We start from the raw sequence: 144179 nt of genomic DNA, 5'->3' as shown, positions 1-144179 counted from the left end.
CTGTTTGCTCTTTTGAGAAATGGATTTCAGTGCAGAATTCTGCTGGAGTAGCTCTATTAACGGATGCGTTTTGAAAAAAACATGTTTTCCGATGACAAGACAGGATCAGGACAGGATCCCTTTAAAAGGCTGGGTAGTGTCAGCAGCCTCTCCATTTCAGGGCCCTCCGACAAAAGCCCCTGAGAATGGAGTGTGCATAGTTGTCTACATGCAGGCCTGCATGAGTATGCACCCAACAGCCCGGCTCCCACTAATGTTACCAATGACTTGGGGATATGCGACAAACTCATGCATGTGCTTCAACCCTAAAACTGCCCCTGATTCAGAAATGGGACTTACAAAGGTAGAGATTAGGGAGGGATGGGCTAGCCGAGTAAGCAGCTGGAATAGTCTGAAAACCCTGGATTAACCCTGAACAAGTGTTAGTGAATTTTCTGATAGAAAATACCTTATGAATAGAGAATTCTATAATAGGGGCTCGTCCCCAACACCCCCTAACGAAAACAACCTTAAAACTTTGGCATGAATCTAAAACCAAATTTCATCTACCCCCATCACCTTCAATATTACATCCCTTGATGAATAACCCTGAATTTATTCCAAGTATGGAACCAGGGACATTCGATAGATGGAAGTTTTGAGACGAAAGGCAAACAAGAATTAGTGACTTTATAAAGGACACAAAAATTATTCCCCTTACGGAAATTCAAAAATGGTGGGGTTGGCTCCCCAGGGATTTATGGGGGTATAGATTTTTACATATCAAGAAATAGAAGGAAGGATTGGAACAGGGATTTAACACCTTGGGAACAGATGTTATTGTCACCACTTAACATCCTTAAACCTCTCTCTAAGTGTTATAAACTACTTGTAGACCAATTTTCTATTCAAGAGAAGAAATTTTGTAACAAATGGGAAACAGAACTAAATGTAAACATCTCTGCAATTATATGGAATAAAATATTTAAAGCTTCCAGGGCTTCAAGGGCTAGAGAAGCTGCATATAAATTAATTACTAGATGGCATTATACCCCTGTTAGGCTAAGCAAAATGAGTGTGACTATGTCCAGATTATGCTGGAGATGTAATGCCCAAGAAGGTTCTCATTCTCACATCTGGCTTACATGTCCTGTCCTAAAACAATTTTCGTCATCGGTAATCAATATAGGTAATGGAATCACTAATTATGGTTCGAATATTAAAGGAAAAGTAAAGGCAAAAAAAATGCACTACCTCCCTCTAAAGTACTCACATCGATGACCTTAATCGCTATATTTTCTGCTCAGCAATCCGAATACAAAAGCATAAAATCAGGTTTGATGTTCTGCTCTGCTTCGGACCAACACGGCGGCCATCTTGCTTATGTATTAGAAGCTTCCTTCACCTCTCTATACTTAATGCGCAGAAAAAAGAACTTCCTCACACCCAAGGAGCACGTCACACATGACTTGGTGCTCAGTTCCATGCAGCGAGTGCACACAATATAATCTTGTGCACACAGTAAGTTAATTCCACTGTCCACCAATGTTTAGTAAGCGTGCTTCATATGTAAAAATGCTGATTTAAAAAATGTCCCCTCGCTTGGCACCGCAACATTGCTAGGTAGCTGTTCCCTTCAATAATAAAACAAGAAACGATCGTGCGTCTCCATAGATACGAGGCACTGCCGCGCTGATTGGTTGGGGGGGAGTGTGTACAGGGGTCAATGATGACACGCGCATAGCTGATTCGCGTGTCATCTTACATCGGAGGAAAGCTCAGCCTCTGAAGCATGCACAACAGAACAGAATTTGGCCCAACGCGACTCAAGGCTGCCTCGGGCAGCAGGGAGGAAGCTGCCTGCAAATTCTGTGACGTCACTGGAGCCCTACACTACATTCTAATCAGAGTGCAGTTCCTGCTACTAGACACCAGGGAGACAGCATTTACCATGTTCTGTAAGTAATTAGTATACCAGCCTTGTGATAGAACTTTACTTAGGATTTAGCTTTCGTTGTCCTTTAATAAACAATCTTACTGAATTATTCAATTAAGGAGGACAGTTATCTTTGGAAAAAATCTCTTATATTAAACATAATAAATTTGGGAAATTTGCTCCCCTTGGATAAATTTTGTGGAATTATTAAACTTCTAAATCTTTTAAGTATAACTGGGCAGGCGCATTATATTGAAACACTGGGGGTAAGTGGAAACATAAGCGAAAGGGGACACTTAATACTCTCAAGAGGAGTTTCCTACTGTTAAAAAGCCAATTGTATTTTCTTTATTTTTTTTTTTTCTTTGTTAATTATGGCACTTATTTAACCCTTTTTTTGTTTTTTCTTGTTCCCTATCTTTTTTCTGTACCCCATTTCTCTTTGTGAAAATTCAAAATAAAGTATTAAAAAAAATGAATAGTCTGAAAACCCACGCAAGAATAAAGAAACTAGTCAGCAGGGCATCTACCAATCTCCTTCCTAAACCACATAGCTTCAGATAGCCCACAAGATTCCTGCAGTCTGTTAACCCTAAATACATGTGCCCTTTATTGTTCTGGTTTCGTGCCCTTTCAGAAGAAACTTACCGTGGAAGCCAACATGGATCCTCCGAACCAGACAGCATACCTCTGCATGTGATGGGTAATCACCTGAACATCAATCGGCTTGGGCTGCAAGTACACAGGGCATAGAGTAATGACAAAAAAAAGTCATTAAAATGACCAAACCCTGCTTATAGAAGCAACACTACAATATACATAGCTTTACTGTAACTTTAGCATTCACGTCTGTGGGCTCATCTGCTTCACTACCTGGAAATGCACCTTATGTTAATTACTATTTTCTATCGTAGGATAAAAAAATCACATTATTAAAGGTGATCATGGGTACCCACTCTAAATACCATGGAGACCCATTTTTGAGCCCAAACCCATAGGTTAAGAACCTCTGCTCTAGTAAAGAGATTTCCCTCTGAAATAAGACCCAAATTTGAACCCTCCCCAGGTATTTCAGCAAGAGAGGTCACGTGATTACAACATCTATAGAGCTCAATAAGAGCAGCTACTAAATTTTGAGGCCTCAGGTTTCTGCCGCTGCACAAAAAGCCAAGCAAGGTGTATTTAACAACCTCCTATCAGCTACTTGCTATACTCCTTGTGGCTGCCTAATGGATTTGGAAGTGATGGGATGACAGCTTTCCTTTAATCGGTAACAAAATCTGAAATATGATAATGCAGAGGAGAGGAAAATTGAAGAAGAGATGAAAGCAGAAATTATCTCAAAGAATAATACTGTAAATACACAGAAAGAGAAGAGATGAAAGTGTGGGCCTATTAATACAGACTATTTTATTATGGTACCAGTTGTAGTGTTACACAAAAACCTATCTACTACAGTCATACTCACCTTAAGACGACCACCACTCAACTCCTCGCTCAGCTTCAACCGGGCATCAACTGTTCTCTTCACATCTCTCTGCAAGCGACGTCCGAAATCCCGGAACATAGTGGACCCGCCAGAGAGTACAATATTCTGTGCAAAGAAACAAAAGTTTACCTTAATGCCGGCGAGTAATGTGCACATAAAGCAAAGGTGTTCTGTGCAGCGATTGGACCGACACTGTCATGACACATTGCAGGACTGCTACCCCTATAATACTGCACAACAAAAGATTTCATATATTTGCATTTTAAAAAAAATAAAGTGTCCCTCTGTGTCTCAATGATACAAGCCCTTCCCAAGTCCCCTTGTAAGAGATGAGCACTGTCTGGATCCTACATGCAGATACAACTGGGGGTGCTCACAAAATGGCACCCCCATTGGCCCAGCAGTATTAGCTGTGATTGGTACCAATACAATTCAGGGCTGGATCTGTCCCTATAAAGGCTCACCTGAAGTATCAGGGCCATTGGCCCCATATGCAAGCTTCCTTTGGGTTTTACAGAAATAATCAAACCCTGTTCTACAATTGTGACAGGGATTGTTCCATATGTGGCTTATAAAGACGGCTGCCGAATAACCCCATGTTGTTAGTCCCTTTTTACACAAGAAAAATCATAGAAACTGCCCAGCTGTAAACATTGCAGAGAACCCACATCTTCTAGTGACCAGCAGCAGCAGCACTGAACACTGCCATTATCTACAGGCTGAACCACTAAGTGTAGACTAGTTACCATAGAAACTAGAACTATATAAGTTTCTACAAACCTTGTACAGTGGGCGCCGAACATCAATAGGGCAGTTTTGGATCACTTCATCTACCACTTCCGAGATGGGTTGGGTGAAATCTGGATTGGCAAACTGAATATGGCATTTCAATTAGTAGGAAGAATTGGGACCTGGCAGGCAGAGCCAGAGCTCTAATATATTACTTATTTATAAGCATATTCCTTATTTATTAGCAGCTATTATAAATTTAGTTTCCTATACATTTTAAGCAAAATAGAAGAGTGCAGGGACTCTTACAGGTGTGTGTTTGTTAATTCACATAATTGTGTGTTCCCATAAGAGTTGAATGGACACAGTGAAAACACAGCAATACTGACAAAGCAATAAATGGGAACACTCGTGAATTTATAAGTGCACCCAAACTGTATTGGATGCTTAATATTGTTTTCACTTTAAGATTTTTAAATAAAAAGATTTATACTTCATCAAGCCTATTCATAAAGCAGATTTAAAAATTACTATAGTTTATTTGATTAGCTGAAAGCTTTAAATAATAAAGTCTGAACAGATCTGTGGCTCTCACCCCAGAATACAGTGGAATCTTATGTTTTAGATCAAACGCTCACCTCTGGATGAAAAAAGATTTCAGGCCCCAGGAAGCGTTCATAGCCAACATCGATGCTGAATTCCTTCTTAGAAACTGCATTAACCCCCATGTACTGTTTGATCCATTTGGCACCATCTGTATCATATTTGCTAAATTCCTTAACTAAATCTGGGCACACGTAGCTAAATTTCTCCTGTAATACAGAAAACACAGAAAATGTGGTTAATTCCTTACTTTGGTTCCAAAATCTGAGCTACCAGGGTCCAGACTGGCCTCGCACTAGGAGGACAAGGGTACTACAACCATGTCAGAAATTCTGACAGTTTAAAATTCCTATTTTTGTGATCCTTATAAGTATTCCCAGCATGCTCTTCTCAGTATGTGGGTATGAATATCCAGCATGGTACTCGCTCTTCAGAGTACCTGGGTACCAATTCCACAATGTTCTCATGTCTTTATATTATCAGCATGCGGACTAAAATATCTGGATAAGAATTCTCAGAACATTCTGTCCTTCTTGATATATGGGTACAAATTCCCAACATGCTTTCTGGAGATTACCTTCACAGCCTTGGCAGTTTCCAGGGATTGCTCAGGTGGAATTCCCACTTCTCTATCCCGGAGTAACTGCTGTATGAAATAGGTTATGTCCCGACCAGCAATAGGAATGTGTTTAATGCAGCTGCCAATGACATAACCTTCAGCCTAAAATAGATTAACAGAAAAGAAGAAGTATATAACTACATGAACAATGAGGAGCATTTTACATATCTTTAAAGTTTGAAAAAAAAAAAAATCACACTACCAAACAGTTAGATAGGGTTGAAAAAAGACTCAAGTGCAAACCCTCCAAATGAAACCCAGCATCCATACACTCACAAACTATATATACTCATACACGAATTATAGAATTTAGTATAACAATAGCCTTGAATATTATGCTTGTCCAAGAAATCATCCATCTTAAAGGAGAATTCAACCCTCCCCAGTGATAAGTCCCCACTGGCCCCCCTCCCTGCCTTCCCCCTGCTAAGTGTTACCCCAAAATTGTGTCCCCTGTAGGATTACTGACCGCACACCGGAAGATTGCTCCAATTGCAGATGCGCCAATACGGCGCTTACTTTACGAAGCTTACCTAAGCGCCAAAGATGTCGCCCGTGAGCTCCGCTTTGCTCACACTGCATGTACGGTCAGTAATCCTACAGGGGACACAATTCTGGGGTAACACTTAGCAGGGGGGAGACAGGGAGGGGGGCCAGTGGGGACTTATCACCATTGGGGTTTAGTTCTCCTTTAAAGGCATTAACAATCAGTAATCACATCATCACCAGGCAGTGCATTCCACAACCTCAATGCGAAGAACCACCTACATTGCTTCAAATGAAAGTTCTTTTCCTCTAGTCTGAAGGAGTGGACTCTGGTGCGGTGATTCTCTTTATGGGAAAAAGGTCCTCTGCTATTTGTCTATAATGTCCTCCAATATACTTGTAAAGTGTAATCATGTCCCCTCGCAAGCGCCCTTTTTCCAGAGAAAACAACCCCCAACCATGGCAGTCTACTCTCATAATTTAAGTCTTCCATCCAACCAGTTTAGTTGCACATCTTTGCACTCTCTCCAGCTCTTAAAGGGGAAGGAAACCTCGTCGGCGCTAACCCCCTCCCCCCTCCCGTGTATTGCCCCCCCTCCCTCCTCCCCCCTGGCCTACCCCTCCCGCTGGGCAAATGCCCCTAACTTGTTACTTACCCTTCTGCGCAGGTCCAGTCCAGGAAATTCACAGGCGACATCTTCTTCCACGCGATCTTCTTCCTCCTTTGACCGGCGTTTTGGCGCATGCGCAGTAGGATCGTTTCGCCGGTACGGATCTACTGCGCATGCGCCAAAAGTCACGCGCATGCGCAGTAGATCGTACCGGCGAAACGATCCTACTGCGCATGCGCCGGTCAAAGGAGGAAGAAGATCGCGTGGAAGAAGATGTCGCCTGTGAACTCCCTGGACTGGACCTGCGCAGAAGGGTAAGTAACAAGTTAGGGGCATTTGCCCAGCGGGAGGGGTAGGCCAGGGGGGAGGAGGGAGGGGGGGCAATACACGGGAGGGGGGTTAGCGCCGACGAGGTTTCCTTCCCCTTTAAGGACTGAAGTCCAAAATTGCACTGTGATTTCATAGGAGATAATGAATTCAACTGTTTATACCAACTGACCTATCACCAGCACAGTCAAAGGAGTGATATTAACAGGGTCTTGCACCACCCAACAGCAGCACACTCTCTGAACATCTGCTAACGGGAGCAAGTAAGACTGCCATACCATCAGCAGTGTTTAGGGTACTTACCACAGGAATGACATGAGTAACTCCATCGCCACTGTCTATGACAGTGCCAGTGAGTGTGCGCTCTCCCACCTGTCGAGAAGTCCAGGAAGCAGCCAGAGCAAGAACAGCCTAGGAAACAAAACAGACTTGTTAGAACATGGCCTTGCTAAAAATGAGCAAGAAGGTTGATGAGACAATCGGGTTCCTGGGTTCATGAAGGAGTTGCAAGGAGCAAGTTCAATGGTGACGGCAGCAGCAATTTCAGTTCCCTCACGTGACTAAAACCCCACCCCCATAATGTAATGTGTAATTTTCATCGGCACAATAAAGCCAGGTGTTTATCCCTTTGTTATGCCTTCTCTGTGCTGGTTCTGTTCTTCTGTTTTCAGAGAGTATAGCTCAGCGATACCATTGCTAGTATTACATAAAGTGCCAAGAACCAGAGCGAAAATGTGCCATTAATTCTACACAGATTTGTTTCTTTCTGCACTCACACAAACTCTGCTTCCTAAGATAACAAAAAAAAAAAAAAAAAAAAAAAGTGTTGTGTCTTTATGACAAACCCATAATATACTGCACATAAAACTGGTAATGCATTCCGCATTGTCTCATTGTTGTGCCTGAAAGACAAGCAACACATACCTGAACAGCAATGTACAATCCTGGAACATTGAAAGATTCAAACATGATTTCAGCAGTGTATTCCCTGTTTTCTGGTGTATTCAAGGGGGGTTCAGTCTGCAAAAAAAAAAAAAAATACAATTAGGGTGTTAGGGCAGTGCAACATAGATATGCAATATGTTCTGTAAATAACACGCCTACATGAACAATGAAAGATTAAGTCCATGGCCTCAGGTGAGACCCAGAGACCATGCCCCACAGGTAGAAACCAGATCTCTGCCCTGTCCTGACCCACCAAACATACTGCACGTGTCTCACCAGGAGGAAGTAATGATCTTCAGGTTCTGCTCTGAGATATTTGAAGATAATTTGTTCCATGAATCTCTCCATGAGGTCCCAGTCTTCGACAATCCCATGGCGAATGGGCCACTACAAGCAGAGAAAAACAGGTCAACTGGTACAAAAGTGCAGTCAAGCAGTTTCCTATGGTGGCTCATTATTTACAGTGTATAAAGATCAAGTCATTGAAAAAGACCAAAGAAGCATTCAAGCAGTCTGGGGCAATAATGAAATCTCTTTGCCACATTCAGCCCCTGGGCCTCCAGTAGAGCAGCCTGTATTATATCATACATGGAGAGATGAGTGCGAAGATTGCTGGGAATTTTCTTAAAAGAACAAAAAAAAAAAAAAAAGCTTTTTCATGTTAAAGGGAGTGAACCCTAAAAACTACACCCAGAGCTTTTTTACCTTAGTTGCATATGTTGGCTTGTCTATGGCTTCATCCCCGATATGGAAGTCCAGATCATCCACCCCCTTCATAAGACGCCTCTGAGCCTGGTCTCCCACTTTGGCTGACTCCTTGATAGCAATACCTAAATAGGGGAGAAACATGATTACCAGGCCATACTGGGAGAAAAAATATATATGTTTTACAATATTTATTTAAACTTTAGATTTTATATAAAGTTTAGTAATATAGACTTTTTACAATAATATTTAAACTTTATTCACTATATATATTATATAACTGAGCATAATACAAAGCAAGGATAGACATATCTTAAAAGGCCTTTATTGGATCAATGGGCAGAGACTTCTGTTTCAGGCTGCCACAAGCCTTTTATCAAGCTTACACTGGGAATAATACCCAAGAGGGAGCAGTTACTGAGAACCATAACTAAAGGTTGCAGACTCACCAGGCATTACTCCATGGGGAATATACTTACTAGGCCACACTGGGAACAATACCCAAGCATAGAGCACAATTACTGGGCCATAATGGGAACAGTAACTGTTACTCGACCATACTGGGAACAAAGCACTCACTGAGCTCTGCTAAAAAGTATGCTCAAATATAGAACACACTTAGTGGGCCAGAGTGGGAAAGTGCCCAGTATCAATTAAATGATTTATATCCTCCCCAAAATAAGTGCTCACCCCATCCCCACTACATTGTAGAACCTTGGACGAGGGTAACCGTATGAAAGTAAAATCTTACATGATGGGATGATGAACTGTGGCTCTGTATTCCCAGCATATCCAAGTTTGGTGTACCTGAAACACAGGCAAAGGGACAAGTGTCAACAACAAGAGTAAAACTAAAAACGACAAATACATAATGAAAGGGAAAGCTGCTGAAGAGAATAGAAAGGGACAAACACTGTTTTCAATAGCAATACATATACAAATAAAAAAAATCAACATTTATTAATGAAGGTACAATGCAAAGTAGCTTAGAAATTTATTTTATATTTTTTTGGTTTGACAATCCTTTTAATATATTGAGTCCCTCATGTGCAGCCTCATATTATCATCATTATTGTCAGTATGTATTTGTAGAGCACCAAAATATTCTAAAGCTTTATAAAATAAATGGCTTAATACAAAAAACATACAGAATTACATACATAGCAACCAATGTGAAGAGGGCCTTGCCCAAAAGAGCTTTCAATCTAAAATTGAATATATTCGAATCAGCTGTGGAGTAATCATATATACATTGATCTCTCAGCACAGTGAGCCAGCTTCACTGTCAAATCAAAACCAGACAGTTGCATTGGCCAATGCCAACTACATGCCCAAAGCATAACACAGTCATATGAAAAAGTTTGGGAACCCCTTTGAGTGCATAATCATTTATGTTGTATGAAATTAAATCAAATGTGAAAAACTGGTTGTGCCAAAATTTGGGTACCCTTGTAATTTTGCTAATTGAATGCATGTAACTTGGTTGGATTAGCTCATTAAGCCTTGAACTTCATAGGCAGTCCAATCATGTCTAATCATGAGAAAAGGTATTTAAGGTGGGCAACTGCAAGTTGTGCACGTGTTTGACTCTCCTCTGAAGAGTGACAGCATGGGATCCTCAAAGCAACTCTCAAAAGATCTGAAAACCAAGATTGTTCAGTATCATGGTTTAGGGGAAGGCTACAAAAAGCTATCTCAGAGGTTTAAACTGTCAGTTTCAACTGTAAGGAATGTAATCAGGAAATGGAAGGCCACAGGCACAGTTGCTGTAAAACACATGGTTGGCAGGCCACGAAAAAAACAGGAGCGGCATATGTGGAGAATTGTAAGAATGGTTACAGACAACCCAAAGGTCACCTCCAAAGACCTGAAAGAACATCTTGCTGCAGATGGTGTATCTGTACACCGTTCTACAATGAAAATAATAATAATTCAACCCAATATCAACAAATTCTTCAGGATAATGTTCAAGCATCAGTCACAAAGTTGAAGTTAAGTAGGGGTTGGATATTCCAACAAGACAATGAGCCTAAACACACTTTGAAATCTACAAAGGGAGAAGTACAATATTCTGGAATGGCCGTCACAGTCCCCCGACTTGAATATCATGGAAAATCTATGGGATGATTTGAAGCAGGCAGTCCATGCTCCGCAGTCATCAAATTTAACTGAACTGGAGAGATTTTGTATGGACGAATGGTCAAAAATATCGCCATCCAGTCAACTAAGTATTGATGTAATATCTCTGTTGGGTGCCCAAATGTATACACCCGTCTAATTTTATGATGCATATTGCATATTTTCTGTTAATCCAATATACTTTATGTCACTGTTGAAATATTACTGTTTCCATAAGGCATGTTATATATTAAAAGGAAGCTGCTACTTTGAAAGCTCAGCCAATGATAAACAAAACTCCAAAGAATTAACAGGGGTTCCCAAACTTTTGCATATGACTGTAAATGTTCCCCAATGCTTTTAGTGCAGTGCTGTGTGCAGGAAGGCCTGTAGGGCTAAGGCCACACTAGGCGATAGCGCCGCGATTTGACACGCGGCGATCTTTTTTCTATTGTCGCTCGAAATCGCCTAGCGAGGCAATTTCGAGCGACAGTAGAGAAAAGATCGCCGCGTGTGTTTTTACGCTGGCGATTTTTCGCGATTCCCCATAGACGCCAGCGCAAAAGTTTCTCCAGCGATTGCGGCTTAAAAGTCGCCGCGAAAAGTCGCCGCGAGTCAAATCGCGGCGCTATCGCCTAGTGTGGCCTTAGCCTAAAGGTTGCTGAATACTTGCCTAACATCTTATGGTATCTGACTGAATGGCTTGTGAGCCAAAAGGACAGTTATGGGCATGTTTATTAACACTGGAGACAAACATTACTGGTAAGGTTGACCATAGCAACCAGTCACCTATAAGTTAGGAAACAAAATCTAAGATGTGAGTGGTTGTTATGGGCAATATCACCAGTAACGTGTCTCCAATGTTAATAAATACACCCCTTACTTTATTAATGACCATACATTAGGAAGGGAAAGTATTTCTGACCAATGGGCTGAACAATCAGATCTGATCAGGAGCCTGGGTGAATACCTCCTGTGTCTGTGGTTAATCTTTAATTATAGAATGGCCATTTCTAAGCAACTTATCAATTGGTCTGCGTTATTTATTTAATATGGTGTTTTAATTATTTGTCGTCTTTCACATGCGGATCACTGACCCTATCTAAAAAGTCAATGCTCTGTAAGGCTACAAAATGTATTGTTAGTACCTCTACTACTTTTTATTACTCATCTTTCTCTTCAGGACCTCTCCTATTGATATTCCAGTCTCTTATTCAAATCAATTGCTGGTTGCTAGAGTAATTTGGACACTTGCAACAAGATTGATGAAATGCTAATAACTCAAAAACAGCAAATAAAAAATTAAAACCAATTGCAAATTGTCTTAGAATATGAAGTTCTTCATCATAATAAAAGTTAACTCAAAGGTGAACAACCCCTTTAAACCTGCTGTAAAGCAGCACTGACATGTTCATGGAAAAAGTGGGATAACTTTAATTAAATTGCATGGCAGGACATCCCTCTGCCAAAGTACCAGTGGTTTGCACATTGGGGGTCATTTATTAACACTGGGGAAATTTGCCCATGGGCAGTAACCCATGGCAACCAATCAAATTGCTGCATTCCTTGTTGTACTTGCAGCTGGCTTTAAAAAGCTTTTCACTGATTGGTTGCTATGGGTAACTGCCAATGAGCAAATTTGCCCAGTGTTGATAAGGGCTCTTACAGACTTGCGTTTTTAGCTGCGCTCACCTGCATTCCGGTTTCATGCGTTCAGGAGTAGACGCACTGAATTCTTTTCAATGGGGCTGTACCGACACAGACGCATGTAAGCACCGAACGCAGGAAAAATGCAACATGCTGCGTCGGCACTTACATGTGTCTGTGTGAGTACAGCCGCACTGAAAAGAATTCAGTGTGTCTACTCCTGCCGCCGAACGCATGAAACCGGAACTCAGGGGAGCGCAGCTGAATACCTTGTCTGTAAGAGCACTAACTGAGCCCCACTGTCTTTGAGATACTACCTGCGAGTATACTAACAGCCAGTCTTCCATAGCAATGTTCCAGGAGAGGGAAGTAATTCCACTAGCCTTCACAGCTAGTCATCAATGGGAATGCTCGGGCAGAGGGAAGAATCCCAGCTAGCCCAAACTTGCCTTGACTACTGAAGAAGAAAATAAAGATAAGCAGAGGGAGAATTTCTTAGGGGGAAATGTCCCAGATGTTTTGCAGCTCACAGACCTGTCCATACACGCGGCAACTGCAATACTTTATAAGCTGGAATTTAGGGAAATCATTTGGTGAAACAGAACAGGATGATTGCCCAGGAGTGAAAAATTGCACTTCAATTCTATTTATGGCAGGTATTATCTTAAAGTTAAATAAGTTCAGAACAGGCCCAGGTGCTATTGTTTTCTGGAAAATCACAAAAAAAAAAGTGGCCAAAGCCTGCCATGTGGGAGTAGCAAGGAGTTGGTTATAGGTGTCAGCTCCCGTCAGCATGTAGTGTATTTATAAAACAACCAATAACCAGTACAAGAAGTAAACAAGCGGGGGGCAGACAGTGACACTGCAAGGCAGGTAGAAGCCAAACTGAATATATTTGGGCAAGCTCTGACACCAGGGCTCTGTATGTCCAATTAAATGAATTAGAAGCATTTACAGGCAGGGGAAGGTGCTATACAAACTGCTATACCGGCCTTCTAGTTGTTATGATGAGTGAGGTCTAGCAACCAAAACAGACTACACTGTGATGCTGGAATTCTGTTGCCTGGGCTAGGTCCCCATGCTAGGTTGGGTCTTCATGGTCCACCTAAATAAGGTGGAAGTTCATAAATGATAAATGATTCTCAGCTGGCCTTTGCACCAGGAAGGACATTCTGGAAACTCTGGCCAACGGCATTATAGGTTAAAGGGGAACTTTTTTTTCTTTTTTTTTACATGGTAAGAAAAAAATGACGCATTAAAGGAACAGTAACATCAAAAACAAAGTATTTTTAATGTAATTAAAATGTAAAGTATTATTGCCCTGTATGGATATGTTTGCTACAGAAACACTACTATATTTATATGGTAGTATATAAATAAGCTGCTGTGTAGCTGTGGGGGGCAGGCATTTTAGGCTAAGGCCTAAATCCACAGGTTGATTTCATTCTCACACCACTAGCAGTATCCTTTGATTTTACCAGTGCAGGGCAACTGTAAATTATATTTTAATAACGTTAAAATACTTTAAGCCTTTGGTGTTACTGTTCCTTTAAGAAACTTTCAATTCTACATGAATTATAACATCTGAGTTTATCGTTAGGTGTAAATGTAATTGCAGCCTCTGTCTGCAGCCAAGACTCCAGTATTCCCTGCTGCTGTGTTGTTTGAAAAGTCGGAAGCAGCAGTGATGTGACTAGAAACTAATAAAAAAAAAACCTGCTAAATACAGTACATTTATATTTGGGTGGTGTTCCCCTTTAAAACAAACGTCCCCTTTAAGCCTAGTCACATGGCAAGTGATTCTGAACTGAAACTCCCTTATATGGTAGAAAGGGAACAACAAAAAGCAGGAAGTGGCTGCTTGCAGAGCGGACTCACACCAACGATATGCTTTCTGCATCTGCCAAGCCACATCTGCCCTATCACAACAGAGTAAAAACAATAAAAGCAGAATCAGAGCACATTCATATTCGTTGTTTATCCCCCCCAAAGGCACCCACACTGCTAAATGAGCCACTTGTGCGACATGCAGCCCTTCCCTATGCACCGGAGAGGGAGGGGTCCCTGGCTAATCACTAACAGAGTCAGGAAAAGGTGTTGTACGGATTCAGGTAGTGACAGAGCAGAACAATAACACTGCTGAAACTAACCCGTGACCAGTGATGCAAACAGGATCCCTTAATCTATCACTGCCCCCTATCCACAGAACCCCAATGTAGCCAAGCCAACATGTGTCCCATACACACACATTTACCATACAACCTGCATTCCCACACGAATATCGTAACCACCCAGCCCCCTGCACACACTGTACCCATTCCCCCTGACCCCCCACATACGCACTGTACCCATTCCCCCTGAGCCCCCACATACGCACTATACCCATTGACCCTGACCCCTCACATACACACTGTACCCATTCCCCCTGACACCCCACATACACACTGTACCCATTCCCCCTGACCCCCCACATACGCACTGTACCCATTCCCCCTGACCCCCCACATACGCACTATATCCATTGACCATGACCCCCTCATACACACTGTACCCATTCCCCCTGACCCCCCACATACACAATGTACCCATTCCCCCTGACCCCCCACATACGCACTGAACCCATTCCACCTGACCCCCCACATACACACTATACCCATTCCCCCTGACCCCCCACATACGCACTGTACCCATTCCCCCTGAGCCCCCACATACGCACTATACCCATTGACCCTGACCCCTCACATACACACTGTACCCATTCCCCCTGACACCCCACATACACACTGTACCCATTCCCCCTGACCCCCCACATACGCACTGTACCCATTCCCCCTGACCCCCCACATACGCACTATATCCATTGACCATGACCCCCCTCATACACACTGTACCCATTCCCCCTGACCCCCCACATACGCACTGTACCCATTCCCCCTGAGCCCCCACATACGCACTGTACCCATTCCCCCTGAGCCCCCACATACGCACTATACCCATTGACCCTGACCCCTCACATACACACTGTACCCATTCCCCCTGACACCCCACATACACACTGTACCCATTCCCCCTGACCCCCCACATAAGCACTGTACCCATTCCCCCTGAGCCCCCACATACGCACTATACCCATTGACCCTGACCCCTCACATACACACTGTACCCATTCCCCCTGACACCCCACATACACACTGTACCCATTCCCCCTGACCCCCCACATATGCACTGTACCCATTCCCCCTGACCCCCCACATACGCACTATATCCATTCCCCCTGACCCCCCACATACACAATGTACCCATTCCCCCTGACCCCTCACATACGCACTGAACCCATTCCACCTGACCCCCCACATACACACTATACCCATTGACCCTGACCCCCCACATAAGCACTATACCCATTGACCCTGACCCCCCTCATACACACTGTACCCATTCCCCCCGACACCCCACATACACACTGTACCCATTCCCCCTGACCCCAGACATACGCACTGTACCCATTCCCCCTGACCCCCCACATATGCACTGTACCCATTCCCCCTGACCCCCCACATACGCACTGAACCCATTCCACCTGACCCCCCACATACACACTATACCCATTCCCCTGACCCCCCCACATAAGCACTATACCCATTGACCCTGACCCCCTTATACACACTGTACCCATTCCCCTGACACCCCACATACACACTGTACCCATTCCCCCTGACCCCAGACATACGCACTGTACCCATTCCCCCTGACCCCCCACATACACACTGTACCCATTCCCCCTGACCCCCCACATATGCACTGAACCCATTCCACCTGACCCCCCACATACACACTATACCCATTCCCCCTGACCCCCCCACATAAGCACTATACCCATTGACCCTGACCCCCCTCATACACACTTTACCCATTCCCCCGACACCCCACATACACACTGTACCCATTCCCCCTGACCCCAGACATACGCACTGTACCCCAGGGCAGGGCCAAGGTATTTTGGCACCCTAGGCAAGGGCTTCAATCAGTGCTCCCACCCAGTCCTGCATTACCATTTCCCACCTTACCATTCACATTGCCCCCTGTACCCCTACCAGCAGCCATTATGTTGACCCATGTACCTGTGCCAGCACCTATCATATTGCCCCCATTTATACCTGTGCCAACGTCAGTCAATCTGTCGGACTGCACTCAAGTCCCCAATCTGTACCTGTGCCAGCAGCAGCAAAAAAAATCCATAATATTGACTCCCAAATATGTACTTGTGCCAGCATCTGCCAAGAGGGAGGTGGGGAGTGCTTCTGCCCACAGTACGAACCACGGGCAAGAGAGGGTTGTCACAGGCAGTTTATACAATTGAAAAACTATTAAAGGACAAGCAAACCAGGGTTTAAAAAAAGACAGAAAAAAAATTCCCCTTAAAAGTGTGCCTATTCTGCCTACCCCTATTTCCAGCCCTGCTGTACCCATTCCCCAACCCCCCCCCCACATACGCACTGTACCCATTCCCCCTGACCCCCACATACACTTCACCCATTCCCTATGACCCCGCAAAAAATACTTTCCCCATTCCCCCTGACCCCTCCCCCATACACACTACAGCCATTCCCCCTGCCCCCCACTTTCACCCATTACCTCTACCCCCATATACTGAACCTGTTACCCCACCCCCAAAAGACACATTGTACCTATGGTTGCCACTTGTTTGGTTTTGACCAGAACAGTTTGGTTTTTGGAAGGCCTGTTCGGTTTTCAGCCTTTTGAAACCAGAACAATAATTTGGCCAATACATGAAAAGCATTTAAATAAAGATACTCACCTCAACATGGCTTAGTTACTATGAAGTGCAGTTAAAATCTTATTATTACAGAAAAAGCAAATCAATCAAAAAATAATGTTTTTTTCTAAATTAGCATTGCTTGATTTCAATGCTTTCTGGATAATTGATTTTGGTACAATAGATCTCATACCTGTAATTAAAGGATTGGGCTTAAGCATTAAGCAGACTATAGCTAGAGATAGGGCTGCCTCCTGTGTGGTTTTGAACTGGGCATGAACACTTTAAAACATTGAGAATACTGGATAGTAATCCAGCCAGTGGCATCTAAGTGATGCAATAACCTTGCCCTCGTGCCATAACTCCACCAACATCATTGTGCCACCTCTGATGTCATCATGCCTGTTCCTACATCACTGCCCCACCCCCAATGTTATCGGGTTTAGCCATCAGCAAAGGTGGTAACCCTAATTGTACTACCCACTCCCATACTCAACCCACATACTGTACCCATTAGCCCTGCCCCCATACTGTAACCCCACATACACACTGTTCCCATACACCCCCTAGATACACTGTACCCATTCAACATCCCCCCATACCTTCTACACCAACCCACCTTGCCCCTCACATACAAACTGTACCCAATGCACCTGCACCCTGAGCCTCTGCGCCCCACATACACGTCTGACTCCGCCAATCCGAACACTCACCCGGTGCCACAATCCACCACACAAGCCGGGAGCCGAGCCGCCATGTCTGGGGTAGGATCAACTTCCGCACAGAGTGACAGCAAGATGGCTACCAAGATGGGAGGGAAGAAAGCCGCTGGGCAGACAATTAGCCAATCACCGCAGGACTAGTAGGCAAGCAGCCTATCCACGAAAACTAGATACAGCAGCAAATTTGACGACAACGAAAAGCGGAGGGAAGTTCCCCAATCACAGAGCAGTTTGAGGGCGGCTCCGCCAATGAGCTCTTTCAGCAAGGGAAGGGCTACCAATGAGGAAAAAGCCCGATACATTGCAAAAAAGGGAAGGTAGAAATGCGGGTGAGGCGATGAGTGATAATGAGGAATATGAATGCTTATTCCACCTCCAATCTTTTAACACCTGGCCCAAAAAATTGTATGTTACCATGGTGACATTGTTATAGGCTCATAGGCTAGTTTGTAGCGCTCAGTTGCACTGAAAAAGCGCCTCGAATAACCATTAAATGGTGTCAGGATTGTGGTCCCAACTCTCAACATACAGGATCACAATCCTGACACCATTTAATGATTATTCGAGGCGCTTTTTCAGTGCAACTGAGCGCTACACACTAGCCTATAACAAAGTCACCATGGTAACATCTTATACATACCTCCCAACATTTTGGAAATAAAAAGAGGGACAAAAAAGTTGCTGCATAGCACGACAAAATCTTTTGAACACGCCCATTTTGTGGCCACACCCCCTAATTACCATGTTCATTTTACAAAATGTGGCAGGTTATGAAAGTTTGAACACTTGTGTGTTTTTTTTAAGTTATTACAGTTTTGCTAATGAAGGTGAATTGCCCTTTAAGCTTTGAGTCACAGCCTTCCCAAGAGACCTGCTTATCTTATATTGTTACAAATTACAATTATGTATTTGCTTATCTGAAATTGTTACGAAAGTTTCCAAGTGCACCTGGTGACTGTTCTGGGCTCTCTGCCAAAAGCCAATTAAGCTAGAAACATTGTTTCTTTTTCTGGCTGTTCAGTGAAGAGAAAAACAGGACTTTCCAGTACAAATGAGGGACTGCTGGTTGAGCTGTCAAAAGAGGGACTGTCCCTCTAAAAACGGGACAGTTGGGAGGTATTATAGCTCAGTGTCATCATAGCTCAGTGTCAAAAAAAGGTGGAAAACTTATTCCCAGTACTGATCTTGTAACTGGTACCTACTAGCAATAGTTATAATAACCCAGTGTTGGGCTTGAAACCACTGGTACCTACCAGCAACAGTTCCTGGCCAATTTGGCATTCATTGCAGCCCTGAGCAGTGTCAGACTGGGATGTCAGGGGCCCACCAGAAAACCTTAGACAGAGGGCCCACTTTCCAAACTACTATTCCTCTTCTCCTCAGTCAACCTCTTTATTCTCCTAGTCTTTTATATCTACTTATTATACTTTATTCTTCCATTTTTAAGCCTCTTTTTTGCCATAAAGAACTATGGAATGACCATGAAATAGGACAAATGGTTAGAAGCCAGATGGCCCACTGACACCTGGGCCCACTGGGAGTTTTCCTGGTATCCTGGTGGGCCAGTCTGACCAGGGCCGGATTTACCTTTTGTGCTCCCCTAGGCACAGCTGCTGTGGCGCCCCCCCAGATCCATGGCTCGCTCACTCCACTCTTACAAATGAGAACTGCACGACCGCGGCCCGTGTGCAGTGTAGTTGCGCCGGTGAGTGCGCAATGATGATGTCATTATGCGCGCTAAAGGAATAAGTTGTTTGCGCTCCTTTTCCTTTTGGGGCACAGTTATATAGATGTTAGGGGCGCCTCCTTGCCTCCCCTAAACATCTTGCCACCCTAGGCCCGGGCCTAGGGGGCCTCTCCCTAAATCCGGCCCTGAGTCCGACACTGGCCCTGAGGTGTCCTACTCAATGCCACCCTGCATTGCTAGTGAGTAGTGTTGCCCCTGACCAGTATTTTACTGACTGGCGGGTAACAATTATAGTAGATCCCAATGTTATTAATAGGGAAACAAGATAAATATATAGGAAGGCCGGTATTTTTTTAAAGTGATCAGGAGCTGCTTTTTGCCTCTACTAGTAACTTGCTTAGTGCTGCCGCCTGAGACAAGTTTCTCAACTCACCTCTTAGCAGCAGTTTAAATGTAAATTCTTCTCCAACTCATGCTTCATGTTCTCTCTTTCAGTTTGCACAGAAACTGTTGAATAAGCTCTTCCAAAGAACAAGTTTGTATTTGAGAACTTTGGATTATTAATATATTAATAATATAAGTGGCCCAATGAAAAGTTTCCAGCACCAATTCCACATGAAGTTTTAATATGCAAGTGCCCATGTCTACTAACTGAAGCTTTTTGGATCCGTTTCTGGATCTAGATATACCTCAAGTTCCACTACAGAGAACTAACAGAGTGAAGTGAACCTGCAATAGGCACACACTCGCGACAGAATCCACCCCATTCAGAAGGCAGCAGTACAGTCCAGGCAGTGGTTGGGCAGAAATGTGGGGGTGAAGCATTTTGCTCGCCTTTTGGTTACTTTACACCTAAGGGGCAGACGATCAATGCTGGAGTGGGCGGAAGTTTACAACTTTAAGTTTTTTTGTTTTTTTTTAAATTCCGGATATCCGAAATTGACTGGTTGGTGTAGCAACCGGTACCCAGAACTTGTGAAAGATACTTTCTAAACAGGTTTATAAGTATTGTGGTAGTGTTTTGTTGTCTGCCTGTGATATACAGCTGTGTAAGTATTTCAGTGTGTGTGCATCTGTAATGAACTGGTGTGTATCAGAGGGTATCTGCCTGTAATATACAGCTGTGTAAGTATTTCAGTGTGTGTGTGCATCTTTATATATCAAATGTATATGTATATAATGTGTGTGCACTTCATATAGCAAATGTATGGATGTGGGAGATATACAGAAATGGCATATAGAAGAGCAGTAGTGATATATAGTCTATATTTGGAATTATACAATGAAGCAAGTATGGGGATTTGGGTTTAGTAATGATACATAGTGCATATCTGTGAGGATATACAGGAAGCAAGTGCGGGGATTTGGGGTAGGTATGAGATAGATATTACAGTTCACTGGACTGATACATATTTTCAAAGAATTTTTACATGATACAGTATTTTATCATGAGTCCAGTCCAGTCATCATCACACACACACAATCCCTGAAAGGCCTCGGAAAGGCCCAGGAAAGCACCCACCGGGATTTGAACTTGGGACTCCCAGGACAAACAACCTGTGCTTTAGCCGCCATGCCACAGAACAGAGCGGTTCCAGATGACTGTAACAACCGAATGTCCTCTTGGGTCTCTTCATTGACCGGCAGTGCCAGAAATCCAGCTCCGCCTACAGATGTAGATAGCTTGAAAACAAATATTTGAGAAGCTGATTAGCAAAGGCAGCTTTTGGCACTTTATTTAACTGTCAATATTGGTTAAATCGTAAATATTGGTTACTCATTAATGGCTTGAACCCCAGGCCATTTGGTGGAAGAAACCAGGCAATTTGCTGCATGCGCCACAGAACTGCCATGTGAGTAGGCCAGTTTTTGTCGACTCTAAAGAAGCAGTCATTCTTCAATGCAGCCTGAAGAAACGGGCATCCCTGAAAGGTACAGGAAAGCATCCACCCAGGTTTGAACTCAGGATTCCCAGGGCAAACAACCAGTGCAAACAATCAGTGCTTTAGCTGCCGCGCCAAAGAGCCTGACAGGCGTCTTTATTGGCAGTTCATCTCCCGCCTAACAGTGTCAATACGAACCCCGGGTACTTCATGAAAGGGGGGCTCCTGAATGGTCAAGTGGTTAAGGCGCATGCCTCCAATCCCGAAGATTGTGAGATTGATTCCTGCCTGTGCTGGAAGCTCAGTGCCAAAGCGGCTTATGGACTGTATGGGACTGGATGGACTGGCGATAACCGTCTGTGATGGAAAGCAGCACTCTTGCTGAAAAAAATGGCAGTACCCTTGCTAAAAATGGCTCATTTTGGCTGCCCCTTTTGCTTACAGGGAATGCCCTTCTAAGCTACCCAGGTATCTACTTCAGGCCAGGGGTTCCCCATCTAGCACTTTGCCCTTACTTTGCCCTTACCTACCCCATATCTTGCCCATACTTTCCCCTTACCTTGCCGATAACTTGCGCTTACATTGCCTTTGCATCAACTTGTTTTTTTTCCCCATACAGAACACTTTTTGGAGTTTGCCTAGCTTGAGCCTGCAGTTGACCTTGGCTAATTTCATAATGATGACAGTTTCTGTACCAAAAGGCATATTGCGCTGAGGCTCGAACCCAGGGACTTTTGGAGGAAAGAACCAGGCAATTTGATGCATGCTCCATAGAAAATGTTGCTGACTCTAAAGTAGTAGTTACTCTTGAATGCAGTCTGAAGAAAATATCTCTGTACAGACAGAAACAACCAGTGCTTTAGCCGCCGTGCTACAGAGCCAGATCCTGCTCGGAGCACTTCCAGATGACCATTACAACCAAATGTCCGCTTGGGACTCTTCATTGACTGGTAGTGCCGGCATTCCAGCTTCTGCCTTACAGAGTCAATACGAACCACGGTCACCTTACGAAAGGGGGGCTCCTGATTAAGTGGTTAAGGGGTTGCCGGTAAGGACCCCCCCAGCTGCCCTTTTTTGGGGTGTGCCTTGCATCAGCTCGCAGTTGACCATGGTAAATTGTTAAATAAAGACAGGGTTCTGTAGATAGTTTGAAAAAAAACATTTGAGAAGTTCATTAGCGAAGACAGATTTTGGTGCTTTACCGAACCGTAAATATCAGTTATTCATTAATGTAGCCGGAAGAAAAGGCAAGTTCAACCAGGGCTCAAACCTAGGGACTTTTGGAGGAAAGAACCAGGCAATTTGATGCATGCGCCAAAGAAAAGTCATATGAGGGGCAGTCACTCTTGAATGCAGCCTGAAGGAAATATCTCTGTACAGGTATAAACAACCCTGAAAAGTCTGGGAAAGCATCCATCTGGGATTTGAACTCGAGACTCCAGAGGCAAACAACCAGCACTTTAGTCGCCATGCCACAGAGACTGATCCTGCTGGAACCGCTTCCAGATAACCAAAACAACTGAATGTCCTCTTTGGTCTCTTCAAGGAAAGGACAACCCTGAACCCAACGTCACGAATGCAGAAGTGCGGGAATTTTTTGAGTCTAATTGAATGGGGTATTTATACTTCAGATAGCTTGGTGACACATAAGAATTCCACTTGACAAAGGCTTTAGTGCCGAAACGTTGGGGTGTTCTCATTTTTGGCAAGTGTATCTGCTCCCTGTGGTTTGTCTCTTTTTGCCTTCATCTTGTTACTTGGTGGTATGTATATATTTCTGCTAATACTGTTGTATTTGATATACGAGCCTGTCTGAAAATTTTTTTGCCATTTACTATAAAAAAAAATTTTTAATACCACCTTTGTCTACTAAGTCTAATTGAGTGTGCAACCACTCTCCATTTCTATACACTCTTTTGGGTAACTGACTGTGGGATTACCAGGGGTTATTTGAACCTCATATACCTTAAAAAAGTATTTTTTCTATTGTGAATATTGGGAGTGCCCTCCACCAACTTATTTTCGTAAGTGTTTGATGCAAAGACATGTCAATAGCAATCCAACTGAAGTATAAATTGGTTAAATATAACCCATAAAATCAGATAAAAGGAAAATCTTTGTCTTTCAGGATTTGTTGGGCTCTTTAATCACCTGCTGCTTTGGCCCAGCTTCTTCCTCCTGCACTATGCAGGTTTTGAAGCCTTTCAACTCCCCAGTAAACTGGTCTGGATCTACATTGTCTCATGGACTCATAGCAACTGTATTGTCTGAATTTCTGTGGTTATGGTGAATACCCATCACCACTGCCATAATCAAGGCCCTGGCTCATGTCACACTAGATGGAGTCCATTCACCTACTGGGGCCATTTAAAGTTGGATGCATGCTCTTGTGGAAGGCTCGATGTGCTTAAGGCCATTGTAGAATATGCCAAAGGTTGTTCTATGGCCATGGAAACTAGAAAAGAGCTGCTCAAGGCGATTCTGTGACTAGAGAATCCAGAAGAGAATATCCACCTGTTATTTTGTAGATTGTACACCAGGTGGTGCTAAAAAGTCAAAAATGTTAACTATTTTTTTCTGGGGTTTATTTTTAGTTATTATTCAATTAGATGTGAATAATAGTGACACCATTGGGCCAGCAAGCGCCTATTGCTTTTGGTTTGACTGGTACTCTCCAGCACCCAAACACCATAGGAATTTCCTGGCACTACTGATTAGGGGTTATATGACGCTGGACTGGACAATAGCAATTTTGCTTAAAAAAAGCCTGTCTACCTACTAGAAGCAAGTTGACTGAAGCTCCGATTTTGGAGATCTTCTGAGATGATCCAGGTCATTCGAACATTTAGGGGGGAGCATAATTAAAACCGCAAGTGTTACTTAAAATGTCGTTTTAGCAAATGTTTAGCGCTGCTCGCAATGAAAAAACATTGGCTGTCAAATATTACATTGTGCATTATTGCTAATCAAAGGTTTTGTTATAAGGGAAAATTGTATCATACTTACCGTAATTTTCCTTTCCTGGTCCTCTCCATGTCAACAACGTTCTGGGATAGGTCCCTCCCTCTCCTAATTGTAGAACCCACCCATTAATTAATTAATAAATACTTACCCCCAACACCCACCGGCGTCTAGTTACAAGTTCGTAGAATATCCGAAATACACTGGGTAGGGTAACCTTGACATGGAGAGGACCAGGAAAGGAAAATTACGGTAAGTATGATACAATTTTCCCTTTTCCCCAGTCCTCTCCATGTCAACAACGTTCTGGGACGTAGCAAGTTCACTGTCCCAGGGTGGGAAGAAAAAATAACGCCTCATAGTCAAAGATGCTGCAATCATGTTTTAATTTTTTGAGGAAGCAGATTTAAGGACTTTAGCCCCAAAAAGGGAATATTCAGAAGCTCTCACGTCCAGCCTATAGTGAGCAATGAAAGTACATGGCGTAGACCAAGATGCTGCTCTGCAGATCACCTCTAATGGAACCCCTGCTTCTGCCGCCCAGGAAGCTGCGTGTCCCCTGGTTGAGTGCGCTCTTACTTCAGATGGCTCCGGGAGGTCCGCGGAAGAATAGGCTCTTCTGATTACCCACTTTATCCAATGGGAAATGGATCTGTATGAGGCTGGATTCCCCTTCCTTGAACCAGCCGGGATAACAAAGAGTCTATCCGACTTCCTGATTGAATCTGTTCTTTCGCAGTAGATTCAAATGTTTTCCGCCACATCCAGGGCTTGCAGATCTGGTGAAGCTGATTCCTTCGGAAAAGCTGGTAAAACTAACTCATCCCTGAGATGAAATTGCGAAACCACCTTAGGCTTGAAGGATGGTATGAACCTTAGGATGACTCGATCTGGTAAGAAAGTAGGACTGTCTGGAGAAAAGCTAAGTGCCTGCAGTTCCCCTACTCTCTTAGCTGAGGTAATGGCCACTAAAAAGGCCGCCTTAACCGTCAATAACCAAATTGAGAGAGAATCCATTGTGTCGAATGGAGGTGATGACAGCATCTTGAGAACCCTAGGAAGATCCCAATTGGGACACCTTGGTCTTCTTGCTGGTAAGATCCTAATCGCTGCCTTAAAAAATCGGGATACCAAGGGGTGTTGAGCCCATTTTACTCCTGAGACTGCAGATATGGCAGAAACTTGAGTTCTCAGGGTACTGACAGATAATTCCTTTTCCATTCCTGACTGCAAAAATTCCAAGACTTCTGCGACTGAAACTGGCAGAGATAGCGACGACCTTCGACAGTTCGTGAAAGTGTCCCAGACCTTTGAATATCTTGAGTTTGTTGAAGATTTTCTGGATCTTAATAGGGTTTGAATAACGCTTTGGGACAGCCCTTGGGACTCTAAGGTCTGCCGCTCAACCTCCACGCCGTGAGAGCCAGAGGACCTGGATCTGGATGTCTGAAAGGCCCTTGGACTAGAAGATTCTCTGACATTGGGAGTTTCCAAGGACGGTCCTTCGAGAGCTGAACAAGATCCGTGAACCAAGGTCTTCTTGGCCAGGCTGGAGCGATGCAAACCACCTCTGCCTGGTCCTGCTTGATCTTCTGAATCACTGCTTGCATTAGAGGAAGAGGAGGAAAGACGTAGCACAAACGGTGAGTCCATCTCTGGGAAAGAGCATCCACTGCTAGAGCCATCGGATCTGGCTCCCTCGAGAAGAAGAGGGGACATTTGGAATTTGTGGATGAGGCCATGAGGTCTATGACCGGCTGTCCCCATATGCGAACTAGAGTCTTGAAAATCTCTTGATTGAGACTCCAATTGTGCCTTCCCACTGCATACCTGCTGAGAAAATCCGCAGCCTTGTTCAACTTCCCTGGAAGATATACTGCCGTGAAATCTATCACTGTTGACTCTGCCCACTGAAAGATTGGTTCCACCTCTGCCATAAGGAAAGGACTTCTTGTTCCCCCTTGTCTTCTGATATAGGACACCGCCGTTGTATTGTCGCATCTTATTTTTAGTCTTGAGCCTCTGAGTTGATCCTGAAAATATAGGCAGGCTTGAAGAATGGCCCTTAGCTCTAAGACATTTGATGGCTCTTCTGACCAAGGTGCTGGCCATGATCCTTGAGCTACCTGGGCGCCTAGCTGAGCCCCCCATCCTCTTCCAGAGGCATCTGTAGATATTACAGTCCAGGCTCTTGGAAACAGTTCGGAACCTTGGGACAGATGCTGGGGCTCCGTCCACCAGAGTAAGTCTGGGACCACCGAGGAGCAAATCTCTATCTGTTGATCCTTGCTGTAACCGTCCCATTGATGAATAAATGCATGCTGAAGTTGCCTCATTCTCCAATGGGCCCAGGGAACCAGCCCTATGGTGGATGACATCATCCCCAAGATTCTTAGGCAAGTCCTTGCCGAGACCATCTGACACTCTAGGATGGATGCGACCTCTTTCCTGAGGGCTTCCTGTCTTTCTCTGGACAATGAAATTGTACCTTCCCTGGAGTCCAAGATTGCGCCCAAGTATTGTAGCACTTGAGCTGGATGCAATTGACTTTTTTGTAGGTTCAGGGTCCATCCGTGGGATCTGAGAAACTCCATCACCCTGTCTCTGTGGTTGACAGCTTGGGCCTGCGTAGAGGCTAGGATAATGAGGTCGTCCAAATAATGAAACACTCGGATGCCCTGCCAACGCAGGTGGGCTATAAGAGTGACCATGACCTTTGAAAACACCCTTGGTGCTGTGGAGAGGCCGAAGGGAAGACACCTGAATTGAAAGTGAGCGTCTCCCACCTTGAATCGGAGGAACCTTCTGTCTTCTCTGCAGACCGGCACATGGTGATAAGCATCCCTGATATCTAGTGAACACATCCAATCTCTTGGTGCAATTGCGTTTTTGACCGAGTCTATGGATTCCATTCGGAACCGTTGGACCCTCAAGGCCCGATTGACACTGTTTAAGTCCAGAATCGGAGCCAAGCACCCGAATGCTTTTGTACTATAAAGAAAATCGAATAGTTTCCCTGTCCCCATTCCTTTCTTGGGACCTGGGAAATAACTCTCTGAGTCTTTAGAGCTAGTAGACATGACCGGAGAGCCCTTCTCTTTATTGGGCAGGCTGGAAGGAGGGAAGGACGAAAGCATGGAGAAGGAAGATGTTTGAACTCCAACCTGTAACCTTCTCGAATAATGCTGAGAATCCACTTGTCTTCTATCGATTTCTCCCAGGCGGTTCGAAACAGTGTCAGTCTTGCCCCTACTGTTTGCCCCTGGGGAGCACCACCTTCAGAATTGTTTCCTAGGATTGCTGGAGGATCTACCTCTTGCCACCCTAAAGAATCCTGATTGTCCCCCTCTCCAGCTACCTGCTCTTGGATTGTTGCTTCTGGAATGAAAATTCTGTTGATCGTATGGGGGAGATCTAGATCTGAATGTGCCTCTGCCTCTGGCCGACTGTTTATTGGGATATCTCCTTTTTCTTTTCTGAGGCATTAGCTGGCTTTTACCTCCTGAAGCCTTTGAAATTAAGTCTTCCAATTTCTTGCCGAAAAGTGTCTGACCCTGGAAGGGCAAGGAGCATAATGCGAATTTAGAGGCTGAATCCGCTTCCCAGGATCTGAGCCACAGAGCTCTTCTAGCCGACACGGAAAGAGCCAGTGATCTGGAAGCCAAATGAATCTGATCAACAAGGGCGTTCATGAGGAATGAGGACCCCAGCTTGAGTTCCTTCAAACCCTCTATTATGTCAGTCCTATCGCGTCCTTCTTTGAGGGCTGCTTCTATGTTAGTTAGCCAAACCTCAAGAGCCTTGACTACTGACAGACTTGCCATTGCTGGTTTAAGGGATTCCCCTGCCACTAGAAAGGCTCTTTTCAGATCTGTTTCCAATCTCTTGTCCATGGAGTCCTTTAATGTTGCCTGGTCCTCGATAGGAAGAACAGTGTTCTTTGATAGGTTGAGGACTGGAGCATCCACCTTGGGGAGAGTAGATATGTCTTTCATATCTTCTTCCTTAAATGGATAGAGCTTATTGAATCGTGCTTGCGTAGAGCTCCTCTTAGACACTGATTCCCATTCCGATTTGACCAGCTCCAATACTTCTTGATGTAGCGGGAAAACTTGCGCAGATCCCTTGGCCTTGGGAAGAAAAGAGGAAGAAGTTGCCTGTTCCTCTGATTGCAGAGCTAAGGAGGTTCTGACTGCCCTTATTAATGGCTGAACTAGGGCGAAGTCAAAGGCTGAATGCTGAGTCTCATCTTCCTGATCGGTATCTGATTCCAGCACTGAGCTTGTCCAGAAATCCCCTTCCTCTTCCGGGGAAATGGAAACCCCTGAGGGTCCCCCCATGTTTTTGGAAGCTGCCTGCACTTCCTTGGCCACAGTTTCTTTTATCCAAGCAAGGATATCTGTACTGGCACCTGCTGACTGCCCTGCTGCCGCATTGAGGCATGACTGGCATAGTTTCTTGTCCGGCAGAGGTGCTTCTGAACATCCCAAGCATTGGGCCTGCGTGGTTTGAACATTTTCCTCCCTGGAGATGGACTGTTCCTTTGATCTTTCTCTGGATCTGGAAGGCCTCATAGCACTGCCAGGATGAGAAGAGAGAGAGAGAGAGAAAGATTTAGAAGTCTTGGGAACTGCTTAACTAGCATCCCGCCTTAGACTGCTCACCCTCAATTAGTTTTTTTGGTTTTTTTTACCTCAACCAGGGGTGTAGACTTTTCTGGGGATGGCGGCTGGAACAATACCAGGAACTGGGCAACCTACCAAAAAGGAGGAGAAAAAACAAAAAGATAAATGAAAATGCATTAAAAATGCATTAGCAGGCTCCTAGCCCAGTTCACAGGCTACTGCTCCCCTACCTACCAAGAAAAAACGTAACCACGAGGCAGGAGCAGCGTGTGGTCAGCCGAGCTTAACAGAGCTTACATGGACCGCTGCTTCCTGTCCCCTAATAAGGCTAAGGGCCCCGCCCCCCAGCCGGAGCCAATCGGCGCGGAGGCGCCTAGCAGGGGACGAGAGAGAGAGAGAGAGCCGATGCTCCTGACCCGGAACCATACCGCCGCTTGATCCGCAAAAGTTTGGAAGGTGACGTATGCGGAAGTTCCGGGTCCCACGCTCTCTCTCTTCTCTATCGGCAATAGACTTTGCCGAAAGCCGCACAATGTTTCCCTGACTGCCGCCATCCCCCCTGTTCCCCAAAATACTCACAGAGTCCGGGTGAGGGAATGAGCCCCGAGCCGCCGGGCACCAACAGGGGCCGGTTTAGGCTAGGGAACAGGGGGACCACAGCGGACGGCTTCTCTATGGGAAAGAGAGAGAGGCCCTGCTGTCGGAGAAAAAGGCTAAACACCAGCCAAAAAAACTCCGTCCCTGGGACGTACTACGACAGCCCCCTGCTACACCTCTGGAAAAAAGAACAAACGAGCTCCTGTAAGGAGCTAGGAGAGAGACAACAAGAACCCAAAAAAAGACGACGGTGGGTGTTGGGGGTAAGTATTTATTAATTAATTAATGGGTGGGTTCTACAATTAGGAGAGGAAGGGACCTATCCAAGAACGTTGTTGACATGGAGAGGACTGGGGAAATATATTTTCACAAAAAAACCTTTGCAATTGCAAAATTTTATTACATATACTGCAAATGTTCACAACAGCCATTTGCCCACAAACATCGCAAGGAAGTCGTTGAGGTCTGTAATCGGTCAAAAAGGACACAAACAAGGTTGTTAAAGTTTCAAAGGTGTCTGCGAATGTTTTTTGCGTTAACGACACATATTACATTTCCCCATTAGACATTTAGGCTGTAAAGGGAGGAAGAGCAATATGATGGATTGGCTCGATCAAAATGACGTTGCCATTGATAAAATCTAGAGAGCAACAGAACATTGGCCTTTCTGGAGAAATACTGTCCATATGCTCACATGGAGTCAAAACCAACACTTAATAATAGAAAAAACTGATTAGATTGGGGCATAAGTAGTACCAGCAGTATTACCAACAGTAGCACTATATCCCTTTCTCAAAGAATTTCTTCCAGTAGTAAATGGCTGTGATTTCTCTGCCCAATTGTTGCCAAAGCTGCTATGTTGGCTATGGCTATGCTGCTGCAACATTTTTAACTGGCCCCAAAGCTTTGGAATATTTTATTTTTTTATATCTATATTCTTTAGTACCTGTTCTTATTTCTGATCTTATGCATCTCTTTGCATGCGCTTTGCTGTCTACTACTTTCTGAGTATTTAATCCTATGCAGTCATCACAGAACCATACCCTCCCCCCTTCCCACTGACTCTTTCAACCTTGTAGTTGCTCTATATCTTTTTTTACTCATTTCAATGTAAATTATTCTGGTTTTCTTATTAAAAAATGCTGTTATTGGTGCTTATTTAATAAGCAAGTGCGAAAGCATTCACCATGTTTATTTTACTAACAATGCAGCATTCTTTCCCAGAATTTCAGTGTGTACAAATAATGGCACCATAAATAGTGTGATCATTTGGGTGAACGTTACCCCTGCGACTTAAAGGGACATGGGCATTACCCAGTAACAGAACATACCTATTACATATTAGTGAGAGGGTATTTGATGTCAAGTTCAAGGAGAAAACACTTGTTTTATTGGACATCATTCTGTGCCTACATATTGTAAATGTCAAGTCATGGAGAAAACACTTGTTTTATTGGCCATAATTCTGTGCCTACTTATTGTAAATGAGCCCTATTGTGTTATGATAATTTGTTATTGTTTACCTGTATGTATCATGGTATCAACGTTCTCTATACACTAGTGTGACTATAGAAACTTGCATATGTGTATGTATCTCTGGGTTGTTCAAAGTCACCAGTTAAGCTGGCAATAATGAGAATATCTTTTCTTTCTGTGTCTAGGGGATGTTTTATGACTTACTCTCTTATTGGTACTGTAGGGACCAACAGGCTCCTATAGAGTTAAATCCCTACCCTCTTTCTTTACTCTATTGTTGTTTGATTAAGCACCTGTAACATGCCATTTAGTACACCATTAGTTATTGGTCATTTCCTGCCACACTGCTATATAGTGTGTTTAGGGAGTGGCCTCTTCCTCTTTGGCTCCTGGTGTCTGTGCTGCTAGGTGTTTCCCATTGAGCCTGGGATCACCAAGGCCCCAGTAAAGCCATTCGCCCCAAAGGGACCTGTACCTTTGGTGATTAAATCAGGGACCAGGAAACAATGTGAACGAGGTTAGTTATCATAGGGAAGATCTTTAATAGACTCTCTAGGAGAGTGAGATAGTCAGCTTTATACAGCATGAGCAGCTGTGTGCTCCATCAAGGATAGTAGCAGGAAGTAGCTTCCCAAATGCTTCTTGTTTGCCTTTAGTGCAGGGACTCAGTGGATAGGGTGTTAGGCTTTAGACTTCATCTCCCTAACTACTCCACTGGTGATCCCGATCCCCACAGAGGTATATCTGTCTTCTGGGAATTGATGTACACTTGACTACTATGCCTTATGGGAGTGACAGTCTTCATTTTGCTGTATCATCTTCTGCTGTCCTCCCTCCTCTGTGATATGCTACACCTGCATCAACTCCTGTGTGAGTAAACCTATGGTCACTTGCATTTGCATTTTGTTACAGTAAACCATCTACTTTATTTGCACCAAAGAACCTCCTTGCGTCCAGTCAATCTATTTTTATATGCAGTAGCCTGTGTGTTGTAGTTATACTACATCTTAAAGGGATAGCTTCCACTTGACGGAGGCCCTGATCCTGATGTGTAAGTCGCATGTAGCCAATGCTCTATCATACTAGTGGGTATTTGTCTAAATACAGCCAAATAGGTGCTATGGTACGTTGGCCCTGAGCCTCAGCATCCCTCTCTCTGTCATTGCTGATATGTGCCTACAGAAAGTAAGTCTGTATGTTAGCTGCTTTCCTAATCTTATGGCTCTGTTCAGCTGTGGCTTTTTATTATGTAATGCTAATCATGTGCAGGAATCAGCATGTCTTTATGAAGGACAGATCTTTCAAATATATTTTATTTCTTTTTATGATGGGGGGAATTGAATGACCCAACTTTTGGGATCTATTTGTGCCAACGCATCTGATAGATTACCACATAAACTACTGCTTTCTATAATAAAGGCTGTTTGCTAATGTTGTTTGTAAATGGGTAGGAAACTGCCTGAAGGGTCAAGTACAGAGGGTGGTACATACTCTAGTAGCTGCTGCAGGCTTCTGTATTACTTCAACTTAAATTATCTGATCATTACAGGGGATTCAAAGGCAAAAAAATAAAATCCCATTTTTACTTTCTTTAATGAAAAATAAATATATCTCATTTATACTTTAATTAAAAAATCTGTACCATTTTCTAAGAAACCTGACTGTATGCAGTAAAAAATTCCCCTACATTTTACTTGTTCTGACTCCTGGGTATAGGAAACTTCAGATGGTCCCGAACTGCTCTGCAAGGAAACGATCATACTTTCAAACAGCAGGGGGGAGGCCCCCCTCACCTTACGTCCCAAAACTCGAGCTTTGTTTGTTTCATTGTAGAGTGTCTGGAGCACGGCGGATCGCTCCTGCTCCAGCCTGCGAAGAATCCAGGATGGTGGCACTCATGGTTGCCACGTGGTTTTGGGCGTGGTTTTTGGGCGCCCAAAACCACGTGGCAACCATGAGTGCCACCATCCTGGATTCAGTGAATTGACGTCAGTGCGCAAATGCGTGAGGTAACAACGCTGCGTTTTGGTGTTACATTCTAAATAAAAGGACGCCCAGGATGCCTGTTCAAAGCCCGACTATAAGATTTTTTGCAAACATTCCTGGGTATTCCTAAATTCATGTTTATTGCATGCCTGGACTTTTGACCCTGCCTGAACCTTGACTTTTCTAATTATCTGCCTGCCTTCTGAACTACTGCCTGGATTTGACTACATTTGTTATTGAACTCTTGTCTGTATCGGCTTTTATGGCAGAAATTATTTGACTTGTGCTGTTTTAATAATGTATGACGATCCCTAAACGTAACCTCCCAACAGCAACCTAGATGACACTGAGCATGTGCATGGTCTTGGTCTTGCAAAGATGTTTAGCAAAGTTACAAGATGGTGACCCCCTGTGGACAACTTTGAAAGCATAAATCATTTCTTTAATTAGGCTTCTGGTGCAGTAAGTTCATGTTTATGTTTAATATACAAAATACAGCATTGCCAGCACTATTCTATTTTAAACTTTAGTTCCCCTTTAATGACTTTGGGCATTGCAAGCAACCTTTGGGTTTTTATGTTTTTTATGGCACAAGGTAAGAATTGTTGCCCACGGTTAAATCGGTGCTACCATGGGCAACAGGTCTTCCAAAATGACTTGTGTTATAACATTTAGATCACAGCAAGTAAAACCAATTACTCTCACAATCTGGCTTCATCAGGGGAATAATACTATAGCAAGTCATTTTCAAGAGATTTGCCACCAGTGGTAGTGCAGCACTAAAATGTCAAACCTTACCCTGTGCCATCAGCTGAACTGTGCCTAAATTGCCTGTCCCTGTCAAGAATTCACCTGTCTGATTCAGTAAGGCCCCAGTGTGCTCTGTTTATACTCCACAATATGTAAGCAGATAATATAATTAGCAAGACTGACCATGCTGTACTAAGCTAGAGCACACCATTAGGCTATGGACACACATGCTGTTTTCAGCCTGCGTATTTGGGCTGATCTCAGCCTGTGTGTGACCAGATCAGCTCTGCTTCTCTCAGCCTGCAAAATTACTCAGGCTAAAAACAACCGCTGAAAACAGCCTGTGTGACCATAGCCTTAGCCCTATTTTAGCACAGATGGCAAATTAGCTAGGACCCCACTTGTCTCTGAGCAGAATAATCCATTTGGTCCTCTGTCTACTGCTTTTTGGAATGTTTGTGTTTTCCAGAAACCTTAATTCTGTAATTGCTTCTCTAATTATAGTGTAGTGTAAATTGCTTCAATTTATTGTAGAACATTAGCCGATGTTTATTGCCATATTGCACAACAAATGCCAAAGAGGCAGCACCATTATAGAGGATTCATAGCAGCTTGCATGGAGATGTTTCCCATTCCCCAGGGAGACACAGACTGAAACTCCTGACAGACAAAAGTACAAGTGAGAGAACAGTCATCACATAGAGTTATCTTGTGCTCATCTGTGTACCGCTCAATTGATTTCTATCAGCTGCCAACAGAATTCTGGTAGAAAGAGACAGATAACAGCAGTGCCCATGGAAGTGGACTTCTGCCCTGTTCTTTGTCAGGGCCCAGTGGGAAAGGGAAGCAGTTAATGAACTTAAACAAATTATGTGAGCAGTGGAACGTTCTTCCTTCTCTGCCCCAAACATTTTCACTGTTTGCTGGGAGCGAGGCAGGGAGAAATAATTAGGATAGGCAGGGGGTAGAAAGATGTAGGCATGGGGAATGTAGAGAGAGAGCTGAAGATAAGCATAAGGGAACAGTGAGCCGGAGAGTAAGGTTAGCACAGGCGACAGAGGGATCAGCACTAGCAAGAGAGACAGAGGGGTCAGCACAGAGAACTCTGCTGCCCTAAAAGAGGCATGGAGAAGGGAGACAGAGAGGCATGGGGAATGGAGAAAAGTGTGCATTGGGAATGTCAGAGTTGGGCATCTGGAGCAAAATAGTGGAAAAAGCAAAAACCTGACTGAGGTCAAAAAGCAGAAAAGAGCTACGAGAATAGGGAAAATGTGGCAGAGATACTGGGGATAACAAAGGGAGAGATGAATAAAAGGAGAGAGGGGGATAAGGGGGGAGACATATAGATGGTGGGGATACATCAGAGAAGGGAATCAAGCAGCATAAAACTTTCCCACCCAGTGGGGACAGATAATGTGCGGTTAAACTCAGTGGGGAGGTCACTGAACACTTATCTAGAGAGATCTCTTGGTTTGACTTGAGTGCATAATTTGCTACTATATCCTGAAATAGCACACAGCACTTGGCAATACATTGATATTGTGACTAAAGTGTAATATGACTGTAGGGCCCAGTGCCGGGAATGTCTGGAGCCATATTAACATTGTTGTTTTACCTTTCAGGTTCACTTTTCATGGGTCTTTTTTGCGGGTGCTGTTCCAGTATTCATATCCTTCTTCATTGTGACCCTCCTGTGCCATTATAATTGGGATCCAATCATGGTTGGAATCCATTGTGTATTTGTCTTCATATGCCAGAGACATTGGATACAGAGGTTAGGCCTTGTCTGCTGAGGAGCACTGTGGCAATAATGGCCCTAATGAACCTAATCCAATAAAACCTGTGCTCCTTATGTTTATTACCTGGATGCTTTTCTTGGCTTTTAGGGCAGCAGAGGACAGATCCCACAGACATGGTGTGTCTGAAGAGGATGGAGCCTGTCCATAGGCCCTTGGTATGGGTTTCACTGTGTTTTATTGTGTCTGGCTATTAGCTTTTGAACTGTACACAAAAAGAAAATTGTGGAACTAGAGTGGATGCTTGGATGATTTCTGTTTTGAACATAACCAGGCCAGGTTGTCTCCACTTGAGAAAAGGAAGCTACTTATAAAAACCAGCTTCGGGGGCAGCCTGCAGAAAAAAATGCCCATCAGCCTGCTGCCAAAGTCTTGTGGCTAAAAAGAGAGAACATTAATAAAAGAAAGGAGGTTTCATCTCAAGTGAATTAGGGTTTAGTTGAAATGTTTTTTTACAGTGAGAGCTGGGAAGTTGTGGGATTCTCTCCCTGAAGCTTCAAGTAAGGGCCAAATGATTTTTTAGAAAGAGAGAAAACAAAAGACCATAGCTACTATGAATACTGAGGATTCAGGAGGGATTCTTTTTATTTCACTAATTTAAGGCAAGCTAGAGATTGTGCCCCTTGTTTAGGGATTCTTTTAGAATCCTTTACATTTCTGCCAGCAGGAACCAATTGGTAGTACAAATGGCACCGAAAAGTGGCATCATTTGCATCGGCTGGGTTCAATGCACCATGGGTACTCATTCTCATTGGCTTATACTGCAGAGAGAACCAGTGAATTGAACATTGTTGGACATTCTGCAGTCAGGCACGTCTGGGGAGTTTATTGCTCCTAAACAGTCCCAAAGAAATAATACATAGATATATTAGAACGTTCTTTATACTAAAGGATTTTAATCAATCCTGAACTTGGTGGGGAACTTTTATTTCCCCTGTACATTAGAGATGGTAGAATATGGAGCAATTCAAGAATGCACATAACCATATAGAAGAGTGGCAAAATATAGTAGGTGGAATGCAAGGTACCCATGCTTCTGGAACCTTCTAACTAGAAGCAACTGGGAAGGTCAGAATTTTTCCCTACCTGGTTTGTACCCTTTGCAGTGACCCTCATCCAGAGCTTGCATGGTAGGTGGGAACTAGTGGCACCCTTCCAGTAACAAGGCTGTAGTGGCTGAAGATCTGCAGTATTCTTCCAGTAGGGAATAGGGATATTAATAGTCATCCTACAGTTGTATTCCAGGGGCACATCTCCATCTTCCAGTGTTATCCTGGGGGGATGTATCGGTCTCACTGCACTGTAAGGCCTAAATGTATCACACAGTTCAGAGGTAAAACATGCTTTTGGCATATATAGACTGGTGCTCGTGGTCCCCATGGCCCCTGCAAACCCAGGCCCTTTTCCCCCCTGGGAACCGTGGGCATTGTCACTCCCCACCCCACCCACAATCATGTAAGTGATACCCTGTGTATGACATGGATGTGACATATGGAGGAGCTGGAGCTCACAACTGGGGCAGCCCAAGGCCGCACTCCATCTGTGTCCTGAACCCCAGTCTGAGAGAGAGAGAGAGAGAGAGAGAGAGAGAGAGAGACAGTACAGCACCATTCAAACTGGTTTCTTTCTTGGAAGTCTGGGTATCAAGTAAAAACTGATGGTTTCATATTGGAGTTGCTGGTATCTGTGGGGCACAGAACATCAAATCCTAGCCATATCCCTTGTACAAACCCATTACAGCACAGAAGCCCATGGACATGGCCTGGCAATAGAAGGGCCCCACTGCTGGCTAGGGGTGGCCTGGGTGGGAAACACTTGCAGGGCCAACACTCTCTTGGGTGTGCTCGCTAGAAAGCTGTTTTATTATTTTTTAACCTATTTTATTCTCCTGAATTATTGCATTAGCACCCTTGAGAGGTACTGGTTCTACAAATGTGCTTTTACTCCTGTTCTGCCTTACTTGTGTGTTACTGAGCAGCATGGATGTGGTTTCTTTAGCCATCTGTGTGTGTATATATATTTATATATATGTATGTGGGTTTCCTGGTGCGTGTCCACATGCTAGGTCCTTTAGAGTGACAATCACTACTGTGGGTCCCCTTGTGTCTACATGTGACTCATTTTGTGTGTGCATATGACTGGGTAAGTGCGTGCTCTTACTCACCACACAGTTGTAGATACCAGTTACTTGTACCCTAAATCCCTGTGTGTGTGATACCTCTGCATACCACAGATTCATGTTTGCATGTTTTGCCTCATGTACCTCAGATCCCTGTGTGCAACACCTCATGTGCTATAGATTTCTTTATGTGTAATATGTACCACAGATTCAGGTGTGCATATAATTCCTCTTGTACTACATAGCCCAGGGCATGATGGTACTACAGTACAATGGACTGACTGGGAGGAATCCAGGTTCCAATTGTTGAAACAGGCTGTTGAGACCTTGTCTGTTAAAGGAGAACTAACTGTATAATCACTGATGGGTGCCAAAATGTTAGGCACCCCCCTACCTCCATGATTATAATCACTTAGAGGAACAGTAACACCAAAAAATGAAAGTGTTTTAAAGTAATGAATATATAATGTACTGTTGCCCTGCACTGGTACAACTGATGTGTTTGCTTCAGAAACACTACTATAGTTCATATAAACAAGCTGCTGAGTAGCAATGGTGGAAATTGAAAAAAGGCGATATGGCACAGGATAACAGATAACATTTTGTTCTACAGAGCTCATCTGCTGTGTAACTTGAGCCTTGTCGCCCAGCGACAATTATCCTCTTCTTCAGGGCGACTAATCTCCCCGAACTGCCTTCCCGCCAGCTAGAATGTAAATCGCCAGTGGAATGGCACTCGGAGCGCTTAGTTTTCCAAAGTCGCCCGAAGTTTCCTTGTGAGGCAACTTTGGCGACTTCGGAAAACGAAGCGCCATCCCGCCGGCAATTTACACTGGCATGGGAAGGCATGAGAGGCAGTTCAGGGAGATTAGTCGCCCCGAAGAAGAGGAGATTTGTCGCCAGGCTACTAATCTCCCCGAATCTGAGCGTGTGTCTCTGCCCTAAAACAATTTCATTTTTTGATGTTACTGGTCCTTTAAATGATAAGCTGTGCTGGTACTTCACTAAAAACTGTACCGGTCTAGGGTATTTCTGTAGAAACTCCCACTTCTGTCTTCTCTTCTGATTGTTTTCTGTGCATGTATCAAAGCCTATGGGCTAGAGAGGCAGAAGTGGTTTCCTAACTAATGAAAATATTGAGTTTCAGTTTTTGTCCTGGGAAGAAATGGCTTTGGCAGTATTAATTATCCCTAATGTGGCCTCAGTTTGCACTAATTCATCTTTTTGATGGCCCAGAATCCTGCTGGATTTCACCCTATGACAGAGTAACGCCAGGGTTCAGGGCTCAGCACTCATGGTCATTCATTGAATTAGGGGTGTGTGGGGATTCAATAAGATGACAATGACCCCTAAAGTACAGATAAGCACAAAGCTTTGCAAATAGGAGAAAGGCTAAATCACGACTGGTATAAGATTTATAACTGCTATCTTGGTCATTATGTAAAAATGGAGAGAGTTGCATATATTGTAGAATCTGTAGCAAAAGGTGTCTGAATTTATATACATGTGTGAAAGCTCTTCGGGGTCCATATCAATCCCTCCTATGCCATCTGCCCATTGGTTCAGTGTCAGTCAAATTGATATCCCAGCCATTACTCTAACTGTGCATCCTTTTTGGGCTTTTCCTTTTCTATGTGGCTGGAAAGTGCCCAGCATATAGTTCTCAGTTTGTAGCTAACTGTTAAGGTGGCATTAATAATATGATGCAGTTGGGTTCCAACCTAATATTTATTGTCAGATCAGGTTCTGTGCAAAAAAGGAACAATTTTACCCAACAAGCCAGAAAAAGAAGGCCCGTGTTGTCCAATAAAGCTCTCCCAACCATTGCTCTCTGCTCAGAGACATTTACTTTAATAGAAATTGGGGAAGTTGTTTCAGGGGGCAACTAACCCTAGAAACCCTGAACCTAATTATTGAGGAAATAACCAGTTGTGCATGTTTGCCCTTTTCTCTTCCTGGGAAGACGCACCCCATCACCTCACACCCTAATTTAGTAGTATTGTCTGTCAGGTCTTCCTATCCAGAAGTCCAAGCCCCAGTCATCTTGAGAGAGATGAAGAGAATCACTAGCCCATAGGGTTGGATGTTTAGGTATTAGTTGGTCTTTAGATGGTTTTCTTTCTTGAAATTAGAGTTTTGCATCAGTTGGAGCCCATGTTTCCTTTGGAAGGCCTGTGATTGCAACCACAACAGTGTCTGGGCTTTGAGTTTGTCCTGCTGCTACAGCCAATCACCCCTTCTATTTAGTCAGTAGCTGTATCCAGTACTTCCCTCTCAGGTAGTTGCATGGCAGTTTGTTTTTGGGGTCAGTTATGTGACCAGCTCTCTGGCACGAACATCTTCCATTCATGTTCTGTGTGATGTGCAGTCTTGTATCTCCCTTAAAGGAGAAGGAAAGGTTAAAACTAAGTTAGTCTTATCAGAAAGGTCCATCTAAATATATCAGTAAACACCCAAAGTAATGCTGCTCTGAGTCCCCTGTCAAAAGAAACACTGCATTTCTTTCCTTCTATTGTGTACACATGGGATTCTGTATCAGACTTCCTGCCTTCAGCTTAAACCTCATTGCCCTGGGCAAGATCATGCTCAGTTTGCTCCTCTTCCCCACCCCCCTCCCTTCTCTACTGTAATCTGAGCCCAGAGCAGGGCGAGACACAGGCAGGAAGTGATGTAACACCATGTTAACACTGCAGCTCCTATCCTAAACAAAAAGAGAGTTTCTAGAGCTTTTTACTCAGGTATGGTAAAACATTCTACAGAATAAATATAGCATTCTAGCTTGCACTATTGCAGCTAATCTATTGGTAATAAAATGCCTCCGTAGCTTTCCTTCTCCTTTAATGTTCTGCCCCTTGAGTGACTGTTGTTGGGTTATAATGAATCCTGTAAGCACTGCTCTTATTGTCATGGAAGATTCATTCATGTTCCCATGTAAATGATCTTTTAAAATGAAGCAGTGAGTAATATTCTGAGACAAATCGGTTTTCATTTTTTATTATCTGCGTTTTTTTGAGTAATTTATCTTTCTTTGTTCAGCACCTCTCCGGTTTTGGGTTTCAGCAGCTGTCTGGTTGCTAGGGTCCAAATTAATCTAGCAACCAAGCAGTGTGGGAATGAGATAAGGAAAGACTGGTCATTCTATAATATTCATTACCATTTTAATTGCACATATCACACTCCATGGTAAGAAAACCCATTTTAACCTGTGTGGAACCATTCTATATCATGGGTAGTAAATCCCATGTGCATGCTTGAACTGCTAATCCTGCCATTTTGTTCCTAGGCTATAGTCATGATATTATCATGCTTCCCACAATCTTGGGAACAGAAACTGTATCTTTGGCTACAGTCAGAGTTGTAAACGCTTTAAGCTATAAGCCATATTATACTGTATAAGGCACGAACACAAATGCCCAACACAAGTAAATGAGGAGTAAACTCTAGAACAGGGCAATAAAACTGATGGCAATCCCTGGAATTTAATGGGGAACTGATAGAAAAATACCCGGGACTTTAATGGATGCATAAAAATGTATTTACCACCAATCAATTTTATTTTTTTCTTATCATTTGAGAGATACAAATGGTTTATGAATGTGCTTCTTCAACCTAACATTGTTCTCCTGCTGCAATAAATACAACATGCTGCATGTCAGTAATGTATGACATGACTCACACTGGAATCAGCCAATAAGAGGAGGGTAAATCTGTCAGTAACAGCATCAGTGGGTTGTTTGCAGATTGGGATTGAGGAGCTTGCAAATTAGTGGGTTTTTTTTTCATATAAACTAACCATTTAAGGCTGTTCCTAAAGCATATTTATTAGACATCCATCCAGGGCAGTTTACTACTTTTCTTATCATTGGTTCATGGTTACCCTTTATTCACTGTGAAATGGACTGAGCCCCAAACTCAAGGCTCCTGCAGAAAATCCCCAATGAGAATCCCAGAGATCACTATGTGATGAAGGAGAAGTAGAGCAAATAAATCACCTACCTGTGGACCACGGTTCTTAGTTAATTTGTTGGTCCCTGTCAACGCTTTGCTGAGAGTCTCTGAATCACTGACATGCACTTCGCTGAATCTGATTTGCTTTTTTTGGTCACTTGACTTCCGAGCACATTGGATTTATTACTACGACGGGGCCCTTTCCAGTGCTTTAGAGAAGCTTCTAGGAATTACGTTTGTGCCCTTGAGTCTCTGCAGTGACCCTCAAGCGGTTGCCTTAAATCTCAGGTTCAGTTGCTGGTTCTATAATTTCCCTCTTCCTGTAATGATGTTTATTATCTAATAAACGTGTGGATTCTTACAAGAGCTGTGTGGTTTGGTAAGTATTTTGTCTGTAAGACTTGCAGAGAGCACTAGTCTCAAGAGCAGCCACTCAGTGAGCCTCAGAGTAGGGGCTGGCCATTGAGCATGAGTTTCACCAGCAGCCACTGACTGACCATTGAGTACTCTTTTTATCCATAGCTACTGGCTGACACTAATCATTGAGCACTAGTCTCAAGAGCAGCCACTCACTGACGATCAGTGTAGGAGCTGACGAGAGAGCATTAGTCTCACCAGCAACCACTTATTGCTCCTCAGTGTTGGGACTGACCATTGAGCACTAGTCTCACCAGCAGCAATTGTATGACCCTCAGTGAAGTGGCTGACAGTTGAGCTCTAGTGTTGCCAGCAGTCACTGACATTTAGAGGCAAATTTATCCAGGGTTGAATTTCGAATTCATGTGAGTTTTTTTTTAACTCACATGAATTCGATTTCACTAGAAATTCGATAATTTATAAAAAAAAAATGAATATTTAAAACTCAGACTAATTTTAAAGACGCGAAAATTTGAATCGAATTCAATTCAATTTTAGTTTTTTTCCGATTGTCAGGAAGGCTGCAAAGATCTCCAAAATGGTCACTGGACCTCTCCCATTGACTTATGCAGGAATTTGCCAGGTTTTAGCTGGCGAATAGTCGAATTCTTAAAGGGCCGGAGTTTGATAAATCTCGAAAATCGAATTAGAATTAAAAAAAAAAAAAACTCGAATCGAGTTTGGATAATTCCCTAGTTGAATTTCACAGTTTTGACCATAAAAAAATTCAGTTCGACCCTTAATAAATCTGCCCCTAGGTAAATGGACAACCAGTGATCCCCAGCTAGTTTGGGCCCTAATTATTACTTGTGACACACGTGCAGTGCCCCAACTATTCTGAGCCCACTCATCCCAAGTTTTTGTTGTGGGAGATATTAGTATACAGTTTAGTCTGAAGGGTTGTATAAGTGGAGGGGGGAGAGGATAGTGGGGAACATCTGTATTACTGCTGCATAAATTTCCTTCTGATACCAGATAAATGGGCAGATTAAGAGAAATTAATCGAAATAGCTTCCCTTCTTTATAAATGCAATCCTTGCAGGCCTCAGAACAAGGGAGTAAATAGGCGAAGTGTGTAGGAATGGAAAGCTTTTCCTTTATTCCATTCTAGAAATGCAATAGGAAGTCTAAAATGTGGTGGTCCCCCTTAGTACAGTGATAGGGAGAGAAATAGACTCTTCCCTTGCTCAATGATGAAAGTGTCTCTGGATAGAATAGATGCTGCTATAATATACATCATAATGTACATAAGGAGCCGTTCTCTGTTCCTGTAATGTCTCCCTGGGGCCCACTGGAAAGTTAAAAATCACAGCACTTGTATCCAGATTCTTTCAAGGGTCTCATAAAGGAAGAGAGATGGGGCAATTATAGTAATTCAATTGAATCCCCTATAAACAGGACAGAGCCCTATGATGTGCTTTCAATGAGAGCAGCTTTTGTCTTGGATATCTTCCTTTTAGACCAGGTAAATAATTAGCGGGTTGCATCCCATGATTGTAGACAGTGGTGTTCATTTATCAACACTAGGCAATTTTGCCCATGGGCAGTAGCCAAATAAAGAAAAAATTATGCAATTAGCCCATGATAGCAAAACTATAAATCAATGTATAATAATAAATATGCCTATGAATGCCTATGAATAAGTGCCCCCAACAGGCATGAAACACATCAGGCCCTCCTCTGTATGTCCCAATAAATGGATTGAACTTTTAATTATATTTTAGTCATTATTTTTGGAGAAATTACTTTGCTACAATTTTTGATCACTGCATAGGCAGTTACCCATAGCAACAAATCAGTCATTGGCATATTTTAGCCAGCAGCAGGTAGAACGATGAGCACAAAATTTGGTGACCATGGGTTACTGCACACCGGCAAATTTGCCCAGTTTATGTCTGTACAGGTATGGAATCCTTTATCCGGAAACTCATTATCCAGAACTCTCCAAATTGCGGAAAGGCAATTTCCCATAGACTCCATTTTAATAAATTAATTTAAAACTTTAAAAATATTTTTTTTTCTCTGTCTGTAATAATAAAACAGTACCTTCTATTTGATCCTAACTAATATATAATTAATCCTTACTGGAGGCAAACCAATCCTACTGAGTCTATTTAATGTTTAAGCTGTTTTTTTACAAGACTTAAAGTAAATCAATCCAAATTACAGAAAGCGTTCTTATCAGGAAAACCGCAGGTCCTAAGCATTCTGGGTAACAGGTCCCATACCTGTATAATTAATAATAAGGGCACCTTGTCAGACAATGTTAATGTATGTTATAGAATGTATCAGTCAATTTCTTTTTGAAACTTTTACTTTCCTTATAATTTGTTTGTAAATGGAAAAACATAATAAATACATTTTGGGGGGAAAAAAGACACCATTTGCCAAGGTGCAGTGACCCAAAGCAAACAATCGGCGGGTCACATATACTGGTCATCTTTTTGGTGCCTTTCATTTTGTGGGAGATAGGATTTGTTTCCTTAGGCAATAAACAGAACTGTGATGGTTTAAAGGACAATGATTGTTATTGTTTGTTTTTTAGCTGAGCAATCTGTTTGTTAAATGGGTTGTTAAATGACTTTTTAATAGTTGTAAAGTGAAAAATCTGCTTTCCTAATGTCTCACTGTCTTTCTTTACCTAACCCATGTTTGTTTTTTGAAATTTGCATTAAATCAGACAGTGCCATGTTTTCTTGAGATTTGGTAATGCATTCTAAGTTTTTTAGAAATCCAGTACGGCATCACTTTTGGTTGGAGTGCAATGGCCATGTAGCAAATAGAAACCTTGGTTACAGTAGATGTGATGGCAGTGTCACTACTCCAATCAGTATTGGGAAGGTCAGTATTCCTGGTAATTTAGACTTGTCACAGGCTTGTGGCCTTCAGTATTCGTAAATAGAATTGAGCATAGGGCCCTGCATTAGTTTTAATAACCACAGGATACCCACAAAGCAGTCAGGTTTTGGATATGAAGTTCCAGATTTCCTGACCATGTGGGTGTCATCTGTCAGAATGGGGTGTCAGGGGCCACCAGGGCTGCCATCTAGGTGTCCCCCACCCCAGTTACAGGCTCCAGCTCCTCCAAATGCTGCAATCCCCCTTCACGTATGGATTACCTTACTTCTCTCTTGCAGCCGCAATCAGGGGCGGCCAGTGTCGGACTGGGCCTGCGGGAAACCGGGAAAAAACCCAGTGGGCCCCGGCCCTCTTGAGCCTCCGCCAGCCCAGACCCGGTCCTAGATTGGCCCCTGTATGTAAAAAAAAGTTGTGCAGTGCTGTATGCCCGGCGTTCGTGCATGCGCACGGTGGGCCTGACCTTCGCGCATGCGCACAGTGCGTCTGACATTTGCGCACAAGCTTTTGCACATGCGCACTGGCCCCGAGGTTCAGAACCTGTTGGGCCCCAACTGCACCAGTCTGACCCTGGGGGCGGCATCTCCAGGCAGCACCCACCGTTCTTGCAGGGGTGAGCTCATCTGCGTCAGTGGTAAAGGTAAAGTGCAGCCAAAACAAATGACAGTTGCAGATACCAGAACTCACCCAGGAAGACTGGGAGGAAGCCACGGAGACAATGTTTACTAGCATAATACCAGTGAGAGATAGAAGAGTCTATCAACTTTATACAACCAGCTAAAACATAAGGCTATGGGCAAGAGGGACAACGATAATTGCCCCAGGTGTTGAACGCCAGTGGCCAATTTCATACACATGATCTGGGCGTGCTCAGTAATAAACACCTATTGGTCTGCTGCCCTAGCAACCACCCTTGACTTTCCACAGGTGCTTTCTCCATTGGTGTGTCTACTGGGGGTAGTGGACCAATTAGTGCTTACTGCCCATGCAAGATGTTTAGAGCATAACTGTATTATGCCGAGAAATTTACAATTATGCATTGGATGGGACCCACCCCTCCCCCCACCCCTCCCACAAGGGACTCCTGGACAAAGCTAGTCAATGATGTAATCCCCTTGCTTAAGCTCACACATGAAGCCAGAGGTAAGGCTCGTACGGCTCGTACATCTGATAAGATATGGAGTCTCTGGTTGGAATCGGGCCCTGGCACTCAACCAAGGTATGACATGGCGAGTGAATAAGGTAGTCCCTTTGCAAGTAATCACTTTATATGTACGTTCAACCTGTAAGGAAAGGGATAAGGCCTCATGGATTTTCTCTATAACTTTCTTTTTATCCCTCCATGGCCCTTGTGAACTGGTAACTGGAGAAGAGTTTGAGGGGAGGTCTATTTCTCCTAGTTTCATCTCCTACACCCTCATATACAGCGGTTCTGAGCAGGTTTGTTCCCCTGGGGGGTACTTAGCAGGTAGAGATCTGCTAGTGACCCGTGGTGAGTACAGACCACTGTGAGCTGAGAGCACTGTGGAAAGGGGACAGCAGTGGAATGTGCTGCTGGTTTTCACAATGACCCTTTAGACTTGTATTTTTGTTTTCCAGCTGTCATTCCGAGTTAGGAACGTTAATAGAGAGGAACTGTTTTGAGTTAAAGCCCAGAGTGGCATGGGTTTTGTTTGTATTTATTTTGTTTGTTCAACAGAAACTGTCTCAAAGGCTGGAATTCATAATAAAGTGGACAACTGTCTGTCTATCTGATCCTGCTCACATCATCAGCATTTACTGCCCACTCGTGACTCATCTATAGCAGTGCCATCCTATTTATCATCCAATCCCATTAGTTCTAGCTCTCCCATTTTACTAGAAAAGCATTTTGGATTAGAGAATACACATTTGTGGGCTAACTTTATCTCTCTACCCCCATTTTTACTATTTCTTCCACATTCTTACTTATCCATCTGCAGAATATCTCATTGCTTCAATGATGTCACCCGTAAAACATCAGTGAGGTTCAGCTCATCCCATGTGGAATAGCCTGTAGCCAATGTAAATATGGAAGGTCACATTTATAAAGGCTGGCCAAGCTGGGATTGGTAACACTGAAGAAGAGGCAGCTAAGAGGGAATATAATCAATGTATACTGTATAAGTATATCGGGGGCATTAATGAAATAGAGAAAGTACAGAGAAGAGTAACTAAGCTGAGAAAGGCAATAGAAGGGAAAGGCTGGTTAATATGGGATTCACTGGAGAAGAGGCAGAGGGATGTACCCTATATATATAGGGGCAATAATGAAATACAGAAAAAAACAGAGAAGAGCGAGTAAGCTGATAAAGGAGATGGAAGGACTATGGGGAAAGGCTGGTTAAGCTGTAGAAAAGGCAGTTAAGGAGGAATATGATAACTATTTATATAGATATATATGGGTAAGGCAGTGAGTGAGAAAATGCAGCAGGTTATGGGTTAATGGTTTAGTCAGAACAGTGGAGGAGCCCAGCAATGTAATGATTAGCAATGAGATAACAGATAGGACAGTAAATAAAAATACTCAGGTTACTTCTAAGACCCTCTACCACCCACCCCCCCAGGCACTAGTTAGGTTGGTGAGCAAGAGGAACAAGCTGTGTAAGGGTCTTGGAGATCTCACCCCTATAATACACTACAGTGGGGGGGATCAGGATGGTGGCAGCTTATGAGAAATATGACTAGAGGTAAATACTGTAAGTAGAACCACCATATGGGGTTCCCTTAATTAATTCTAACACACGGGCCAGTGGAAATGTATTGATTAATGGTCTGTTACTAATGGGTTCCCTGGTAGTGTAGTGGTAGTAGTAAATGTAATTCAGCAGTTTAAGGGTTTATATGAGGAAACTTGGTAGGGGAGTGCTTGCTGGAAACCCAGCCACAGAAGGGTTAATGTTGGAGCCTTAGGTAGGGCAGAGATTGCAGAGGGTGAGTCACATTTTCACCCTCCCTTATGCTGTACAGTTAATGTTTGACAAGTTCCAGTCACTGGCTTGGCCTAGTACTGATCCTCCAGTCTTCCTATATCCAAGGAGTGAAGGAAAGTTACCGGATCACCCAGGAACACACTGGAGAGACTAGGTCTGGTTCTGATTGATTCCCACCTTCCAGGAGAGACGGTTAAAGACTGGGTCTGGTTATGAATGATCCTCAAGCATTTTTTCAGTCTTATTGTCTCCCAGGAGTTTAGAGGAGAGGCTCAAGCTCCAGGCTCTGTTTGGAATATAGGTGAGAGACTTGGTCTGGTGCAGAGGAAAGGTTGGTTCTGATTCTAGCTGATCCTTAAACAAATGTCTGGGATTCCTATCTCATAGGACTACAAGACTAGTGACTGCATTTGCTTTAATAGATTCTCAAGCAAATTTCTGGACTTCCAATCTTGTAGGAGTGCAGAGAAGAGATTAGTTCTGCTTCTGATATAGACACAACCACGATTCTGGATTTTTCTCCCTGCATGAGCAGTTGCAAACCAACACAATAGCAGTTCCCACTGTAAAACAATGGTATGCCCTCACTTCCAGCCTAAATTGCACCTAAAATTTCCAGGCCCAAGCAGCACTGTACTAGCCGAACCCTGGCTGGAATGAGGCTGAGCCTGCTTTTGATTGGTGCTCAAGAAAATCCCAGAATAAACAACTGCTTTAGCTGAGAGACTGGAGTCTGCTTGGCTTTGTGTTTGACCTTAAGCTAACACTCTAGTTAGCATCTAGATGGTAATTATAGCCTAAATCAGGGACTGCACTACCTTACAGAGTCAGGGTGGACATGGCAGAAACAGATACATGCGATCTTCTTATTGACCACTCTCATGTCCCAGATTTTGAGGTCAGATTGGCTGTGAAGATCGCTCTGACTGTCTTCTATGCCTTCATTCTGCTGGCTGGTGTTCTAGGGAACAGTGTCACCATCAGGACCACCAAAGTCCTGCGGGATAAAGGCTATCTGCAGAAGGGAGTGACCGATCATATGATCAGCCTGGCCTGCTCAGATCTACTGGTCCTCCTGCTGGGGATGCCGGTAGAGCTTTACTCAGTCATCTGGTTCCCCTTCTCCTCTAACTATGGGAGCATCACCTGCAAAATCTACTCATTTCTTTTTGAGACCTGCAGCTATGCCACCATCTTCCATGTGGCTACCCTGAGCTTTGAAAGATTTGTGGCCATCTGCTATCCCTTCCGCTTCAAAGTGATCTCAGGCTCTCGGGCAGTAAAGTTGATGATTGGCTTTGCCTGGATCACATCAATCTGCGTCGCTTTGCCTCTAATTTTTGCAATGGGGGCAGAGTATCCACTGAATCCAACAGAAGGCCACAAGAGACACTTTATCTGCAACAGGACTGCGCCTTACGCTCCCAGGCAAAATGTCACCCTGTGCACCAATCTGTCTAACCGATGGGTGGTTTTCCAGTCCAGTATTTTCAGTGGCTTCATTGTCTACATCCTGGTGCTGGGCTCAGTGGCCTTCATGTGCCGCAAAATGATGATCACCATTATGGCCACAAAAAAGGGGACTGTGGTTGTCAGGGGCCAGCATGAAACTAACATGGCCAGTGAAATGACTAAAAGCAGCAGTCCTGAAGCCAAGACAGCCAGGAAGCAAACTATTGTGTTTCTGGGTAAGGACCAATTTTGCCAAATTCTTCTATATGTGAATCCTTTCTATACAGGGAGAAATCAGTGGAAATTACATGTTTATCCTTTAGTGAATATTACAATGTTACAAGCTGTGGGGTGGGGAGTATTTATTCCTTGCACAGTACATATTGCTGGTGAAGGGGGGGGGGAATACCATGTTACATGTTAATTATTTACTACTAGTACATATCAATGAGATACGATTGTACTATTATAGCCTTATAACAGTGCATATTGGGGGTGTAATGAAACAATGGTAATGGTATATGCCTGTCATTTTAAGGCAGTATGTATTAAGGGCTACATTGTCACTTTCACATACCGTATTTTTTGCACATATAATGTTACAAATGTATTATTAACAGAGTACATAGTGGGAATACAATACTACAAGTCTATCACTTACACACAGTACTTACTAGGGATACAACAATACTACAAGTCTATCACTTACACATGATACTTATTTAAGATAACAATGCTACAAGTCTATCACTTACACACAGTACTTTCTAGGGATATAATACTATAAGTCTATCAATTAAACACAGTACTTACTAGGGATACAATACTACAAGTTTATTACTTACAAACAGTACTTATTGGGGATACAATGTTCAAATGTATCAAAAACAGAAAACTTACTTGGGATACAATACTACAATTTTTTCACTTACACACACAGTACTTACTAGGGATACAATACTACAGGACTATCACTTACACACAGAACTTACTAGGGACACAATACTACAAGTCTATCACTTACACATAGAGGTACATTTATCAAAGAGTGAAGTTCTGCCACTAGAGTGAAATTCCGCAGCTCTCGATTAATTTCTGTGGGATTTTGAAAGGCATATTTATCAGTGAGTAAAAGTGAAAGTTCAATAATTAATTTGCATGTTTGCACACTCAAAACCAAAACAGAAACAATTTAACGGAAGGGTGGTTTGAAAAAATAATTTTTACTTTTGTTCAAAGAAAAACATTTTACATGGACAACGCCATACAACACATGGCATAATTTATACAATGTTAAAAAGTAGCATCTATGCTACTTTTTTAACATTGTATAAATTATGCCATGTGTTGTATGGCGTTGTCCATGTAAAATGTTTTTCTTTGAACAAAGTAATTATTTTTTCAAACCACCCTTCCGTTAAATTGTTTCTGTTTTGGTTTTGAGTGTGCAAACATGCAGATTAATTATTGATATTGGTTACCTTTAGTAGGGGTAACATTTGTTTCTGCACCTCTCGCTAACCTTTGAAAGTTTTGGTGTGCCCTCCATTCATTATTAATTGTAAAAGTGAAAGTTCACCCTTTGATAAATACGCCTATAAAACTCCCTTAGAAATGAATAGAGAGTGGTGGAATTTCACTCTAGTGGCGGAACTTCAATATTAACTTCACTCTTTGATAAATATACCCCATAGTACTTACTAGGCATATAACACTACAAGTCTATCATTTACACACAGTACTTACTAGGGATATAATACTACAAGTCTATCAATTACACATAGTACTTAATGGGGACACAATACAACACGTCTATCACTTACAAACAGTACTTATTGGGGATACAATGGTTCAAATGTATCACAAACAGAAAACTGACTAGGGATACAATACTACAGGTATATCACTTACACATAGTACTTATTGGGGTTCTAATACTGCAATTCTATCTCTTACTCACAGTACTTACTAGGGATACAATACTACAAGTCTATCACTTACACATAGTACTTATTTGGTATACACTTACACACAGTACTTACTAGGGATATAATACTACAATTGTATCCTTTACACACATTACTTACTGGAGATACAATACTACACGTCTATCACTTACACATAGTACTTATTAGGGATACAATACTACATTTCTATTACTTACAAACAGTACTTATTGGGTATACAATGTCCCAAATTTATCACAAACAGAATACTTATAGATACAAAAGTACATGTCTATCCCTTATACACAAAGTACTTACTAGGGATACAAAACTACAGGTCTATCACTTACACACAGTACTTACTAGGGATACAATACTACAAGTTTTTCACTCACACACAGTACTTACTAGGGATACAATACTGCAAGTCTATCACTTACACATAGTACTTATTGGGGACACAATATTACAAGTCTATCACTTACACACAGTACTTACTAGGAATACAATTCTACAAGTCTATCAGTTACACACAGTACTTACTAGGGATACAATTCTACAAGTTTATCACTTACACACAGTACTTAATAGGAATACAATTCTACAAGTTTATCACTTACACACAGTACTTACCAGGAATACAATTCTACAAGTTTATCACTTACACACAGTACTTAATAGGAATACAATTCTACAAGTTTATCACTTACACACAGTACTTAATAGGAATACAATTCTACAAGTCTATCACTTACACACAGTACTTAATAGGAATACAATTCTACAAGTCTATCACTTACACACAGTACTTAATAGGAATACAATTCTACAAGTTTATCACTTACACACAGTACTTAATAGGAATACAATTCTACAAGTCTATCACTTACACACAGTACTTAATAGGAATACAATTCTACAAGTTTATCACTTACACACAGTACTTACCAGGAATACAATTCTACAAGTTTATCACTTACACACAGTACTTAATAGGAATACAATTCTACAAGTTTATCACTTACACACAGTACTTAATAGGAATACAATTCTACAAGTCTATCACTTACACACAGTACTTACTAGTAGGGATGCACCGAATCCAGGATTCGGGATTCGGCCTTTTTCAGCAGGATTCGGATTCGGACGAATGCTTCTGCTAGGCCGAACCGAATCCGAATCCTAATTTGCATATGCAAATTAGGGGCAGGGAGAGAAATCAAGTGACTTTTTGTCAAAAAACAAGGAAGTCAAAAATGTTTTCCCCTTCCCACCCCTAATTTGCATATTCAAATTAGGGTTCGGATTTGGTTCGGTATTCAGACGAATCTTTTGCAAAGGATTTGGGGGTTCGGCCGAATCCAAAATAGTGGATTCGGTGCATCCCTACTTACTAGGAATACAATTCTACAAGTCTATCACTTACACATAGTACTTATTGGGGATACAATGTTACAAGATACCAGGTGTATATTAGAATTGGGCAGATGGAAGAGGTGTAGCTTTCAGATTGGCAGATATGATGACAATATTTCTCATTCTTATAGCTAGAAGGTGACTATTTATGTAGGATGAAAATTGAAGGGGCACATTAAAGGGGTCTATTTTATAGGATCGGGGAGAATACGAATGACATATAAGTTCTTTTATTTGGTGATGCTATTACTTGGGCCCCACATTCGATGCGGCAGAACATTCTGAAGTCTATCCATTCAGTTGAAGGAGACTGATGTAACAGAGAATAAAGTCTCTTTTTGCCATTTTCTCGAAGCCACATCTGATCGGTGATAAGTCAACCAATTAAAAGTCTTTGGCTTGGTTATCAGTGAGAACAAAATGGCCAGTAGCCCAGAAAATGAGCCTAAATTGTGAGAATGCAGTCTCTTTCTGAATACAGATGGATAATCCCCCCCCCCATACACAGAGCAATCTCCTAGCTACATTGACATTTATTCCCCGCATAATTCTGAATACATTATCCAAAATAATTCCTTCCTTTGAGAAAATAATGATAATTTACACATTTATATTCATTCATTTCCATTTTAAAGCTTTTCGGACCTTCCTAAAGAGGCACATTTAATAGCCAGCACTAGAATTTCTATCGAGAAGAAATGACTAATTGTAATGTTAGCAATGAGACCTCACTGAATTTAATGTGGCTCTTTGGGGAAAGAAATCACTGCCCACAGCAACAGGCTTGAGCTTGTCCTGGGGTGCAGGAATTTCACCCAGATCCCAATTTCTGCTCTGCTTTTCTTAATAAATTTCCTGAATCTTCCAGGAAACTGAATCTAAACTCAAATGAGCAAATTCATAATTGAGCAATATCCTCCAAAAGTGCATTATCCCTAGAAATGTTGTTGCTTACTGTTTTCCAGTAAGTCATATGAGATTATGAGTTTAGATTCATGTCAGAAGGACAGTGGCGTAACTAGATATTACTGGGCTCCACAGCAAATTATTTTTGAGGTCCCCAAAATGTTTAGAGGTTGACTTGTTTCTCCAATATTTATTGAAATTGTATATGAATTAGGGCCTCATGGGGCCCCTATATCTCCTGGGCCCCCCTGCAGCCGCAGGGTCTGCTTCCTCTATAGATACGCCCCTGCAGAAGGAATTCAGGGCTAACCTGTTCATTTAGAGGAAACTTAAAAAAGGGGAGGATGACACACCTGTAAGAGAGAGGAGCAGAGCATCACTACAGGTTGGGCAGGAGACTTATCAGCAAAGCATCATGCTTATAGTGGCACAGATCCTATCTGATCCCTAATGTAACCAGCAGTCCTGCTTTATGGCTGAGATTTGTATAACAGATCTGTATAACAGAGCATTTTGTCACAGTGGCACAATGTGTACTTATATATACTTATATGGTTTTCTGGGGTCAACTTTGTGTGAGGGGCTGTTATATTTCAATCAATAAGTATTGTTTTTTATTTATACATGAGTGCAATGAATAGGGCTTGATTTTATCCTTAAAGCAGAGGTATGACCCTTGTGCAAAACAAGTGCAATGAATAAGTCTTGTGCTGATCATTAAAGGGGTAGTATCCTACTTGTACTACATGAGTGCAATAAATATAGCATGTACTGATCATCAAAGAGACCACGGGATGACTTGTGATTTCACATGTGGAAGGGGTGAGGGCCAAGATTTATTTTTTTTTGGGGAGGGGCTGGTCTCCTAACGTTATACCACTGGCAACATGTGCAATTTGAGTGCAATGACTTGGGCTTGTGCTGGTCATTAACCCCAGCTAAGAGGCAGTAAGTGGTTGAGACAAGAAATGTGCTGTTTATCTTCACTTTTTTGGCAGGTGAATTATAGAGAGTCAGGGTTTCTGAATGGCCTGTGGGCATGACAGTGAGTAATTAGGAAACGTTCCATGTGGAACAGCACATGTACTCAGATGATGAGGAGCTGGTTCTGTAGAAGAGCAGTTTCCTCTCTGGGCTTGTACATAAGATTACATACATGCAACATTCTTCATCCAGGATAGGTTGGTACCTTGGCCTCCTTCTTTCAGAATTCCAGTGGGAAAGCTCTGTATTGGAGTATATCTAATAGACTTTGCAATGAGTGGATCTGGGAGCTTCTGCACCAGCAGCTCATTAGCAGATCAGTATTTTTGGGGGAGGTTTATTTGCTATATCTCAGAGGTATAGGTCCCACAATGATTATATTTGAGGTATATTGTTCCCCACATCCTGTGCATCTTGTGGGCTCTGCTTTGAGTGGATCTGGGGTGGGTTCTTTGCTATGTGTTTCTGGGAGGCACAGTTCTACCATTAGAAATCACTATGTGCGACCGGAGCAGTGAGGGGTTTACAGATATTTATAGGACAGTAATATGGGCCTGGGTGGATTTGCAGCCCCCTCTCCCCCTGTGGCTGCAAGAGATAAAATCTGTGTGCATGGTAGCGCAGCCGTTGTTTTGCCTCAGTCACATAACATAATGTTTTGGTAATGACACAGAACATGAATTTTACTGTGCGCAGGAATGACGAAATACCCGCCCGTAATGGCTGCAAATTGAGTTTGTGCTGTTTAATGGCCGTAATGTTTCATTCTGCTCTTTCTTTAAAGTGTAGTCTCACTCCAAAGGCTCCAAAATGATTTCCTCTTGGGCTTCTCAGAACCCTCATCAGCCCCTCCCACTCCCAAAATCTTGTCAGACCCAAAGCACATCAGTGCTGAGAAAGAATCCCCCCAGCAGCGCTTAGAGACACTTCATATGAAAGGGGATGTGCATTTTTGTATTAACAGATTATACGACTCAGTTACAAAGGTAGTCGTGCAATTTGGGGAGCAGTCTGACCACTTATTTTAAGGCCTGTGTCTGAATAGCGCACATGTTAGAGGATGGATAAGAGGCTGGAGGGGGTGTCCACATGAAACCCAGTATTCCTAATAAAATTCAGTATTACTAATAGGCAGATAGATACAAATATTGGAAGGTCAGTTTTTTTGTTGGCAACACTAACCAACACGCAGGGCTGTGTGTGTGTGTGGGGGGGGGGGTGGACAGCCACTCACCCGGTGTATTTGCTTTGTTTACACAACTATACTTTATATAAACAAGCTGCTGTGTAGCCATGGGGGCAGCCATTCAAGCACAGGACACATAGTAAATAAGAGATACGTTTTGAAGAATCCCATTGTATACTACAGAGCTTATCTGTTATGTAACCGGTGCCTTTTCTCCTTTATCCAGCTTGCATGGCTGCCCCCATGGCTACACAGCAGCTTGTTAATATAACCTATAGTAGAGTTTCTGAAGCAAACACATCAGTTTTACCAGTGCAGGGCAACACTTCATTACAGTATATTTTTATAACTTTAAAATACTTTAATTTTTTGGTGAATAAGGGGAAGAAGGTAGGGTTGCCACTTTTTTTTCGTTTTGAGATCCAGACAGGGGCTGGGGGCAGATTAAATTGACGGTGGAGGTGATTACATCTTGGCAGACCTGATGTTGAAGTGGAGCAGCATGGGAGGCTGGGATTGACTGAATTTTCAGTGTATCAGGCAGACTTTTGTTCAAGTTTCAGACATCTGAAAAACAAGCAGCTTTGAAATGATCATTCCTATAAAAAGCAAGTTGTGCCATTCAAATCTGAACAGGTGGCAATGCTGGGGGGGTTCCACACTTTCTAACCCCCAGCATACCCTGCGTCCCTCCACAGGCTACAAGACATTGGGTTTCATGCTTATTCCTACTTATAATGCCATTCTCCAGAACATAATCTCGAATGTGATCCATTAACAAACCTTCAAATAGCTTGCTCCCTCACATGTCAGACTTACAGGCCTGTAATTACCAGGCTGAGATCATGAACACTTTTCAAATATTGGATCAATATCGTTGGATATTGATGGATTGTCTCACTGGATATTGATCAATCCAATGAGACAATCAGAAGTGTCCTGGCTAAGGGCAGAGACACACGCTACTATTTTGGGAGATTAGTCGCCCAGCAACAAATCGATTCTTCTTCGGGCGACTAATCTCTCCGAACTGCCTTCCCGCCGGCTAGAGTGTGAATTGCCAGCAGGATGGCACTCAGATCGCTTCGGCTTTCCGAAGTCACTTGAAGTTTCCTTGTGAGGCAACTTCCGGCATCTTCAGAAAACGAAACAAAGGCAGGTCGGGGAGATTAGTAGCCCGAAGAAGAATCGATTTGTCTCTGCCCTAAAGGTGAATAAAAAGGTTTGTTCATCTTGAAAAACAACAAAACCCAATCACAAGGTCCAAGGTTCATGATCAAAATCACTTGGGGGTAGGAACTGGTTAGTTACCTCCCAGTCATTCTAATTTGCTACTCTGGGGTCCTGGGCCTTCCTCTTTAAAAAAATGAACCAACCTGGAGTAGGTTCTGCAGAGAGTGACTCCTATATTTTTACTTTTTTTCTACGATGTTCCTCAGTGCTGGTCTAGCTGGCTGCTACACATTTGCACCCCTTCATTCGATATAGGGTGTTGCTGGAGATAAATAGTTAACAGCATAATAGAACTGTAGCCTCACAGAGTGCAAGAGGAGATTTTACAGTGAACCTTAACAACCAGAAAGGATTTTACATAGCAAACTAGAAAGAGTCAATAAAGGAAGGGAAATCATCCAAGAACTATACAAAATAGACAATGAAGACCAGCTGAAACGGGGTGAAGAACAGGGGATTATATAACACACTAACTAACCCCTTATATAACAAAAAAAAAGACTTATGGGGGAATGTAATAAATATCTGTAATGGATAAAATATTTGCAATGTGAAAAGTTATGCCTTTGTGTGGACAAATTTTCCTTTGCACAAATTTAATATAGATTTTGTGAACTGCTTAGTGACCTTTTCCGACAGTGGAAGAAGGTTTGCGAATGTTATAGTTTGTGCCAGTGAATGTAATAATGTACAGTAATAAAACCTTAAAGCACTTCTTAAAAGTGGGCAATGAGTAATTAAAATTTGCAAAATTGTTTCACTCTTTGCAACTTTTATTACAATTCCCCCATTAAAGTTAGAGTTTGTTTTTAAACAGTTCACTAGTAAATGCTACCTGCTGTTTGGTTGCTATGAGTTTTTGCTCCTGGGAAAACTAGGTGCCGTTTAGTATATAACCCCATTAACTTTACTGAACTGAGCATCTCTAATACTCACGAGTGTGTTCCACCAGGCACATACATACAGAGCAGATACTCATACTGCGACTATGCCTGCTCCACAGGGGGCTTCCACAGTGTAGCGCTCCTATGAGCAGTGAAGGACTACGTGCGACAACTCAAGGAAGGGGGACATCACAAAACATTTCCTCTAACCATAATAAAAAGTACACTAATATATTTACTGTCTCCTTTTAGTACTTATAAGCCCCAGCATTATTATTAATATTAAAGGGGAATTTCTCTCTAACATAACTTCTTGGATTTAGAACTATAGCCTTTCTATTCTGTCTCTTTCCAACCTTCAGCTAAAAATTGTGTCTGGTTGTTCTGGTGATCTACACCAGGTTGCCTACCCTGACAACCAAAAACCAAATTAGCTGCAAAGCATTAGTATTAGGGTTCTTACACACAGGTATTTTTACCCTGTGCTCCCCTGCATTCCATTTTAATGCATTCAGCTGCAGGGGAGCACAGGACTAAAATGCATCTGATTCCTTATGGGTACGTACTCATGCAGCCGCATGTAACCACCGAATGCAGCATGTTGTGTTCCACCTGTGTTCAGCAATTAAGTGGGGCGTCATGAGTACGTGCCCATAAGGGCTCTTACTGACAAGCGGTTGAAGCTGTGCTCCCTGCGTTCCGTTTTTCTGCGTTCAGCCGCAGGGGAGTGCAGGAATAGACGCATTTAGTCTTTTTCAATGGGGCTGTACTCACACAGGCGTGTGTAGGCACCGAACGCAGGTTGAGAAGCAACATGCTGCATTTTTCCTGCGTTCGGCGCCTACACGCGCCTGTGTGAGTACAGCCCCATTGTAAAAAGCTAAATGTGTCTATTCCTGTGCTCCCCTGCGGCTGAATGCAGAAAAACGCAACGCAGGGGAGCGCAGCTTCAACCGCTCGTCAGTAAGAGCCCTACGGAAGAATCGGATGTGTTTAGTCTTGCACTTCCCTGAAACTGAACGGATTAAAATGGAATGCAGGGGAGCGCAGGGCAAAACCGCCCCTGTATAAGGGCCCTTATTTCTACTCTTATTTGTTATTGCTCATATTTCCGTCCACAACCCCTGCTATTCACCTTTCATTTTTACTTCAAATTTATTTTGACTTAATTAATTTCCGTTATGCACCTTTTCTACATAACCCAAATTAATTAAGTCATGCCAAATGGAGAGGATATTTTCCCTTTAACCTCCTTATTCCTTTTGCTCCTAAAACACAACAGTTGGCAGGTTGAAGTTAATCCCACACTTATTTGCCGGTGCAGCTTCTAATTTAAAAAAAGCTTTATGGAACATTGCTACATACAGTGTATTTAACAGGTTCTGTGCGAAATGTTGGCATTTCAGCCTTGACAATCTACACTAGATAACCTAGCAGTGTCGGACTGGCCCACCGGGAAACCAGGAAAACTCCCGGTGGGCCCAGGTGTCAGTGGGCCCTCGTGCTGCTAAACATTCGGCCTTTTTCATTGAGAACAAATAGGCTAAATAGATGGAAACATAGATTATAGTATGTAAAGAGTAACCTAGGGCCATGTCAGAGTCCTCAGCTTCACCTTTATAGCAGTATCCCTGCATGCGAGTTTATAATCCTTAGCTCTATACAGAAGTAATTGCTCCTTGGGGTTGGGAGGCAGATCCTCTGTAGATTTTTTTTTTAATTAGTAGACAGGCCGCCATTCAATTGGTCCAGCTGGGGTGAAGGTTTTAGTGTTGAATCACAATTCTCATATGAATAACTGGGAGGAAAATATCCCATTTTATCATTTGTCCAGCAGTTATAATCCCCAATAATCTAGCCTTTATCTGCATCCAAGTTGTGTGCCTTTCCAACCTTATTAGGCCCACTGCAAAAGGAGAGCTATCCCCATTCTATCACAGTTCACCCCTAAACATGCACACACAGTTTTAGTTACGGTTTTGATGGGGGTTTAAGACTAATGGGGGAGGGGTCAGTCACATTCCTGTATCTTTATTCTGCATAGCATTCTGCATAGCTAAATTTATGTCCATGGTAGGCTTAATCCTTCCTTGCACCACAGTGAGTTATGTCATGATCTGGTCAATGATAACTAATAATATATAATAATATACAAGGCTATATTAACCATAGTTATCATTTATGTGAGTGTATAGAGGGATCAGTGTCAGCGTGTGTATATATGGATGCTGGGTTTCATTTGGAGGGGTTGAACTTGATTGACTTTGATCTTTTTTCAACCCAATTTATTATGTAACTGTGTAACTAGAGGCCAATAAGCACAAGGACATCAATTGAGCAGCAGCCCTTGGGTTGACCTTTTTCTTGGGATTGGGGTTATTTGTCTACTGGGCATAACCCCCCCAAAAAAATCTAGGTGAATTCCCCAAAGGGCTCCTCTAATGTGTGACTGGTGGATCATTTGCATTTTGGCAGCAAAACTTGGCACCGATCCACTGTTTTGCTATTTAATTCTTAATTTACATTTTTAATGTTCTGTGTCCTCATTTGTTTGAATGTGTCGGCTCATCTGCATTTCTTTCTATTAGAATGAGACTTGCCATCAATAATTATATGCGCAGCTCAGCAGTCACAACTTCTCGTCTGTCTTAAAACTGGGGAAACAGTTACATTGTCAAGATGTTCCTCTTCCATTAGAGGCTTCAGGCTGCATTTCCTACTTACTCCCCCCAATCCCCGGCTGTTCCACCCGAATCCAACTCATTCTCTTGCCCATTATTTTTTTTCTCAGGAAGCTGAGGAGAACTCAAGGAGGGTCAGAGGAAGGTTTATACAAGTATATGAGTCATATATTATATAGGAGCTACAGGAAGGGGTACATGGAGCAGTAGGAGGAGTTAAGGAGAGCGCTATATAGAATAGTAGGAGGAGTTATTAGGAGTTTTAAAGGAACGGTAACACAGTTTTGAGCAGGACAGCTCAACCGGCAATCCCGCATTGTTACTGAAATGTCCCGACTTTCACTTTGATCCCCTGCACTGAACAGCCAGAAGAAGATACAAATTTTCTTAAACTTAATTGGCTTTTGGCAGAGAGCACATAACACTCAGCAGGTGCACGTCGATACTTCAAAAATCTTTTCGTCCCGCTTTCTATTTCCAAAATGTTGGGAGGTATGCATTAAGTGAGTTGATACTTAGAGTCATTGGAACCTGTTACCTCAGATTTATTGTTCCCGCTTACCCACATTGTCACCTTGTGATCTGTCTTTTAACAGAAGATAAGAAAGGCTCATCATGTCTCAGGCAATTTCTCAAAAGGCTTTTAAGTGACTGATCATGTTCATCTTGCTTTTCTGTCTCAGTACAATACTTCAAAACTGCCAGATGAGATTTTATAGGGTAATTGCCCTGTATCATCAATGGTGCTTTTTCCTTTTCTCCTGTGCATTGGTATTCTTTTGCTTTGATTTTTTTCTTTTTCTTCAGCACAACTTGGTACCCATTGCTGGTGCAGTTGGTGTATGAAGCAGCTCTTGCCTAGGTGGCATCTTAACAACTTCCATCATGCAATCATCTGCTTTTCCGACCTCCTGGGTAACTTAGGACAACTTCAGTTGATACCAAAACTCTTTTTCCATCCTGTTCTGTCTCTAAGAATTCATTAAATACCTCATTCATTAAATTGTCATGGTCCAGCTCTTCTTCCGCTCTATGAGACACTTTAGGGCAGCTGCTGAAATAATGACCCACGGCAGAATACAGGTTACACACAACATCTTTCTGACATTCCTTCTTAAAATGATCCATGCTATTACAATGTAAATATCTGATCTTGTCACAGCTATAGGCAAGGTGCCTAGTTGTTCCACACTTATAGCAGCTTCTTAGGTTGGCCAGAATTTTATCAGACCCAATGAAGAAGTTGAGGGGAATTTGATTTTCCACTCCCCCCTCCAATCCAGTAATCTTCATCATCAAACAGTCTCTGAGGTTCTTCCAGAACCTGACATTGTCTCTTAAAGGAGAACTAAACACCTATTGTGATAAGTCCCCACTGACCCCCCTCCCCTGGCCCTCCTCCCTGTCTCCCCCCTGTCTCCCCCCTGTCTTACCACTGAATTCTGACCCCTCTAGAAATAGCGACTGCACATGCAGAGTGAGCGAAGAGGAGCTCACGGGTGACATCTTCTTCTCTTTGGTAATCTTTGTGAAGTGAACGGCGCATTGGTGCATGCACAGTTGGAGCAATCTTCCAGTTTGTGACAACTGTGCATGCGCCAAAAGAGATAGAAATTGCCGAAGGGGAGGAAGAAGACACAAAGATTATGGAAGAGAAAAAGATGGTGCCCATAAGTTCTGCTTCGCTCACTTTGCATGTGCAGTAGCTATTTCTAGAGGAGAAAGATTTCTGGGGTAAGACTGTGCAGGGGGAGGCAGGGAGGGAGGCGGCGGAGAGGGGGGGCACTGGGGACTTATAACAATGGGGGGTTTAGTTCCCCTTTAAGCCAGAACTGGGCATCAGCTAAATCCACAAACTCAGAGTGCAAGAGAATCATGATGACTAAAATGCTGTGTTTTGATAACTGAACCAGCTTTACGTTTTCCCAGTGGGTTCTCTCTTTGTTTTATGTAATAATTTCCTGAAAATATCCAGATTCTGGGTCAATTTAAAGCTGATGTCTGACTCCATGCCAGGGAATTGAATGAGGTTATACACATCATGGGATGAAAAACCCATAAAGTCCTTGAGGAGAGTTATACCAATAAATTATGTGTCTGGCATATAAGACTCAGTCCCAGTATAGACACACATTCTTCCTTCTGTTGGCTACTTTCCCAGGTATTATTATACTGAAGAAAGATTTATTTCTTGCTCTTTCATTTTTGCTATTTGGATTTGCACCTCTTTAGCCTGATGGTCAACACCAGCAGAGCCAGATTGGGAGTAAAAAAAAGCCCAGGCAACGGGCAGGTGACGTCAGGGGCAGGACCGATGATGCAGCGAATAGCTATTTTAAATGTAAATAACATTCTGTAGCCTAAGTATTTTATTTACTGAGTTAGTGGGAAGTATGAGCGATTAAAATCAGGCAGCTGCGGGCAGCTGACCCCAAGTTCACAGGCCCCTACAACTATACAAACATGCCTGGGTAGGGCTATGACATGGCAATAGTGACAGTCAGCTTTTCTGAGAATTGGGTTGTCTGGGTTAAAACCTGCCGGGTGGCAACCATGCTTTGGGTTAGACTAGAGCATTCCAACTACTTCAGGCCTGAGACTGGGCTATAAACATTACCCTAGCAGAGACACACTCACACAGGAGTTATTTGGGCAAAATAAGGACTTATAGAGAGGATTATATGGTCAAAAGGAGGAGTAATAGGGAGGGATATATAGAGCAATAAAAGGAGTTATAGGAAAGGTTATGGAGCAATATGAGGTGTTATAGTAATTTTAATAGTTTAAATTTGCTTTATAATTGTAGGATTAACTTCTTACCTGGGTGAGGTAGTCTTCCCTCTTAGCCCAAGAAAATCTATGACCTTTTCCTTTTAGCTTTGATGTCGTGTTTGAAAGTACCAGTTCTTCTGCTTTGGCCTTCCATCTTCTAACCCAGGTAGGTTCCTAAGGGAACATGCCCCTTAGAGAAGTTGGGGAGCAGGGATCCCTTTGAATGATGTTAAGACAGTGCTGTAATTTGTAATGGCATGTTCCAGGAAAATAAGATCATGAGATTTGGTTAGAAAGAACAGCCATGTGCTCCAACCTAAGACTACTTGATGGATGCAACTCTTCTAGAGGCATAACTGGCCTATAATGTATTGGTGCAGCTACACAACACATTGTCCTTCCTGTTCCACCATTACAATGGCCTAAGGGTGTCCAATGTACAGTAATTGCTGTTCTTCCAAGCTTACAATGACTAATTGATTTGTTAATGAGATTTGCCACTTAATCAATAACTTTTAGTCTGCCTTCGCATATTCAAATACGCCTTTCATCCTATTAAAGGAACAGCCACCATAAAATTAATTCTGAGTAGGCAGCAGAATTCAAACAAACTCTATTTTATTTTGCTTAGTATCTGAAGTAATTATTTTTATTTCTGCCAATCTTAGACTTGAAATATAAAGTGCCGCATGGGGGCAGTTTTAAAATTAAAATAGAAGTAAAGAGCCTGAATTAATCTATTTTGTTGCTGCTGGGGGTCTGTGTTCCTCTTAATCGAGGTACTGTTTTCAGCTACATGCTGGCCTTTTTGTATGCTGGAAAGCTACAATAATAATTCACAAACAAAAAATAAATAATAAAGACCAACTGATATTTTGTCTAAAACGGTTTGTCTTCGGCACACCACTTACTTGATATTTATAGGGTGCATTCCATCCCAGGCTGCTTCAAGCCCAACGCAGTAATCTCTTGAAAAAAGGGAAAAAGAAACACACCATACTTCGGCTTCTGCCTTCAAAGCATTTTATTGCAGCAGAGATGTGGCACAAGCTTTCGGGGACAACCCCTTCCTCAGGTCCCCGAAAGCTTGTGCCACATCTCTGCTGCAATAAAATGCTTTGAAGGCAGAAGCGGAAGTATGGTGTGCTTCTTTTCCCCTTTTTTTCAAGAGTCTAAAATATTTCACCAATAACATACTTAAAGTTTATTGGTAAATGTCACCCTTAGCTTTTTCTCCAGTCATTCAATCTCCAACAAAGTTCTGGCCTTTAAAGGAGAAATGAAACCAGTTTACCAGCCCTTAGTAGTGCAGTTCTGGGCATCTGATGATGCCTCCAATAGCTCCCTATGTTGTTTTATTCAATCTCTATTCTGCTGTCACATAAGTGAGCAGAGGGGCCTACTCAATATACATTATATTAAGTTAATTCAGACTCACATTACATGGCAGTAATGATGGGCATTTCATTCCTGTGACAGACTTTCTGAAAATGTTAAGAAATCATTGTTGCCGAAATACATTGTATGGGAAGGAGAAATGACATTGAAGCTCAATAGTATTTACACTTACATTGTTAGGAAAGCTTCTTTTCTCTGTGCTACAGCAGCTCTTCGTTAAACATAATGGCTCCCATGTTGCCAATTTCTTCCAAATGTGACGCCTGGACAGATTGTTACATAGACAGGGGAAGGGCTCTATCCTATTAATTGATGTTGAAGGAAAAGGGCAGATACTAATGATATATTTGTATTTGTATTTTTTTCCAGTGAAGGAGACCGCATGGTGAAATTCTAGTGCAGAATTATAAAAAGACAATTGCTTGCAAAATCAAAATTTCCCTGTGAAACTATACTGGTCAAAAAATGTTCTCATCCCTATATGGCAGCATAGAAGCCAGCTCATTTTACATCAGAATTGGTAACTAATCTGCCCTTTGGCTATATCTTTCAGCCCACCTCAATGATTTCCAACAACCCTAAATTCAGTTTATGTCCAACAAAACTAACATTTAGATTATGTCCACCAACCCTTAATCTCATACCATGTCCAACAAACCTACAATTTAGATTATGTCCACCAACCCTTAATCTCATACCATGTCCAACAAACCTACAATTTAGATTATGTCCACCAACCCTTAATCTCATACCATGTCCAACAAACCTACAATTTAGATTATGTCCATCAACCCTTAATATCACATTATGTCCAACAACCCCTAAACTCACATTATATCAAACAACCCCTAAACTTACATTATGTCCAACAACCCCTAAATCTACATTATATCCAACAACCCCAAAACTCACATTATGTCCAACAACCCCTAAACTCAAATTATGGTCAATAACCCCTAAATTTACATTATGTCCAACAACCCCTAAATCTACATTATATCCAACAGCCCCTAAATTTAAATTATGTCCAACAACCCCTAAATCTACATTATATCCAACAACCCCTAAACTCAATTTATATCCAACAACCCCTTTTAATGGACAGGACATTCCCAAGATAGCATGTTTGTTATATTCCTTTTAATTACATTCAGCAAATGAGAGACATAACTGTTATTCTCACTACAAAAATCTATGGACCCAAAAATCTCGGGATGTTTTCTATTTCGGGGTCCTGTCCTCCAGGATGAAACTCCTTTGTGTTTTCATTTCTTGTAAGAGGTAATTTTATCCTGTGGCATTAAAAGTTCTTTTGGTACCTCTGTGCCATGGGCTTTCTTTGTTATTGGAATAACTTCAATCCATTTAAACATTGTCTCACTATAATGCTGGATAATAGCATTTTTCTGTACAAGTTCGTATGGGGGAAGTAAAGTTTGGAACCCAGGAAAGCAGAAAATCAGAGAGAATTCTGTATGAACCTTTGAGGGCATCACATTGGTTCTGCGGTTGAACTCAACAAGCAGAACCAAGAGCTTCAGTACCTCAACAGTCAGTACTGAGGTGCAAAGAGTAAAGATCTGCCAGGAATCTCTTGCATTCTTTCTTTGACTGATTTAATTTCAAATAATGGGAAAAAACTCAATTATCTGCAGCCTGACTGTACGAAAATAAAAACTCTGTCAGAAAACAATATATCAAAAAATCAATGGAAGTAAATGAAAGGAGATTGTTCTTTATTATGAGATTATGTGACTCGCATCAGTGCACAAATGCATAGCATCCAATCTACTGAGTCTTCTTGAAGAGAGGTTCCCAAACTGTGGCCCTAGATCAGTGCTTTTGGGTCTGTAAGGAATATGCCAATCATTTATAATAGATTCTCCTGGAAAACTGGTTAGCAGCACGTAGTTTGTAAAAGGGAAGGGATTTCCATGCGTTTGAGTCTTGGTGTTCTGCCTAAAAGGCAGGTAGTAGTGCTGAGGGTCCAGGGCCTAGAACGGGTCACATCTTCTGAATTAGTTTCACTAGTAACCTAGTAACACCAGTAGCCCAGTAACACCAATAACCCAGTAACCTGGCCCATTTCCATGCACGTTTCTGAAGGACTGTGTGTGTGTGAGATGTGTATGTATGACACGTTCTCAAGTTCATAGACATTCATACTTTTGGGCATTTTGCTAAAGTGGAGCCTGAACTCAGATTTTCTTGGTTCTGTGGATGTCACAAGAACCTTTTTTGTTTGTAGTTTTATTTTGTTTCTTTTTGGTCCCGATACATGGGAAAGAGCCATTACTAGAACAAGACCCCTTACAGGTTAGCGGCATGTTGGTATATAAATGCCCCCTGAAACACCGCACTGTATAGAAGCTTTATGATTAATTACCCTAACCCTACTGGCACCTTGAACTGACCCGGAACACAAGTTGGGTGGAAAGTGGCACTACAGGGGGGTATTATTTGGGGGTACGGCCGCACTTGGTCCTATACCCCCTTGGGGCCTGCCGGAGCTGCAATAAAGACAAATTGGGGACAGCGGGGGAGGGGGAAATTGTGCCTACGCATTAAGGAGCCCATATGATGCCTAAGTCTGAAGCACTCTGGCACCATATATACTGAGAAGACAGTGAGGAAGGAAATAACATAAAGTCTTCCTTTAACTATGGTGAGTTGCTAGTTTTTTTAGTACCCATTTATGTTGACTCCATATTTTGCTAAATATTCTGAAAACTTTCTTGACAATTATGCACAATTTATCAATTTACTGGGCAGCTGATTCATGTTAATTATCCACTATTTTCTTTCTATAGTCAGTATTATCAATAGATTCGCTGATAATAAATGTATTGTATAATTTTTCTCCAATTCGATTCGGTTACTAATGGGCACTGGTCACTAATGGAAACCAACGAAGAAACAATAATATCTGTGATATTGCAGTGGGGTTATCCCACTAGATACGATCAAACATTTCAGGACAGTTGTGTGCCCTTTCTTAAGAGGAAACCCGTGGCGTGCCCCCGAAACATTGTACAATATTGGCTTGACATTTGTGCAAGAGTAATTGTTTTGGATGCGTACCGGCCTCGTTTACCCTATGCACCGTGGTTTTTACCTGGAGAGGCCAGGTGTGCGTGTGCAATTTTTTGATCACTTCTAGTGGAAACCCCCACAGAGATCCCAAACCCTTAGAAACCCAATGACAGTGTTGTGACAGCTAGTGGAATAAGAAGATATTGTAAAATGCATTTAACACATATTAAATTGCCATATTAGTTGCAAATAATGTTTAAAATAACATAATTTTAACATATTCCATAGTGCAGTCCATTTATTTCTAGTATAATTCCAACATGTCCAAGAGATGTCATCTGTTATAATAAGTGCTCAGTGATGTAATTTCTGTCACTTAACTCACTGAAACGTGTGTATTATAATAAAGTACCCCCTGTTGTAAAATCTGAGGATAACTGAAGTTGCCTTGAGTTCCCCGACCTGTATAAACACCCTCGACCTTTGGGCTCATGCTTTTATATGGTGATGGAACTCTGTGATGACTTATAATATCCTTATATCTTACAAAACAGGATACTTTAATCTTTACATATTTACACTCACTGACTACTATCAGAGAAAGAAAATCTTCTATTCCTTTCATTGTGTTACTACTCTTTAATAGGACGTCCTTTAGGCCCAGATTTGTGGCAAGTCTAAGCCACATCCCTCAATAAAGGATGTGTATGAACATGATCAGTAGGGTTGCCACCTGTCCAGATTTGACCCCGACAGTCTGGCTTTCAAAAGGCTGCCTGGGTCAAAAATGTCTGCCCGGTATTCCAGGAAAACGGAGCTGGATCTCCCTTGATTGACATGGCAATTAGCCAATCACTGATTGCCATATCATGGCCCCGCCCCTGTCACAGGGCAGAATGTTTTTTTCTACTACTGTTTCCTAAATGCCATAGTACATAGCTTATTCTTATCATGATAAACAAATTCATCTTAAAGTTTGATACATTAGGGATCTTTATGTAATATAAATGTAATGCCTGGTTGAACCCTCTTAATATATTGCTGAAATTGCATTTGGCAAGGGGATCACACTAGTGATGTGCGGGCCAACAAAAAGTCAACCCACACCCAACCCTAACCTGTCCAAGCCCAACAAAATGTCACATAAATGAAAAATATTGGCTCAGCGCCTAAAGCAACTGGAGAAAACAAAAAACAAAACAGAAACAAAAATATGGTGTCGTATTTTGGATTCTTTGTAAAGCACCCTGTACTGGAAACATAGAGTCACTGGTGTGAGTTCCCCTTTAAAAGATACTTTCTTTTTCTTTCCAAGTTGTGCATATAGTTAAATCAGTTTCTTCCAGAGACCTTCACTAAGTTTGGCTAGAGTGCCTACTTACACGATTGTAGTAAGATTAACACATGTAGTAGTAGTAGTCACCAGTATTCTTCCATGCCCAAACAAACCCAGCAAACCTCTTCTATTTATAGACCTGCCCTCCATCTCTGGTGTAATAAAGGGGGCAGGGCCCATATGTTGAAGCTGCTGAAGGTGGAAGCGGGCACAATAACGGCACAATAACTTCCCTGGTGGGGAGGGTGGAAGGAAGAGCTTGGCCCTTAACCCATCCGTGGCCTGAAAATCTTATTGGGAAAACATTGTGTTTGATAAAATCCTCTTTGTTCCAGGTCATAAATAAATTGGTCTCTTGTCTTGCAAATGTCTCACAACTTATGACTCTTGTCAGCATATTAAAATAACTTTATTGTAGTGGAGCAGGCACTTCAAAGACCAATCTTCCAGACAGACTTGTAAAATGATTAGTAGTTTATTAAGTACATAAGGATACAGCCTTACGCATTTTGTATCTTACAGACACTTAATCATAGGCCTATGATTAAGTGTTTGTAAGATACGAAACGCTTAAGGCTGTATCCTTATGTACTTAATAAACTACTAGTCATTTTACAAGTCTGTCTGGAAGATTGGTCTTTGAAGTGCCTGCTCCACTACAATACGGTGCACCTGAACCTCTTCCTATATTTGGCGAGACCAGAGAATTATATCAGCTTGTGGTCATTATATTACAATAACTTGTTATTCAACTAGGTATCACTACACTGTCACTGTGATCTCTATGGTGGAAAGGGCGTATGATTGCCCCAGATTCCAGAACAACATCAAGGCCGGATTTCCTACATGGGCGTCCTTAGGCCCATTGTTCCAAGAGCCTCCCGTCCACCTTCACGCACATGCAACCCCCCCCTCACACACATACATGCTCTGGTACACTTGTGCATGTGCCTGAGCACTGGGAAGTTGTGCATGTGCCCCTAAAACTTTGCCACCCCATGCCTGGGTCTTTGTGGCCTCGTCAAAGATCCGGGCCTGGTAACTATTGGGTGTTAGTCTCTTATGAACACTTATGGTCACTAATGGGCTTTTAAAAAGTAAAGTGCCTACCCATGGCTAATAGGCACCCACTATTGCCAAGTGCACATATAGGGCTTTTGCTGAAACAATTAAGAATCTTCACACAAGTGCAATGAACTCAAACAAATTTCATTAGTGAGCAGCTTCTTACGGAGGGTACATTACTGCTCCTCCCCCCTCTCTGTGCCATGACTGAACGTATAATGCCCGCAGCCCAAGCTTCAACCGTATGTCCCTTCTACCTAGACCTAAATGCTCAACACTAGTGCACAAGTGCCTCAGGAACTCTATCAAGTCACTCCTCGTCGTGACAACAGGCTATCCGTTCTAACTAGCCCTCTCTACCTTTCACTCATAGGGGCATATTTGTCAAAGAGTGAAGTTAGAGATCACCACTCTGCTAGAGTGAAATTCCACCTCTCTCTCCGTTCATTTCTATGGGATTTTGAAAGGGGTATTTTTCAAAGCATGAACTTTCACCCGTTGATAAATACTCTTTTAAAAATCTCCTAGAAATGAATGGAGAGTGGCGGAATTCACCTCTAGAGGACTGTGGCGATCTCTAACTTCACTCTTTGATAAATATACCCCATAGAGTGAACTCACTTCCCACTGCTAACCTCTAGCTAGCCCTGATGGTACTAACATTTCCGTAGGTCTGGCCACTTAGGTCTGGGTGCTACCTCTAGATCTACCTAGGGCAAAAGAGGAAGTGTCTCATCAAGGTTTTGCCTTATGCTGGACTTAGCCCCATATGCAGTGGCGTAACTACCGGGGGAGCAGGGGGTGCGATTGGGCCAGGGCCCGCACCCCCTCAGGACCCCCCGGCACCTTGCGCACCACTCTGTTCTGCGGCCGTACGGAGGGGGGTGGGGCCCGGCTGCACGTCCCGCACCAGGGCCCGCCCCCTCTAGTTACACCTCTGCCCATATGCCGGTTAAACCTGCACCTCACCTTAACTAGCTACATATATAAAATAAATTATTTATTTTACCCCCTTACACACTGGTCACTAATAAAAACCAGTCCAGTCCTAGACCTACAAAATAAAAAAGTAACAAACAAAATATCAGGAAAATACCAAGTGACTAAAACCTCCAATTATGCTGAAGTCTTTCCTAAATAATTCTTCATCCCTGCTATTCTTTATGGACCTGATCCGGCATTAGACATAACTGTCACTATACATTATCCATCAAACAACTATGGACTTGATCCCACCATCTCAGTCTATCACAAGAATATTGCATTATGGACCTGGTCACCCCATTTTATATCCAGCAGAACTATATGGACCAATCTCCAAATTCTTTACCCAGTAGAACTATATGGACCAATCTCCCAATTCTCTACCCAGTTGAACTATATATACAAATCTCCCAATTCTCTACATAATATAACTTTATGAACCAATCTCCAAATTCTCTTCCCAGTAGAACTATATGGACCAATCTCCCAATTCTTTACCCAGTAGAAGTATGTGGATCAATCTCCCCATTCTCTATCCAGCAGAATTATATGGACCAATCCCCCAATTCTCTATCCAGCAGAACTATATAGAGCTGAGCTCTCTATTCTTTATTCGGCAGACACTAGACACTGATGTTACAAACAAGCAGCTCGGAAGCTCCCTTTTTTGTTGGGGTGAAGTATTTTCTGTTAATGCTCATTTCCAAGTGACAATTTGCTCTGCAGGAAGCTCATTAAGACACTCATTAGTGCTCTCTGATTCACTGCAAGAGTCACTTATTGGGAACCTGGGACGGCAGCTGGAGATGAGCCTGAGCGAATGGATCTGTTAATAACACTAATGGGGTGGCATTTGCTCCTCCTGCAGAAAGGACAGAGACGGATCAGATCTGTCAGCGCCTCCGCTCACAAAGAGAAAGTTCTGAGAAAGACAAGGGGTATTTATGGACTGGGCCCAGCCTGGTGCAACTCTCTGGAAGGTCCCAGCAGATGAATTATTTATGGAAAGGAGTATTATGTGTGGCGTTATTCTCCTCGCCAGTGGAAATAAATTGCAGAGCGCTCTTTGCAGTGTGATGAGTTTGGAGCCAGGGATAGCGGGTGAGCTCCTCATTATAACCAGGCCCATTAATAACGGTGCACTCGCTGGGAACACACATTGGCCATTATTACAGCTGCTAAATTAACACTTCTGCTTGTGTCTTATTTATACAATACAATCATCTCTTTAACCCCTTCGTAGCTGCACAATCTCATAGATATATACCAGGAAGCACTGGGAGGCAATTGAGTAACCAGAAGTACTTATAGTAAACTCTCCATAGAGCCCCAAACTTAGGGGAAACCATTGTGTTAGAGTAAATACTAAAATATTTACCCTTTTGGGCCCTCTGTGGTCCCCCCCCCTTGTTTCATTAACCTCTTGTCTTAACCAGTAGCTTAAGTACCATACAGCAAACATTGCTGCTGCAGGGGAGAGGCTAGGGATATAGGTGGCCTGGACAGTCAAGGGGTCTGCTGTATGATTCCAACACTGCACCCACCTATCTGCCCGCTGTATGGAAACTAGCAACATGGGGGCCCGGAAGGGTAGACAGCTCAGGGTGCAGAGGGGCCAGTGTACATTAGTCAGGAACCCAAATGGCCCTTCTACACTGAGCCCCCAAACCTTGGAGATAACGATCTGTATCGGACATACCAGCAATATACTTTAAGAAGCAGATTTTGAGAACTAAATAATCTCAGACATGCCAGTAACACTATTGTAGGAATTTTTGCACTGTAGTAACTCCAGACCCTGATGTAACTACCATACAGTAAATTCTAGCCATGGGGTTTGTCATATAATTACCCCTTTTTCCACCTTTCCATATACCGCAAGCAGGTGGTGGACAAGCAAAGAGATGGGGGAGGGGTAGTTAAGATAAGGGCAGCCACTCACTACAGACATGGAAAAACCACCACTGTAGCAAATGGACTTGTAACATTACATTAGTCTCCGACATGTCATTAAACGCACTGGAAGGAATAGACTCTGCACACTGGATTAACCTCAAACAAGCCAGCACTATTCTGATGGAAAAGGATTTTGTGTATTGCATTAAACATATACTTGCCAACAATACATTATAGAATTTAAATTTTTGTACACTGCATTAATCCCAGACATGCCTCTAATGCCACTGTAAGAAATGTGTATTTCATAAGCCAGAGACGTGTTAGGACTACCCAGATGTCAGTACTCAATCTGAACATTGCATTGAAGCCAACCATTCCAGTATCAGGCCTGTAGAAAATGAGCATAGGATTGACACCAGACATTTAAGTAAGACTCTTGTACCTTCCCTTGGGAATTGGTTTAACCCCAATACATGGCAGTTATAGTAATCAACTCTGTGCAAAGCATTACATACAGACATGACTGTCGTAGTAAATGGATGCTGTACATTGAATTAAGACCAGACTCTCTAGCAATACACTGACACTCAATTACTTGTACCCATGAGCCATGTTGAAAGTGTTGAGGAGCCACACAAGCATGAAAAACATTTCCTGGGAGGGCACACTATACCAGAGGGACAAGTTAAGTTGGAGCCCATGATTAAGGGAGTCTTTCCCGAAACACAATGTAGACTCTCCGCCTGTTGCAATAAATATTTCTTATCCTATTATCCTGAGTGCCGCCTGATTTATGTACTGAGTGGACTTAAGTTAGATGTAACCCAATATGTCACTGGCCTGGCTGAGATGTGGATCCCAACCAGCTACTCTAGGCCATGCAATGTCCACATAATGTCCCACTCTGCAACAATACTGGACCAAAATCCAGCAGCACTTGTCTAAATTAGTATCCAGTCAGCAACGTGTTTGCTTAATATAGGCATCAAAGAAGTGGTAATAACACAATGTAGACAGGGGAGATCCTGGCCCCCCTCCCCCAGAAATTCGCTCTTAAAGTACCAGGAGCAGCATTTTTGCTGCCCCTGGTACCTAGTGGGGCGCTGCCGTCTGAGGCAACAGCCTCAACTCGCCTCATTGGCGAAGCACCCCTGAATGTAGACCATTAGTAGCAAAATCCCTATTCCAAGCCAGACGGTTGATAACACTCAACTGGAAAAGGAATTTGCCCCCCACAGTAGCAGACTGGCACCAAGCGGTCACAGCAGTGTGTAACGGGGGAGGAATAATACTAACCAGAAAGGGTCTCTTCAGGAAAACTGGGAAAGCTGGCAGAAATGGCTTGATACTAAGGTAGAATAGTTAAAACAAGCAGTATACTGAAAATGTGCAATAAATCATAATGTAGATCTGTGCAAGGGAACTGTAAGATATAATGAAAACTCTGCCATGTAAGCTCTGAGATGTATAACAGAAACCCAATGCATTGTATTACATGTACAGGGGCCCCAGGAGGTACAGGTGTAGAATATAATGGTGAATAAAATATGGCGTCATGTTGTTGGTCATGGTCTTGTGCATATGCAACATAATCAAAAAAGGAATTCATTGCATATGGGAGTGTGTTGTTTGTATCACTACAGTATGTGTGTATGCATGATTCACAGTGTTTGTGTGCATGTGAGAGAGTATAACTGTGTGTGCTTATGTGAGTGCGTGTGTTGGAAATAAGCTAAGTTCTACGTGTACACGGTATCTGTAGAAATCCCAAGATCAAAGGAGTCGGATCATCAAAGAGTTGAAGTAAAACAAGAAAAAGCAGAAATTCTTTATAGTTCTGAAGGAAAGAAAATCAGGCCCTAATTCATATACAAGTTCAATAAATATTGGTAAAACAAGTCAACCTAAAGACATTTTGCGGCCTGAAAAATAATTTGCTGTGGGACCCAGTAAACATATATATCTTTATCATAGTAAATGCTACACACCTCCCCACACACAAATATATAGCCATATGCCCAAAAATCCTAGTGGTTCTCAAGTTTATATTCACATGTTTATACACTGGATTAACCAGAGACATGCCGACAACACCAATAGATCGGTGTTTTGGAGATAGTTGTCTCAGGGTATGCTTGAATTTAGGGATTTGGTAATATCAGGATGGGTAAGAGAAAGGGATGGATTTGAATGATATCCTAGTACACAAGGGAATAGGGTGATTTTGGGGGTCAGTAATATGATAGTAAACAAGGGGTTTCTGCCCACACAAGAAGTTGCTATAATGTTGCACTGAATTTCTTCTCTTTATTGTGTATCTAACAGAGTTATCTGTCAGTATATCTATTGATTCCCTGGGAATACTCCGATGTTTCTCTTGCTCAGCGTTTTGTGCTTTAAGATGATTTTCTTTCCTTCAGAACTATAAAGAATTTCTGCTTTTTCTTGTTTTATTTCAACTCTTTGATGATCCGACTCCTCTGCTCCTGGGTTTTCTACAGATACCGTGTACTCATAGAACTTAGCTTGTTTCCAACACACATACACACACTCACATAAGCACGCACAGTTACACTCTCTCACATGTACACAAACACTGTGAATCATGCATACACACATAGTGATACAAACAACACACTCCCATATGCAATGAATATTTTATTCACCATTATATTCTACACCATTATATTCTACACAACCGCATCCCCTTGGGGCCCTCCGGATGCTGGCGTCGATGCACAGGGGGATGCAGGGGGGCCGGCTGCACCTGGGGCCACCCCTCCTTATTTCCATTACTGGGTTAAGGCATTGTAATATCAGGGTACAGGGGGGTGGGTGGGGTAGGTATATCCAACAGGGAAACTTTTACCTTTCAATGTATAGTAAGCAGAACTGCGCAGGGGGCAATATTTAGTTTGCTGGGCCCTATGCCGAGTAGTATCCTCCAAACTATAATAATCAGAGTGGACTGGAATGGCCCAGTACAAGAGCTTGTAGGGCCCTTTCCAATGTGTAATGATCAGAGCTGAGTCTGGGTAGAAAAGAAACAGAAATGTTGGAGTTTTACTTTGTAGAACTGCAAGGACAGACTCCCAATCCATTATCGGAATAGCTACATATGTAGCTGCAGAATATTGCTATATTAGCAGATAGAAGGTGTCGCTGCTGTAAAAGCTCCATTTACAAGAAAATTGTAATAGTGCAATTCCATTAACAAGTACAATTTAGAGGAGTCATTAATAGCTGGTACAGCTTGTGTTCATGTGGGAATGGAATCTTTAATGCTGCGGGCGCACAAGATGTGAGAGTTTCTCTTTAATACAAGAACTGGTACAACTGGCAGGAGAGAAAAGGGCACAATCATTGGTACCCCCCCCCCCACACACACACACTATGTCATTCATTTCAGAAACAAGATGTGGAGAAGGTTCCTGAGCTGATTGTACTGATTCCTACTCACTGCTTCCAAATGGGTATTCTGGGGACATTTGGGTCAAGACAAAATGCCCCAGTGGATACTCAGGATAACAATTGGAAGGAAAATAATTGATCTTAAAATCAGTGGGCCCCAGTGGAAACGTGTCTGGGGACTCTATTGAGCCCTACTCATCAATATCCTTATCCCCTGCCATACAATTGCACATTGGCCTCTTTAAACTGCAGCCTTCCTATGTTTGAGTGAGTCTAGTGAGCCCCCCTGTGATTTGCAATACAGATGATTCATTTATGATCCTACTTATTACAGACTGGATTTGGCACACTCAGGCAGTATGTAAGTGTTGGGCAAACTCAGGAAATATGTAAGTGTCTGCCAAACTTAGGCAGTATGTAAGTGTTGGACAAACTCAGGCAGTATGTATGTGCAAGGCACACTCAGGCAGTATGTAAGTGTCGGGTACATTCAAGCAGTATGACTATGAAGATTTTCATTCATCCAGGTCATGGTATATCTAGTATAGGTAAATCTAAAAACAACTGGATTTGCTGAGTAATCAATGAAGACGTTTCACTACTCATCCCAGCAGCTTCTTCAGTTCAACTGACTGGTGGGAAGTTCTCGGCATATAAACTCTTCCACTAATCCAATCACAATGGGACATTGTAACTCTTCAAAGAGGTGACATCTGAAATTCACAGAGGTGTTGATTCTGTGTAGTTACTGTGATAGAATTATCCAATGTGTTATGCAACTCCTAGAAACAGGTGTTACTTGTGAGAGTTGCATGAATGGATGTGTGAAGTGTTCTGAAACCGCCGGGGTACAAATGTTAGAACAGCATTGTATATAGCAGACAGGTGGTGTCAAAGGCTCTGTTCAGGGATGGTTTCTCCACCAGTTCAAACCAGCGGTCTTCTTTAACCGAGATTTGGACCTTGCTATCTTCAAAGGAGTGTCCCTTGTCTTTTAGGTGTAGAAATACAGCTGAGTTTTGCCCTGTAGCGTTCGCCCTCCTATGCTGAGCCATTTGCTTGGAGAGCAGTTGTTTTGTCTCCCCAATGTATAGATCTGTGCACTCCTCGCTACACTGGACTCCGCATACCACATTGCTTTGTTTTTCTTTTGGTGTTGGATCCTTTGGGTGTACCAGTTTTTGTCTCAGTGTGTTGCTAGGTTTGAAAAAGTGTAAAGATTGAACAGCACCATCAATTCTTGAGTCGTTTAAAAAGCCTTTATTTGTGCTTTTGTGGGCATCACCGCAACGTTTCAGGCCATGCGGCCTTTTATCAAGCTATGAAAGGCCTGAAACATTGCGGTGATGCCCACAAAAGCACAAATAAAGGCTTTTTAAACGACTCAAGAATTGATGGTGCTGTTCAATCTTTACACTGAATTGTTTGCCAATGGGAAGTGGCCATTGCAGAACGTGCACCATCCCTAAAGAATATTGAGAATCCGTGTGCTGATTACTTTTTCTTCGCTAGGTTTGAAAAACACAGGGACGTGGTGTTTGTTAAAAATCCTCCTGAGTTTCTCTGACACTCCAGCTACATATGGGATAACTATGTTTCGCCTACTATGTGTCTCCGGGCGGTTATTTCTATTGGTGTTCCTATTGGGCTTGGTTGCTGCTGTTTTGACAAAGGCCCAGTCTGGGTAGCCACACGCTTTCAAAGCTCCTCTAAGATGTTTTTGCTCTTTGTCTTTGGACTCTGTATCAGTTGCCACACATTCCGCCCTGTGGTGCAGAGTTCTAATGACACCCAGTTTGTGTTCCAGTGGATGGTGGGAATCAAACAGCAGATATTGATCCGTATGAGTGGGTTTCCTGTATACTTCCGTCTTCAAGTTACCCCCCTCTTGGATGCATATCAAACAGTCCAAAAAGGCAAGTTTGCTCTTGTGGACATTTTCCCTTGTGAACTTGATGTTATTGTCCACTGAGTTAATATGTTCTGTAAAGGCCGCCACTTCATTGGATCTGATTTTAACCCAAGTGTCATCCACATACCTGAACCAGTGACTCAATGTAGTTCCCTGGAAAGTAAGTAAGGCCTTCCTTTTCACTTCCTCCATGTACAGGTTTGCTACAATAGGAGAGACTGGAGAACCCATTGCACAGCCATGTTTCTGTCTATAAAAAGGTTCTTGTACATGAAGTATGTGGTATTAAGGCACAAATCTAGCAACAAACATACTTGGTTGGGACTGAGCTTCGTTCTGCTGCTGAGGGTGTTATCTTGTTGCAGTCGATTTCTTATAGTCTCAATTGCCTCTGTCGTAGGTATACATGTGACATTGAAGTGACATTATATGATACCATTGTTTCTTCTGCCTCTAGTGTAACACCGTGAATCTTGGTTACAAACTTTTTGGCATTCTGGATATGATGCACTGTATTGCCTACCAACAGGGCTAAGATGTTAGCCGAGAATTTGCAATGCCCTGTATGTCACTGAATTTATGCTGCTGACAATGGGTCTTAGTGGAACATATTAACTCAGTGGACAATAACATCAAGTTCACAAGGGAAGATGTCCACGAGAACAAACTTGCCTTTTTGAACTGTTTGATATGCATCCAAGACGGGGGTAACTTGAAGACGGAAGTATACAGGAAACCCACTCATATGGATTCAAGCAGTATGTAAGTGTAGGGCACACTCAGGAAATATGTAAGTGTCGGGCAAACTCAGGCAGTATATACGTGCAAGGCACACTCAGGCAGTATGTGAGTGTCGGGTACATTCAAGCAGTATGTAACTGTAGGGCACACTCAGGAAATATGTAAGTGTTGGCACACTCAGGCAGGATGTAGGTGTCTGGCAGACTCAGGCAGTATGTGTTGGTCAAATTTAGGCAGTTTGTGTTGAACACACTCAGACAGTATGTAAGTGTCAGGCATACTCAAACAGTATGTAAGTATAGGGCACACTCAGGCAGTATGCCTCAGGCACACTCAGGCAGTAGGTGTCAGGTACACTCAGACAGTATGTAAGTGTCAGGCACACTAAAACAGTATTTATGTGTAGGGCAAACTCAGGCAAAACGTGTCAAGCACGCTCAGGCAGTATGTGTCAGGCACACCCAGGCAGTATGTAAGTGTATTGCACACTCAGGCAGAATGTGTCATTGGGAAGGGGTTGACTGTGCCCCATGCCTCTATTCTTGTTTGCTTGCAGCAGATCTATGTGGGTTTGGAGGGCAATGTCACACATGAAAGCCTCCCTGTAACGAACATACCTGGTGGTCTAGGGGGGGGACGACAGGGACGCCTGTCGCCCCCTCGGCGGGGACGCCCGCCTCGACGAGCGGCTCTGTAGGCCGCAGGTGCCGGCGTTCTAGGGCGCGCGCGTCACGCTCTGGATTTTCTTAAAGGCGCAGGCGCGCTGACGTAGTGACATCAGCGCGCAAGGGCGCGCAATTCAAACACTATTTAAAGCCCATTTGGGCTGTGGGACTTTGCCCGTGATAGGATTTCGTTCCTGGTGCTTTCTGAGCTTTTGCTGTATTCTGAATCTGTTTGATCCCTGTTTTGACCCCTGCCTGGCTATTTTGACTATTCTGAATTCTGGATCCTGACCTTGCCTGCTTTCGACTACTCTACTGTTTAACCCTTCGATTGATCACCCGGTTTTGACCCTTTTGCCTGTTTGACGATTCTTGTTATCTGCCTGCCTCGACCCAGCCTGTCTGACGATTCTGTTGCCTGTCCCATTTGTACCGTGACATTCGGCCCAAAAGACTCTGCTACCTGCCGTGCCCCTCTGCTAGCCAGAACATCTTGCCTTGTACCCCTCGTTAAGTCCAGGTGGCACCCAAGTAAGCTGAGGGCTCCTCCCGAAGCCCAACGGTGGTCACACTACTGGTGAAGCCGAGCCGAGACCAGGGTACTTGGCACCTGTTCTGGTATTGGGTGCCGGCCGTGACATTATCACGGGCCATGGAGGACGAAAGTCACGACGAAGCTGCTGCCGCTGCTGCTCCTCCAACTACCACCGAAGTGCTTCTTACTACACTGTTACAGCGCTTGGAGGATCATGAACAGAAGCAAAATTACCTCCTACAGGGTTTTCACAATCTAACCCGACAGCTGGAGGGTACGCAAGCTTCGCAGCAGCAATCTGTTCCTGTTCCAACACCTTCTGTGAGTTCCTCTGCCAATTGGGGTAACTCATCAAAACCCCATGAACCAAAAATTGTGTTCCCCCGAAAGGTTCAGTGGGGATCGCACTAAATTTTTTGTTTTCAAAGAGGCATGTAAGCTGTACCTTAGTTTCTTTCCTCATTCTTTCCCATCTGACGAGGAGAAAGTAAGGTTCATAATGACCCTGCTTTTGGGTGACCCCCAAATTTGGGCTCTCAGGCTGCCTTCCTCAGACCCTGCTCGTTATTCCCTAGACACTTTCTTTAACAGCATGGCCATTCTCTACGATGACCCGGATCGTGCATCGTCTGCCGATAATGCGATTCGTAAGTTGCGCCAAGGGAAAAGGGATGTGGAGGTGTATTGCACCGAATTCCGCCGGTGGGCAGTGGAAACTGGGTGGAATGATTTGGCTCTTAGGAGTCAATTCCGTTTGGGGTTATCCGATTCTGTAAAGGATAGTCTGGTTAATTTTCCCCTACCTTCTATTCTGGACGACCTCATGTCCTTCGCCATCCAGGTAGATAGAAGACAAAGGGAAAGAAGGGGTGAAAGGAGTACAAACTTCTCTGGGGTTATTAATTTAAGATCCAATGTGGTGACCAATGTAAAATCTCCTAACCTCTTTGTGCCTCTGCCTCAGGAGGAGCCTATGCAATTAGGCATATCCCACCTAACTCCTGAGGAAAAGGCACGCAGGCCTTCCATGGGTCTCTGTGTGTACTGTGGAGAGAAGGGACATTTTCTGAACCAATGTTCTAAGAGGCCGGGAAACTCCGAAACCTAAATGGAGAAGGGGAGCTCCATTTGGGTGCAGGAGTTTCCTCTCCCCAATCTGCCTCTAAGGTTTTGTTACCAGTTAAACTAACTTGGCCTACGGGCTCTGTTAAACTGTCCGCATTTGTGGACTCAGGGGCGGAGGGTAATTTTCTGGATACTGCTTTTGCAGCTAAATTCTGTATCCCTGTAGTTCCTCTAAGTGCGCCCATGAGAATAATGGCTGTGGACAGAAGACCCTTAGGGTCAGGTGTAATCTCTAAAGAGACGGTAACTCTTTCCTTGTGTGTTAATAATTTGCATTGTGAGGAGATAGGTTTTTACCTCATAGAGGGTGCTTCCTCTCCTCTTATTTTGGGGTTACCGTGGCTCCAGAGGCATAACCCTCTGATTGACTGGGTCTCCAGGGAGGTGGTTCAGTGGGGTACTATGTGTAATGGAGTATGTGTTCCCTCTGTAGTAGCAACTACCTCGCTTGAAGGGTTACCTGCTGCATATGCAGAATTCGCTGATGTCTTCTCTAAAAAGGCAGCAGAAACCTTACCCCCACACCGGCAGTATGACTGCCCAATTGATCTGGTTCCTGGATCTACTCCTCCTCGTGGTAGAACCTATCCTCTTTCATTGCCTGAAGCCCAGGCAATGAAAGAGTATATAAAGGAAAATCTAGAAAGGGGTTTCATCAGACCTTCTAGTTCCCCTGCGGGGGCGGGCTTCTTTTTTGTTGGGAAAAAAGATGGTGGTCTTCGCCCCTGTATTGATTATAGGGGGCTCAATAGGATCACCATAAAAAACCGCTACCCTCTCCCTTTAATTTCTGAACTCTTTGATCAGGTCAAAGATGCTAAAATCTTTTCCAAGCTTGATCTTAGGGGGGCTTATAATCTGATCTGTATTAGGGAGGGTAATGAGTGGAAGACTGCATTTAACACCAGGGATGGCCACTACGAGTATCTCGTTATGCCTTTCAGCCTCTGTAACGCCCCCGCAGTGTTTCAGGAGTTTGTTAATGACATCTTCCGGGACCTGCTGGGGATCTTCGTAGTGGTCTACCTAGACGATATTCGGATTTTTTCCTCTAACCTGAAAGAACATCAAAATCATGTTCGTGAAGTCTTACGGAGGCTAAGGGGAAATAATCTTTATGCGAAACTAGAGAAATGTACTTTTGGGGTTCCTTCTGTTCAGTTTTTGGGGTTTAACATTTCCAGCAAGGGTCTAGAAATGGATCCAGGCAAGGTGAGAGCAGTCCTGGATTGGACCCAACCCCTTTCGTTACGTGCAACCCAAAGATTTCTTGGTTTTGCTAATTGTTACCATCAATTTATCAAAAAAATTTCCCTCATTGTGGCCCCCATCACTAATCTAACTAAAAAGGGCGCTGACCCCAGTATGTGGCCTCCTGAGGCCGTTCAAGCTTTTGAATTCCTCAAAAAGGAATTCAGCTCTGCCCCAATCCTTCGTCACCCCGACACTGCGCTTCCTTTTATTGTGGAGGTTGACGCCTCTGAGGTGGGTGCTGGGGCAGTCCTTTCTCAAAGGCACCCGACTACCAACAAGTTACATCCCTGTGCTTTCTTCTCCAGGAAGTTTTCACCTGCGGCGGTGAATTATGATATAGGTAACAGGGAGTTGCTGGCAGTCAAATGGGCCTTTGAGGAATGGCGGCACCTCCTGGAGGGTGCAAAACATCTGGTGACGGTCTATACTGACCACAAAAATCTGTTGTATATAGAGTCTGCTAAACGCCTTAATCCAAGGCAGGCTAGGTGGGCTCTATTTTTCACAAGGTTTAATTTTTCTTTGACTTTCAGGCCTGGGACTAAAAATACCAAGGCGGATGCACTCTCTAGGAGTTTTGAAGCAATTTCCCCTGACTCTAGTGAGTGTACTCCCATCATTCCCAGGGAAATAATTGTTGCAACCTTGGAGTCTGACCTCTCTTCCTTGTTGTCCCCTTTACAGTCATCTGCTCCTGCTGAAACCCCATCTGGTAGATGGTTCGTTCCTGAGGAGCTTAGGGAACAAGTGTTAAGAGAGGTTCATGATTCTAAAGTGGCAGGTCATCCAGGTATTACTAAAACCATTTCTCTTTTATTCCGTCATGTCTGGTGGTCTTCCTTCAAACAGGATACTAAAACATTTGTCATTTCCTGTCCAGTCTGCCAGAGGTCTAAGTCATCTCATCATCTGTCCCAGGGTCTATTAAACCCCTTACCCGTTCCAGAGAAACCATGGTCTCACATTTCCATGGATTTTATTGTGGAGTTGCCTCCTTCTCAGGGTAAGACAGTGATTTGGGTGGTGGTCGATAAGTTCAGTAAAATGGCTCATTTTATTCCTCTTCCACATCTCCCTTCTGCTAAAACCCTGGCTGACTTATTCATTACCCATATTTTTAAGTTTCATGGTTTTCCTGAGAATATTGTTTCTGACAGGGGGGTTCAGTTTGTTTCCAGATTTTGGCGTGCTTTCTGTTCCTTGGTGGGTACTGAATTGTCTTTTTCCTCTGCCTATCACCCTCAAACTAACGGTCAAACCGAAAGGGTGAACCAGTCCCTTGAGCAGTATCTCAGATGCTATGTGTCCGATAACCAGTCCACATGGTCCGAACTGCTACCCTGGGCGGAATTTGCATACAATAATGCTACCCATTCTTCCTCTGGAGAGTCCCCTTTCTTTGTTGTCTATGGTTTGCACCCCAAAGCGTTTTCTTTTTCTGACTCTAATTCCCCTGTACCCTCTGCCAATTCTTCTGTCCTGAAATTTTCCGAAATTTGGTCTCAAGTTCATAATTCTTTATCCGCAGCTTCCCTAGCTCAGAAAAGGGCTGCTGACAAATCCCGTAGGGAAGCACCCCAGTACAAGGTGGGAGATTTAGTATGGTTGTCGACAAAGAATATCAAGTTGAAGGTTCCCTCTCCTAAACTGGGTCCTAGATTCATTGGTCCATACCCCATCATTGCAGTAATTAATCCATCCTCTGTCCGTCTTCAGTTACCTCCTAATTTCAGAATTTCTAATTCCTTCCATGTCTCTCTTTTGAAGCCTGCTAATAATTCTCGTCATCTGTCTGTTCCTCCCCCAGTGCTGGTTGAAGGTCAGCCTGAGTATGAGATCCAGGAGTTCCTCGACTCCCGCCTCGTGAGGGGTAAGTTACAATATCTTACCAGGTGGAAGGGCTTCGGTCCTGAGGAGAACTCTTGGGTCTCAGTTGATGACATCAAGGCTGATCGCCTCAGGAGACAATACCATGCTAGGTTTCCCGGTAAGCCTGGGGGTCCAGTGGCCCCCCCTAGAGGGGGGGGTAATGTAACGAACATACCTGGTGGTCTAGGGGGGGGGACGACAGGGACGCCTGTCGCCCCCTCGGCGGGGACGCTCGCCTCGACCAGCGGCTCTGTAGGCTGCAGGCGCCGGCGTTCTAGGGCACGCGCGGCGCGCTCTGGATTTTCTTAAAGGCGCAGGCACGCTGACGTAGTGACATCAGCGCGCAAGGACGCGCAATTCAAACACTATTTAAAGCCCATTTGGGCTGTGGGACTTTGCCCGTGATAGGATTTCGTTCCTGGTGCTTTCTGAGCTTTTGCTGTATTCTGAATCTGTTTGATCCCTGTTTTGACCCCTGCCTGGCTATTTTGACTATTCTGAATTATGGATCCTGACCTTGCCTGCTTTCGACTACTCTACTGTTTAACCCTTCGATTGATCACCCGGTTTTGACCCTTTTGCCTGTTTGACGATTCTTGTTATCTGCCTGCCTCGACCCAGCCTGTCTGACGATTCTGTTGCCTGTCCCATTTGTACCGTGACATTCGGCCCAAAAGACTCTGCTACCTGCCGTGCCCCTCTGCTAGCCAGAACATCTTGCCTTGTACCCCTCGTTAAGTCCAGGTGGCACCCAAGTAAGCTGAGGGCTCCTCCCGAAGCCCAACGGTGGTCACACTACTGGTGAAGCCGAGCCGAGACCAGGGTACTTGGCACCTGTTCTGGTATTGGGTGCCGGCCATGACACTCCCATTCTGCTCTCTGGCTGCAATTTATTCCTCTGGTTGGATTCTGACTATGGAGAAATGCCCAAAAGCTCTGCAGCATAACTCCCTCCCATTTTCATATTACCCCATTGGGCTTATTGAAGGCCCTGTTTCAATTTAAAGGAAAGATTTTAACCAACAGCAGTTACTCCTTATGGGGAAGAGAGTTGTGTAAGACTTAAAGGGTTTAAAGATTTTTGCGTCTCTGTACAAAGTCCTGTTTAAATATACAGCTGCCGTACAATAGCCAGACGTGGGTCCCATTACACCCGTTCTCTTTCCTTTCTCTGCTATTTTCCTGGGAAGCGAGGGGCTTATTATACTCATCTCCTTTGCTTTCATTTACGGTGTCAGTTGAGGTTGCAAAGGGAACCCTAATGAGGTTGCAAAGGGAGTACCTAATGGCCAGTGTTAGTTCCCATTTCATCTGTGCCCCCTGTACTCTGCACTGTGCACCCAATGTAGTAGAGATATTGGGGTATTTTATCAAAGAGTGAAGTTAGAGATGGCCACAGTCCTCTAGCGTGAAATTCCGCCTCTCTCCATTAATTTCTATGGGATTTTGAAAGGCATATTTATCAAACTATGAACTTTCACTTTCACCTATTGATAAATACTAGAAATGAATAGAGGGTGGCAGAATTTCACTCTAGAGGACTGTGGTTATCTCTAGAAGAAGTGCTGTGCAGATAGTAGATGGTGTGTATATTTCACCAATTATGAAAAATTGCATGCACTAGCTCCATGGGGAAATGTGCGTTATTGTATTTAGTAAATGCTACACTTTGTCAGTTTTAGAAATCTAAATAAAGGGTACCTGGAGTGAATGGAGGGAGAGTAGGAAGGGTCCTCCATTCTAGATACATTCAATATACTGACCAGCCAGGTAGCTGCTTAATTAGCATGCAGTTGTGCAGGAGAGGCCTGATCCCTGGTAAATAGGGTTTCAGTTGGAGAGTCTGTCTATCTGTGCCTGCGGAAGTAGGAGCTGCAAATATGTGGGAGAACCTGTTGGAAATTCTGTGAGTTTTTCCTAAATCTGTATTTTGTTTGTAGGGGTTGGGCACTAGGCCTCACCCTTTAAACAGAGGGTTGTTTTCTGTATCAGATAGCACCAAGTTGGCCTAGGTTTTGTTATTTTCTGTTTTTGTTTTCCTGAACTGATTGTGGGTCAGTTGTACCCTGTCACTTTGTGGGTGTCTGAGCAAGAGTGAGTCCGGTCTGCCCCAGAAGACCAACTCCTACAAAAAAATATATATATATTAATATATATATATAATTTAGAGTGTATTAAAGTCACACATTGATCACTTCATTAAAGATTCTTTCCATCAGTTGTACTGGCTTTTGGGTATTTTTTTTAGTAAGGGTAGATATTTAAAATAGCTCTTAGTACCAATGTAAAAGGCAAAATATGATAACATGTATAGTTAGTTTGGCCACTAGATGGCAGTGCGTACTAAATTGAGCTGTGAAGTTATAAAGTTATTGGTACTGAAAAGTGAATAAAGAAAACAGGAACAGGAACAGGAAAAACGGTCGTGATTCTGGCAGTGATAGAGGAAGAGACAGCAGTCAATGTTAGAGAAAGTTGAGGTGAAAGGATTGTGCCATGCCGCCATTTACCTGTTATGACAATAAATGGAACTGTTTATGAGAAAGTCTTCCATACCTCGTGTCTCAGGCTTTCACCAAGCCTATTGCCATCTTGGAGTCAGGAAGCAATCTTTCTGGAGAAGGTTTTTTTTGTCTTCCTATGAATCAGCTAGCAGTTAAGCAGGTTTCACTTAGACAAAAAAGACTGACCGTGAAGGGCAAGTGTCTTTTTTCAACTTAAGTTACTCTGCAAGTTACTATTACTACTATTTATTGTTCAGCACTACAGAATATGTTGGCGCTTTATAAATGCGTGATAATAATGTGTAAATGTTAATGCACAGTTACAGTTTATTTCATCATCTTTAATGTGCAAAACTTTGGATCCCAATTAAGTATTTTGTAACCCCCATTGGCACAGCTAATTACAGCATGCCTTTTGTATGCCGCTAGGAGCCTCTAACTTCATGTTGTAGGGATTTGTGCCCACTCTTCCTGCAGAATCTTTCTAATTCCCAGATGTCCTTGGGCCAGTTCTTTGCATGTTGAACATCAACCCATTTAATGTTCCCAATAATGTTTACATCAGGGGCCTGTGAGGCCAAACCTTCAGTTTGCTTTTCTTCCAGTAGCATTTTGAGTAGGTTTAGGATCATTAAGGGTCATGGATGTATTTAGCACATAAGCACTTGAGGGCCTGTGACTATGGCAGCAGCCTACATGATGTCTATATGGTAAAAAAATACACAACTTCTCCTGCTGCTGGATACTTACTTATTAAAACTGGTGGGGGGTAGGGGGATCCCTGTTGCGGTGTTGGGCAGAAGGGGTGCTCATAGGTCTTGTGATTAGGGCAGCAACGGATAAATACTCTTCTGTTTAGGGTCATTGTCTTGTTGTAGAAGTTGGATTCCCTTTTCAGCTTCTTGGCTGTCTGCTTCACACTGGCATTGGGCAGAACGTTTTGTAATATTTAGTGGGATTCATTTTCTTTCCTTCCATGTAATGGTGCAACCCCACTTCTATGTCAGCCAAACCTACCTGCAGCTCCTTTGCACTCATAAGAGACTTTAGAGGTCATTTACAACCCCTGGGGTTGTTGCTCTCTGCACGGAGCACAGGATGCAGCTCAGCCCTGTCTTTACTGCCTGTTTAGTTCTTGGCTCCTATGGATGCTGCCTGCACCTCCTCCTGCTCCTATCGTGCACCTCAAAATGGGGTGCAAGGCAGGGGCAGGTAGGTGATGATAAGGGAGGATGCCTACATGCCTCTCCCTCACAAATAAAGTACAAATATAGTCAGCACTGTATTAGGGAAAGGAGCCATATGTTTCCATGCTCTCTGAAATGGAGTACAGAGGCCTGCAACTATTTACACAATATCCCAGTGGGAAAAGTGCAAACATATAGCCTTTTTTGACTTTGCTCACTGCATGGGGAATTGTAAAGAAAGGAGGTTCCATGGTATGGAGGGGAAAAGGTTGGTACAGAGAGAGCTGGGAAGCAGTAGGAATTCTCTCCATGAAGTGGCTGTGCTGGCAGATGCTCTCAGCCTTCCACTCATTTCCTAACCCCCAAGTGGCAACTTTGGAATCATACAGTACCAAGTCCCCCAAATCACAGGAGCACCGGTTCTTCTGCCCTGCTAAATGCCATTCCTTGTCTAGGGTATACAAGATACTATACTTACTATCCTTTAGCTGAAAACTGCCTAGGGTGTTTAAATGGATGCTTAACCTTTAAATCTTGGGAATAATTGGCATCATCAGATATTCCATAATGACCCCAGCAAATTACATGGACCCTGGGACTGTGATACTTGGGTAAATCACCTGCTTCGTAAAAGGCACTACCTACGCTGGCATAGATTTATGATATTGCTCTGTACAAGCTATGAGCAAACATAGGAAGCTGTTATTGTTGAATGGGGGTTAAATGCTTAAACTTGCTCCTCAATTCATTTGAATATAAATTGTCGAAAAGCCCCTCATGCACTTTCATGATAATCATCAAGTGATAAAGAAGCTCAGTCACCCCCTGAGTCATTGCCCTAAAGGCCCAGAGGAGGCTATGGGAGAAGATAATGAAGGTTGAGGCCACTCACATATAGAAATAATGGGGATGTACAGGGAGAGAGCTACAATCAGGTGATTACTGTTACTCATTACTACCTTACTCGGTACTACCTTACTCTGTTTAACTCAGACTAATTGGACTTTTGCCTCGTAGCTTTTTAGTCTGTTGCTCTGCTGTGTTGGCTCCAATCTGCTCATGTAAATGGAGGGTTTTGTACTCCCAGCGATGCGCACTGCACAAACATAAATTCAGTTCAAGTATCGGGTACATTATGTTAAAGTCTGATCTCACATCTCGTGCTCTGAGCCTTGATGTTGCGGTTCGGTATCTGCAGCTCAGAACACAAAGCCGTGAATCCTCTGACACATTTTTCCTTCCCAAGTTGAAAGGATGAGAAGGAAAGTGTTTTCTTCCTCGTTAAGAGAAACAATTCAGTGGGAAGAGGCGGCCGGGGGGGGGGGGCAACCTTAGATGAGCTCCCAAGGACACCAACTGCTCATTTGTCTCCCTGCTTAATCACAGCCAAACACCAACGTCTCTTTAACTAGCGACTGTGGGTTGGAAGTGCCAGATAAACAACCCCCTCTCCAGTACTGCCCCGCTGCAGATTTGTAGAGTCACAAACCCCCAATTCATTGCCTTATCACATTAACGCTGTAAATTGACTCTCCCAGATATACACTGTAACAGATATCCAATAAATTGTGTTCCCCAGAAACACACGGCAACAGACATCCCAATAAATTGTGTCCCCCAGAAATGCATTGCAATGGACCCCAATAAATGGTGTCCCCAGAAACACATTGCAACAGACCCCCAATAAATTGTGTCCCCAGAAACACACTGCAACAGACCCCCAATAAATTGTGTCCCATTGAAACACAATGTAGCAGACCCTTAATTAATTGTGTCCAACAGAAACACATTGCAATGGACCCCCAATAAATTGTGTCCCCAGAAACACACTGCAACTGACCCATAATAAATTGTCTCTTCATATACACAGATCTCCAATAAACTGTGTTCCCCAGAAACACACTGACCCCCGGTATATTATGTCCCCCAGAAACACACTGTAACACCCCCCAATAAATTGTGTCCCCAAAAACAATGATTGCTCTCCACACACTCTCTCAACACTGGGCACATTTGCACCTGTACATTAGTTCCTAGCAACCCGTAATTCACTTTTTTTTTTTCGTTAGCTTCCAGTAGACCAGTTAATTGATCAGTGCCCAGGTGCAAATTTGCCCAGTGTTGAGCCCCTTAGGCTCATAATTCTGTACATAAGCAACGTTAGCAAGAAGTTATGAGAGAGTTGTCTGATGGTGGCTTGTTCCTCTAACAGAGCAGCTTGGGACCTTCTCTCTGATTGACTTTCTGATTTTACAGAGTAACTGGATTTCGCATTGTGCGTGTTTTTAAGCCAATGCTGCATTTTCCTAGAATTCCAGCACAATTGTGGGAAAACACTAAGCTGCGCCCATGACAACTTGCAATTGATGCACCAATATGAAAGCCAAATAGCGTCTGATCTGGAGATTCATTCACGAATAGTTTCTACAAGGATCTGTGTTAGAATGGCATCACCTCTGGTATGCAGTGTTTATAGCTGCACTAGTCTTGGCATAATCTGTTGTGGCTATTGATAGAACTGGCTAGGCTACTGTATTGGCACCATGTGCAGACTGCCACTAATTCTGCCCTTGTGTCAGTATGTGCATGTCATTCCTCAGTGCCAGCTGGGCATCACTGGAGGGGGAGGACGTGGGTATATAAATATAAGAGGCAATTTATTTTTATGCGAGAAGTGGGGGTGGGACAGGGACAGGTGACAGAGTTCAGGGACCTTAAATCATGGGATTGTCCAGTTTATGTGTCAGGAATCCATGATACTGTGGGTAATAGTCAAGTGTGGCCAGTGTCTGCCAGTATATGGTAAGTGCTGTATTACTGAGTCTCTATCTGTATTCAGCCGACCAATTTTGATCCCATGGGTTCATAATAAAGAAATGAGAGCAAAGGGAAGCAGACAATTCTGCATTATTACTGCCAGGCTGAGCCATGGGTAGTGGGAGTTAACCAAGGGGAAACAAAGGGAGAAAGATAGGATCTGTCCCTAATGCTACACTTTAGAATTAACTTCATGTGTATCTGGGAGATCAGCTCGACGCATCCCTCCCTGCAGGAAAGGGGAGAAAGCAGCCGAGCAGTTGGATCAATAAACATATCATTCGGAAAAGCTATTTCTACTCCAGGGCAGATTTTATTACACAGTCTGCAGCCCAGCTTCTTGCTAATGGTACCTTCCCCTTTAAATCTCAGCCTTTGTACATTGCTTCCAAGGTGACCAGAGCTTTATCCCCATTCTGTTCACTTGATTTTCTGTGCATTAATAGGAACCGTTTTTCTGCTGTTACATCACAGAGAAATGAATAGGATTCATGGCGAAGGATGCAAGGTATGCCATCTAATCTACAGAGCTCCCTTGCATCTCAGTCACAGCAATAGGTGTAACAGTAGCTTTAACATAAGCAACTTGTTCATTTTTTCCCCTAGTGCCATACTTACAAAAAACGTTACCCTGTCTCTGCCACCAGAAATAAGAGTTGCAGTGGGCATGTGGTGCTGCTAATAAGGAAGAGACAAGCTTGAAAGCTTTGTGGAGAACAGGGCTGTCCAACTAATGGTTTATGGGTTGGATGTGGCCAAGATATTGTAAGACTAGGGCCACATGATACAAATCTCGGCCTGCAGAGAAATGCAGGTTTATAATCTGCTGCCCTGCTGCTCCTCTTCTTCTGTGCTGCCTGCACTCGCAATCATTACCTCCGCTCATCATTACCTCCGCTCCTGGTAAAGATTTCGGCACCAAAAGGTGAGATTTTGCATTTTGACTGAAACTGCTCCTGCTGTGCAGCAGAAGAGACCCCAGCCTAACTGCTCCCACCTGCCCAAGACCAACTCTGACTTCTCTGTAGCTTTATCAGCATAATTTCTTCCTGACATATGGTTATAGAGAGCAAGCAGCCCACTACATGAAGTTGGGCAGGACTGGTGCACCAGGTTAAAGGAGCTGCTCCATATAACAATACAAACATATAATAATGTGTCATTTCTATTTCCTATAGCGCCTTCTTGCTTTACCTTTTGTCATGTTCTGAATGGACCTCCAGCCTCTCAAAGTGTTTCCCTCTCTCCTTTGTTACAGGGCTCATTGTTGGAACACTCGCCCTCTGCTGGTTGCCTAATCAAGTCCTCCGCATCATGGCAGCCAGCACTCCAAAATACGAATGGTCTGTCAAGTACTTCCACATCTACATGACACTACTCCCAGTAGCAGATACTTTCTTCTACCTGAGCTCTGTGGTTAACCCCCTTTTATACAACATCTCTTCCAAGCAATTCCGAGCCGTCTTCATGCAAGTCCTGCGTTGCCACCTCACCATTGAACATGTCAACAAGGAAAGGCTTTTAAGAGCCCATCAAATCTCGGCCAAAAACAGCACCAGCTCAAAGCGCCCCCTCATCCTCATGTCTATAAGAAGGAGCCTCTCTGGAAGGAAGACTAAAGAGAAGACATTTAGTACTTTCCAAACTGCCAGTGCCTGTAACATACCACTAAGTAGCCAGGAAGCCAGTGAGGCCGAAAGGGAAATGAAGGTGCAAAGGAGCGGCAGTAAAACATCGACACAAAATGGTCTGTGTGAGAGTGAAATCTGAGCTGAAATAATAACAATAAAATACACAGGGAACCATAATGCAACAGAAGGGCAGAATCAGAAGTTTGTGATGTGCTTGTTTAATATGCTACCAGGGTGCGCACAGACATGGGGCCCCTTATGGAAGTGCTATGGAGTTCAAATTTAAAAAAAAAAAAAAAAAAGGTTTCATTGAACCCCCAAAAAGAAAAAGATAAAAAAATGTCTCTCTGTCTTTCTTTCTATAACATATATATATATATATTTACATTTATATATTTCTGGTGACTTGTCATTGCTTTGGAAAGAAATTGCAAACAGCTACCAGAATGCAGGATTCCTAAAAAAAAAATAGTGCCATCTACTTTAGAGCAGCAAAGTCCCCAGGGCCACATTTAGTAACACAGGCAGGGCCCAAATGTGCCGCTTCAGAGCGGCCGCAGAATTTCCCTTCTTCTTTGCACGGGGCCCATTGCAGAGAGGAGTGTTACAACAGCTGATACACACAGAGTTCCCTTTGCCGGGGGTGCAGAATGACTGGTATCCAGCAGAGGCGATGAGGCAGGCACCAGACGAAGCACAGGACTTGCGGTATAATATCCCTGCAAAAGAATTCATACATAACAGGTTACTGGAGCCATGGAGCTAACAATCCAAGCTGTATGTCCCACATCATTTGCCCCATGCCCTTGGTCATATTATCATTAACAATAGAAGTTGTTGGGATTTACACTGACTCTGCTGCCAAACCTGCCAACTCTCCTTGTTCATCTATCCCTATCTCCTTAGTCTATCCTATCATTAAGATGGGGTAATGTAATAATCCTTTAAAAACGACACCAGGTCAAGTAGCCTGTAGCAACCAGGTTGTGCTAGTTCAAAAGAAAGCATTTGATGGTTGCTATTGGTTACTAGACCTGGTGGAAACTCTACAACTTTGCTCAATGTAGAGCATTTACTACCCATATGAATTCCAGCCCTGTAGGAAAACTACAAAGACTGACCTCATGTTAAATATCCCCTGCTATAGTGGGCTCCCCTCAATATCAAACATTAAAGATGCAGTGCTTATAAACATGATATCTACCCTATGTCAGGCTAATTTTTGTATCCTTATTAAAGCTTTTATACTTTACTCATGATCTATTATTTTCTGATTGTTGTATTTGTATTGCATATATTTATGGTTTATAGGTTCAATACTGCAGTAAATGTTAATAAGCCTTTCAGAAAAACAGTAATTGATCCTGCAGTCCAGGGACACTGGATCTGGTCTTCCGGTTACAGTATATCAAAGCGTTCTGTCAGAGATTCTATATGATACTCATTATGAGCAGCAGTCCTGCCCTGCTTTATGGCTGAGATTCTAGCTATCTGTATAACACAGTATTCTGGCATAGTAACACAGATCTTATTTGATACCCAGATCTTTTATGAAAGATATGGCAACATCCTGAATTCAAACCCTAATTTGCATATGCAAGTTAGGGTAAGGAAAGCCTAAAAAGAAGCACGCACCTAGCAACTTAAACTTCCTTGTTTGTGTGACATGAAGTCACATGATTTTAAGGATTCAGATTCGGCCAGTCACTTAAAGGGGTCCTGTCATCGGAAAATATGTTTTTTTCAAAATGAATCAGTTAATACTCCAGCAGAATTCTGCACTGAAATCCATTTCTCAAAAGAGCTAACAGATTTTTTTATATTCAATTTTGAAATCTGACATGGGGCTAGACATTTTGTCAATTTCCCAGCTGCCCCTGGTCATGTGACTTGTGCCTGCACTTTAGGAGAGAAATGCTTTCTGGCAGGCTGCTGTTTTTCCTTCTCAATGTAACTGAATGTGTCTCAGTGGGACATGGGTTTTTACTATTGAGTGTTGTTCTTAGATCTAACAGGCAGCTGTTATCTTGTGTTAGGGAGCTGCTATCTGGTTACCTTCCCATTGTTCTTTTGTTTGGCTGCTGGGGGGGAAAAGGGAGGGGGTGATATCACTCCAACTTGCAGTACAGCAGTAAAGAGTGATTGAAGTTTATCAGAGCACAAGTCACATGACTTGGGGCAGCTGGGAAATTGACAATATGTCTAGTCCCATGTCAGATTTCAAAATTGAATATAAAAAAATCTGTTTGTTTTTTTGAGAAATGGATTTCAGTGCAGAATTCTGCTGGAGCAGCACTATTAACTGATTCATTTTGAAAAAAAAATGTTTTCCCATGACAGTATCCCTTTAAGCTTAATCCGAATCCTGCTGAATTCTTTATTCGGTGCATCCCTATAAAATATATTTTCTGTTCTCCACAACACATTGAAGAAACAGCAAGGGTTAACTGGGGGCATTAAAGGGGTAGGTCACCTTATAAATGACTTCTAGTATGATGTACACAGTGATATTGGAAGAAGATTTGCAATTAATCATCATTTTATAAGGCTTTGAATTTTTATTTTTTTATTTCTAGAGCACTCAGTCTTAGAACTATAAAAGCTCTCTGGTTGCTGGGCTTAGGTACCCTTGCGGCAGTTAGGAGTTAAGAATGGAATATAAATAGGAGAGAGCCCTGACTGAAATATAAGCAGAAAGAAAGAATGAGAATGACATTGAAGCTTTTCGGTCAGGGTGTTGCCAGGATCAGTGGCCTCTGCAAATAGAGAGAGACAAAAAAGAGGCGGAATAAGTAAAACAAACGACAGAATAAATAATGAGGACCAACTGAAATGTTACTTAGAGTGGGTCTGTCTATAAGACATTAGAGGTGAATTTCCACTCAATGCAGGAGAGAGCAGCTCATCTCACTGGCAGCATTATTTTACATGGGAAAGTGTATGATGGCACCGTCTGTTCCTGCTGCAGGAGCTTCAGAGGGGCACTTTATCAAACAGAAAGGTGTCTCCTCATACCTTGGAATGAGACAGATAAGATGCTTAGGGGAATGGGGACAGGAGCCGTGTTTAAATTACCCAGTTCCCTGTAGGATCAGGGCCCATTATCAAGTCTTTCTGGCATTACAAACATAAGTGGGTGCTGTGAAGTATTCCCACTGGTATTTCTGCCCCCAACTGTCTCTCACTGCTGAGCCGGCATTTAGCTGCCAATTCACAATAATTGTATTTGCCTAAAATTCAGCAGCTGTGCTCCCGCCTGACTTCAGGCTTGGTTGCCCGCTGATTCATTAACCTCCTGAAAATGTTGTCAGTGTGTGGCCATCATCTTTGGGCACTAAAGGCTTGTACAGGTGGCAGGAGAACAAGAATATCAGGGAAATGGGGGTGAATGGGAAGGAGCAGGTAGGTATGGAGCATGAAAACAATTTATTACATTATCCAGTTGGTCAGGAAACAGTATCAGCTATATCTGTTGGCCTTTGCCTCTACTGGCTGAAGCTCCTGGAAAAAAATAGCTACCAATTGTCACACATTGCCCAAATGATCTTCCAATAGACATCATCATGAGAGGAGAACGAATTATCTTGCCTGCCCTGCACGGATAGTCTCTAAGCAATTACTGAAGTGATCCAAAAGGTTCTCTAACCATTTACTGGTGTGACTTAGGAGAACCTTTTAACAGCTACTAAGGTGAGAAAGGAGGTTCTCTAACAAGCTATTGGGGTGAACCAGAAGTTATCCAACTATTGTGGTAAGTAAATCAGACATTTTCCATGGCCACCTGGATCAGATGTGAGCATGTGTTGTACAGGATTTCCATGAAATGCTACTTTCCATACACTTTCCCCCAGAAGATAAAGGAGGCTGTTATATCACCCACATGTAGCAGGAGACTCAAAGTCATTTTAGATGGTAAAAGAATAAAACTTCTTAAAAAATGAAAGTGGTTTAAAGTCGTTTGCACTGATAAAAGTTGTGTGTTTGCTTCAGAAACACTCAGCGTTGGACTGGCCCTCCAAGATACTGTATGTAACTGCTACAAGCCACCTGCAGCTTTCCCACAATGCAAAGCAATCTGCAACTCTTTCTTAGAAGGAGCCAGAAAAAATCAAAGCTGGAATACACAGACATCTCAAACTTTTGCCATGTAGAGGAGGGAAGAGAAGCAGGAGCTCTCATCAAGAAGCAGAAGTTGTTGGCCTAAAGATTGTGTAACTGTTAGTGAGGTAATGCTTTCATTGTATCCATTTTCCAACGTGCCGGCATCTCATTTTTGATGCCGGGGTCCGTTTTCGCAAATTTATTAGCCGGCAGCGAAACGCGGGTATTCGCTGCGAATTTGCGCCTGGCAAATAAATTCGCCCATCACGATCTGGCATGTCTGGGATAAATATGCTCACCCTTTTTAATGCAGAGATCTTGTAACTAGGTCTGGGGTTAATATGTTAATTAATATGTTTTTTTTCTGTATTACCCATTTTCTGCAGTGATCGTAGAGGCAGGATTAATATGCTCATTGCCCATTTTCTGCAGTGATCTTACTAATACCAATGTAAAATATCAGATGTTGAAATATGTATATCCCACTCCAAACCTTGTTGTATACAAAGTGAAGAAATAATTGCAGTGACCTTACTGGCAGGTCTGCCCATTACTAATTTTTTTCAGTGACCATACTGGCATGTCTAGGGTTAATATGCTCATTACCCATTTCTTACTGGCCTGTTATAGCCAAGGGTCGAAAGCTTCCCTTTTCATTATAGCTTTAGGGCCAAAAGCTTCACACTTATTTGTTGAAATATCCTGTTCATCCATGTATATAATATGGGGCAGCTAGGGAATGCACTTAATGGGTAAAGTTTTCTGGGCCAAGCTGACCAGGTGCCCTAGACAACCCAGCCAGCCACCGTGCTCGCACCCACACACACACACATGCACGCCCCCGTCTGCAAACTGTACCGGTTCTTTAAGAGGCACATTTCTAACCTTTTCTGCCTGCATGTGGCTTGGGTCGAATCTTCTCATATTTCTCAGTAATTGGAGTCGAACAGATACACATCTATAGCTCCATGTAAGCCAACCGGATTTCTGAATTTACTGGGGCTTGAATGAGTTTTGTGACGGAAAGATGTTAAACTGCAATTTAATGTGAAACTGTCAGCTCTGCGCAACCTTGTTCTAAACCCAGATTATCCCCCTGCAACTCAGACACCAACCAATTAGACTTCAAATTGCTACAGACATGAAACAAATGAAATACCAGAATACACTCCGCCAACTCTTACATCACCTTGATACACAGTCTCTTTCATGAAATAAGGGTTAAATATCAGATTTCTCTTGGAATATAACCCCAGGGATATTTTCTCGATCTGAAAGCAATATCAGTTAATGTCCCGTGCAAGGTGCAGTCTTTTGTTACTGTTCCTGCAATAAATGCCATTCTACTGATCATAATAAGAGAGAATTTGGTCCCAGGGGGCAAAGATTCTCCGGAATAACCTGAGTAAGTCCTGTCCTGCTTTATGGCTGAGATTCTAGCTATCTTTATAACAGAGCATTGTCACAGTGGCACAGATCCTATCTGATACCAGGCCTGGACTGGCAATCTGTGGGTTCTGGCAAATGTCTGATACCCATTGTAAGCAGCAGTCTTGCCCTCTTTTATAGCTGAGGATGTTTAAGAAATAATACATGAAGTTTGCTGGTGATCTCTCATGAATTTCTTTAGTTTACTCCAACCTTTGGCAAGGCTTTATACCTACACCACTTTCCCATTATGCATTTGCGTTAATCAGATTATGGTCGCATAATCTGTACCAAACACATACATATAACTTCCAATGGATTTTAGTTTTAGGATCTGGCAAATTTATCATTGTCCAGCTTAGTGGATTTTCCATAATTCTTTTTAAATAATAAATACTGCTTGGTAGCTGTTTCTGTGAAATCAAAGTCAGAAGCTGATGAGCTAAAAGACCTCCATATAGATGGTAAGTTCTGTTCCAAGAAATTTGGTAAAATCAAAACTGAATTTGAAAAAGCAATCAATATTTGGGGCTTTTGGCTGCAGCTCTGTACACCCCTTTGGGAGGTTCATTTCTATTTAAAAAACATTACATTCCCAGTTAAGTGATGAAAGTATTCTCCGCCGCACTGTCTGGACTCAGAGGCCAATTCCTTATTTAGAGAATGAACAACAACAAAAATGATTGTCCATATCCAGTGATGAATGAAAGTGACCCGACCACTCATCATGACTTGCTTCTAATAAAAGACGCCTTTATCATGTCCCTACTGGGGGCAGAAGTCTCCCAGCCCAAACGAGCCAGTACTTTACTGGTCACATAAGCTCCATTTATTATAAAAGAGCCACTGTTTATCCATATTTAATACACGTAATTCAGTTTATCTGTTGCTTGGCTTAAAGTATTGTGGGAAGGTGAAAGATTGGAAGCAATTTATTAATAAGAGAACATGCCCTGCGGGCCAGGCACTGCAATATATCCACAGTCAAGTTTATTGCCGAGTGAAAATTAATGACACATCCCATAAGTCTCCAATTCACTGGCAAGTTTGTTTATCAGCAGCTGCAGGCGCCGGTCCCCCCAAGCCCATCCAGGCTGGATCACTTAGAAGTGTAAATCACCAACCTCCATCAGCAGCAGCCATCAAATTGCTTTCACGCTTTGGAAAACTCTTTTCATTTGAGATCTTTGGTTTTTCGAATCATCGTCAGCTGAACTGATATCTAACAGCAGTTTTATCACCATAAGCACAACAAATTCTATCTCTGGGTTTAATTTACTGGAAAATAATACAGGGAAATAAAAAGCAGCAGGAAGGGAAAGAAGAGTATATTTCGGTAATGGAGAGTCACAGGAGTATGTATTTAAAACCAGGAATGGACAACCCTCGGCTTTATGCAGATCCAAGACGGTGGCTTTTTTTCCCTTTAAATAAGTGGATATGAAAAGCCTGAAGTCACCAGTGGTGATCTAGCACAAAGGTAATGGCTACCCTGTAGGAACGGGCCCTTCCCAGAGATCCAGGTATTGGAAACAAGGATTCTTCCTTTAGGACATACAGGAGGGCAAAAAATGTTCTGCTCAAGGGACTCTGGAAATGGGTAGACAAGATAAATAACTGATTCCAGGAAGAGTTTGGTGTGACACCACAGCATTGGATGGATAAACACACAGAAATGCAAAAACTAGGATTGTTTTCGCAACAATGCCTTTGTCAACAACAAATAAAACAATGACTGTGAATTACTGAGGCAAACTGTAGCACAGTAACACCTCAAGTAGCAGACCCACCATATTATCATTCTCTCTCTATAAATCAGTGGCACCACAACAGTTTGGGGGGGCAATCCTCACTATACTTAATCCATACTTTGCCGAGTAAAGTTACAGTGAATTACAGTGCCATCTTCCAGGCTCTTCAGCCAAACAGCAACTGAAGTTTAAATGGTCATAATCACTGCTGCCTATAACAGTTCACAACAAGGGGTGTCCAACTGTAGAACTGGAGCCCAAAAAGAGGAGACACCACCACTCTGTGGTGCTAGCAAGGTCCTTATACATTTGTGTTCCACAGGAAACCTTTGTATGTAAAAGACACCCACAATCCAGGAGGCCCTTTGTTGAGGAGGGTGACATTTATGGAAGCACCACACTAGAGGAGAGGTAGTTAATGGGGAAATGATCACTATATACTGTATAAATATATAAGGGGTAGTAGTGAAATAGAGAAAGTACAGAGAAGAGCAACCAAGCTGATAAAGAGAATGGAAGTGATCAGATATGGGAAAAGGCTGGCCAAGTTGTGTTTGGTTACACGGGGGAGTAGGCAGTTTAGGGGGCATTTGATTACTATATATACATATATAAGAGACAGTAATGAAATAGACAAAGTACAGAGAAGGGCTATTAAGCTGATAAAGGGAATAAAATGGCTCGGTTATGGAGCTGGCCAAATAGGGTTGGTCGCACCGGAGAAAATATATAAATATAGAAGTAAAAAAGTTAATAGTAAAGAAGAGAAAGGCATTTAAGAACCAAAAGTCTGTAGGGACAGAAGCTGCATTTAATGAATATAAACACTATAGTAAATCCAGAAGGCAAAGATAGATAATGAGGAGCACACTGCAACAGAGGCTGAGACTAAACCCAAAACGTTTTTTAAAAGTATATTAAGGTATATTAAAAGTATATTGATGGTAAAAAGATGCAGGTTGAGAGTGTTGCTCCTTTAAAAAATTAAACCGGTATGGTTGTAACAGATACAAAAAAGGCAAATGTGCTAAATCAGTTCTTTTCCTCGGTGCATGCAATAGAGGAGTAAGAGTTACCAGGCTCACTTCATAGCTGCACTCAGCTCAGCCCAGCCAGTAACGTAACTTGGTGGGGGCGGGCCCTGGTGCGGGCCGTGCAGATGGGACCGCCCCCACCCTCGTCTGCGCGATTTTTCTCTGCGCCTGCAGCCGACTGCAGCGCGCACGTTCTTCCAGGGGGGCCTTGCGGGCCCTGGCCCATTTGCACCCCCTGCTCCCCCGGTCGTTACGCCCCTGAGCCCAGCCCAGCTCAATCAAGTCAGTGGCTGACTTGGGATATGGTTCATAAAGCTTTAATAAAAATGAATGTGAACAAGGGCCAGATGACATACACCCCAGTGTAAATATTTGGAAGGGTTTTTTTTACAGTGAGAGCTGTGAAATTTTCTCCCTGAATCTATCGTACTGGCAGATATATTAGATGGCTTTAAGAATGGGTTGGATGTCTTTTTAGCAAGGGAAGGAATACAGGGTTAAGGAAGATAGCTCATAGTACAAGTTGATCATGGGACTGGTCCGATTGCCATCCTGGAGTCAGGAAAGGATTTTTTGTCCCTCTGAGGCAAATTGGAGAGGCTTCAAATATGGTTGTTTGCTTTCCTCTGGATCAGCTAGCAGTTAGGCAGGTTATATACACACTTACAAGGTTGAACTTGATAGAAGTGTGTCTTTTTTCAACCTGACTAACTATTTTACAATAATGACACTGTGATTCCTCCTGACATGCTGCCTGGATATATAGTAGTACAAGGACTACTCCTAAAATGTGCCCTGGATACATAGTAGCTCTGTGACTCCTCCTGAGATGCTCCTTGGATATACAATGACATTGTGACTCCTTGTGAGATGGTCCCTGGATACACAATGGCTCCTCATCAGATGGTCTCTACAGTGGACAGACAGGTAGATCATTCTGCAAATGTCACGCTCAATCTCTGGCTACATTATGGAGATGTCTTGGTTTAAATTATCGTGGGAGCTTAAGAATCAATGCCATGGGTATCTGTTTGTATCAGTAAGATTTAACACCCTTTTCTGTTACATGTATCTCACAGTTATGTGTCTGAGTAACACAATCATAAGAAAAGTATGTTGTATAGGCAAATGCCAATTATTGCTAGCAAACACTGACCTATTATGCATGTAAAATACATTATTAAACCCACATTCTTTTGTGAAAAGCCCTGTGGGAAGGATGAGATAATGAATTAGGTATGATTGTATAACCCCTGGTGTGATGCTCAGAATACAGCATTTATTAAGGAGGGGTTTATGTAAAGAGATTGCTTTATTCACACTTGATTTCAGCTGCTCTGTCCTGCAGTTATCTCTTTCCAGGCAGAGCAGGGAGTCATGCTTATGAATTTCAACTTAAACTTCCACTGAGAAGCTCTTAAATAAATGGCCGAACCCCAGGGAACAGATAATTGAGAAAACATCTAAAAAATGAAATTCATTTAAAGCTTTTGTTAATAGAAGGAAACATTTTGGATCAATCTCTTACAAACCGAATTCCGCCTTGCCAAGATCTCAATTCTCTGCTCAATATGAAATGTTAGAGGTTCTTGGATTATCACCATATTCATTTGAAATTACTGGAAATAGAAAGAACAAATGGGTTGAGGGAAATGAGTTGAAGAAACAAAAGGGTTCATAACAAAAAAATTTGGCACTCATGGATGCAGATTTACACCCATTAAAATGCCATAGGTGTGATCATACATAGGAGTAGCCTGAACCTCTTTTCCAGCGTATGCTACTTTAAAGGAGAAGGAAACCCCCTGGGCGCCGAATGTCACAAAGTTTTCCGATTTCGTGACATTCGGCGCATGCGCAGTAGATCCGTACCGGTAACTGTTCCTACTGCGCATGCGCCAGAAGACGCCGGTCAAAGCAGGAAGAAGACGCGCGTGGGAGAAGATGGCGACTGTGAACTCTGTGGACAGGACCTGCGCAGAGGGGTGAGTAACAAGTTAGGGGCATTTGCCCAGGGGGACAGGTAGGCCAGGGGGGAGGAGGGAGGGGGGAGGGGTTTTGCGCCCAGGGGGTTTCCTTCTCCTTTAAGGCACAAGGTGCAGTGCAATCAAGTGCAAGGGAGCCCTGTACTAACTTGCCTTGAACTGAGATCTGACTAATAATCCGTCCTCCATGTCCTGTATAACCCATTCTGTACTCTTGCGCTTTTATATGGTCACAGAACTCCTTTTTGACTTCTAATATCCTTATAATTTACAGCAGGGGCATATTGCTAATGAGGGCCGCTATTCAAAAAGGAATTCCGTTCTCAGTCTAAAAACTATAAGATGGTTAGTCTGATGTCAGTGGTAGGAATGCTTTTTGAAGGGGTATTAAGGTATAAGATACTTGATTTCATTCTAAATCACATTACAGTGCATTTGTTCCAGCATGGTTTTATGCATAACAGATCTTGCCTGATTAATTTAATTGCCTTTTATGAGGCGGTGAGCAGCCTGAACCTTGACTCTGGGATGTCACTGATGTGATCTATTTAATCTTTGCTAGAGCATTTGATTCAGTACCCCTCAGAAAGGTAATGGTTAAATTAAGGAATGTTGGCCTGGAACACAGTATTTGTACCTGGATAGAGAACTGGCTAAAAGATAGACTACAAAGAGTGGTGGTAAATGGAACATTTTCTAATTGGACCAGTGTTGTTAGTGAAGTACCGCAGGGCTCTGTACTAGGTCCGTTGCTTTTCAACTTGTTTATTAATGACCTGGAGGTGGGCATTGAAACTACTGTTTCTATTTTTACAGATGATACTAAATTGTGCAGAACTATAGGTTCCATGCAGGATGCTGCCACTTTGCAGAGTGATTTGTCTAAACTGGAAAACTGGGCAGCAAACTGGAAAATGATGTTCAATGTTGATAAATGCAAGGTTATGCACTTTGGCAAAAATAATATAAATGCAAGTTATACACTAAATGGCAGTGTGTTGGGAGTTTCCTTCACCGAGGAATGGGGGTTTTGTACAGTAGATAACAAGTTGTCTAATTACAGGCTGTGTCACTTTGTGGCTACTAAAGCAAATAAAGTACTGTTAAAAAAGGCATTAATTCAAGGGATGAAAACATAATTTTGCATGCAATTAAACTGGTTAGAGGGATGGTAGATTTAAATTATGAGGGTAGACTGTCAAGGTTGGGGTTGTTTTCTCTGGAAATGAAGACGCTTGCGAGGGGACATGATTACACTTTACAAGTACATTAGAGGACATTATAGACAAATGGCAGGGGACCTTTTTACCCATAAAGAGGATCACCGTACCAGAGGCCACCCCTTTAGACTAGAAGAAAAGAACTTTCATTTGAAGCAACGTAGGGGGTTCTTCACAGTGAGGACAGTGAGGTTGTGGAATGCACTGCCGGGTGATGTTGTGATGGCTGATTCAGTTAATGCCTTTAAGAATGGCTTGGATGATTTTTTGGACAGACAGAATATCAAAGGCTATTGTGATACTAAAATATTCAGTCAGGGCAGCTTTATCAAGGGTCGAATTTCGAGTTAAAAACAACCATGTTGAATTTTTTTAAAAAACGTAATTTTTTAAATTCGGGTGAATCGGATTGACCCCCAAACTTGAATCGAATTTGATTTTTCAGATGCCACCAAACAATTCCAAATTGATTTCAGGACATCCCCCATAGCCTAAAACAGCAATTCGCCAGGTTTAAAGTGGCAAATAGTCAAATTCAAATTCTTAAAGGGCCAGTTCATGATAAATTTTGAAATTCGAATAAGATTTTTTTTTTAAAAAAACCCAAATCAAATTTTAACTATTCCCTAGATGAATTACACTAAAATTAATTCGGAAATTCGAATTCAAAATTCAAAGTTTCAATTCGACCTTTGATAAATCTGCCCCTCAGTATAGATATTGGTATTTATAGATTCAATTTCTTACTGGCAGGGAAAATTCAGCAGGGGCCGTGAAAGTTATTGCTCAACATACAGGTAAGTACTGCAAGTGAACCAGTCTTCTCAAAATCTTAAACTGAGGAGAAAATCCACCATTCAATGGGCAATGATCCCAGTACGGGCAAAGGCAGTAATTGTGTGAGTGGTCCACTAAAAGCCCTATATTAAAACCAATGGGAATCTGTGTTGCCACAAGATCTGACCTAGAAACCTTGACTTAAAGAAAACAGGCCAAGGGCAATGACTACACATCACTCATATAATCTCTGTGCAACTACACCAGATTCAACTAAAAACTGTTACAGTATTGTATCAGGTGCAGCTCTTGCTTCCAAATATGAGGACTTTCAGCATTTTTCATTCTTTATATCAGTGATTTTTCTCTCTTTCCACTGAGTGGAGAATTTTTTCCATGCTCCATTTCTGTGCTTGATTGTCATAAAACAATACTAATGAAAGAAGGCGATCAGCCTTTGAGAAGACATCCTAAAGGCCCACCGCAGTGTTTTAGGGTAACAGCTTCCAGCAACTCTTGGGGGCAAATTCATCAAGGGTCGAATTTCGAGGGGTTAAATCCCTCGAAAATTCGACTGGGGAATAGAATCGAATAGAATCGAATAGGCAATTTGGGCGAATTTACGCGCTGGCGAATAGTCGAATTGGCGAATATTCGCCAGGCGAATAGGATTTCCATTCGATAGAATGCCTTTTTATTCGATCAAAAACTTGGAAAACAAGCCTATGGGACTTTCCCATAGGCTTTTAAAGCAATTCGGTAGGTTTTAGGTGGCGAAGTAGGCAGTCGAAGTATTTTTAAAAGAGACAGTACTTCGACTATCGAATGGGCGAATAGTCGCAGCGTTTTTGTGCTCGATCTAGTACTTCGACTATCGAATGGCGAATAGTCGCAGCGTTTTTGCGCTCGATCTATTCGAATCATTCTACTCAGGCGAATTTACGCCAATTCGATAGTCGAGGAGCACAAAAATTCGAAGTTTATTTACTTCGAATCCTTCACTCGAAGTTAGTGAATCGGCCCCTTGATGTTATTTAATAGCAATCGCCAGGGCTGACACACATGGAACAGTAACAGATGGACCTCGACTGGAAAAAGAAACACATTTCTGTTGCAAAATTGTTTTTAAATGTAATTTGTAAATGTAATTTCTGTTTTTGCTATGATACTCCCTGGGGATCTAAATACTTTTGCAGAGCACTGCAGAAACGATGCTGTCACTCTGAGGGAATACTATTGTGCTTTTCTACAAAATATTGTTTGGCTATTAAATGGCAACTACAGCACCAACGCTATGCTTTTATTACTTTAATTGCACAAGGCTGTATTGAACAACCCAAGAACAGAAACCCTGAGACTTGCACAATAGGGGCCTCCATGAAACCACCACTTACCTACCAGTGTGTCTTAAAGGGGTTGTTCAACCTTCAAACACATTTTTCATTTCAGTTGGTTTCAGATATTTCTCCAGAAAAAAAAATGCTTTTTCCAATTACTTTCTATTTTCTATTTGTGACTGTTTTTCTAATAGTGAAGATTAAAGTTCAATTTTTAACCTTCTAAAGAGGCTCTGATGGGGGGGGGGGGGGGTCGGCAACTCTTTAACTGTTCTAAATTGATCCATTTGTTATCTTTGTCCCTGCTGAGCAGAATTCATGAGTTTCATTAAAGGCAGCTGTTAGAATTGATACAATAGTTGCTGATATCCCACAGATGCTGCTGAGAAATGTATCAACTAATTGCATCAACTAAATGTAAATTGTAACAGTTCAGATGCTCCTGGATGACTGAGCTGCCAGACTGAAACACCAGGGACGGGAACATTAAACTTCAATTTTGGAAAAGCTGTAAAAAATAAAAAATGTAAAGCAATTAAAAAAGTCTTTTTTAGGGTGAACAATCTGAAAACAACTGAACAACCATTTAGGATCTACATGCCAGTACTGCCTCCTTGCTTCAAAGAATGGAGTATAGGGATTTTAACCCCTGTCTGCACAGCCCTTTAGCCATTTCCATGGGCAACTCAGGAACTGCTTTTCAACCCCATTCACAAGTGATAATAAACAGACAGTGGCAGGAAAGGACTGGGTGGCTGTTGAAAGCAGCAAAGGACTTCCAGGAAAAGCAGGAATGATCTGGAAAAAGTCTGAGTTTAGCGTCTGGCTCAAAAAACTCATCACCAAAGGGCCCTTATCTACAACTCTCCAGAGAGGCCTCCATGAAAAGTGATGACCCCTCTAAATGGAACCAGAAGTTGAGGCCAAAACCACACAGAGAGAAGATACACTGCCAAACAAACTGCAAGACACACAGGATTTCCCTAAGATCTCCAGTGAGCCAACCTCTAATCCTGATTTTATATAGACTTTGTTAAACAGCCGTCTATTCCATACCTTGTCTTAGTTAGCCAGGTCTGTGTCTCCTCAGTTCCAACTTATTGCTCAGCCATGTTAGATACCCACAACGTTATTTTACAAGCTGAACGAAAGATTGTTGGTTAGGATTAGTTAGTTAGCTGGTTAGTTATATTACCAGTACTGGTATTTATCCAGAAAGCTCAGGACCTGGGGTTTTCCGGACAACAGATGTTTTCTGTATTTTGGATCTTCATACCTTAAAGGGATCCCGTCATCGGAAAACATGTTTTTTTCAAAACACATCAGTTAATAGTGCTACTCCAGCAGAATTCTGCACTGAAATCCATTTCTCAAAAGAGCAAACAGATTTTTTTATATTCAATTTTGAAATCTGACATGGGGCTAGACATTTTGTCAATTTCCCAGCTGCCCCATGTCATGTGACTTGTGCCTGCACTTTAGGAGAGAAATGCTTTCTGGCAGGCTGCTGCTTTTCCTTCTCAATGTAACTGAATGTGTCTCAGTGAGACATGGGTTTTTACTATTGAGTGTTGTTCTTAGATCTATCAGGGAGCTGTTATCTTGTGTTAGGGAGCTGCTATCTGGTTACCTTCCCATTGTTCTTCTGTTTGGCTGCTGCTGGGGAAAAGGGAGTGGAGTGATATCACTCCAACTTGCAGTACAGCAGTAAAGAGTGATTGAAGTTTATCAGAGCACAAGTCACATGACTTGGGGCAGATGGGAAATTGACAATATGTCTAGCCCCATGTCAGATTTCAAAATTGAATATAAAAAAATCTGTTTGCTCTTTTGAGAAATGGATTTCAGTGCAGAATTCTGCTGAAGCGCCACTATTAACTGATGCATTTTGAAAAAAAATGTTTTCCCCATGACAGTATCCCTTTAAGTCTACTAAAAAAAATCATGTAAACACGAAATAAACCCAGCAGGCTTGTTTTGCTTTCAATAAGAATTGATTATATCTTAGTTTGAATCAAGAACAAAGAATGGTTTTATTATTACAGAGAAAAAGGAAATAATTTGTAAAAATTTGCATTATTTAGATGAAATGGAGAACATGGGAGACTTTCTGGGTAATGGGTTTCTGTATAACGGATCCCATACCTGTACCATTAAATAAAGAACCCCATGTATAGCCAGAGCCCAGCAGAATTCAGAACACAGCTTGATTATTTGACCAGTCTCTGCTTGGATTGTGTAATGAAGTCTCCATAGTCCCAATACCACAGGAGAATACAGGAATAAAGGGCATAAGTGGCAAGTCTACAATTGTGAAGGAGATATGGTCTATAATTAGAAGTCGTTCATCAATAACAGGCACTTAAAGAAGTACAGCCAGATCCAGCTTAGGAAAGGTGTCCATGAAATTGCCTGCAGCCCCAGGTTTTAGAGCCTACTGGATATGAAAGTCAACATACCTAGATTACTTGTTGTTTCCATTAGTACTAATCGCTAATGATATGCCTATTTTGGTAGAAACCTTGTTTAAACCCTACCAACTTGTTCTACAAAATGGACAGGATGAACATTCAAAAACCATAATTGTCCTTCAAAGGGGCACTATACCCCCATGTGCAACTGCTGATCCTTAACCCACCTTGTGCAACATGAGTGCAATGAATATATATTGTGATGAACATATGGTCTGTCTCTTTATCTAAACAGTGCAAACAGACAAACTAAGGGGTATATTTAGCAAAGAGTGAAGTTAGAGATCACCACAGTCTACTAGCGTGAAATACCGCATCTTTCTATTCATTTCTATGGGATTTCTAAAGGCATATTTATCAAAGGGTGAACTTTCACTTCCCCCTTTGATAAATATGCCTTTGAAAATCCCATAGAAATCAATGGAGGGAGGCGGTATTTCACTCTAGCGGACTGTGGTGATCTCTTAACTTCACTCTTTGATAAATATACCCCCAAAACTCTTCCATGTTTGGTCCTTGCAATGTATATATAATTAGATTGCCAGTATAAAATATTCTCTGTTTCACCCTTTGTTGTGAATGTTTTGTTATGCAGTGGGTAATCTGTGCATTTGGAATGTAATTATCAAGGACTGCTGAAAATTCTGAGCTTTCCATACTCATAATTCTGATATAAAATAACATATCACATTTGTGAAATCTGTTCTCGATTATCCATAGTTTGCAGCAATATATATTCACTTCCCACCCTGAATGGCACCTTGCTTGCTATAATTGGTGTATGTGCGAAACATGAACACAGAGAACATTTTCCGTGAATTCACATGCTGATCTGCTAAGGCTTTTACTGCCCCTTATATACTGATTAATCCATAGTCTACAGGACGGCGGAGAAGATCGATTATGCTTCTGATTCACATCATCAACCTTATCTCAACACAAAGCTTTTCCATTTGCAGAAGCTTTCAGGGGGTTATCACACTCTGCTCCGAGACACAGGCACATTTTAGGTGGGAATTGGCGAATACATAAACATAAAATAATAGCTTTTCTCCCAAATCTATTGAAGAGTAAAACTCTAATTACAGGATTGTGCTGTCAATCGGATTAATTTCTACAACCTTTATTAAGTTCAGCAACCTCTGCTGAAGAAGTGTCAGAAATTCAAATCAATATCACTGGGTTCCATAGCAAACTCCTGACAGGCAGGATGGAGAATGGAAGCCAGGGAGATGGCACTACTTTCTAAGGGGGAAACTCCCATTGCTTTATAAGTGCAGGGGTAGAACAATACTGGGGGCAGGAGAAGGATGGGTACAAAGAGGAGGACTGTTGTAGTTGTAGGAAATCCTTTGTATCTAAGGGATTGAGTAAAACATCTGTGGCTGAGGAAGTACCTTCATGTGACATTTGTTGGCAGGACTTTGTGCAAAATAAGATGTCTGGGTTAATTTGAGGGATGGAGTCCTCGTGGTCTCCAGGCTAGAGGACACTAACTCAGGTCTGAGATGCCTGTTTGAGTAAGATGTGCCCTTTCTCCTGGCACTGAAATCCAAAAGATGAAGATGTACAGAGCAAGAGGCAGGGAGGAAGCCCCAGCATACAAATGCATCTCATTGTTTAAGGTAAATGACGCAGAGATTTGGCAGAATGGAGGATTAAATCACAGCTACATCTACATTAGTGTGTGACTTTGTTCAGATTCTTGCTCCAGGGCATGTAGGAGGCAGCAAGAACTGTGTCCCCATTAGTCTTACTAGGCTTAACAATTACCCCCCAGTTGACCTGTTCCAAAAAATAAATAAATAAAAAAGAACCGAATGTTTCCTCTTGCCACGCACAATCCCTGATCTCGGGAGCAGCTGTTTAACTTTCATTGTGAGTAAAAGCAACGAGCGGAGAGAGCACAGGCAGCAGAGAACATTTCACAGAGTCACCCAACGGCCTCGCCACTGGGGAAGGGATTCAATTCCGACTCACACTTTTTATCCCTGAAGTTTTCTGATTGAGGTCATTATTACCTTGGGCTGTACAGATGCCAAGGTTGACAGTATATAAAACTGCAATGTATTTCGTGACAGGAGAATTTTCCATCGGAAATGAAATTATCTTTAAGATAAAGGCAGTTCTTATTAGCGTGAGAGAGATAGAGAAAGAGCCGGGCACATTTAGTTACAAGTGGAGAAGAGCATAACTAGAGTACTTTCCAGTTATTAATACATAATATGCAATGTGTCTAGGTCTGCCTTCTGGAATGGCAGCCAACTGGAAAGAAATACAGGAGGAGGCAAAAGAAAGGGGGACCTGTTTGGCCTAATGGGTGGTTATGGAGTGGGGTTTCCAAGTGCCCCATAATAGATTTCATTCAAGGGAATCCAGAATGACCCCAAACACTTCCTTTAAAGAAACATTTTTTTTTAAAAAAACCCACAGCTAAGGATAAGGGCACACCTGGAGATTCCGGGAGTCATCCAGTGACTAATCGCTTCTTCTTTGGGGGGACTAATCTCCCCGAACTCCTACCTCTTGTTTTCCTCCTGCTTCAATGATATAACGCCTGCGGCAATGCACTCCCGGCGCTTCGATTTCAGAAGTCGCCCAAAGTTTCCTCACAAGTAAACTTTGGATGACTTCGGAAATCGAAGTCACCGAAGCAGTTCGGGAGATTAGACACCCCAAAGAAGAGGTGATTAGTCGCCAGGTGTGCCCTTGCCCTAAAGAAAAGACGTGATCTGCTCTGTGCGAGATGTGATTTGATGCAACGGGTCCATACACAGATAGCACCATTCAACCAATCACAGACCTATCTAAACACAGCATTTTATAAGCTGCAGCCTTAGCATATTTAGTCTGCAACCTTATCCTAAATGGCTTAGCAAATGTTTATAATGGCTCAACATTTCACTAACTGCCACAAGAAGGAAGAGCTTATTTTTATTTTTATATTTAACTATGGTTTGTGTTGATCTTTTTAACCATTGGAGATACAGCTTTAAAACTATAAATGAGGAGGGAGAGGCCATGAAACAAAGAATGAGAGCAAAGAAAAAGAAATAGCAAAATCGAGAGGGAAATAGAGGTGATAAAATAGACGTAAATGTTAAAGAATGGGCCTTTGCTCTTATGTCAGAACACCAGCAGGAGAATAAATATGAAGGCGTTACTGCGCGAGCAAATGCAGTGGCGAAATCCAATATCCATGTGTACTTCACAAGTGTATTGCTCCATGCCCCCCCCCCCCAGTGGGGCAATGAAATCCCAATCTATCCCTTCTCAGCTACCATCACAACTGAAATGACTGAAGTAGGTGCAGGTGGTAAACTGGCACATTATTATATGAACAGATTAAAAAGACAAGTAGGCATGAGCACTTTTGGGGGGATGTACTATGCCTCGTTACCCCCTTTGTGAATGTTAGCGACCATTTTTGACTAATTAAAGACCTCATTGACTTCCTCTCAAAGTTTGCAACCAAATTGCTTTTGCGAACGTTCACAGTGTATGTAATAAAATTTCCCAATCGCAAAACATTTTTTGCGACAAAATATTTAACTAAACTCCAGAGCGGGTTGTTAAAGGTTCACAATACGCAATTAAGATTTGCAATGCAACAGATGTTGTGATTTTTATGCACAAAAAATTGCTCTATGCGAATTTTATTACATTTCCCCCTTTGTGTTTTAGTAGCACAATTCTCCCCCCATTTTTGCCCCCAGTATTTGCAATCATGTGCAATTTCTCTCAGTGAGTAAATCTAGATACATCAGCACTTACTGTTTGTCAATCCAGTGCCATGTACCATATTATTTGCCTGATAATTTAACCCCCTGGGCTCCAGTTGATTGGATTCTAAGGTTTATACATTATGGAAATTAGTATGGCACCTTACACACCATTGACTATATCCAGCGTTGCACTTACACCTGTCTGCACATGCCCTTTGCTCTGAACTTCAAAACAGCAGTGACCCTTCAGAAACCTCCAAGCTCTGGTTCTTAGTCTCTTACTGCTTCTACTTTTTATTTCCAGCCTAGCTGCCAGTTCCTCATAAATACCAGTATGAAATGTACAAGTTTTGCCCTAATGACCTTCAGAGTCCAGCCCAAGTGGACAACCACTGAATATAAGAACAGACTGAAAGGCACCCAGAGCTCACCCACATCACCAACCCGCCCCCACCACAATTCATTCTTCTACTACAGTATATCATATTCCCTACTAAAAGGACTGGGAGAAACCTAACCTAATCTAGAAATGGATCATTGCCACCAACCTACCCCAACTCTCCTTACCGTGACTGTTCTCCATAACCTCCTTCTGACAAGTGTCCTGGACATTGACTGTGCAGTTGACAATGAATTCTGGGGAAGAGCAGTCATCCAACTGGAATTCTTCACACTGGTAGCACTGGATCTGAAGTGCAAATCCTGCAGGAAAGTGAGAGATTAGGGCTCAGGGGTTTTTACATTGGTCAGGGGCAATAATTATTGCTGAAAGGGAAGAAATCAACAATCGCTAGGGAGCAATGGAATGAAAAGAGCATGAGAAAAGGTAAGAAGCACATGGGAAGAGGTCAGTGCTGTATTCTGTGCACAATGCCACTGACTCCTCTAAACACCTTTTCCCGCTGCAACAATACTGAAGAGCTGTTCCTGTGGAATAATAAAATACTGCCTTGCACCCCCTGGTTTTGTCCTATGCCCCTAAGTTTCAGACTATGGTTCTCAGTGGCCACCTTATTTATATAAAACTCTACCACATAAAGCCAGCCTTGCAATGCCATCCGCTGTGACTCATACACCATGTGGCACTAACACACACCATGTGGCACTAACACGCACACCCTTTAGAATATTTAGTGATTTTTACTGGAGAGAAACATTTGCAAATCACGATACATATATTTTTACTCCACACTTACTGCGAATTCTCTTTCCTTCACATCTGATTGGGTGCTCAGCTCTCATACTAAAACTAAGAAAATTCAATATCAGTGTATGAATAACAATTTCTCCTATTCCCTTGATAATAAAGAACAGTGGTACCCCTCTTCTAAACCAAAAGTGCCCAAAATCCAGGACTGTACCCAAAACTGACTCACTCAACTCAGTCCACTTTATTGTGTTTCCATCATTTCCCTATAATAAATGACTGTACCCCAAATTGTCTTTCATCCCCAGCAGCACTCATGATCCATTGTTTGGCCCAATCTGGCTGTACCCCATCCTGTCAACTGTATTACCTCTCTAACATCTCCCATAATCCATTACAATACTAAATGTGCTGTACCCCATAATACCACTGTATTTCATCAACAGTCATAACTGTAACTGAAGTGACATCCCCCATAATACATTACTGTCCCCTAGATTGATTGCACATAAATCCCACAGTATTCCATCTCAACATACCCAATAATAGATCCAAATATAGTGATGAACTTCAATAATACGCAGTGGTGCAAAAAGGTGCTGTTTATTTAAACACTACATGTTTCGCACATGACAAAGAGCTACGCTCGAAACATGTAGTGTTTAAATAAACAGCACCTTTTTGCAGCAACCCACTGCGTATTATTGAAGTTCATCACTACCACTATATTTTGATTAATCTGCTTCATTGGACGGAAGTATTTGTGATTGAACCGAGACGTTGAATCCTACACTCTATTGGATACCCAATAATAGATCATTGTATCCCCAAACTGGTTGTTCCTGTATCCAAGTCAGTGTATTCAATTTACATCATGCCCCATAATCAATCACTATGCGCCAAAGTGGAAAGGGGTGTAAGTAGCAAGAGGGAATGAGGAACAGTGCTGATGGGGTGATAGGCCCTAGGGTTACAAAGGGGAAACAGTTAAAAGAGAGAAAGATGCTAGTAAGGATAATAGCAGATGGGAAAACAGCAGTTGGGTACAGACTGGAATAAGTGGGATAATAAGGAATAAAACAGATAATGTAATATACACAGACAGAGGGAAGACAGAGAAAACTTAAACAGACTAATGAGCAGGGGTGCAGTTAGCAGAGGGGCTCCTTTCAGAAATAGTGTAAAAAAGCTGCACCTTTATACTAATACTTCACACCTGCCTATAAATTCTAGGTGGGATTTGAAGAAGGAGCCCTCATGTTCCAACATACTGTGTTTATCAAAACAAAACCAATAGTATGGGCTGCTAAGAGTTGCTGCAAAGTCTCGCAGGGCACACAGATGATTCTCCAGTATATAAGGAAAAAGAACTGTGTGCAAGTGTGAAGTGGACGCTCCCTACTGATGTGTTTATTGTGGCTGTTATGGGTTGAAATGGAAGGGGGAACTTAACTAAGTTGTACACTGGGTGCTTTAACTAATGGAACAGAGACAAACTCAATGATCAGAGAGGGGTGCAATAGATAAGTGTCAGAATGAAAAATACAGAGAGAAAAAGAAGAGACAAGATGAGGCCACATAAGGAAATAGAAGCTGAAAGAAAATGAGACAGAGAGTAGGCTGAATGTGTGAAGAAAAGTATCTTGGATATAGAAATAAGAGATGTGGGGAGATGGGGAGAGAGAGGGAAAGGGGCAGACAGAGAGAGAAATGAAAGGAGAAGATGATGTAAATGTGTGGGGGAGAAATAGGAGACAGAAATTTTACAGAAGGGTCAAGAGAAACAGAAAGAAGGAAAGAGAAAACAATGAGAGACATGGGAGAGAAGGGAAAGAAGGAAAGAGGGAAAGATATAGTAAAAGAGAGGGAGATATGATACATAAGAGGCAATAGAAATACCGGAGAAAAGAGAGAGAGAGAAATAAATGAGAGAAAGTAACCAAAGGATAGTCGGAAAGAGACCGAGGGGGATCGGGAGGGAGATGAACTGGGAAAATGATAATGAGAAGACGGCGCCCAGGAGAGTGAGCTGAAAGAGAGCGAAAGGGAAGAGACATCAGGCAGTAAGTGAGGGAGTTGCGGGGAGACACAGGTGGGTGAGAGGGAGACAGTGGGGAGAGAGGGGCAGGAGTAGATGGGTCGGAGGGGTCGGGAGACACTATGTAGGGGAGCACAGGAGGGACTGGAGATGAGACTCAGGGGAGAGAGGTTTGGGGGGGGGTCTGGCACAGATGGGGAGTGAGGGTTGTGGCAGAAGGAGCACCTGGTACCTGCGCCCATCAGGAGTCCCCAGCAGACAGCTGCCCACAAGAGCGGCACAAACATCCTGTCCAGCGGCTACTGAGCCATCCTGAGCCCCCCGAGCCCCCTGATCCTTCCCGAAGTCTCTGCGCTCTGAGTCTCTCCTGTCCCTACAGCGCCCAGACTCCGCCCCCAGGAGCGTCACTGGGCGATAGGAGGATCCTTACCACCCCCCAAAATCTTCTGTCTCTGTTCATACCCCCCACCTACACATCTCCCCTGCAGCCTCATAACGTAACGTGCATCTTCCCCCACATCGTCTCTTCGACCTAATCTGAAATCCTGCTCCCCGTCTCCCATTCACTTAATCCCCTCAACCTGCCCCATATCAAACAAGCTCCCCCTTAAGACCTGCTCTCTCTATAACCGCACCCCAAATCTCTCTGCTGGTCTGAAATGTAATAGACTAGTAAATAACAAGGAGCTGCTTTAAACCTTGTCTTTAGTGGCTTCTAATGATTCACCCAATTTCCCTTCTCCCCACAGAGTACAATGACTCTCATGAAAGTTTTTTGGAGGTTTCCAGGTAAGCGAGTGGGCCAATTAAATTTAGGAATGGGAATAGAAAACCATGTAAAGAAGTGGTATGCAGGTATGAGAGCAGTGGGCCAATTAAATGCAGATATGAGAGTGGGCCAATTAAATGCAGGCATGAGAGTGGGCCAATCCAATGCAGGTATGAGAGTGTGCCAATTAAATGCAGGTATGAGAGTGGGCTATTTAAATGCAGGTATGAGAGTGGGCCAATTAAATGCAGGTATGAGAGTGGGCCAATCCAATGCAGGTATGAGAGTGTGCCAATTAAATGCAGGTATGAGAGTGGGCCAATTAAATGCAGGTATGAGAGTGGGCAAATGAAATGCAGGTATGAGAGTTGGCCAATGAAATGCAGGAATGGGAATATAAAACCAGGTAAAGAAGTGGTATGCGGGTATGGCAGTGGGGAAAAAATCTTTATAAGGCAGTGGGCCAATAGAATACAAGTATAGCTGTGGAAAGGGAATATAAAACCCAGGTAAGGGAGTGGGAATATAAAATGCAGCCAAGGGAGTGGGAATATAAAATGCAGGCAAGGGGTATCTTTTGGGGGGTATTTTTGTTTGTTCACTCTATATCATTGGGAAATGGATTATGTGAGTAGCTGGATAATGGCAGCTTTAAGCTCTAAATCTTCTTTTCCTCCTTTATTCTATTAAAAGATCACAAATTTGTATGATGTTATTATATAGATCTGTTTATTTATAACGGTACAGAATGTGAATATAGGGCATATATCATAACTAAAAGCTCCAAAACATCATCATCCGGCCTCCCTCCCCTCCCTACAGGCTCCCATTTCTAGATTTTTAAGTACAGGAGGGGGTCACTAGGGGGAGCGTTTGAAATGGAGCCAGATGTTGGCTATTTTACATTTTAGCAAACTATGCACATTTATTGAAATCAAATAAATAAGGGGTTAAGTGCCTGGTGTTTTTACCTGTTTCTTATAGAAAACATGTAAATAAAATAGAAATGTAACATTTTAGAGCCCCTACAGCAAACAGTATGGGGACCAATCCTGAAAAAGTGAGACATACAGTATAGGGGCTCCATCCACATCTTCTCCCCAAATTTTATCTCTGTCACATTCATTCTCTATCAGTCTCTTAGCTCAGAATCTGAAAGTCTTCAACATCATCCCCTAAATATTCTAGATGACCTTTTCCTTCATTCATATTCTCATTCCAAATTACAATCTGGGCCCACCTTCTGGGCCAGTAACATACATCATATTTACTTGTGCCGCTGTATAGGGAATTGCAGCTGCACTCCCAGCACCCTGACAACTTTAGAATCTATATGGAGAAAGGCCATAGCTGTATGACCAAGCCCAGACTGTATTCCGCAGGAACAGATTTAACTTTTGTACCATTGTAAAAGGTATTCTTAATTTGTTTATGCATTTGTTTCTTTTTCTTAGTGTACCCCTTCTCTCTCATCACTCCAAAGCTACCAGTTTCAACCCATCAAACATCAACATGAAGTGAGAAGTACAGAAACAACATAACTGTGTAACCACCCCCAGATCTGCCAATCACTCATTTCCACTTTAAATTGCTATGGGTGGGTGTCTCCTTCGTTACTCAAAAAAAGCCCACCAATTTAAACTGCAGGAGTTCTGACTGCCTTGAACTCTCAGAATGCCTGCTCCTGCCAAACTGCTTATATCAGCTCAATATGTTGGCCAACTGCTCCAATCAGTGTCAGTAAGTGACTGCTGCCAGGGCAGTGTCTAAATTCAGTGTAGTGGAAATGTGCTAATGTATGAAGGAGAAGCCACCTAATTCAAGTCACAGCAAACCCCTTTTATGGTGATCCTAAGGACTTCCCAATTTGGTTCTATTATCTTGGGCAAGTGTCCTCTGCCCTTCAAACATCAATGTCATGCTTCTTAAGGTCCTACTTATATCTCTTTCTGATAACAGAGTGTTCCTCTTGCTCTGTTGCCTTGTTCTGCAGTGGATCTTTCCAGAGGGCACAATGATAACCCTTATGATGACAAGAATGAAAGATTGGCAGAGTACCTCCTTATTCAGCACAACTGCGATCAATAGGGCTTGCAATATTCCTATTGTTTTAAATTTAACATTTTTGTTATGGGTTTTGTTATTTTTTTGCCAGTTTGCAGGCCATTTGTATATTGAACTTCTCTTTATCTGAACCTGACAAAGACTGTATCTAAAAGAAGGGAAGGGATTGTTTATATGGAGCTCGTTATTTCTATGTAAACACATACTTCTATGTTACTGCTTCATTATAGTATTAAAAGGTGAACTGGATCAGAGCAATGTAATCCATAAGGGACAAGCTCCTGGATAGGACATATGAGGGGAGCTAGAGTGGTATCCGTGGGCCCAGTACTTGGAGAGTCGCCAATCCTAGATTCTTTCCAATGGACTATGTTTCACGTCTATCAGTGTTAAATTAGTGTTTGCAGACATCCTTTGTAACAAGGGAAGTGATTAGGACCCCCATGAATTCTATGGGATGTGTTAGAGATCAGGATTCAGGAGAATATGAACAGGGATAGACACACATATTATCATTCACATATTATTAATTTAATTTCATATCGAATCACATTGTTTACATTGGGAAAACAAAAATCAATTTCAACAGTAACTTTTCAAGCAAGATATTAGTGGTGATGACTGTGGTTTTGTCTCGTTTAATCAAAGCAATTAAGCAATTGATGGAAATCTGAGAAGCTTCTGTTCAGAACTGACAACAATCGCCTGCAATCAATAAAAGCAATGTAGGCTGCTCACATGGTGGTTTCTGGCACAGGATGCTCCTCGCCGCCAAGTGATGCCGAGATTTCTTCTATGAAAGGATTTTTTATGCAGAACTGATTGAACTTGATTGGGTTAATTAAGGGTGAGTTCAGGGTCTCAGGGAGAGACACGAGTCCTTTCTATGAGCCCTTGAGTGGGGTTGGCAGTACCTGTGGCGCAGGGACAGATGCCTTGAGCCGCAACAATGTGGAATTATCTGTGAAAAAGAAGAAACCTTGGAAGCATTAAGTGCTGTCTGTTCCCCTTATGAAACCAAGCCTGTAGCTTCACCTGGGTTTTCTCATCTTTCACAACCAGGAAAACACCTTATTATCAGTTATATATATAGCAAAGATATAGTATGCATCGCTTTGCAGAAATATACATCATTCTCACCAGTACCTGCCCCAGTGGAGCTTGCACTCTAAAATTCCTATCATATTTACATACACATATACTGTTAGCGTGTGGGAGTAAATTGAAGTATCAGGAGGAACCCCACGCAGACATGGGCACAGGGTCGGACTGGGAGGTCTACTGGGGCTGCCACCTCAGGGCCCCCACACACCCTTAGGGGCCAACAAGCCCAGTCTTGAGCTTGTCCAGAGCCCCAGCTCTGCCAGGCAACAATGGTATCAACTGCTGTGCTGTATCTTCCTTTTATGTAACATATATGATTTGTACATCACAGACCTACTAATTATATGCAGAATGGTTTAGACATAGTGAGTCCCTGCCTTGCACATCTTATAGTGGAGACTTTTCTAAGGTAAAAAGGAGTAAATGTTGGTAATAGGGATAAAACATGAGACTCTCAGAGAAGATCACTGGTCCACTGAGCACCTCATCAAGAGGCGAAACCTTGTCTGCTGGCTCTTCCCTATGTGTGACAAGTGGCACTGAAATACTATATATCTAGAACTAGCACTAACACATAGACACAGTACACAGGAATGACTAAAAGAAATACTAATATATATGCTGGTATGCAATTTAGAAGGAACAATGAGGGCAGGTTTGTTGCAACAGGGGAGACATAACCTGTGATTAGGGTTGCCACCTGGCCAGTATTTTACCGGTGGTAAAATTTTCATTCTAGACGGCAGGAAGGCAGTTCGGGGAGATTGTTGACTAATCTCCACGAATCACAGCGTGTGTCTCTGCCCTAAGGAATGGCTGTTAGATGTAAAAAAGTGTGATTCTTTTGCAATCTATAGGTATTAGCTATAAGTCAGAACGGTAACTTAGGTGGTTTACGTGTCAGTGGAAGAAAATTAGAAATATCCCATAAAGGAGATCAAAGAACCAGTCCCCCCTTTAGACTTGAACAACTGAACTATCTTTTAGGGCTCTTACTCACTGGCGTTTTGACCTGGGCTCCCCTGCGTTCCGTTTTTTGGCGTTCAGCCGCAGGGGAGCGCAGGAATAGACGCATGTCATTATTTCAAATGGGGCTGTACTCACTCAGGCGCGTGTAGGGGCCGAACGCAGGAAAAATGCAGCATGTTGCGTCTCAACCTGCGTTCGGCGCCTACACGCGCCTGAGTGAGTACAGCCCCATTTGAAATAATGACATGCGTCTATTCCTGCGCTCCTCTGCGGCTGAAAGCCAAAAAACGGAACGCAGGGGAGCGCAGGTCAGAACGCCAGTGAGTAAGAGCCCTTAAAGCAGTGTAGGTGGTTCTTCATGTTGAGGACAGTGAGGTTGAGTTGGCAGATTCTTTTAATTGAAAGTGTGGCATGGATGTTTTCTTGAGCAAATATAATATCCAAGGCTATGGTGATCTTAAGAACTACAGTTACTTTAGTATTGGCATGTTTATATTAGAGTATAGATAGAACTGTACGTGTATGTATGTGTGTATATATAATTAGGACTGTATAGTTATTATATATAGATATAGGTATATAGATATATATAGGTATGTAGAAGTATGTGTATATATGGGCACTGAGATTTGTTTGGAGGGGCTGAACTTGATGGACTTTGGTCTTTTTCAACTCAAATTAACTATGTAACAATTTGTAACTATTTGTACGAGATACATAAATAAATGAGATGTCTTTCACTAAGGCACAGATTGGCCAGAGCCGGGCCAAGCCGGGCAGGCGCCCTAGGTAACCTGGCCAGCAACGGTGCTGGCTGTGCACATGCGCGAAAATACACTGGTGCACATGTGCGAAAAGACTGATGCACACACAAGAAAAGATACTGCCGTGCATGCATGAATAGACGCTGGCGATGTGGACGTGCAACCGCGAATTGCAGACAGTCCAGAGAAGGGACTGGGCTAGGGGTAGGCAACAGAGAAGTATGTGCCTGTCACCCCCAGCTTTGCGCCGTAGCCATTTGCCTACTCTGCCTACTCCTAGTTCCAGCCCTGAGATTGGGCATGTCTAGCTTCTGGCAAATGCGAGAGGGTAAGATGTCATAGACAGTCAGTATTTATTAGAACAATCACTATTTATTGAGCCTGTGAATGACTATTTGGATCTCTGTGTATTTAAATGTCAGGGTCTATTTTGTATCTGAGTCCAGACTTGTCCTTCATGGTATTTTCATTGACGTGTTAAATCTGCGTACAAATCAATTTTTCTGTTCCAAAATATCCAAAAAAGGGGCATAAATAGTTTCCAAGCCCTGTTATAGGAATGAGTTTAGTTTGCTAAGAAAGTAGTCATGTGATTTCTATAAGTTCAACTAGTGCAGACAATTTGGCCACCAAGAAAAAGGAGTGAAATAATCTTTCTACATTTCCCCACATTTCATTTTCTAAATATATGAGAGTGTGAGAAGGAAAAAGAGAATATTCAAAGACTATTTTCCTGTTCTGGCAAAGTGCAGAGGTGAAGGATGGAAATACATGATCTATTCGTTATAACAGCTGTGCTAAAAATGTAATTTTCAAACCTTTCTTTCAAGAATAACCTCAAATAATAAGCTAAGCCTCTGAGCTCTCCTCTCTGGCAGGAAGCTTCATCTGTTTTGTAGACGTATGGTCCTATAATTTTGAAAATAATGAATCTTTCTTCTTTTTCTGCTTGCACAGAAATATCATGATGATTTGGCTATTGCAGACGGTGACCTTCTGAGAGGAGCCTATCAGACTCTGAAGATAACTAATGAGAGGGCCACATCCTGCTGCGTTAGGTAAGACTGCACTGATGCCATTCAGCATCTCCAGCCGGCTCACTCGTCTCAAACAACAACATTCAAAGCCCTAGCACAGCATTGAATCAAGATAAGTTACTTCCAGCTGTGCCCCGCTCATGTCTGCCAGAGATTTAATGCTTATTATAAAGATTGCTAAGATAAAATTATATTACTTTAAGTGCAGCAAATTGTACCCCTATCGTCTACAAATATGATTTATCAGATAACTTAAAGGGCATGTAAAGTCTAAAATACAATAAGGCTAGAAATGCTGTATTTTGTATACTAAATATAAACATGAACTTACTGCACCACAAGCCTAATCAAACAAATAATTTATGCTTTCAAAGTTGGCTACAGGTGGTCACCATTTTGTAACTTTGTTAAACATCTTTGCAAGACTAAGACTGTGCACATGCTCAGTGTGGTCTGGGCTGCTTAGGGATCCTCATAAACAAAGCTGCTTGAGTTCTGAATGGCTGGGAAGTAAGGCGGGGGCTCCCCCTGCTGTTCATAAGTTTGATTGTTTCCCTGCTCAGCAGTTAAGGACATCTGACAATTCCTATCCACAGCAGTAAAGGTCAGGTTTCTTATAAAAACGGTACACATTTTTAATTAAAGTATATTGGAGATAGGTTTCTTTTTCATTAAAGTAAGTAAAAATTGGATTTATTTTTTTGCCTTTACATGCCCTTTAAAGAGAAATAATCTACTAAGGTAGATATATGGGATGCTGATGGTTAACACAAAGATTCCAGTTATTCACTCCTAAAAGGGGACATTAAAAAACAAGAATGTGTCTTTGCATCAAACACCATATATAGAAGAAATATAGAAGGAATGTGCTTAGAAAATTGTATTTTGTACTACTTTATTGATCATTTCCCCCAAAATTTCACTGTTTGCTGACTGCACAGGGAAGTCAAGGTTCTTTTAGAACTCTGCACTTTAAACGGCCAACCAGCAGGTAGATGGAACTGCAACCTATCTTTGCCTGTGTGAATGCGGGGTTCTGATTGGCTACCTACCTCCTACTATGCTTTTTATAGGGTCCATTAGGACACACCAAACACTCATTTGATATTTAGGGACCAAAGAGGATCTATAGAGAGTTTCAATAAAGGGACCATGCTGAAATCAAAATCATGAGTTATGCTATATGTCCCCTTTAATTGTTTAGGCATCTTTTTTTAGTGGTGCTTGCGAAGCAAAGCATCACTACTGTTATCTTGCAAACTTATTTTTATTCTTCTTCCGTATGAAAGTTTGGCGCGTAACTAGTCCCGCACCGTTTGTCCTAGACCCATGAATGAGGTGTCAAATCGTGCGGCTTAATCGGGAATGGGGTTGTATGACTTTTCTAAGGGGTGGGTGGTTAATTGCCCCTTGCGGGGGCAATTAACCACCCCGAAAAGTCCCATAGATTAACATTGAGGCCAACTTTTGACGGATTCTAGCGCAGAGAGGGAATCTTGTAGAAACGTTAAATTTACCACATTTGAAGAGGTTTGCGACCTGTGTCAGATGATACCCCACACGAGGGTATAAGTTTTACCCCCGGGGCAGGAGAGGTCCCCAAATTTGCCCCATTGACTTATAATGGGGAATTTATCGAATAATTAGTTTGTCGCAGACCCATGAATGAGGTGTCAAACCGTTCAGCTTATTCAGGAATGGGGTGTTGTGACTTTTCTGTCCTATTTTGGGGACCCAAAAAAGTGAGCGGAGCCGCAAACAACCAATCAGATTTTCCCTATTGACTTCAATGAGAAAATGTAAACAGCTGTAATTCTCACAGTAATAAAGCCAGAGCTCCCAAACTTGGCACCGTGGGTCACTGGGTGACTGCAGCCAAAATTTACAAAAAGTGGGCGGAGTCTACAACAGCCAATCAAATTTCAGCCATTCAATTAAATAGGAAAATTTTAAACTGCTGCCGCTCTTAGACGGTTAATGGCAGCCTCCTCAAAGTTGGCACAGTTGGTCACTGGGGGACTGGGATTAAAATTAAGAAAAGTGGGTGGAGCCAAAACCAACCAATCAAATTTCTTTGATTGGTTTTAATGGGAAAAATTAAGAAGGCTGCCATTCTCTCAGTATTGATGTCAGGGACCTTGAATATCACAAATGTGGTCGCTGGGGGTTTCCACTTCAAGTTTAGAAAAAGTGGGCGGAGCCACCAACAACCAATCAAATTTCATTCATTGATTTTCAATAGAAAAAAATAGAAATGCTGCCATTTTTACACATTAAATGACAGCATTCCCAAACTTTGGTATGTTAGTCACTGAGTGACTGTGGTTCACAATTAGGAAAAAAAGGGGCGGGGCAACAACAGCCAATCAGATTTCAGCCTTTGACCTTAATGAAAAATGATAAACTGCTGCTATTATCACGGTTTAAATGCTAGGTGTACCAAACTTGGCTCAATTACTCACTGGGTGACTGCGGTCAAAATTTAGGAACAGTGGGTGGAGCCATAAACAGCCAATCCGTTTTCACCTATTGACTTCAATGTAAAATTTTTGATTACCGCCGTTCTCACAGTTTTAAAACCGGAGGCCCCAAACTTGGCACTGACCATGACTAGGTAACTGGGGTTAAAATTCTGAAAAATGGGCGGAGCTTAAGACAGCCAATCAAATTTTACCTAACGCTATTCAATGGGAATATTTAAATTCCTGTCATTCTTACACTGTTAATGTAAGAGTGCTCAAACTTGGTCCATTTGGTGACTGGGTTGCAAATTTTTTAAAGTGGGCGGAGCCAAAAATAGCCAGTTTGTTTGGATTGATTTCAATGGTAAAATTTGGTTGGCTTTAAATTTCACCGGTTTAATCCGGATTCTACCGACTTTGTGTACTCTCTAGGCACCAGGGGCGACTGGGCAAGACACCCAACATATATGGGGGGCCTGAGTTTTGCCACGGCAAGCACCACTCACATTTTCTTCAGGAAATGTACCTCTCTAGTTATTTTTTATTATTCTAGCTGTTTTAAGAGCTTTAAAGGAGTCTTCACACGTGGCCAGCATTTATATGGCCCTAGCAGTTACATGGCCCGGGCATTTATCATTTATCAAGATTAATCCACGAGACAATCTACAACCTAAACCATGTACAGTGATAGGAAAACTCCATTAGTAACTTGGGCACTGTGGTAATTAAGGGAAATAACACAAGGGGTTTGTGTAATGTAAAATAAGTACTGGGCCTGGGTATTGAGCACATGGCACAGGTACAATGAAAGATTGGCAATGAAGCTTTGCATCTGTGCAACTGTAACATGGACATGAAGGAATTGTGCAGAGTAACATAAACACTGGAACATGGGTACTGGGGGGTTCACACTGCATTATGAGTACTGGTTAGCGGTGTAACTACCATGCAGAAGACCCAGCACCTGTGGGGGGTGGTGGTAATTTGCTTACCAGAACCTTATTATTTACAAGACTCCAAGACAAAGAAGGTTCTTCAGAATAACTGATTTATTTATTAGACAAAACGTTGGAATCTTGGGGAGCTTGTCACAATGTCACACTTAGTATGGCTTCAAATGTCACGCCCATTTGACCAAGTTTATATACATTTTACAGAGCATTTACTATAAGGAAGATGTACACGGAATTGCCATAAATGGTCAAGAAAGAACTTACATCTGAGCAGGTGCAGGTATTGGAAAACATTGTACAAGTAACAGTTTCCCAAACTGTGGTCAATAACTACCAACTGTAGAAATGATATAATGAAGTTCTATGCCTACAGTCCTACCTCATGCTTTATTAGAATTAACCCTTTGACCTCTAATATCAGGGCCATTGTATTATGTGAACACAATTTGATAAGATATTATAGGGCCACAATTAAATCCTCATGCACCCACCTGGCTAAGGTGAGTCTTGTCTTTTAAGGCTCTTACCCGTCTTTAATTATTATTTCATCATGGGGCTGGTGGATATGGATCCCATTCTGCATTATGGCATTCTCTCTACCCTCTTCTACAATTGGGGGCCAGTAGAACTAGTGGGCTAGGGGGAGGGTATAACTGTCAGGAGGGAATGTGAATGCTGGGCCCCTTGGAGAATTTTTGTTTTTTGTGTTGGGGCTTTAGTGCTTTCAGGTTAAGCCATGTGGCACTGAGGTCTGGACACTGTAACATGCTCCAAGGGGCTATTTTTAGTCTGATTACTGCAGGTCTATACAATGTAGCATGGGTTCCTCAGGACTGTGCACTTTAACATGGGTGCTGTGAACTGAAATGTAGACATTGGGGGCTGAGAGTTGGAGTTAAGCAATGCAACATGGATACTGAAGAGCTGCACAATGTTGCACTAGTGCAAGTACTATTACTGTATTACTGTATAACAAGCCTGCAACCAGAATATTCTGGCAAATGCTTAAAGGGGAAATAAAGTAAAATTAGCTAGAAACTTTGCATGCTAAACATAAACATGAACTTACTGCACCACAAGCCTCATCAAACAAATGATTTATGCTTTCAAAGTTGGCCAGGGCCAGATTTCATAGATCTGCACCCCGAGGCCGCATGGTCCCAGCACCAGCCATTCATGCGCACGCCCAATCTACATGTTTGCACACTCAAAACAAAAACAAGAACAATTTAACACATGGGTGGTTTGAAAAAATAATTTTTACTATTGTTCAAAAAACATTTTACATAGACAATGCCATACAACACATGGCCATTCTCATTTTTCTGGTAGGTGTATCCGCTCCCTTGCTGATTTCTTGCTTGCTGCATATAACTAATGGGTGGTTGATTTTCTATGCTATTTTTTTAACATTGTATAAATTACGCCATGTGTTGTATGGCATTGTCTATGTAAAATGTTTTTTGAACAATAGTAAAAATTATTTTTTCAAACTACCCACGTGTTAAATTGTTCTTGTTTTTAGTGTGCAAACATGTAGATTGAGCATTGACATTGGTTACCTTTGGTAGGGGTAACATTTGTTTTTGCACCTCTTGCTAATTTTTGAAAGTTTTGGTGTGCCCTCCATCTATTATTAATTATTCATGCGCACGCCCCCCAGTCGCATGGTCCCAGCACCAACGATTACCATGTGCAACCCCTCCTCCACATGCGCAAGCGCGCTGTCAATCACCAGAGCACTGGGAAGCTTTGAGCCCCCAGTGCTACTTAGGATGTCGTCCCTAAAATTTTGGCGCCCTAGGCCCGGGCCTGTATACTTGGAAAAACAAACACTGACTGCCCAAGAAACATGCGATAAAAAAATAGTCAAGCCTGTTAATGCTCTGGAGGGGGTCCCTGGGGACTGCCAAGAGGACCCTTCCTTTGCAGCCCTGGTGGGCTCCCAAGGCTCCAGTCTGATCCTGTTCACCGTAGCCCAAAATTCATGTTGTGTGGCCCTAGCCTAATGATTCCAAATTCAGTGCAATAGGTCACAGGGGTCACAGTACAACAGGGGTTGAACTTCATGGACTTTGGTCCTTTTTCAACCCGATCTAACTTTGTAACATAACTTTTACTGTATACCAATACTACAGAATGCAATATAGCTCCCAATGTTTTAAAAAAAAACCAAAACATATATATATATATATACTATTGATTGAAAAGTCTAGCATCTGAGTAATTGGGCTAACCCTACAGTCTGGCACATGTTCACTAAAGGTTTGCCTCCTGTAGTCATTATATGTTACCTTACGGAAAGTATCCAATTTGCCGCAGAGCTTGATACAAAATAACAATGGGTATGTCTTGTATCTCATTCAGCCATTTCTTCTAAGTCAATACAACTTTTCCTACTAAATGCCGCTAAGGAACAGCTCAAAGGGATGTTCTGTCTAACGCTAGTTTAATCTTATTAGTGATTAGAGTTGGCCTCGAAGCCTTATGGGGGCCGTTTTCAAGGTTTCTTTACAGCAGCTCAGCAACAGCTTTGTCCATGATTGGCTATTAGCCTAGAATCTAATTAATTTGTGAATGAATTATAGACTCACAAACATCCTGGTTTATAATCAATTTGAACCGAGCGTCTCTGCAGATAAGGTGAAGGAAGCACTGGCACATGAAGGTTTTGATAAAGTCTGTCTATGAAGAAGGATATTCAAAAGGATAACATTACAATCCATCAAAATGTCAACTCAAAGTTCTCACTATTAACTGTATGGATGGAACTTTTTTAATTTACATATTTATTAAATCTCTTATTGAAAGCAGCAGGTAGTGAAGTTCATTATAATAAGAGGAGAAAGCGCTGCCGCTATGGGTCTGGCCTCTTTACACTTTGTTTTCTTGCCATTAACAATTAGATTGCCTTAATAAGCATTTACCCTTCTTATTGAGGGATATTTCCATTAGCTTATTTTTCTTGTCTGAACAGATTTTTCTTTTCTATCTTTCTGGATTTCAGTACTGTCTACTGTAGGAGATCAGATTGTTAAGTAATGAATAAAAATTGTCAGGTTACAAGTGAGATACAGTGAAAACACAATTTTATATACAGTTTTTTAGTTTTCCTGTATTTTACACATTTTTGTGGTCCCAACAATTTACAATGCATTTCGATGAATGCTTTTCCCAGATTTTACACTATATTCTCCCGGTCCCCTGAAAAACTTCAAATATGGGTTTTTGTTAAGATATGTATTAATGTGTGTGCTCTTATACAGATCACATAGTAATCTGATACTGACACAGTGTCATGTAACATGATCTTTGCCTGCTAATGAAGAAGTGTTAATAAAGTTTTGTCTTCTTGAAGCAAGAGAAGCATGGTTTCTGTGTGCCGTTTCTCCTCTGTCTAACAGAAAGCTGCAGGCTCAGTTGAGATTTATGGGGGAATGTAATATGTTTTGTTAGTGCAAAAAAAAATAACTTCCTCGCAAAGTTTGCAACCAAATTGCATTTGTGAATGTTTGCAACGTTTGTGTGGTGTTTCTACAAATGGTCTGTAGGTGTCACTGTGATCAAGACTTATAATGTGCATACTTCCTAACAGCTTAAAAGTGAAAGTGAAAGTTACTGTTGTATAATGGCTGCATGAGTCTCTGCTAATAAAGCAGTGTTATACTCTACTCATCCTCGGCTCCCAAAACATAAAAGATTGGCTACAGGATGTCTCTTCTATCTCTGCAGCAGCCTGCACCTTTTATTCCAATCCCTGGTGAGCCTACCATACCTTTTACTGCTTGGGTCCGTATGTTTGAAAATGACATTATTGCTGCTGACCAAGGGGAAATTTCTACTGCTAGAAAGCGTGCTTTACTTATTCACTGCCTGGCATACCTCCCCATTGTCCCTTTTTATGAGAAACATTCCCTCTTTTGACAACTCAACTTGCAGTCCCTCATTTATACTGGAAAGTCCCTATTTTCTCTGCACTGAACAGCCAGAAAAAGAAACAAAGTTTCTAACTTAATTGGGTTATAGCAGAGAATAGCTAACAGGTGCAAAATAGATACTTTTTGTATTAATTTTTAGACACAAAAAATATTTTCATACTTTCATAACCTGCCAAATTTTGTAAAATTAACATGGTAATTAGGGGGTGTAACCACAGAAAGGGGCATGTTCAAAAATTGCTGCGCTACATGCGGAAAAAATTTTGTCCCTCTTTTTTACTTCCAAAATGTTGGGAGGTATGGCCTGGTAGCAGAGGGACAGCATATATTCTATACATTACTATTACCTGATGATACTTATGAAACTGCTCTTACTGCTATAAAGAACTTTTTTGTGCCAAGAGTAAATGTGGTTGCTGAAAGATATAAATTCCGCCAACGTGGACAACGTAATGGCGAATCCACAGAACAATTTGTAGCAGCTTTGAGAGAGCTGGTTGTTACCTGTGAGTTTGGGAATCTAACAGATGAAATGCTAAGAGACCAAATAGTGGAAAAAACAAACTCACCTCGCATTAGAGAGAGACTGCTCCTAGAGCAGGATTTAACCCTTGCAAAGGCTATTACAGTTGTCAGCCAAATTGAAACATCAGTGGCAGAGGCTAAAACTCTCAGTCAGGGAACTGCTGGGAATGTACAGACTGTGAATTCAGCACTGTGGCCTAATAATGCACAGTCACAGGCAAAATACAGTGCTAAGGAAAGGGATTCACCTACACTGCAAAAATCAGAAATCCTCTGAATGGGTTTCACCAATTGTTGTAACAATGAAGAAAACTGGAGGTATTGTTTTGATCTCCATGAACCGAATAAAGAAGTTGTTATGGATAATCATCCCTTGCCACACATAGAGGAAATATTTTCAGAACTCCGAGGAGCAAAATTCTTTTCTACTCTGGATCTTCAGAGTGCTTATAATCAAGTATTACTGCATGAGGAAAGCAGAGACCTCACTGCATTTATCACCCATGATGGTTTGTTTCGGTTCAAGCATGTACCTTATGGACTGGCTTGAGCACCGAGTTGTTTTCAAAGACTATACTCCATGGCATACCTAGTGTAAAATGCTACTTGGATGATATAATTGTCTACGCTCCAACTATGGATCTTCATGACAAGTACCTAGAAAAAGTTCTGAAATGCATTAATTCTGCAGGACTGAAACTGAACCTTTCCAAATGCCACTTCAGACAAACTCAGCTGTCATTTCTGGGTCATATAATCTCACAAGATGGATAACTGCTTGACCCTGACCATGTCAACGCTGTTACACAAGCACCTCCACCTGATTTCCAGACCTTAAAAGCTTTCTTAGGTGTTACTTCATGGTATTCTAAGTTTATTCCCAACTATGTTTCAGTTGTGGAGCCACTTAAGAGCACTACTACGTGGAACTTTAAGTCTGGTGTAGTCGGAGTCTGCTCAACATAGCTTTGAAATAGTGAAACAGCTTATTGTGAACAACCAGTGCTAGCTTTATTTGATCCTGCACTACACACTATGGTTACTACAGATGTTTCAGACTATGGCATTGGTGCATTTCTCACACAGATCCATGCTGATCATACAGAGAAAACTGTTTCATTTGCATCCAGAACACTTACAGAGACAGAGCATAAGTATTCCACTGTTGAAAAAGAAGCTCTAGCATGTGTTTGGGCAATAGAAAAATGGAGAACCTACATATGGGGTAGAGAATTTACCTTATGCACTGATCATAGCCCTTTAACTACACTGTGTACAACAAAGGGACAAGGAAAAGCTGGAATGTGTATAGCTAGATGGTCAGCAAGGCTACTGAATTTCAATTACAAAATGCAATACAAAGCAGGTTTGAAAAATGTTACTGCTTTTACCTTTACCTGCAGCTTCTGATACACTGGATGAGGACATAGAAGTTGTAGCACTGACTGATTTACTATCATCTACAGTTACAGCTGCTGATTTTAAGCAAGCTTGCCTCACATGTCCAATACAAGTAAAACTACGGGACATCTTACAAAGGAAATATCCAAATGCTGAGAAGAAACTCAGTCCTGATCTTCAACCTTACTACAGGATTAGACACGAACTGTCCTTAGTAGATGGCTATGTTGTCCGTGGAGCTCACCGTTTACTGGTACCAGTGACCTTGTGAGAAAAGCTCATACAACTTGTACATGAGAGTCATCAAGGAATTGTTCATACAAAACAAAGACTACCAGAACTATACTGGTGGCCAGCAATGGATGCTGATGTGGTAACTGCCATTCATTCTTGTGTTATTTGTCAGAATCATGACAAAACAGCTATCACACATACACCACCACTTCAGCCAGTACCATTCCCTGATTCAGCATGGGAAAAACTTGCTATTGATATTGTCGGTCCTTTTACAGATGCTCCTATAGATTGTTTGCTATAACCTTGATAGACTATTACAGTAAATGGCCTGAAATTGCATTTGTTTCTCATATTACATCAGTTACAGTGATATCATTTCTACAGTCTTCAGAAGAGAAGGTAATCCAATGGATTTAATATCAGACAACGGACCACAGTTTGTCTCATATGAGTTTGAATCCTTCCTGAGAGAGAGGAATATTGTGCATAGGAAATCGATGTATTACCCACAAGCAAATACAGAAATCAACCGATTCAACAGAAGTCTGAAAGAAGCACTACAGACAGCAAATCTTACTGGGAAATCTTGGAAAGTATTTACAACAGAGTTCCTACATAACTACAGAGCAATGTGCCATGCAACAACCCAATCATCTCCTGCTGAATTATTACATGGCAGACAGATGCACACTAAGTTACATGTTACAGACATCAAACTTCCACAAAATACTGTGCCTACAAAATCATCTACTGCTGACATTATGAAACGTCAACAAGCCAAATGTAAGGCTTATAGTGACAGAAAATGTGGTGCAAGAGAAGTACACTTTCAACCTGGATCTTGTCAGAATTAAGAAACCAGGAATACTGAAACAATGACAATCTAAATTTACTACAGCACTTGAAGTGAGACACCAGCGAGGACCATACACATATGAACTGTCTGATGGACGCATATAGAATGCAAGTCGTCTTGCTCTTGTTAGATATGACTTTGGAGAAGCTCCATTTGATGAAAGACATTTTCCTACTCCTGATGTCAACTGCAATAGGTCTGAAGAAAGAAAACCTATAAGGCGTACTGAGAGAGTCAGAAAACTACCTGCATGGACCAAGGACTTTGTTATGTAAAGAATGTATAATATTGTTTTAAAATGCATACTGTTTAATTGTTGCTGTTTATTATAGTTGTCCAAATGCTTTCCTACTATAGGGGGAATATGTGGTGTTTATAGAAATGGCCTGTAGATGTCACTGTGCTCAAGACTTATACTGTGCTTATTTCCTGTTGCTTAAAAGTGAAAGTTACTGTTGTATAATGGCTGCATGAGTCTCTGCTAATAAAGCAGTGTTATACTCTACTCATCCTCGGCTACCAAAACATAACAGTTTGTACAATTGCAAACCGTATATGTATTAATATGTGTGCTCTCATACAGATCCCATAGTAATCTGATACTGATACAGTGTCATGTAACATGATCTTTGTCTGCTAATGCAGAAATGTTAATAAAGCTTTGTCTGCTTGAAGCAAGAGAAGCATGGTGTCTGTGTACAGTTTCTCCTCTGTCTAAAGGTGGCCATACACGGGCCGATAAAAGCTGCTGACAGACTGTGTCGGCAGTTTATTGGCCCGTGTATGGGGCCCCCCAACGGGCTTCACCGATCGAGATCTGGCCCTAATCTTTGCTCATTTTCTATTTCTGTTTTCTATTTATAAAATTGTTCTCAATAAATGTGCTGGCAGTATCAATTCTCCTGATAATATCTGGGTTATTAACATTGCCCATTATTAAAACTTGCCCCAAACTAGCAACCTTAACTATTTTTACCAGAAGCTGAACCTCTTCCCCTTCACTTATATGAGGGGGTCTATACCAGGGGTGTCCAACATGCGGCCGAGGATGGATATGAATGCGGCCCAGCTTGAAAGGCTCAGTTCCAGAGGAAACGTCATAATAATGTCTATTTAATATCCAGGTGTCCCATATTCCAGTGTATAGCTCCATATGGTTATTCAACTGGTATTGTAGTTCTTTTCTGTGTATTTTGTTTACTTTTACAAATCAAAATTGATTGTCTATTTCATGTGTGGCACTAGACAATTTTTCATTTTCCAATGTGGCCCAGGGAAGCCAAAAGGTTGGACACCCCTGGTCTATACCATACCCCATCAATGAATTGTAGGCATATCCCTCAATATTTTACTGCGCAATCGTGTGACTCATTCATCCATATTTCAGCAATGCCAATAACATCATACGTCTTATCCAGCTCTCACATCTTACCGGCCAAGCTTCTTGCATTGGTAACATACATTTACCAATTGTTCTATTGTCTATATGTGATTCTCCCTGCCATAAATGATATTCCCATCCATTTCTCCACCTATATGTCCCCTTACTATACCCAGATCCTTATGTAACCTATCTTTTCCAAAAGTCTCGCATCTCCTTCCCTCCATGCCTAATTTAAAATCTCCTTCAACCTTAAATTCATCCTCTTCCCCAAAGCAGCTGCACCATCATCATTTTGATGGACATATAACTGGCAAAAAAAAACCTGCAGGTGATGAAAATATCAGCCCAGTTCTCTGAAACCCCAAATCCCTCCTCCCTACATCAATCTCCACCAGCTGTGTATTAATCTTCACTTTGCTTGAGGCACAAGTAATGCCTGAGGCTGCTTTTACACTAGCGCCCCAAGGGTGCTTGGAGAATCAGCTGACTACATGTCAATTCAGAACTGTCCTCCACAGCATCTTTACCCAACAAGGCAAATTTATTGGCATGAACAAGCTGTGGAGAAGTCCACCTACCCTTTCATCTTATACTTCCCCTTTAATCAGTAACAAATCATTCACTGGCCCCTGCAAGTGTCTGCCCAATTGGCAGTCTGTCCTCCCCTGTGTTTGCAGCCCCCTCAGTGCTTTAAGTTGCCCCATTGATTCTGCAAGTGAATGCTCAGGAAACACAAATGTTATATATGGCAAGAATACTGTCCCACCTACCTGACCAATGGTTTTCCATTCTCACGAACTTGCATTGGCAGTGCTGTAACTAGAAGTTACTGGCCATCCGACTAAATCATTTAAAGTGGATATAAAACATTTTGCATAAAGATATACAGTATTGAAACTTCTTATCAGTCATGCCCCCCCCCTGCAGTAGCAGAGTCTGCTCCCTGTGAAATGGGCAATGTCCAAACCACCAACCAACCCCCCCTTCCCCGTCTTTAAACAGCTGTTTTATGTTATTCCTCTGGTTTCCAAAAGCAAGTCTTTCCAGATATCACTCCCAATCACACATTTCCATAATTAATTCCTCCACCAGCTTAATTCATAGTAAGCACATTTGCACCATGTTCTGGCATGTTCATTATTTTCTTCTTTCGGAATAAGCAGAATTTTGCCTAAAGAGCACTTATTCAGCAAAACTTGATAAATAAGCAGCAAAGAGGCAAAATTTGTATTGTTTTCCATCTGTGACTCCTAAATCTACACTTTCACTTTTCTTTGTTTAGAGAGTAAATGAGAATCTTTGAGATAAATTACAAAAGAATTAAGCCTTTAGGTACTACTTCACCAAAAGGAAAGGTATCTTTCAATCTGAACTTGCTTTTCATAGGCTCTCTCTCTCTCTATAGGTTATTATAGAACTACTTCAAACAGCAACTTCTTTTTGATAGGACCCTCTGCCATGGGGCCCCCAGATAACAAACATGCTAATAATTAAGGGGAGAGGATCCTGCTAACTTCATAATAACATGGGGGACATGATTCCTTATTGTGGCCTTGGCCACCCCTATCACCAAAATGTCCAAGGGCCCTGTAAGTGTGCACACTATGGGTCTGAAAGGGTTAGTTATAAGTACCAGTATTGTGTAGGCAGAATTGTGTGTTGCAACACCAGATTGGGACTGTGTAGAAACAAAGTATTTTGCCAATCCCAATAATTAGTAAAGTAAGATAAACAATGCTGGGATGGAGAAAGACTTTCTGAAATCCTAATAAGATCCAATGCAGGTGTCAAAGAGGCTGATCAGAGATGCCAATCCTGACACTCCAGACACACCTTGTCCCCACCCCCTACCACACTGGCCCCACCCCGATTCCACTCCTATGCCTCCCCTTGCTGTGCTCTCGACTCCTTTGCTTTGGACAATATTGGAGGACTTCAAGTGACAATTCAATGCATTTCAAACCAAGTCAGTTAGGTTTCAGGAGCAAATTACAAACAATGGGAGATGGGCCTGTAGAAAAGCAGAGGACAGGGGTTTAAATCCAGGAGACAAACATGCAGGGCTGGATTTACACGGTGGGTGCAACTAGGGCTGCCATCACCCCTTCCGCTCACTCATGCATATGTGCAAATTTTCTTTCATATGTGCATCCCCAGTGCTTTGGAACCAATATTGATATGGCAGGACAGCATGTTGTCCTAGGCCTGGGCCTTTGTGCCCCCCTCCCAAAATAATGTGGCCCAGCAAATTTGGTGAAATCGGTATGTCTGTAGCTGGACTAAAATGAAGTTTCAGGTAGGACAAGCCTCCCCAAAGCAAGTGTCTATGAGAATGAAAATTTACATAGTAACTTTGCCTTAAACAAGCAGTTCCCATGTGCTGCAAAGGGTCTTGACCTGCTAATCACTTTTTTTGTTACAAGTGTGCTGCGTGTTCTGGTGCCTGCCTAATAAATGGTACTGCCAGTGGTGTAATCTTTTACCCAGTCCCCCCCAGAAATTTTTTTTTCTGGGCAACCCGGTCCGTTATGCAACTGGCTACTGTTATGTGTTCCATGCACATCTGTCCTCTGATCTTGAGAAGAAGTGAGAGGGCTAAGGAACTGCAAAGATTAAAAAAAGGGTTAACTCTCTGAGGCAGTGAAATAGGGCAGAAATGTATTTATTAAGGTCAATGTCGGAACAAACATTTTCTCTGCCAGCATATCTACAGTGTGCCAGAGGGGAAAGGCTGGTCCCCATCCTTCTGCCCCAACTGCTGAATAAAAAGTTAAACAACTCAAAAACCACTAATAGTGAATGAAAGCCAATTACAAATAATATCACTTTCTACATCATGCTTAAAGTTAATTTAGCGGTTTTTGAGTTAATGTTTTATTCAGCAGATCTCCAGTAAAAAAAATAGCACTAACAAAATTGAAGCCATACAAAGCATTTGTTTTTTTAGATGTCAGGGTCAGTGACCCCCATTTGAAACCTGGATTTAGTCGTTCTACAACATACTAAGGGTAAACCTAAAGTTGAACCACCCCTTTAAGTGCAAAAGAAGAGGGATCACTGGAAAGAAGGAATGAGCCAAGAAGGTTAGGTGGTTGTCACTTATAATTTAGTTGAGATACACAGGTGGGCTTCTGCAGAAGTATTCTTCTAATCTGACCCATTATACTCTTTGTCATCATCTAGAAGTGTATTAGGGTTAGGGTGTGTATCACACAATGCATTTTGATGTTTAGAATAGCATCAGTGCACTTTTGAGCAATGATCACAATTGCAGGGTGACTGTCAGCACTTTCATATTCTGTCAACAGACATTAGATCTTTGTTACATATATAAAGGGTTGTATCCAAGTGAATGCACCAGCAACATCCCCAATCTGCCCTGTATGCTGCAAAAATGTTGCTTTAATTTGGAATATTGGGGGAGGAAGAAACAGGCCTTTTTTTAATATTGAATATTTTGTTGCAGAGGCCAGTTTAATATCAAACCCAACAGACTCATTGTGCAAGAGAAGAGTCCTGTTGTTGTGGGTAGCCATTAGAGGAGATCAAATAACCTACCTGTCCACAGACGTAGCTGCTATACCTGCCACAAATAATCCAAATACAAACCTAAACATGATGACAGTAACACAAGTAGCTGATGCCGGGCCCAGGTGTGGTAATCACTGCATGATGACAATTCAGTGCATTTCCTAACAGATTATTAATCACATCTGATTATTTACTCCACTAGCTGTTGTTCTGTGCAGTTTATATCTTTCGGTAAAATTAAATATATACAAGACTACTTATAGCTGTTGTGACTGTATAGATAAATGTCATCTAAATACAATGGGGGCATGATCAACATGTACCGATTGTATTAGCAGAGTCTTTACTCACAACAGTTTTAAATTTTTAGATGTTTTATGCCTTGTTTTATGTTTATAAATGTCTATGACCAGAGCTCTGTGCTCTGTCTTTCTTTGCTGAATGAACATACAGTAGCTTCTTTGCAGCCTTTTTCAGGGCCAGAACTAAGGGTAGGCAGAAGAGGCACATGCTGTGGGTGCACTATGTACCCCTACGTGGGGGGTAAGGTGCAATCAGCCTGTTGCCTTTGGTGTTCATCTGCAAGGCCCAGCACTGGACTTTATATCTCATGCTGGTTTATTGCCTTATGCTTTGAGCTGCTTCTCTCTGATCCCATCTACATGTCTCTTCAGGGAAACCTGAGTACTTCACAGACCTTATTAGTAAACTTACTAATACTGAAGCAATGCCCAGGATATTACAGAAAGAAGAATACACCATTTCCCTTTGTTCTTCTGGGACAATGTGGCTAACCCAGGTAGCCTTGTCACTGGTCACCAAAGATGTATGGTTGATGTCTCAGGCTCTGCATTTAGTTTAGTGTAGTAGTGACATACCATGTGTTTTCTCCTTCTTTTGGGCCAAAATCCACCTACATGTGCAGTGATAGGTATATACTATAAAAAATAAAAATTAAAGCCAATTGAAAAGGTTCTTAACATTACCCATTCTATAACATACTAAAATGTAATTTAAAGGTAAACAAATCTTTTAATTCTCTACTCCAGCAGGGAAAATGCTTGGTCTGTAGCTTAGAAATACCCTTTATCAGGAGTACCCTGCATTAGGTCAGCTTTAGAGCTTACTGAACCGGATTATTTCCTGCAGAGGAAGGGCTCTCTTGGTGCGTCTGATGAATGTGAATGGTCTGTAATGCAAAACACTTTTTACTGTTGTTTTTTTTTGTTTGTTTTTTAAATCAGAGGCAAGGATATATAAATTATTTTCAGTTCCAACTCTTGAACATGCCTCATAAAGTTTACTGGAAAAATCAATGAGTCCCTAGGTTAATGATGGGAAGTGTAAGAAGCTGCCCTTGAGAGAGTTGGCTGTTTCCCAGGAATCGCTCACTAAGAATAGTTTCTGTCCTTCAACTGCAAACACTTTGTTACCTTACTCGCCATAGTATCATGAAAAACTGCTCCCATAATAGTAATAGTGCACCCTGTTTTTTTAATAGGCTGTTACAGTAGGTGGTATTGCCATATTTTGTAGTTCATATTTAAGCATTACAATTTATTCCTGTATCTTCTGGCCTTTAGATAGGTATGACAAACATTAAACGTCCAGGAGAAGGAATTGTTGTCTTGAAGGGCACATATTCCATACTTTGCATATATGCCAAAAAGATATTTGCATTACACTGGAAATCCAGGTGGATCTACCATAAGTTCCTTGGAACACAACTGAGAAGGCTTTATAAGCTTGCATATATGAGGAGAAGCTGCGATGTTTTAATCACTATATTTAATTATAGGGATAAAGATCACATTATTTTGAGGGATTCTAGAGATACAAACTTAACTATGATGAAAATGAAAATTTTATGTAAGCTTCATCACCCTGAAATAAAAAAACTCTCTAAGTATAATCCATTATAAATGCTCTACTGTTTCTGAAATAATAAAGTTAGTCTTCACATTCCCCCTCTATCAGCATCTGTTTCTCTTCTTTCTACGTTGGAGTCAGATTTTCATTGTCAGTTAGATCTAATAAGTCTTTTGTGGGGGGCTCACTTTTCTAGAATATACATGGAGCTAATTTAAATAACTGATTCCAGCACTAATAACAAAATAACTTTAGCATAAATCCTGCATTTAAAGAGATAATAGATAAACAAAAAGAACACCAAGAGCCCCAATAGTGTAATATGTATTGGTAAGAGATAATGAAATAAGAGTAGATAACATATACTCAAAAGCCAGGGTTACCAATAGGCAACCACTGTAAAGGCAGGTGGGGAGATTGTCCTGACCCCACTCAGGATTAAGAAGTCGCTCTCTGTAGATAGAAAAAGGGTATCAACCCTCCACCCAGGGTGGACTTAGTATTGTATAAAAAGAACAGAGGCGCCAAAAGAATAAAAGGATATAAACGAGTTAAAAAACAAAAACTTGGTAATCAGAGGAGGCAGTAGTGGACTTACCTCCTCCAAGCAGACACAAAACGACTGTAATTAAGCAGTCAAAATTTATTAACGAACTCCAATCAGTACTAATATTTAAAGAGATAGGATGTCTAATGATGTTAAAAGTGTGAGCTCTAATGCACATTCTAGACTAAAGAAGCAACCCCCGAAAGACTGTATTAGAACTAGCAATCAAAACCAGGCTACTGTATGAGGAGAAAATATGGGAGAAACACTGAAGAGTAACTTCATTATTTCAGAAATGTTACAAAATATTTAATTGAAATTTAGAAAGATGCCTTATGTCAGTATGATGAAATTGATATTACATGGGACTGAATTTTTAATCAATTATATTTACTAAATTTCTTGTTTCAGTATGATGAAGCTGATATTACGTTTTTATTTTTGCGATAGTTCCCCTTTAACCACAACATATATTTGGGCCACAGTCCATAAGTCTTTGCTTACCCCACCATTGGAAAGCATAGGTTACACCTGAGATCCTTAGAAGCAGCTAGAGCAATATGCCCGATTGGGGGAATGGTCTAGGTGGATCAGTGTTGGGTCAGAGTGGGATGGGCCACTTACACCTGGATCCCTTTAAGGCAAGGTTGACATCAATGGACTTCTATTTTTCTTTCATCCTTTATTTGCCTTTGCTCTTATTTCCCTGCCTGCCCTTTCTCCTTCTGATCTCTGCTGCACTTACCCCTCCCTTCCTACTCTTGCCTTTTCTAACTGTAAGCAGTTTCATATATATTTTTTCCCTAATGGTATTGCGGCCCATCAGAATGATCCAGCTTACAGTGCCGAGTTTATTCCTGAAGGTGCCCAAGGCACATCCCCACCCCCAATTAATTAAATACAAGGTAGCCTGGGATTACTGCAGAGAAAAAACAAATCAAGGAAAATATTTTTTTTTAAATAGGCCACTGTAGTAGGCAGTATTTCCATATTATGTAGTTTTGTGAATGCTCAGGTTTAAGGATAACAGAAACGAGCATTTCCTAAACTTCAAGGGGAACTATCGCAAAAATAGGAGGGCTCAGTTTACTAGCAGATGTTTTAGCGCTAACTAACTAACTAATTCCAGCACAAACTTAATCTGACAAAACAACTGACTTCAGTCCAAAATCCTTCACGTAGAGAGTGAGATTTCTGGTGAGCATCTTCTAGTTATAAGGAGAAATGAAAATCAGACTCCCTACTCCTGCATAAAGAGGGAATGAAGAGAGTAACATAATTAATTCAAAAACAGCACAGAGGATTTTTAATTGATTATATTTAGAGAATCTCTTTTTTTTTTTTACGATGAAGGTTAAACGATTAGACAATTTTAATTTTCGCAATAGTTCCCCTTTCAGAAAAGCAAATGTAACCACTATAAGTTCAGTACTTTGGTGCCTAGTTTAGGCCAGTACCTTCTCAGCTAAAACATAGAACAAACTGAAACCATCACTTAAATGTATAGGACAGATAAATAAAACCTTTAAAATGTACAGAGGGGATGGACATCATTAAGAGCCTATTAATAGTATAACTAAGCAGTAATATACTGTAACATATTTAGAGACCCACGAGAGAATAATAAATTATAAGTAAAGGAACACACTGGCTGGGGCATATTTTAAAGGAACAGTAACACCAAAAAACCAAAGAAATTAATTTATAATGTACTGATGCTCTGCACTGGTAAATATATTGTGTTTGCTTCAGAAAGGCTACTACATGTTGCTGTGTAGCCATGGGGGCAGTCATGGGGAGAAAAGGGTCACATTTACATAGCAGATAACACATAAGCTCTGTATTATACAATGGTAACTTTTCTGTTATCTACCATGTAACCTGTGCCTTTTCTCCTATTTTCAAACTGAATGGCTTGTTTGTATAAATGTTGAAGCAAACACACCAGTTCACCAGTGCAGGGCAACAGTACATTATATTTTAATTATTTTAAAACATTTTACATTTTTGGTGTTACTTTTCCTTTAATGTTTTTAAGAGTCTTTTAGTGAGCCCATATTTTAAAAGTAGCCTTACTGAGACGAATGCTAATGAAGTGGCAAACCCCAATAAAGTAACTGCAAACTGAATGTTTTATAAATATGAGATAGGTAGAGAGTTGGGGAGCACCAATCATCCAAAGTGAAAGATGGTGTGCAAGGTCAGATAATAGTTAATAATGAAAAAGAAAGAAAAAGAAATGACCCTTTACATTGCACCTTCCCATCCATATGTTGTGAACAAACAAATGAAGTAGTGATAAAACTTAACTTTTAATATGACCAATAAAATTATGTCTAGATAACAATATTAAAATGTTGGTTAGGCAGGAGGCTGATTGACTGATAAGCCAGGGATAGGAGGGATAAGGTCACCTGAGAGTGACTGTCGGTTGGAGCGAACCACTCAGTCCTTGCGATTATTTGACGATTAATGCTATTGGAGAGGTATCAATTCCCCACATGCCACCCCTTCTCCCACCTTAGGATCCCTCCCTTCAGGTCTACAGTCACCCTGCAGAGTGATTGATATGTCGAGGCCTAAAAAGCAGCCTTGTTGGCAAGTGATTGTAAATTGTAATTAGCAAGTATGTTCGCCCCACGGATCATCCGATAACCAACCCCTTCACCCTCAAGACGTACCCTCCCGATCCGTTATTCCCAAGCTATGAGCATTGTCTCTATCCGACGCCTGCCTAGCCAAAAACTAAAATTGCGCCTGACGCGCGTTTCGCCCGTTCAGTCACGGGCTTTGTCAGAGGCAGGCGTCTGTTCCATTTAAGGATGAGTTGTTTTAGCATAGTACATAAGCAGTTGGAGTAGAGTTCTGATTTCCACAGAAGTCACAATACCGCCTATAAAGCCCAGTAGTGTCACAGCTGGATCTGGTTGTATTGTAAGTACCATCACTTTGGAAATTAATGAGAATATTTGTGTCCAGTAAACAGTTAGTTTGGACATGCCTAGACCACATGTAGCCATGCACCCGAGTGTCCACCTTTTGGTGCAGACATTCTGGAGTCAAATAGGAGCAATACTGAAATTTGTCTCTGGATTATATTGTAGAAGGCAATAGATGTTTTAGGGCCTCCTTCCACCAATCTTGATCTAGATCTCCAATATCTTGGGCTCATTTTTGTAGCACATAAGCAGTTGTTTTCCCACAGGAATCAATAGTGCCTTGAAGATGGTAGAGAGTGGTTTGAGGACCTGTAACTGTAGATACTAGTGATGGGCAAATTTGCGCCGTTTTCGTATATTTTCGTGAATTTTTCCGCTGGCGGCGAATCAAGCAAATTCGCAGTGAATTCACGACTGCCGAATAAATTCGCCCATCACTAGTAGACACATTTCCAATGTAGTGTCTGCAATTGTGATCTGTGGATTAGAAAATTGCTCCTGTATAGCATGTCGAAGTTGTAAGTAGTAAAACTGAGCCATTTGTCTTACCTGAAAGGTTCCCGAAGTTTACAAAGGTCAGCGCTAAATGAAGCTCAGGGGAAAAAATAGATGAAAACCTAGGAAGGTTGTCTGGATTTGTTCAAAGTTCAATTGTTGGCCTACAAGATAGAGCACTCTCACAAATTTAAGACCAGTATCTGCCCAGAAATAATAATCTGGCATATCCACAAAATGAGGGAATGAGTTGTTGTGCCACAAAGAAGCATGAGATGAGTCGTATGTTTATCTTGTTAGGATAAGAAGTTGTAGGGGTAATACGTTTTTCAGCTGAGCTCAAAATGGTAGTTAAGCCAAGCTCTTATGGTAGTTTCCATGGATTTGGTTATCAGTGGATGTGCCTCCCAATAACCTCAAAGCTTCCCTAGAACCCAACACAGCAGCTTCCAGTGTTACAGCTGCACTTGTACAATCAGAATAGAACCACCAGCGGGAAGTAACCAGCACATCTGCTAAATAGTAGAAAAGAAATTGGGCAATGCAAGACCACCAGCCTGGATTGACCGTTGCAAAGTGATCCTGGGAACTTTATTGGCCAATAAAAAGGAAGTAACTACTGAGTTTACCTGCATAAAAAATAACTTAGAAAGCCATATGGGTGTGTTCCTACAAACATAAAGAAATTTGGGGATGTACTCCATTTTCTGCAAATTAATTCAGCTGTATAGCAATAAAGGAAAAAGTGAA

General features: G+C 42.2%; 3 protein-coding genes across 3 annotated transcripts in view; 1 reads left to right on the top strand and 2 right to left on the bottom strand.

Annotated features, from left to right (window-relative positions):
• The window catches only part of actr3.S (ARP3 actin-related protein 3 homolog S homeolog), a 19666-nt gene extending 1923 nt beyond the window's left edge, over window positions 1-17743 (bottom strand). The window contains exons 1-11 of the mRNA NM_001086923.1: window positions 17685-17743; window positions 9181-9236; window positions 8430-8554; window positions 8001-8111; window positions 7704-7799; window positions 7083-7190; window positions 5314-5457; window positions 4772-4945; window positions 4185-4277; window positions 3384-3509; window positions 2564-2647 (exon numbers count right to left, since the gene is read on the bottom strand). Coding sequence (NP_001080392.1) covers window positions 2564-2647; window positions 3384-3509; window positions 4185-4277; window positions 4772-4945; window positions 5314-5457; window positions 7083-7190; window positions 7704-7799; window positions 8001-8111; window positions 8430-8554; window positions 9181-9236; window positions 17685-17728 — 1161 coding nt within the window. The 5' untranslated portion in view covers window positions 17729-17743. The remainder of the gene's footprint in view (window positions 1-2563; window positions 2648-3383; window positions 3510-4184; window positions 4278-4771; window positions 4946-5313; window positions 5458-7082; window positions 7191-7703; window positions 7800-8000; window positions 8112-8429; window positions 8555-9180; window positions 9237-17684) is intronic.
• Window positions 17744-47779: 30036 nt separating this feature from the next.
• On the top strand, window positions 47780-92742 carry LOC108702235 (G-protein coupled receptor 39). The gene is made up of 2 exons (XM_041578507.1): window positions 47780-49433; window positions 92199-92742. Exons 1-2 carry the CDS (start codon window positions 48584-48586, stop codon window positions 92708-92710), a joined length of 1362 nt encoding a protein of 453 aa, XP_041434441.1. The 5' UTR covers window positions 47780-48583; the 3' UTR covers window positions 92711-92742.
• A 35-nt stretch (window positions 92743-92777) lies between these two features.
• Window positions 92778-115970, bottom strand: lypd1.S (LY6/PLAUR domain containing 1 S homeolog). The gene is made up of 4 exons (XM_018238630.2): window positions 115818-115970; window positions 113597-113649; window positions 112968-113102; window positions 92778-93290 (listed from the first exon to the last, which is right to left on the bottom strand). Exons 2-4 carry the CDS (start codon window positions 113640-113642, stop codon window positions 93055-93057), a joined length of 417 nt encoding a protein of 138 aa, XP_018094119.1. The 5' UTR covers window positions 113643-113649; window positions 115818-115970; the 3' UTR covers window positions 92778-93054.
• Between the last annotated feature and the right edge of the window lie 28209 nt (window positions 115971-144179).

This window comes from Xenopus laevis, chromosome 9_10S (assembly GCF_017654675.1).
Source record: "Xenopus laevis strain J_2021 chromosome 9_10S, Xenopus_laevis_v10.1, whole genome shotgun sequence".
Classification (NCBI taxonomy): Eukaryota; Metazoa; Chordata; class Amphibia; order Anura; family Pipidae; genus Xenopus; species Xenopus laevis.
This window is presented reverse-complemented; position numbering and strand designations above follow the sequence as displayed.

Bases quoted from the DNA above. Each gene is read 5' to 3' on its own strand.
- lypd1.S (XM_018238630.2), bottom strand. From the start codon at position 113,642: ATGAGAGCTGAGCACCCAATCAGATGTGAAGGAAAGAGAATTCGCA. The intron at 113,103-113,596 runs GTAAGTGTGGAG...ACTTTCCTGCAG, and splicing joins TGAAGGAAAGAGAATTCGCA to GATTTGCACTTCAGATCCAG. The intron at 93,291-112,967 runs GTAAGGAGAGTT...ATTCTTTTGCAG, and splicing joins GGTTATGGAGAACAGTCACG to GGATATTATACCGCAAGTCC.
- LOC108702235 (XM_041578507.1), top strand. From the start codon at position 48,584: ATGGCAGAAACAGATACATGCGATCTTCTTATTGACCACTCTCATGTC. The intron at 49,434-92,198 runs GTAAGGACCAAT...CCTTTGTTACAG, and splicing joins GCAAACTATTGTGTTTCTGG to GGCTCATTGTTGGAACACTC.